General features: G+C 35.5%; 14 protein-coding genes across 19 annotated transcripts in view; 6 read left to right on the top strand and 8 right to left on the bottom strand.

The window, feature by feature from the left end:
- Positions 1 to 2,278, bottom strand: part of LOC110726559 (diphthamide biosynthesis protein 3-like) — a 2,357-nt gene extending 79 nt beyond the window's left edge. The window contains exons 1-3 of one of the 4 annotated variants that reach the window (XM_021906040.1): positions 1,699 to 2,278; positions 1,085 to 1,164; positions 1 to 479 (exon numbers count right to left, since the gene is read on the bottom strand). The exon at positions 1 to 479 is cut by the window's left edge and continues 79 nt beyond it. In XM_021906040.1, coding sequence (XP_021761732.1) covers positions 94 to 342 — 249 coding nt within the window. In that variant the 5' untranslated portion in view covers positions 343 to 479; positions 1,085 to 1,164; positions 1,699 to 2,278 and the 3' untranslated portion in view covers positions 1 to 93. The remainder of the gene's footprint in view (positions 480 to 1,084; positions 1,165 to 1,698) is intronic. The other 3 variants (XM_021906042.1, XM_021906039.1, XM_021906041.1) reach the window with 3 other exon arrangements.
- Positions 2,279 to 3,817: 1,539 nt separating this feature from the next.
- Positions 3,818 to 7,737, bottom strand: LOC110726558 (serine/threonine-protein kinase AtPK1/AtPK6-like). The gene is made up of 6 exons (XM_021906038.1): positions 6,599 to 7,737; positions 5,808 to 5,890; positions 5,605 to 5,725; positions 5,314 to 5,487; positions 4,594 to 4,701; positions 3,818 to 4,498 (listed from the first exon to the last, which is right to left on the bottom strand). Exons 1-6 carry the CDS (start codon positions 7,235 to 7,237, stop codon positions 4,193 to 4,195), a joined length of 1,431 nt encoding a protein of 476 aa, XP_021761730.1. The 5' UTR covers positions 7,238 to 7,737; the 3' UTR covers positions 3,818 to 4,192.
- A 4,155-nt stretch (positions 7,738 to 11,892) lies between these two features.
- Positions 11,893 to 29,978, bottom strand: LOC110726557 (transportin MOS14-like). The gene is made up of 27 exons (XM_021906037.1): positions 29,486 to 29,978; positions 28,275 to 28,352; positions 28,107 to 28,169; positions 26,979 to 27,026; positions 26,729 to 26,875; positions 25,209 to 25,340; positions 24,376 to 24,416; positions 24,176 to 24,267; positions 23,485 to 23,612; positions 21,736 to 21,811; positions 21,162 to 21,282; positions 20,964 to 21,063; positions 20,564 to 20,645; positions 20,074 to 20,156; positions 18,958 to 19,077; positions 18,299 to 18,350; positions 17,218 to 17,373; positions 16,678 to 16,804; positions 16,524 to 16,605; positions 16,338 to 16,426; positions 16,181 to 16,255; positions 16,040 to 16,094; positions 15,199 to 15,318; positions 15,028 to 15,120; positions 14,806 to 14,951; positions 13,200 to 13,377; positions 11,893 to 12,460 (listed from the first exon to the last, which is right to left on the bottom strand). The coding sequence occupies exons 1-27, from the start codon at positions 29,615 to 29,617 to the stop codon at positions 12,182 to 12,184; spliced, it is 2,895 nt and encodes a 964-aa protein (XP_021761729.1). The 5' UTR covers positions 29,618 to 29,978; the 3' UTR covers positions 11,893 to 12,181.
- Positions 29,979 to 34,292: 4,314 nt separating this feature from the next.
- LOC110726590 lies at positions 34,293 to 34,937 on the bottom strand. The gene has a single exon (XM_021906070.1). It carries the CDS (start codon positions 34,935 to 34,937, stop codon positions 34,293 to 34,295), a length of 645 nt encoding a protein of 214 aa, XP_021761762.1.
- An 11,468-nt stretch (positions 34,938 to 46,405) lies between these two features.
- LOC110726556 lies at positions 46,406 to 48,217 on the bottom strand. The gene is made up of 2 exons (XM_021906036.1): positions 46,825 to 48,217; positions 46,406 to 46,534 (listed from the first exon to the last, which is right to left on the bottom strand). Exons 1-2 carry the CDS (start codon positions 47,915 to 47,917, stop codon positions 46,500 to 46,502), a joined length of 1,128 nt encoding a protein of 375 aa, XP_021761728.1. The 5' UTR covers positions 47,918 to 48,217; the 3' UTR covers positions 46,406 to 46,499.
- Positions 48,218 to 63,114: 14,897 nt separating this feature from the next.
- Positions 63,115 to 70,190, top strand: LOC110726555 (polynucleotide 5'-hydroxyl-kinase NOL9-like). 2 transcript variants are annotated; one of them, XM_021906034.1, is made up of 10 exons: positions 63,115 to 63,509; positions 64,111 to 64,343; positions 65,206 to 65,303; positions 65,473 to 65,506; positions 66,632 to 66,801; positions 66,899 to 67,082; positions 67,832 to 68,012; positions 68,125 to 68,224; positions 69,134 to 69,261; positions 69,855 to 70,190. In XM_021906034.1, the coding sequence occupies exons 2-10, from the start codon at positions 64,153 to 64,155 to the stop codon at positions 69,918 to 69,920; spliced, it is 1,152 nt and encodes a 383-aa protein (XP_021761726.1). In that variant the 5' UTR covers positions 63,115 to 63,509; positions 64,111 to 64,152; the 3' UTR covers positions 69,921 to 70,190. The 2 variants fall into 2 exon arrangements, with proteins under 2 accessions (XP_021761726.1, XP_021761725.1); XM_021906033.1 differs by having other exon boundaries at positions 63,119 to 63,509; positions 64,105 to 64,343.
- Positions 70,191 to 71,268: 1,078 nt separating this feature from the next.
- On the top strand, positions 71,269 to 73,654 carry LOC110726252 (probable myosin-binding protein 5). The gene is made up of 3 exons (XM_021905709.1): positions 71,269 to 72,067; positions 72,315 to 72,392; positions 72,447 to 73,654. Exons 1-3 carry the CDS (start codon positions 71,269 to 71,271, stop codon positions 73,223 to 73,225), a joined length of 1,656 nt encoding a protein of 551 aa, XP_021761401.1. The 3' UTR covers positions 73,226 to 73,654.
- Positions 73,655 to 77,633: 3,979 nt separating this feature from the next.
- LOC110726251 (probable myosin-binding protein 5) lies at positions 77,634 to 80,007 on the bottom strand. Its single transcript, XM_021905708.1, has 3 exons — positions 79,221 to 80,007; positions 78,896 to 78,973; positions 77,634 to 78,841 (listed from the first exon to the last, which is right to left on the bottom strand). The coding sequence occupies exons 1-3, from the start codon at positions 80,005 to 80,007 to the stop codon at positions 78,063 to 78,065; spliced, it is 1,644 nt and encodes a 547-aa protein (XP_021761400.1). The 3' UTR covers positions 77,634 to 78,062.
- A 5,048-nt stretch (positions 80,008 to 85,055) lies between these two features.
- On the bottom strand, positions 85,056 to 86,489 carry LOC110726589. The gene is made up of 3 exons (XM_021906069.1): positions 86,076 to 86,489; positions 85,470 to 85,901; positions 85,056 to 85,391 (listed from the first exon to the last, which is right to left on the bottom strand). The coding sequence occupies exons 1-3, from the start codon at positions 86,487 to 86,489 to the stop codon at positions 85,056 to 85,058; spliced, it is 1,182 nt and encodes a 393-aa protein (XP_021761761.1).
- A 7,875-nt stretch (positions 86,490 to 94,364) lies between these two features.
- On the bottom strand, positions 94,365 to 94,980 carry LOC110726588. Its single transcript, XM_021906068.1, has 2 exons — positions 94,861 to 94,980; positions 94,365 to 94,781 (listed from the first exon to the last, which is right to left on the bottom strand). The coding sequence occupies exons 1-2, from the start codon at positions 94,978 to 94,980 to the stop codon at positions 94,365 to 94,367; spliced, it is 537 nt and encodes a 178-aa protein (XP_021761760.1).
- A 7,278-nt stretch (positions 94,981 to 102,258) lies between these two features.
- LOC110726587 (ankyrin-1-like) lies at positions 102,259 to 106,534 on the top strand. Its single transcript, XM_021906067.1, has 6 exons — positions 102,259 to 102,365; positions 102,458 to 103,011; positions 103,094 to 103,560; positions 103,661 to 103,976; positions 104,144 to 104,637; positions 106,484 to 106,534. The coding sequence occupies exons 1-6, from the start codon at positions 102,259 to 102,261 to the stop codon at positions 106,532 to 106,534; spliced, it is 1,989 nt and encodes a 662-aa protein (XP_021761759.1).
- Positions 106,535 to 112,861: 6,327 nt separating this feature from the next.
- On the top strand, positions 112,862 to 117,931 carry LOC110726552 (5-formyltetrahydrofolate cyclo-ligase, mitochondrial-like). Of its 2 annotated transcripts, XM_021906031.1 has the most exons (9): positions 112,862 to 113,254; positions 114,845 to 114,985; positions 115,312 to 115,476; positions 116,027 to 116,068; positions 116,160 to 116,205; positions 116,715 to 116,785; positions 116,880 to 117,006; positions 117,129 to 117,182; positions 117,832 to 117,931. In XM_021906031.1, the coding sequence occupies exons 1-8, from the start codon at positions 112,915 to 112,917 to the stop codon at positions 117,145 to 117,147; spliced, it is 951 nt and encodes a 316-aa protein (XP_021761723.1). In that variant the 5' UTR covers positions 112,862 to 112,914; the 3' UTR covers positions 117,148 to 117,182; positions 117,832 to 117,931. The 2 variants fall into 2 exon arrangements, with proteins under 2 accessions (XP_021761723.1, XP_021761722.1); XM_021906030.1 differs by lacking the exon at positions 117,832 to 117,931 and having other exon boundaries at positions 112,865 to 113,254; positions 117,129 to 117,451.
- On the top strand, positions 117,623 to 119,395 carry LOC110726554 (germin-like protein subfamily T member 2). Its single transcript, XM_021906032.1, has one exon. It carries the CDS (start codon positions 117,807 to 117,809, stop codon positions 118,443 to 118,445), a length of 639 nt encoding a protein of 212 aa, XP_021761724.1. The 5' UTR covers positions 117,623 to 117,806; the 3' UTR covers positions 118,446 to 119,395.
- A 5,314-nt stretch (positions 119,396 to 124,709) lies between these two features.
- On the top strand, positions 124,710 to 125,573 carry LOC110726586. The gene has a single exon (XM_021906066.1). The coding sequence runs from the start codon at positions 124,710 to 124,712 to the stop codon at positions 125,571 to 125,573; it is 864 nt and encodes a 287-aa protein (XP_021761758.1).
- The last annotated feature ends 17,950 nt before the right edge of the window (positions 125,574 to 143,523 follow it).

Below are 143,523 nucleotides of genomic sequence, written 5' to 3'. Positions count from 1 at the left end.
TACCATGATCAAATTCAACAACAATAACAACAAAATTTTCGAACAATATATCAAAAATTAGTGTAAATAAAAATTAAAAATGTAAAAATTAGCTCAAGCGACGCTGATTGGCTGCGATTTAGGAGGCTGAAAATTGGAGTTATTCTTATTAGCAGCAAAATCTTCGAGATTATAAATAACAGTGATGTAAAGAGAACAACTTGGGCAACGAGCAATTTCTTCGCCAAGACGAAGATCATCCTTTGTAATTTGGAAAAGATCGCCGCATGGACATGGGTAAGTGTACGACTGCAGTTCTTCGTTCCATTCCATGTCTTCAATCTCTACATCATCGTACGACATCTTTTTTGATCTTCTTCTACTTTGTTTCTCTCTCTTCCCAGATGAATTGAAGTTGTATTAGATTAAGGATTTGGGGTGATTTGTTTGATTTTTGAATTTCCCCAATTTGATTGAGTTTGCGTAGTGTTCAGTGGCGTCTCCAGGATTTCCAAATAGGGGGTTCGAAATTTCGAAAGTTCAGAATCATAATTTACAATGGAATGAATTGCATATTTGCATACAGTTATGTAAAGACCAAAAGTAACTCAATAAATTTCACCAGTTTCAATGATAGGCTAAGTGGCTAACAGCAACAATACGGCAAACCACTCGCCAATTTAACAGCAACATGCAACAATACAGCAACAATAGGCTAAATAGAAACTGGAAGGAATGGATACGAGAAAGAAATAAACCAAAAAATATCAATAAGCAAACCACTCACCAATACGGCAATACTGCAATACAGAAGTTCACACAATCACTATAAAATTATTTTTTCAGATTTTTTTTTAGATAATAAAAATCAATACATCATAATTTATCAAGATTCAAGAAGAAGAATATCTTTGCATACGGCAATACAGGCATACATCAATACAGCAAACTAAGAAGAAGAATATCTTTGCAATTGCATACAATTTTTTTTTAGATAATAAATATCAATACATCATAATTTATTATCAAGAATTCATTCATTCAAGATCAAAACAAATAGTATGTAAAATATATGAAATTAAGAAGTAAAAATTTAGTTATTCACCTACAGAGCCACGAATTATGGATGAGTGGATGACGGAGCAGTGGAGCACCGAGCACTGATTATCCCCTTCTAATCAACTTCTGCAATAAATCGACGATAACCCATGACAAGAAGTCAAGAACAAATGAATGTACAGCTTACACTAATTACAGAACATTAGAACAATGTAGTACATTCTAAAACAACCTCCATTGAATCATTGATAGACACTCTAAAACAATAGACAATCAACACTTCAACCGACAATCAACATTCAACACTTCAACAGACAACAGACAACAATTCAAGTATTCAACAAACAACAATTCAAGTACAGGCTGTACAAATTACACTAATTCAAGTCAACAGACAACAATTCAACAAATGAACTACTTCTACAATCTACAAACCCTAAATCAGTAAATGTAAATCAGATACTTCCTTCCCCAAGACCCCAATTTCAACCATTTTTTCAATAGACAATAGTCACCCAAAAACCCAAAATTGATAGCTAAAGTTCATCACACATTCAAACACCAGGTATTCACGTAATTATCTACAAAAATCATGAAACCAAAAAGTTTATATATTATTAACCCAGAAGGCCAGATAGAACTAGATAGAAAACGAAATACAATTAGGAAACCGGCAAAGTGGGCAACGCAAGGCCGCAAAGGCGCAAATTCGCAACAACTCACGGTGACACGGTGGAGGGCCTGGACTCCGATCTGGGTTCTGGCGTGCGGAGCGCCGGGAACGGTGGGGCGTTCGCCGGTCTACTTGCGGACAGCGGGGCAGTGGCGTCTGGGTTGTGCGAGCCTTTTAGAGGAGTTAGGGTTTGTCGGTTTGAGAATTTGGAGGAAAGTGGTAAAACAGAGCCTTTTAGGCTGAGCTTTAATTCTTAACATATATCATACAAATATTCTATTTAACCCTTTTTCTCTTTTTGTTTTTTTTTTTTCAAAAAAAACTTTTCAACTTTTTTTTAAAAAAATTAGTGGATTTAATAAACCCACATTGGATCCGCCTCCGGTAGAGATGCAGAATTAGGGTTCTTGGGAAGAAGGTTTTGGGGTTTTATTTGGAGGGTGATGAGGAAGTTGGCGGCTGGAGTCGATTTATATATTGTCCTTTTTTTTGGTATTCAACTTAGAACTTGTTTTAGCTGTAAATTGATTAATTAACTTTTATATTCCATAATGACTTGTGAACTTATCATACGATATATTCTCTCCATCCCTTATTTACATGCCTACTTTCTTTTTTGGGCTTCAAAACTACATGTCTATTTTTATTTAAAGAATTTATTATTTTTACAATATTCTCTTTTTTTGATGAGTTGTCGTCAAGTTTCTATTATTATTATTTTTTTTTTTACTTTTGACATCATTTTTCCAACCCTTTAACGTAATAACATTTGTTATATATTTATTATATTTATACTTGTATATATCTTTATTAACCCATCAACATTTCACGTAATAACATTTGTTTTGTATGAGATATATATTACAGGAGAAAAAGTAAGTTAAAGTTAGAACACATTTTGAACTTATCTCATCTGAATTAATTAAAAGTAACTTTTATTTAAATATACTTACAACTTGCTAATGCACATTATTACAACTTATTGTGCACCCAACCATTTAGTATATCATTTGAAATGAAATTATATCATACAAAATGTAATTATATCATTTGAAAAGTTATTATATCATCCAAAAATTGACTATGTAAATGTATTATTCAAAAAGTGATATCATTAAAAAAAAGTATCAAACAATAATTATACCATTCGAAAGATAATTATATCATCTAACTTAGTTGTTTAAACAACAACTTTTATGTGCGGCTAGCCATATTGTGTGGCCAGTTGACACACACCAAGTAACCCTTGATCGACGAGTAACCTTTGACCGAGTAACCCCTGACCGACCAAGTAACCCCTAATCGACTTAGTAATCCCTGTCCGAGTAACCCCTGATCAATTTAGTAACCCCTGACCGAGTGAGTAACCCATGACCGACCGAGTAACCCCTAACCGACCAAGTAACCCCTGAACGACTTAGTAACCCCTATAACACTAACAAAGTAACCCCCATAATGGTTGGCCACACCCCCCACATATAAAAATTTGAGTTGTTTAAAATACAACTATATCATTCAAAATATGACTCATAACAAGATAATTATATTATCTAAAAAAGTGATTATATCATCCAGAATGTGACTATATCATTTGAGAGATTGTAGACCGGGTCCATATAAGACCTGCTGGCACATTATAAATAATACAACTCTATTAATCCGTCAACATTTTACGTAATAACATTTGTTTTGTATGAGATATATTATTGAACAAAAGAGTAAGTTAAAGTTAGAGCATACAGTAAAAAAGTCAATGTAATGCATTTATTTAGAAATACAGTTGTTGTAATACTAAAAAAAAAAAAAAACGCAAATATAAATACGTAGTACATAAATTTAAAAACCAACTACTTGTGTTGTACAAACAACTAGCTAGTCAATACATTCAACATAAACTAGCATGTTTATGTTAGACTTTTACAAAACCGCATGTAAACACTAAAAAATAAAAATAAATCTAAGCTACACCAACATTCAAGAGCTGAAGAGCAAGTTTCTCCCATTCATATTGCATACTACTCGTAGCATATAAAAATCCCATACTAGAACATACAGTATTAAAATAATACTCATCTGTATAAATAGTTAATTACACAAACATAGCAATGATGAGAACTTAAAAAAATTCTGTAAATCTCTTGAAAGCAGTCTTGCTTAGTAATCAACTGGTTAGAGATGAAATATACATGCATATTAACCCTCCTTAACCCTTTGCTAATGACAGGATACAAGCCTCCAAAATTTGTACCCATTAATGACAATTAACAATCTGTTTCACCTTCTTTAGTTCTTTGTCGACAGTTAGACCATAATCATCATCTAAATCATTTATAGTACATTTCACATACGAGTATAACAATATCTGTATTTTGTTAAGTTTAAGATGTCACTTAGAACTACCAACTACGTGAAAATCTCTTCTTTGTTCTGATGTGAGAGGCGTATATGTTTGTCTTGCAATTTCCCACCTAAGTATCATGTTCATTCACATTCAGAGCTGCATCTTTCGGATGAAAGCCATGGGTTGGGAGCAACATATGTATAACCTGCAAAGTGTTCATTGCCAGTGGGTGTAGAGGCTGGTGAGTCATCTGCTGGCATTGTCGTCCAGCATTTGTCAAAGTTAGCAGTGCATTCCTTCCCATTCACATCTGGTTTGAACTTGGGCTTCAACTCCTTTGCCTCCAGTTTCTTCCAATTGATAGGACGAAACCATCTGTGGCTCTTAACTTCATCGGATTCTGCGGGCCCACTACCAAGCCTCTTGGAAGGATCCTTTTGCAACAACTGCATAAATTTATAGTTTTATACATTAAGGTGAAACTTCAGATAGTAGATAGGGAGAATCAGCAAAGAAAATAACACTTGAAAGGTACACTTACTCCTCTAAGCAAAGAATGTGCTTCAGTGGATACCATTGATGGAAGCTTCACTTTGTCATTGATGATTTTCTGTTGGAGCTTCTGTCTGTTGGCATGTGCGAATGGTGGCTGCAGATATTAAAGAAAAGGGGTAATTTAGACACCTTAATAGAATGAAGCTAATTACCTAAACATCTCCAGGCTATGATGCATTTTTAAATCATGCAATCTAAATTCTTATATCTGACAAAATTCATTGTAATCAGGAATAGCTGCAATTCGCAACTCTACTAGTCTACTACTGTTATACCTTTAATAAAAAAAACGATACAGCACACACCAAGATTTACATTAAAAAAATTACATTTTAGTCTAAAACACCATCTCATTCTAATAGTATACTAAATACTACTCTGTCAATATGCATCCTGTCCTGAGCCATAAGTCAATCAACTAGCATTTGTGAAAAGAAACACAAGGATGCCAATTCCATAAATTCAGATCAGTAAACGGCAAACATTGCATGATTTACAATCTCTTGTTAACAACAGGCTGTTACCTACAATCTCTTGCCAACATCTTTAATATTTAGTCTATTAAATACCACCAGTCCCAACCAAAAAAAAAAAAAAAATAAATAAATAAAGAAGAAATTCATGAATATATAAGTTTGTCTCTTGTAATGAGGATTTCATATTTCCAGAGTTCCTGAAATATTAAAACTAGAAACTCTAACTCTACCTTTCCACTTAGCATTTCATATAACAGGATTCCAATACTCCACCAATCAGCATTCTTGTTATGACCTTTAGCTTGTATGATTTCTGGAGCCATATATTCCATGGTTCCACACATTGAATTTGTTCTGCTCGTTTCATCAATTTCTTTTGCAAGTCCAAAATCAGTTAGAACAATCTGCACACAAATCACATTTAGTAAGGAGGCACTATGCCCAAAAAAAAGAAAAAGAAAAAAAAAGGGAAAAGTACCAAAAAGAAATGCATGCAATATTTTAGGAAGCATCCTACTTACATGCCCATCAGCGTCCATGAGAATATTTTCAGGTTTGAGATCTCGATGCACAATCCCGTTCTTGTGAAGATGCGATACAGCAGATACAATTTCAGCTGTGTAAAGTCTCGCCTGATCCTCACTACTCGAAAACATATTTCAAAGCTAGAATTATATCAGTTGAACATGTAGTTTGGTTTATTTAAGCTCCAAAAATAGCATACCTGAAAATCCCCTGTCTGTAGAGATGAAAGAACAGATGTCCTCCATTCAAAAAATCCAAAATCAGATAAAGCTTTGACTTCGTCTGCAGAAGCATATGAGAACATAAATGAATTAAAGCATACTAAAACAGATAAATCAAGTGGCTACTTGGAACATCCTGTTTGCAGAACAATCTCAGTTCTATCAATACTAAGCTCATCATAGTATTTAATATTTTAAACCCTAAATCTCTAACTCAGACAGTCACCTATGACATCCTAAATCACATATAGAATTAGTTATCCCAGACATCTCGAGATTGCAGTAATCACTCCAGCCACGAAAAATCGACTAGCCACTTTCCCGGCAGCACCTCCACACCAAAATGGCCAAGACAGCTCTTACAAATCCGAACATAATATAAGATCACAAAGTCTAAAAGACACAATAAAGGACTAAGCTTTTAAGATGAATGCCTAATGCCATAACTCTCAAATATAACATCCCAGCTTAAATTGTATTAAAATTAGCATGATTATAACTAATTAGATCTAAATTCACTACAATGTTGCAAAACACTAATTGAAGTAGCAATTCCAAAATAACAATAGCAGGATTATTACTACATGCACACAGTTTACAAGGAAATACAACAACCAACTACTATCATCGACTTCGAGTCACGGATTGGAGTTCAATTGTCGCATCACTAGTTCAAATTACAGTATCGAGTAACAACTAATATTCTAGTTCCCTATCATAATGTTCAAAAAAAACATGAATTAAAAAGAGAGGGAAGAAAAGAGGGTACCTGAAAAGAGTACCTAAGCTGAACAATAAAAGGGTGAACAACTTTGGTAAGAATATCCCTTTCAGCAATCATATAATCAACATGATTCTTCTTAATAATATTATCTTTTCTCATAACTTTCATAGCCATAATTCCATCACCACCATCATCACAACCTCCTTTCTTCCTAACCTGAAAAACCTTCCCAAAAGCCCCTTTCCCAACAAGTCTCAAAATCTCAAAATCTTCAGGACCCACCTTAGGAACCATCTCATTTTCTCTCTCCTCCTCAATGCACACCAACTGTTCGATAAAAGTTCCATCATTCTCATCCTTTTTCACCTCGATCTCATCATCATCATCTGTAATCTGGGATATGATTTCTTCAGGAGTTTTCTGAAATGGGTGGAAATTAGGGGGAGTATATCGAGGTGAGGGACCCAGAAAAGAGTGATTACGGTAGTGAATCACAGGTGGGTCCCTCGGATATGTAGGTTGGGAAGAAGAGGAAGATGAAGATTGAGATGGGGTTGGCCCAAAAACATCGGAGAAATCGAAATCTTCAGTGGGAGGTGAAGAAGAAGATGATGGGATTGAAAGGGTTAGTTTTGATGCAAGGATTTTGTGGAGAGATTTGGTGTGTTGTGATGTAGAAACCATTTTAATTGAGCAATTAAATTGGGGGAATTTGATGAAATTGTGGGTTTAGACAAGAAATAGAATCTGGGTGAAGTGAGTGATCCCAGGTAACATGTTACAGAGAGAGGAGAAGTGGAAGAAGAAGAAGACAAGCCGCAAAAGATACAGTAACAAATCTAAGAATATTAGAATATAGTACGATACCAATTATTGTGACTCGGGGAGTCGGGGTATTGCAGATGGTATATTCCAAATTACCGCCTAATCTAATGACAAGGCCGTTTCATACGAGAACTTGCGTTAAAAAAATTACATTAGTAATCGTGTTTCTTGTCAAAAAAAAAAAAAAAAGTAATCATGTTCGATTTATTCTAAAAGTACTTTTTAGGGTTGTTGTATAGAAAAATTAAATAATTTGCTTAATTTGGCAGTAGCAAGTAATGTATCTTAGATTCTTAGCCTTGAATTAAGAGGTTCAATCTTCGCTAGTGACACGTGAGATCTCTTATACTTTTTCCCCTGTTAAGTCAAGCTAAGCTTAACTGTATGGAGTTCGAGTCTGGTAGAAAAGTTCTTATCTACTGAAGTAAAAGTTTTTTTTAAAAAAAATTAATTAAGTTTTGTTGAAGGATTTATACTAGAATGTTGAAAACGATTCCCCTAAAAAAATGATTAATTCATGTACTTGTATGAGTTACTAAATGTGCAAGTTGATCTTTGAATCAAATTTGAGCAAATTAAACCGCTTAACATTTTCGGATAGAAAAAAATTTCGGATTACTTTAGGTTCAGGTTGTAACACCCCAATAATTCTCTCTTAAAAACCTGTAAGTACCTTTAACAATTTGTAAGAGAATTACTGACGTGCTACCGCCACATGTTCAAACGTTAAAGCTAGTTCAGAATTTAGCAGCGGAAAAACTAACTCAGTTATAAATAAGTTTTAAAACCAATAATCAAAACCAAATTTAGTCTTACAAGTCGGAACCATCAAGGCCCTTATTCAAATCCCAACAAAAGTAGTAAATAAATCAAATCAGAGTTAAAATAAATCCAAACTTATGAAATGAAATATACTATGGAAATATCTTATGATTATGTAAATACCTGTGATTAATCTGTTCCCCACTATTACAAGTGTAAAAATTGGTTCATTACAGGGTCATTGAAAAGGCGAAGGCCATGACCAGGAAACAGACACACAAAAGCACGCAATCAGCAATGCTGAGTACATACAAGCTACGAAATATAACAAAGAATCCCTAGCATGCTACTAAAAATCAATCAGCACACAGCCACACACAATTTAATTATTGACTCAAACACATGCCTCAACTGTTAACATTATTAAAACTTCACTAATTACTAACAATAATTCATTTCATTTCATTTCATTCATTGATTGGATTCAGCAATAGACAAGGTTGTCTCCCCATGCTCCATTTCGGAACATTAATAAAAGAAAAACCCCATACCTTCTTTCGGAAACATCAATAAACATCCAATGGCAGACGGGCGCGACTCCGTGGCCATAGCTAGTATGAGATCTCATCTAACTCCTTATAGTTTTATAAAATATTTGAAAACAAGAGACTCGTAGATCAGGCGGCCTCTAAAAAGTACACGGTTAATACCCCGTGAATCCCAACCCCTGTTTGTCAATACTCTAGATGTGCACAAATCTAGAGTTTTATTGCTCATCCATATATCTTGCACTTTACGTGATTTACAAGTTTAAACTTGGTGATGACTCAAATGCAAAACAATACAACCAACCATACATCAATCACTCAAACGATTCAAATTTCCAATTCAATTCTTGATTATTGATTCAAACCATTGAAATAATGCCTTTAAATTGTTTCAATAACAAAGTTGATAATTTAATAGTTCAACTAGAAGTTTATATGCTAAAATCATGAAAATATAGCTTATAACATGAAATTCCAGTAACTTTAAGGTAAGAACATAATCTGAAAATGTAGTTTAAAATTATAAAACAACCTTACAGACATCTCTACTTGAAATAATCATTATGTAGTAGGTTAGTATGTTAAAAACCTAAAAATCTATAATAAAACCATGATTTAAAACCTTTAAAACCAAGATTAAAAATTTGAAAATTTAATTTAATTTAATTTAATAGTAGAATGTATGAATACAACAATCTAAACTTGAAATATATAAGTAGAATTCAATTAGTTTCATAAAGCTCAATCAAACCTGTAAAATTCAATTAAACAACACTTTAAAACCTTACTTTTTGCTAGAATTAAAAGCTTATATATTGTTCTTTAAGTTTCCTATATAAAGACCTTAAACTACATACTTATATATGGAATGAATTACATCAAGTTTAAAGTTCAATAAAAATCTGAAAATTTATTTTATACATGAAATCTCAAAATTATAGTAATCTTTAAAACTACCTACATTATATATTAAGTTAGTAGGCTTTTAACCCAAAATTCACCAATTCAACGCATTTAGAGGCTTCAAAACCAATAACCTAAAAATCTGAAAAATTATTCTTGCAATTAAACTTTAAACTTCCAAACTTTATAATAATAAAATAACCACAACCTTTGTTTAATGAAGTTAGACTTGAAACACATAAAATTAATACAATTTAAACCCAAGATTAAAACTTTAATAATCTGAAAATTTATTTATCATCAAAATATTTGACTTTTAGCATAAATTAAACATAGTATAACCAAATGACTTTAGCAACATGTTTTTAGGCCCTAAAACCATGAAAATCAAGTTTTAAACCCTAATTTTCTTAACTAAATAAATCTGAATATTCATTCAATAAATTAAACATAATAAAAATCATAAATTTGAAATCTTTAGTATTAAATAAACACTTTTAACTCATAATAACAACAATTTAAAACCAAAAACTAATAAATATCAAAACTTGGAATAAACTAACAAAAGAGAGAAAGAAAGAAGGAAGAAGAGGGAAAGGGGGCTGCCAGCAGTGGGCAACGTCGCCGAAGGTCATGTGGCCGACGGTCGACAGTTACGCGGCGTGGTGGCAGGCGGCAAAACAGAGCAGCCGTGAGAAAAAGTGAGAACCAATCTCACGTAAGGAAGGAGGAAAGAAAAAGAAAGAAGAAAAAAAAGAAAAAGGAAAGGAAAAAAAAGAAAAAGAAAGGAAAAAAAATAAAGGGAAAATAAAATACAAAAAATAAAGGGAAAATAAATAAAGACTAACCTTTTTGTGTGGGGAAAATTTGAGGATTCATGGGGTATTTATAGGAGAAAATTGTAGGATAGAGACATCATGAAAATAATAGGCCAATTAAATAAACAAATGGGTTAGACTTTGTTTTTATGATAATGGGTTGTAGGATATAGGTTCATAAAATATTTAGCCTAAAATAATTTTTGACCCAATTAATAATTTGAATCTTTTAAAATTAAATTATGGAAAACTACAAATAAATATTATAAATAAAATAAAATTTCATTTATAAAATATTTAAAAATATGGGGGAATTACACAGGTTAATTCTTGTCATGTTAGGCCATATCCAATCATGTTGCCCCAAGGTTTGATGTTTTATCATATTAAATAAATCATTATTGCTTATCGTATGTTAATTGTTAAGTAAACTAAAATTGCACTTTAGTTTGGGAAAAGTTAAATCAAGTCAAGTGATTTTGGGTAGAGCTCATATTTTAAGTCAACTAATTGAGCATAGATCAACTTTTCCTACTCTACAAATAACGGTGAAGTAATATTTAAAACCTAGAAAGACTTGTCCAAGTGGAAATAATTGCAATTGTTGTGAGATCCCACTACGAGACACGCACTTTAAGATAGATATTTCCTTAACAAACTCCCCTTCCACCCACAGTTCCCAAAAGGCTTATACTACTAACCAACCCACATCGGGTTCACTTGTGCTACATTTTGACCCCATAGGACCTCTAAACTAGACCTTGTTATTGGACATGGGGGACATGGTAGTCCAATGATAATAGGGTCATAACCAAGCTTATAAAGCCCTTAATGGATAGAATCTGTATTAGGTATGGTCAATATAAAGCCAAAATGTTTGTCCAATTTAATACATACAGAAAATAGATAATGTAAAAAAATTTACATACAATTATCGCTTTATCCAATATTTATTGTAATTGATATTTTGTTGGTCCGCCTATAATAAACCCGCTATTGTCCCGCGACCTACATTGGCAAGACCTGCTATTGGCCCTATAAAATGTGACCCTCTTTGACCCGACACGCACCAACCCTGACCCGCCCCGCCCAATAACCTAGTCTACTAATAACCTACCAAAAAAAAAAAAAAAGAAAAGAAAAGTAATAAACAAACATTTTAGATAAATTTTCTAAAATTGATAGCCAAAGAAAGGACTTGGTAGATTACTAGATTAGCATTTTTTTTTTTTTTTTTTTTTTTTGGTATTTAGAGAGCCACAAGGGCAAGTGATGAGAATCGATCCCATGATCAACTGGATCCGAAAAAGGAGCTCTAACCACTTGAACTATCCCTCACTCTCAGATTACTAGATAAGTGATAGATGTAAAACAAACAAGATTTACTTGTACTCCGTATATGATACGAGTAAATTGCACTATCAAGAGAGAGATTTCTCTTTTGGCTATGATTTGTATACGCAAATTGCAAACCACAAAATGATTACGACAACAGATAAACCACACTGAGGTATTTCATTGGCACTTTTCATAGTAAAGTAATAGATACAAAAAAGAAAAAACAAAACCTTCATCTCACCTCTTTCCCCCAAACCACAAGCTCTAAACATTGTGGGCTACTTCGTATATATAACATGAATCAATAAAAATGAACAATAGATACAAAATGGAGCATATAAACCTGCTCTACAAGGGCCTCCTGAAAACAGCCCCTCAATTTGTGTAACTCTATCAGCAATAAGCTGTGCAAATCTTAATATTGGAACATTGTACTATACTCTCTGAACCATATTTAATTCTAAGGGTTTCAAAGCATCTTGAACAATATCTTGGACTGTCCGATTGCGCCGGCAAACATCTGAGAGTTCCTCAATTGGAGCCATTATAGCATTAGTATTAGCCCCAGATGCTGCATCAGACAATGCTTGCAGGAATGTTGAGCTCTCAACTTCTGTCACTGCCGTTTTTGGAATCAATGAAACACTTTCCTTGACCCATTCCAAAGCTTTTACTTGATAAACACGAACTAATGCCAAAAGTGTATAAGTTACCTGAAATATAAAAGGGTCAACTTAGCTTGTCTAAATATTAGGAATTTAGAGTGTGATTTTGAAGATTTAGGTGAAACCAAAAATTAGGAAGTTTGGTGTTAAGAATCCATCAATGGGGAAGAATATATAAAAGGGAACTAGAGTAGGACTATGAGTGTATTTTATTATCAACGATATATGATCACAGTGGGAGTTTGGACCTCGTTATGTTCTCACTTCAAAACCAGAAATTGTCTAATCTAAATTCTTAATTTATCAGAACCAGCTTATATTTGGTTGTAGGTCGAGCTTATATTTTTAACAACCAAACTACTTCACATTCATCTACTTCCTAGGAGATTTTACTACCCCTTTTTTTCTCTCTAATGCTAACCAAAACATGGCTCTTGTCTGAACTTAATTAGATTTATTAAACCTGAACCTTGTTTTTGTAGGAGTAAAGAGCCAGCCTAAAAAGTGGGCATTGGTGGTTGGTTATTCCCAAGTGGTTTAGGAAATTTAACTTCTTTTGTACTTCGTATTAGACTTGGAAAATTAACAACAAAAAGACGAGTAGTTATCTATTCCTACTACACACCAAAGTAACGAAACATAGAAGAGTGAATTATTTACTGTACTCCCAATTTACTAATTCTTAGGTCCAATCCCAACTTTCTACTCCCAAATTCTCATTTTCATTTGACAAATGTGCTGAGAAGAAATAATTATTGTACTTTTGTCTCATATAGATTTAACTTACTGTATCAAAGCGATTATTTGGGAGAGCTCCTGTCAAGGATGCTACCAAAATTCTGGCTATAGTTGCTCCTCTGGGAATGATCACACTATCCCTTATGGGCTGATAATGCAATCCCTCACGTGAATTTGTGAGATCAAAGACATCAGATAAGAACGACAATATGGAATTTGAGGCCTCCCTGCAAGAGTACATAGATACAACACAATTTGTAAGTTCTATTAAATGATCACAAGAGAAATGTTTTCCACTGAGAACATTATTATACCAACAAAAGTAATATTTATACCAGGTAAAAGGGAAACAGCAAAGAGAAAGAGAGATAGTCAATAACATGATAAATCCTTAAAAGACCAACTGTTTAGCTCATTTCTCCATCCCATGGTGTGGTAGGGGGTAGGAATCAACAACTAAAAAAAAAATAAAAGAAAATTAGCTTACCTCTAATTTTCATGACGTACCGGAGTTGGTCTTGATTTTCAACCTGACAACCATAGTTTAAGAGAAACTACCCCCAACCGATTTGCACTTGAATTTGTTTTTAGCCATACTACATTCTATTATCTAGACCAGGCAAAACCAGAACCAACCATAACAAACCATTCCGACTCATAAGCTGGTTACACCAATAATTGTCTCAAACCCAATAAAACCTTATCTAAATGTAACTCACCCAAAGCCAAAAAACCAAGTATATTTAACCTAAAATGGCCTGAAATTTATATCATTGAAAAAGTTATATAAATATATCAAACAAACAATAAAAATTCTATTAAAAACATATATTTGTCTTAAATCTTAACTAAGTTTTCTCTCACCTTCCATTCATCCAAAAGCTAAATTCAGACCACCATACTTGCTAAAAATAAATAAATAAATAAATAGATTAAAAAAAAAAAAAAAAACCTTGAATCTTTAAATATGGTTATCTCACATGCACCAACAATATTCCAATAAAAGTTAGTCGATATAACCTGAGTTATCCAACCAGATATGGCCAGAATTTCTAACTAACCTAACTTGAGCTTACCTGATACCCAATGAAACCAAATTTAATTCAACCAAAGAACTACAACGCCTTGCAACAGACCAGTTTATGATATTATTTAATACAAACACATAGTAAATATATATGTTGCTAAGAGCTCTTTCTTATTCTCTACCGAGCATGGAACTTTAGCTCATGTGATTGGTAAGCCGAAACAAGTGTTTATGAAGCAAGAAGGTACCTTTCTTTTTTCTTTTTAAAAAGTGGATCTAGAAATATATGCCCATATGAGATATGACCAACATCACAGATATTCCAGAATAGATATATATTGTCAAGAGCTCCTTCTGATCCTTTACTAGATGGGAAGGAAAGAGGGGGTAAAGAATGAGAAGCAGACAGATATTACACCACTGTTCCCTTCAAAATTGAGCTATGCCTCAATAGGTGATATTTAAGACATTAAAAGGTGAGCAGTCTCGTAGAATCTCATCTTTTCCTTAATTTCTTTAGACTAGAAACTTTTGGCTCAGAGTCTCGATCTGAGAGGTTGATTTAGTGAGTAATTATTAACAATATCTTATATGAGAATGGATCATAAACATAAAAGGCAAATAATACCTGTGTTGGACTGTGATCCCAATCATAGCACAGTCTATTAGAGAGGGAAACACCAGTGATGGGATGAATATCTGAGGGCAATATCGGATGCACCTTGACGCCAATAGAAAACAATCATCTGCTATATCTGGTCTGGTGGTGAAATCCTGATAAAAGCTCAAATATGATTAACTGCCAACACACTCATCACATAAATACAGAATTCCAAACTGCAGAACATACTCTAATTGTGGCAAGAAGGCAGGCTGTTCTTCTAAAGAGGGCTTCAACTAAGTTTCTCAGATAGTCCGAACAAGATGGGTCTGACCCAAAGATCTGCCACATAACATGTAGAAGGCAAGCTAAGATGGAGAATTCACAACTGCTCCAAATTCAAGAAAGGGATAAATTTACCTTTATGACTTCACTAGAAAGATATAGAAAACACGGTTGGAGGTGGTGCTGATATAGCCCCTGAATCTCCTCTAGCATTGCGCCAATTGTGAGGCCCATGTATCTTCCAGAAGTTCTTACCTTTCAAAAAGGAAAAATGAAATCGAGTTAATAAAAAATGAAATATTGAAAGAGGTAAAGAGTATGTACCTATATACTTCTGAATAAGTGAACAAGCAAATCGTACTCAAAACCAGAGGAAAATAATTCTCGAACATTGACATGTAGAAAGATTACATTCACATTAAAGACAGACAATTAAAAGGATCCCTTCTGCTTAACTATAACCACCTCCATTTTATTTTATTTTGTTCCACTCACTTGTGTAAATGCATAGTTTAAAACTTTGAAAATGATGAGTGTGTCCACTCACTAGCGTAAATGCATAGTTTAAAACTTTGAAAATGATGAGTGTGTGTAAGAAAAAGTAAGAGAGTAAGAGAGAAAATGTAAGATATAGTAAGACAGTAAGAGAGAAAATGTAAAGATGTAAACTTTGTGGGGTACGAGGAGTACAAGGTGATATTTCATATTATCATTTAACCACAGTCCAAAAATCTAACCTCATGGCCTCATGACTTCCAGCAACTAAGAAATAAAGGAGAGGAAATTTTTCTTGAAAATGATTAAGAAAGAAACAAAAGATTAGGGAGATTTTCTGATTTCTACATTCTACTTTTGGAAATATTAAAGTGAAACCAAACAATTGCATTATACAAATTCAAAAATCTTAAAGAGTTTTATTTTAAAATCTGGAACCCTTGAATTACGGCTTTAGCTTATTCAACAATGAAGAACTTACAGCATATTTGCATGCCTTACAGAGAGCTTCCATAGTCCGCATGTCCCATGCACGTCTGTGGTCAAAACAGTTCAGAATTAGGGCACATTGTACTAGGAAACCAAATACCAACACACCCAAAAATGCATTTCCCATACTTACACATCAAAGACAGCCTTAAAAATTGGCCAAAGCCTCTGAATTGCATCTGCTACAGCTTCGGGGTGACTAACATATCTAAAACAATTTATTCACAGAATAAGAACCAGTTTTAGGGTCTAAAAATCTACATAGACAGCTAGAAGCATATCCATTTTACCTAAAAATATACGCCAATCTATCAATATGAACAGTAAGCTCACGGGCACCTTTCTGTCCCAGACTAACTGGACCTTGATTAATCATTTCCTGATTGTTACGAATAAAAAATATGGCATTATACATTAGATAGACAATGAGCCAGCAAAAGATTTTGAATGGAGTTACTAATATTGTAGAACCAAACCTGAAGAGGAGTAACAACAGGTAGGCATAATGCTTCCAGGGCTTTCTTTGCATGATCTGGAGGAAGTTCTGTAATTACCATGCTGCAATAATGTAAAGACTGTCAGAGTCATGCAGAAAAACACTTCAACAGTAGTATTCAACAAACAAAATACCTTAATGCTTCAACCAAATGAAGAGAGTCTTCAGCAGACACTCTGAAGTTTCCACCTTCTGCATAGACAGCACTTTGGTAGATATGGAAGAGGCCATCTAATGATCCACAGAGCTTTTTCCGACAATCTACACACATAAATATTTACCATCAGAGACTCAAATTCCATAGAATATAAGTAAACAGTAATGCGGATATCATTGGTTAACCAGAACAGAAATTGCTACACCAGTACTATAACTCTCCATATTAAGAGGAGAAACTTATGGTACATTGGTACCAACAAGCTTATGTCTGCTAACCCTTGAGATAAATCAGCAGCAAATAGGAGATTATGATCCAAATTTCCAAAGTAGGAGACTCTTTACTGACAGCAAAATTATCTTTCAATCAATCAAAGTCTTAATCCCATAAATGGGTTCGGCTACATGAACCAAAAGTGATTATTTCGTGCAGAGCAAAATTATCTTTAATGCTTCATTTATTATTGATAGAAGGAACATAAAGAAAGGGATAGATCTACACAAGACAGGGAGCATACCGTCACATATGTGTCTAAATGCCAACGCAGCAGCTGCTGCGGTATCTTCAGATGTGCTCATGCCCCTCATAAGAATTTCCACCAGCGAAGGCAGAATTGAAAGTCCATTTGATGAAGCATCAAGCCACTTAGAATATGCTCCAATTGTCAAGCACACTGAAAACATGGCGTTCACAATGATTACAATTATTTACAAGCATATCATGCATATCATTTCCAAGCATGTTCAGTTTGAACATATAATCTTAATCATCATAATTCTCATCAGACTAGTCGTTGATACAAATACCAATTACAAGTAGTCGACAAAGATAGCAATGTCAAAATTTCATAAAAATAATTGTGTCAAGCAACTTCTACCACATCGGAACTAAGCAAAGACTATGCGGAGGCATAGTTGGAGAAATACAAAATCATTTGGACCATAAGCCACCAGGCCTAACATGACAGCTAACAAAAAGAAAAGAAATACCAATACAAGTAGTCGACAAAGATAGCAATGTCAAAATTTCATAAAAATAATTGTGTCAAGCAACTTCTACCACATCGGAACTAAGCAAAGACTACGCGGAGGCGTAATTGGAGAAATACAAATTCATTTGGACCATAAGCCACCAGGCCTAACATGACAGCTAACAAAAAGAAAAGAAAATAAAGATTTATTGTATTTATGTTCATTCCCTCAGACACTCTAAAAAGAAAGAAAAAAAAAAGGGTCACCAACACTATACTTACAAATGAAAAAATTGCATTATTGTATTTGTGTTATACAATACTGCATTTACAGAACAATATAAGGTTAAATAAACAAACCATGCACAATACTGTACATATAAATGGTTGCAAATCTCCCAAATGACCTTTTTACTCCTTATATGGACAAATGAGGACAATCAACTCACCTACCCCCCCCCCCCCTCTTTACTCCCAGGATATTAATTAATTTTAAAAAAACAAAAATTAATTAATTAAAAAAAAAAATAAAAAGATAAGGAATAATGACAAGTAAATAAATTCACCAATTTCCAGGTAAAAGACGCGAGGTAGGTAGTATCTATTATGTTTAAGTAGAATACTATACCAGTCTGAAGTAGTTGAGGGTGTTGGGGAAGCTTTGGAAGCAAAGACATAACCTGCAAATTTTTCATTTATCCATCAGCAGATAGCATTAAGAAAGTAAAGATTTCAAATTTGAGAGAGAGCCAAATAAAGTACCCTCAATTAACAAAAAATTTAGTCCAATTCTATCTTCCTTTTCAGAAAGACAGAAACTTATAATACAAGAGCAAGTTTACTTTAAAGTCTGGTTCATGAGCACCTCATGAAGCAGACAAAGACTCGGGATTATATTTAACATAATTGTTTTCCTGAATATGTTTAGATCCTTATAGAATTAATATCAAATCGCCAAACTAGCTACCTCGTTCTGCATTCCTACCTCCACACCAAGTTGGGGACAACCAAGTAAAGAATAAAAAAATAAAGTTAATTTACTATAAAAAATCAAATGCAAAACAAGCAGTGCATATTATTGACCGTGATGTAGATGTTGATGATTTTCTGGCAGCAAGTCAATGTGGGATTACTTTAAAATGATCAATATGACAACAAGAACAATTAGTTTAACAAATTATTCATGTAAAAAAAATTTGACATGAAGTTGATCAGACCTGAAAAATCAGAACAGAAGCTGAATTATTACATTCATGTTCAAATATAAAAGCTGGGAAAGTATTGAACCTGAGGCATCACTTCCGCTTCCACACTGGGAACATAATCTGCTACAGCCCGTATGCAGTATAAAGCAGCCTCAGCTGGACGCCATTCGCTACTTTGATCATTTACACAGCTGGTTGCAGCCTGAGATATTGATATCACAAAAGGTATGATTGTTCATCCTTGAGCATAATATGCTTCAATATGTGCCAATCCATTCAAAGATTACAAATTATGGGTTCTAATCGAAACAAATTCAAATAGTATCACTGTCAGCAACAGGAAAGGATCCAATCATCGTGAGGTCCAGGAATGCGAACAACAATTGTGTCTCATTCACAAACAAAGCACAAAGATATCATTTTCCCCCAAAAAAAAAAAAAAAAAAATTAATTGAGGGCACCTATTTAATATTAAAAGTGAAAAACAGTAGAACAAGATTTAAAAGAAAATACAGCTTGTTTGCGGTTTGTGGTGGTATTTTTTTTTATTTTTATTTTGTATTTTTGCCCTGGGTTATTTAACCTTTTATGGTTAATGTAATAACAATGTTGGTTGGGGAAGGAAAAGGATGATCGGGATTTGCATAGGCAATAGTAGAGCTAGCAAAACCCGACCAAAACCCAACCTTGACCTGAAGTAATTGGAGAAACCCGAACAACTAGAACTGACCAATTTATCATATTTTGTACTAATACTAAGCTTTAAACTAATGCTGACAGTTTTGTAGCATAGCCCGAAACCAACCCAAAGTCCCAAACCCATTGACCAAAATTGCAGTGGAATATGACAGTGAACTAGCAAAGGCATCGTGGAACATAAATAGGTCCATGCAGTGGAATATGACAAACAACCATTCTACTAGCTCATTATATGAACGATCTCCATCAAAATTGGAGTCAAATGCTTCTGATTGAGATGCCACCATTTTTCCATGATCCATAATATTCCACAGGAAAAATAAAACAAGGGTATCACTAAACATGCTACATGAACAATCAAGGTCATCTTGAACTTCCAAAACATTCAAAAAATCACACAGTACTTAGAAAGCAATTATATAAATGTTGGCATGACATAACAGAATTAACACATTAACAGAATAAGAAAACAGTAACAGAGAAGACAGTGATATCACACCTGAACAAGTTTCATGTAAAGGATTTTCAACACTGTATCACCACCCAGAACCAGAGCTGCATCAACGAGAACATCTGCAACAGCTGGCAGCATCAAGAAAAGAGGTCAATTCCAGTAGAAGTACAACTAGGCAGAAAATGGGACGGGAACGCAGGAATTGGTGGTGAATCAAGTTTTGTTCCATTCTTTATAACTATCAGGCTGGCGAGACACAAGCCACAAGCCCCAATAATCTTGCCTTACCTTAGAAAAAGAAGTTTAACATTAAACCCAGTAACAAGGCCATTATAAGTAATACTACAAGTCATAAGGATCAAAGTCATCAAACTACAAATGAGGATCAGTGAAAAATTATATAATGCTGCATCAACATAGTTTGTGACAGAATGGCATTGTGCTGTAGATATTTAAGCAGAACACCAACATTAAGTTTCTTTTTACGTAGTAAATAAAATACAGCGCAAGAAAAATATTAGATTTTGGGTATTACCATATCTTGTTTGCTTAAAATCCTTCAGGTCCTCCCTTGAAAGCTCCATATAGTCATCAGGGTATTGAACCCGAGAACTAACCTGACAGCAGAACCATAAAATGATGTAAACCATTCCCAAAAAGTGGACAATTAAGGAACGAAAACTGCTTCATCTAAAGCCCAACAGTCTTCACCAAACACACATGGATGTACAAGACTAACAAACATGTGGCTACAACACATGAAACATTACATAACAATCAATATCAAATCGCTGCTAGCCAGGTGAAGTAATGTGTTTTAAAAATCAATCAAAACATTACTTTTTAGTTTAAGATGGATATTACAAAGCAATCCAAGACATTAATGTCAAGTGCTCACAAGACTCACAAATCTTAATCATAACACCAAAACTCACCAAGGACACCAGAGACTCATATGATGCACGAAAAATTAGCAATCTCCTGTTTCTCTCTGCCTCAATGGATGCTTCATTACCCAAAGACAGATATAGGTCCCTGGCATATACAATAAAGTATAAAGATAAGCACCTCTCAAATACAACTCAAAAGAAAAAGAACACTAATAAAGTATATATATAACACAAGAGATCCACCTTTCAATCAAATAAACCTGTAGATTGTGCCAGAAATTAAATGTCATTGAAGCAATATCAAACTCTGAGTGTGAAGCAACTTCAAGCAATGCTTGCACTATCATCATTGACTCATCTGAACCTAAAAAGTAATTCAGAGATGGTTAAGTTTAAAAAAAAAAAAAAATAATAAAAAAAAAAAACAGAATGCCTGTGCACAATAATGAGTTGGTGTCACAAAGATGGTCTAGGCGTTGTACATCCAAAACATTATAATTGGCACACAAGATTTGCGCTTTAGCCCCTCATATGGCCTCTATTCCATCTAATCAAGCAAAGCAATAGTTAAACCCTCCACCTCACTTCACCCACCCACCCCAAAAGAGAAAAAAAAAATCAGGAACAAAAAAGATAATGGAAAAAGAAATGTTGGAAAAAAAGAAAACGAGAAAAAGGGTATCAAAATCTTCATTTTAACAACCTTTCCTGACTTAAAGCAAGGGCAGAGTTTATTGTCAAATGGATCTAAACATCATGAAGACAGCCAATAGCTTAGTATACAAAAGACTTAAAGTAACAAGAGTTGAATGCCTACCAGTTGCAATCAGTTGAACATAAGCATCACCCATGTCAGCAAATAAACGGCCAATGGCCTTCGCATCTTCTTCATCCTGTATACAAATAATGTTGACAATAGTATGAGAAACAATTCATCATTATACGAATATTAAACAACAGACCTCCGCCAGCAGTACATAACCGAATGGGGGAAAATCCTAGTTTCCTGCATTAAGTTGAGCATTATTTGACGTAAAGGTGGAAATTACGTGTCCAATCTATACAAACAGAAAATCAGAAAGCTGACAGCCCTGAAGAACCAAAAGGTACAGCTATGCACAGTTCTTAAAAAAATGGTCAATAAATTCAGAATTTCAGATCTTAGGAACTTTGACACAATCATCATTTAATGACGAGGACCCTCACTTATTTACATCCAGCTAAAGTATTCGAGTCAGATTTTAGACAATCAAAATGGGTATGATCACTAGGACACTTCAAATTAGCCAAAGCCAAGAAAAGCTTAAACCCAAGCATACTTTCATATTTCACACACACGCGCGTGCGCACACACACACACATATAAAAAAGGAAAGAATATGTATAGCTTTGCGAGTCATAACTCTGGAGATTTGTTCATGTCAGACTCTTGGTCTCTTGGATCCACATCAAGGTGTGACCTTAAAATCAAAGTCGGAACATCATAGAGTGATGACCAGTTTTACAATGACCAGAAACATAATAAAGATTCCATCTACAAATATGATTTCCATGACCTTTACCCAGAATGGTTATAAACAAAATTTCTTCATAAAAGGAGGAAGGGGAAATGAACTCCTCTCCCCCACTTTGTGAAGACATTTGACAGCTAAAGCTTCCATGTCTCCATCTCCATTCTCCGGTGAGTGTATGCATGCATTCATGCACACACAAACAGACCTAAGACTTGTTACATACACGAAATTCAGGGCCTCAAATCCTAAAGCAGATGACTCCCACATATCTCACTACAGTTGACACCACTATAATAGCATCTGACTACAATCTTAATCAAGAGGTTAATATTGACCCATGAAGTTTGTTGTAAAAGCTGATGCACCTAGAGATGCTGATCTCTCATACATTGGACAATTTAATGTTTCTTGTTCGGTACAATAAAGACCTCATTCATTGCATAAATAACAAAATAACCTTTAGTTATATTCACATGAAGTGGGTAAAGGTTTGGGGAAATGAATATTAGACACCTAAAGCTTTTACAACAAACATTAACCTCTTGCTGTGACAAGATTTCAAATGGCAACTCACGTAACAGTGTCAAACAACAGCAAGTTGACATTTCTTCAGGTTCTGTGTATGTTTGTAACCATGCTCTTCACACAAGTTCTATGAGGTGCCATTTTCAGTTTCTCACAGCAACTTGTGGCATCAGAGAATCAAGGGAATTCACCAAGTATAGATGTGCCCTGTCAAATATGCAAAATGTATTCACACCAATTTGGCTATTTTCAAAGCATGTATGATGTAAACCAGAATTTTATAAACATTATGTCGCTTGGCTTTCTTATAGTGGTAGATTGTGACCTCTTCTATAGTGAAGCAGTACAAGGACAAAACAATGTAAACATGGGGCCTGAAGGTACAACCAGGGTACAAGGTAAAAATTCCCAAGAAAGAAAATAATTAAATACAAATGTTACGATAAATCAATGAGTAAAAAATAAAACTGATTACAAGTTAGAATGTACAGAAAGAGGGGGGGGGGGAAAAAACACTATTTATGTACCTTTGATGGATCATTAAGATGAGGCCTGAGACTCATAACTCGAGGAACAATCACTTGAATTAGCGGCATCTGGCAAGAAACATCTGATGAATTTCCCACTGCTGAGCAATGTATTAACTCGGAAACAACTGTTGAATCACAGAAGATTATAAATAAAATAAGAGGTAAGAAAGAGTTCAACCATGAATCAAAACAGAAATAATCTTCAACAAGAAAAATGACAACCATGTCCTACTGCAATTAATCAAAAAATGATTAAAACTAAGAATTTGACTATAAATCCACAAAAATCAAGGTAAGTGATTCAAATTAAATCAAATTAATATTCTATCCAAATCCTCCTCTGTAATCCAATTGAATAAGAATTGAAGATACAAAGTACAGCTTCTCACATGATTAAAACAATGTAAGCATATGGGAAAAGCATAAACACATGCATTATCATATATAGATGCAAACATAGAAGTTTACAAATAAATCTAATAATTATTTCAAAAACTAAATCACCATAGATCAAAAAACATACAATAAAAGTTAAAAGACCGTATTACAAATTATAAAGCCCAAATCTTGGGGAAATATAATTCTTAGGCACATAAAACGTCCTTGCAGACCATATATTATGCACCATGATTTTTAGACATCACAAGCATGATTTTATTCCATTTTAATATGCCTTTGATGAAATTACCATTAACAGCTGCCTCAGATAGTATATCAGAACACAAGCTAGACAGAGCTGTAAGAACCAAAGGGTGATTTGCCAGCACAGATGGAGATATCCTGTAAGGGAAAGCATATATGATAAGTCATAACCACCTCCCACATATGGAAGCAACTACACAGACTTAAATCATTAGATGATTAGCTTTGTAGACCAGAATCACACACCCACGTCTCAAGCGAAGCCATGAAGCAAATGCCTCAAGAACCTGGAATCAATTAGGACAACCAACCATATCAACAGGAGAATCAGCATATAAGGAAGGAATCTAGATTAACTTGCAATATATCTCAATAACTCTATCTACAGTGTCCCAAAGTGACTTGTGTATAAAGGGGTTCAAGAATCAGTTTTTTTCAAAAGTGCTAAAATCAATTGTTATTCTTTTACGGGCACAAAGATAGATGAAAAATCTCCCACCTAACCACACAGATAAGTTACTTCCTCTTTTTTTTCTTTTCTTTTTTTTTTTTTTTTTTTAACTTATGAAAGTATAAATCTAGGCAAACCTAACAAGATCCCACATGACTAAATTTTTATTTAAATATAAACCATCAAAAGTAGTCAAAGTAAAGTATATGAATTGTGAATAAGTCTAAGTGTGGCAAGTTTATATTAATAATATTAATAATAATTAGAGGAAGTACAATTCAAATTATTGTATAAAAGATTAGACAACTTTTAACAGTTTGAAGTTATATTTTCATATAAATGACACATACACATTGTTTTACTGATGAAAACAACAAAAACCATATGATCATGGCTTTTTTTAAAGAAGATAACAAATATGACAGCCAAGAAGAAAACTTTTTGTAAACCAGTGATGCTGCATTTCGCATCATATGCATATAATGAGCTAAAAACATTCAATGCACCACTATTTGGAGGATGCTCAAACGTTGAATGTGAACCGGCCAAAAGTCCCCAGGAGAAAAAGATGTATATTCCTAAACCTAGGACAAATAGAACATATTAGATGCAAGATTGAGATTTTTACCTGCTCTTTAAGTTCATTGGCATTTAGACAAGCAGTTAATAGACTTAAAGCAACCTCCATTGCAGAAGTAAGTTCCTTCTCAAATTGGCGCCGTCTTTCAGGCCGAGCTGAAATTCTGTAATTAAACACCTCCTATTTCACACAAAAAGAGATTTTCTAATCAATAATTGATGGTTTAGGAACAACTGGTAATAAACAAATAATTGATTCAACAGTAATCCCTCCTTTTTTTTCAAGTGCGTTACTAAATTGGCCATTTTTTATAAGTGCATCACTTCCCTTTTTGGACATCTTCTCTTACTTTTTTTATTAAATCTCTCTCCTCACATTAGGGCTGTTCATCGGTCCAAGACTGGACCGGACCGACCCGGACCAAACTGACCGAAAATTAAAAATTTAAGAACCGAAGACCGGACCAAAAAAACCAGTCCAAAACCCGGACCGGACCGCTTTGGACTGATTTTATAATTTTTTTAAAAAAAATCTAAACTTTTAATAATTTTATGAAAAACTAAAAAAATAATAAAAGAAAAACATTATTATACCGTCTTTTTATGTATGAATAGTACAAAAAAGCTCATATAATTAAATTTTTCTAAGCATATTAAGGATAATCTTAAAAATTATTTTAGGTTTTATGCATAATTTTAAGCAAAAAATAGTCCGGTCCAAGACCGGTTTTATAGGATTTTGGACCGGACCGGACCGAAGACCGAAAAAATAAATTTCTCAACCCGAAGACCGGACCGGTTAATTCGGTCTGGTCCGAGGTCGGTCCGGGTCATTTTTTCGGTCCGGACCGATTTTTGAACACCCCTACCTCACATGGCCCCCACTACTACTTTTTTTTTCCCTTATAATTTCTCTCCTCTCACGTCCCTTATTTTCTAATAAACTATTACCCCACTATTCTTTTCAATACTTTAAAATTCCCCAACAAACCCCACTTACACAATATTTTACTCCATTCAGCTCACTTTCCTAAAACTACGCGCCAATCAAACTGATGCAATTAAAAAAAAAAGAAAGAAAAAGAAAAAGAAACAAAGGGAGTACATAACATTTAATATTTAATAGGAAAATAGAAAAAACTTACTTCCCAAAATTAGGCAAATGGAAAATTTCTACCCCCTTTGTGTTTCAACAAATATATGCAATCATTTCAAGTGCAAGCGAATTGCAGGGAAAATGTCAGTAGAAGATAGCACTATATGTAGTGACCAACACAAAAACTTATTTAACTTTACTTCCTGATTTTATACTCAATTTGCAGGACCCAGCCAGTTGTACAGAGTACTCAAGAGAGCCACAAATAAGCATTAGGACATTATTCTTTTCACAATAGGTTTAATGAAAAATAAGTCCTGATATAAACCATTAAAAATGAGTTTTGATAAGGGCCAAAAGGTCAAATGAGTTCTAATATATAAGGGAAATTGAGTGAAAAGAACAAAGACAAAGTCAACAAGAAATATAATACTCTTAGTTAGGAGGAAACTAAAACAACAAGGTATGTATACCTCAGGCAGAACTTTCAGAAGCTCCAAAAAACTGGGTATGCATTCTGGACGATTGTTCATCTCTACCTTGAGCCAATTCATAATGCCTCCATCTCCCCAATCTTCTACAGAAACATGAACAGCTAATGCAGCCACAGCAAGACTTATCTAGAATTTCAGACAGCAGAAAAATGGTGTCACTGAAAGCAGCATATACATAGGAAAAGACACCGTGTTCAGTCTGATTCCTGGAACAACATTTCCACAATACCTGGGTTCTAACTTTTGGCGGGCCTTGGTGAAATCTATTTAACAAGCTCTGCAATATGAAAAAAAACCACCACAATATAAATCCAATTACGCTGCATATGAAAGAATATTTATACACTGTCCATATTATGCAATATATAAATTTAAGCCAGCTACTATACATAAGGTACAGTAAAACAAAACAAGCTCTTGTAGCAAAGCAAAAAAAGGACAATTACAGGTTTTCCAACATAGTAGTTGGACTAAATTGTTAATCTCTAGGCTCAGTCAAAAGCTATAATAGAAAGACAAGGACGCAAAAGGCCAACTAGATCCTTGTTTGAAATAGCACAGTTTCACAGGCTCGCAGCAGTAAAACTTGTAGAAAAAATTTCTAGGGTTGCATTTTTGGAAGTGCCTGCGGTAACCCTAAGGTTGCAAAATTTTCCAAAGTAACCAAACTAATTATGGAACACTAACATAGTTAATGTATTACTTACTTTGTTCAACTATTATAGGCCACATTTCCATTTTGGGATGTCCCAACCCTAAGGTTGCAAAATTTCCCAAAGTAATCAAATTACTTATGGAAGGATAACATAGCTAATGTATTTCTTACTTTATTCCACTATTATAGGGCACATTTCCATTTTAAGATTTCCCAAAATAATAGGCCACTACTTATACCTATTAATTTTCATTATGAAAATCCGATATTAGTATATTACTCTTACTTTAACCACATGTGGCCAATTTAGGTGGGACAAAAGGAGTACATAGTTTTCAAAATTGAAAACAATTGAAAACCTCTATTGACAGTCGTCATTCTACTCTATTTTACAAATTTCAACAACATTTCAGAGCAACTAGTAGTGTAAACTGTCAAGTAGCCAATTGATACTTTAATGAAATTAAATCCCTGAATCCAAATTGTTTCCCTTGTAGTTGTCTTTTTTCTCAATAATTGGTTAAAACTTCAATTATTGTAATAGCTTACAAGTTCTAAAAAGCAACTGTCACATTTAGATAACATCAGAGATAAACCAAAATAAAGCACAGCGTTCTGTGTGCCAAGCAAAATCATAAGCTCGTACTGGTCTCACATAACCCAGGTTTCTAGAATGTGAACAAAAAAGCATAAGTTACTTACATTTAAAGAATCCCGTAACGGACGAAATGCTTCAGATGGAAGCTCTTCAAAATCACGCGTTACCTGAATTTTAAAATAAATATGGTGTATTAAAGCTGACAAAAATGGTCGGGTTATGCAGTAATAAATGTGTAGAGGAAACAAGTTGCCAAATCTTAACTAACATACCTTGCTTCTTAAAGTTTGTGAGCAAAATATTAGAGTTTCTAGGTTGCTACTTGTATCATGAAGCAGATTATCTGCAACCTATGAGAAACGTAGCATGTCATAAGCTTCCAACATGAAAGATAGAATTTTACAAAAATCTAATTAATGAAAAAAAAAACTGATACAGGAATCTTAGCACCCCTTTTACTTAAGTATTTAATATTAAACAATAATACATAGTCGGATAAATAAGGGAACAGTTGAAACTAACAGTATAATATATGGCTAAAAATTAGTCTTGTAATCCAATGAAATCAAAGTGCCAAACTATACATCTAGCAGTTAGACTAAAAACACTTTTATCTTCTTTGGGGGAAGGGGGGTGGGGGGAGGTCAGGGGGTACAAATGACTAACCTTAACATCACATCTTATTTTCTCAGAGATGTCATCGTTACCAAACTATTCAATATAAGATTATAAGCATAGTAATTAGTAATGCTTCATCATATGAAAAAAGTAGACAGCTAAAACTAACAATAGTATCAAACAAGTAACATCAGATATCGCTCAACAATATAGTCTCCTAATCCCCTGAAGTTCCAAACTATATATGAGCACTCAGACTAAATCTTCAACCAAATTTCATCTTTCTTTATCTCACTTTTACCATCAATTAGGGGGATTGCGGGTTACAAATGACTAGCCTCAGCATTATATTCTAGTTCCTCATTCCCAAATTAACTAATCCAAATATTAGGATTATGAATTAGTATTAATATCATTAATTCCATACATTTTCGTTTCAATTGTCGAAAAATGAGTATGAATTTCTCTCACAACAATAATACAAGCTAATGCAACCAAAAATCAACACCCAAAGAGTGTACAAGCTTGCAACCTGATGGTACATTTTACGATAAACCCCGGTACGAATACTCATTGTTCCGTTTTCTTATCCAAGAACAGCCAAAAGCTAGAACCTTTAACAACATTTACCAAAAAACTACAACTTTTAACTACATTAACGCCATAATCCAAAAGTTAGCAGCTCCCTCATCACTAATCAGACACCATCAACAGAAAAAAATCAATAAATTAAACCTAATCGAACTAAACTCAATCGAAACTACAATACACAATAAATAAAAATAAAAAAAAGCTCAAAATTTGAATTCAGAAATCAAATTAAAAAAACTGCAATAGATCGTAAAATAAACGAAAAGCAAAAAACCTGCCAAGCATCAAGAGTACGCTGAAATTCTTGAAGCCATCGATCAGCTTGCATACGAACGGCGTCGTCTGGGTGATGATAAAGAGCATTTAGGGCTTCCTTCACTGTATTCTGAAGTTCCATTCCTGCCATTTTCTCTCTCCTCAAATTCGAAGAAGAAATTGAAATTAAGGTTTTCGAATTTGGGGGTTGTAGAATTTGAAATCTGGCGATTTGATTTGGGGAATTTTTTAATTATTTTAATTTTATGTTATCTATCTACTTGGAAAAATTAATTAAAAAATTGGGGTTTTTGGTTTTTTAGAGGAGAGAGAAAATAAAAAGGGGAATTTGGGGGTTGTTTGTTTTGGCGCGGTGAAGGTGTGTGAGGGTGGTGTGATCAAATCATTGGAAGGTGCTGGAAGTGAGATGGCAAAGAAGTTGTGCTCGTCAAAAAAAGAAATAAGTTTCCCATCTACTATTGAAGGGTTTTAATGTTAATTCTAATGTGTTCGGGGCGTGTTTAAAGTTAGACAATAATTGCTTAAATTGAAATTATATTGAGAATGGACTAGATTGGATATATTTTTTGAATTCTTATAGATGAATGATTTATGTCTATTCATTATAAAAAAAAAAAAAATATTTAATCTCATTCTCACGCCATAATTGATTATAAGTATGGCAATCGGTTGATATGTGAAACCAAAACCTTTAAAGGTTTAGGAATTATAAAATCATTTATCTTGACATAATTTCTACAATGAATTGAGTGAGAGAAAGTCTATATTTCTCGCTTGAGTTGTTATTACTACATACTTTTCTATAAAACTATTAGTGTGAATATATTATTAAAATTAATTTGTACAACTTTATTATTACGTATATATGTTGTTGAAACAGTGAGTACTAGTGCTCGAGCTTGTTTGTCAATTGGCATTTAGTTTTTAGATGTGGTCAAACAACCAAAATACATGGCTTGTTTGGCAATCGATTTTTCCTATGGCTTTTGGTTTTTAAATATGGTAAACCATCAAAATATATGTTTGATTATTTGGCTTTTTTGTTGGCCTAAAAAGCTAGTTTTTTCGCCTAAAGTCAGTAAGACTAGTTTTTTGTATTGGTTGTACTGTTGGCTTTTTATATTTACAATAATGTTATATTTCTACTCCAACATCCAATTTTACCAAACATATATATTTAATAGCCAATAGTCCACCAACATAAAAAGGCAATACAAACCGCTAGTCAAATCAACCAAGACCCTGTTCTTTTGAGCTTCTGGGCATAGCAGATTTCAACAGAGCATAGTAGATTTCAGTAGAGCAAGGTAGAGTATAGCATAGCATAGCAAGGCAGAGCATAGAGAAGCAAATTTTATCATCATCATCATCATCATTATTTTTATTATTATTATTATTATTATTATTATTATTATTATTATTATTATTATTATTATTATCGTTATTAGTTTTAATATTATTATTTTTATCATTATTATTGTTATTAATATTATTATTATATTATTATTATTATTATTATTACTATTATTATTATTATTATTATTATTATTATTATTATTATTACTACTACTACTACTACTACTACTACTACTACTACTACTACTACTACTACTACTACTACTATAATTATTATTAGTTTTATTATTATTATTATTATTAATGTTATTATTAGTATTATTATTATTATCGCATTATTATCATTAAATATTATTATTATTATTATTATTATCTCAAAAACAGACAAAGTCATACAACCTACAATAAATTAGTGGGAAGCCGAGATACAATATGGGCCCCCACTTCTCTAGCTATAGCAAAGCCTACCGTAGTGAAGATATAAGTTGCAACACGAGCCCTAGTGTCTTGCGTCGTCGAGAACCTCTGATTATTATTATTATTATTATTATTATTATTATTATTATTATTATATTTTTACTATTTTTATAACATTAGAAAATGTGTTAAATAATATAAAATATTAATTATTACCATTAAATATTAGTTATTATTATCAATCAATATTATATATTAATTCTTCTTCTTATTATTATTATAATATATTAATTACTATTATTATTAAATATTAATTATTAAATTATCTATAAATATTAGTTATTATTAATAAATATAATTATTTTTATTTTTATTTTTATTAAATTTTAATTTTAATTATTATTACTAATTATTAGTTTTAAGCATAGCAGAGCAGAGAAGGGCAGAGCAGTCAGTTGAGCAGAGCAGAGCAGATTTCAGCAGAGCTGAGCAGGGCAGGCAAAGTAGAGCCGCTCTAAAGAACAGGGCCCAAGATAAACAACTAGTAGCCAATTGCCATACAAGCCCATTGTTCGGTTATGGCTTTTCCTTTCTTTCTTTTTTTTTCTTTTTTTTTTGCTGGCTAAAATGTCACTTTTTTCGCCAAAAGCTAGTAAGACTATTGTGTTGGCGATTGACTTTTTATACTTACAATAATAACATTTCTATCCCATCCGCCAACATAAAAAAAAACGCCAATCATCAATAATAACATAATACTAAAATAGACACTAGAAATAACACGTGTCACTTTCTGGTGTTGTTTTTTCCCTCCAAAACCCCCCTTCCCCTTTTAGCAAAAATCTTTTATTTTTGGAATATTTGTATAATACAACTATAATAATGTACTATTCATAATCTTATAGATTATCTTTATAACAATTGTGTTCCTTTTTATTTTGTAATCTATTTACTTAAAATAGTTACACAAGATTTTGAGACATTTTAATTAAGGGAGAATAAGCTATAATTTTAAAAATTGAAATATGGTGGAGAGCATAAAATAACGGAGCCAAAAATACAACATCAAGGTTCAAAGCCAAAAAAAAAAAAACAATTCTATTCATGGTGTTGATTTGAAATCTTATGAAATAATAATAACTGAATTAGTTTTTTGTTAAATATTTTTTTAATAATTTTACCAACTTTTAACTTTTTTTTATTCCTTCAAAAAATCTATTAATTATTACTAAAGTAGGTCATGCTTACATCGATCATTTTGGACATATGTCAATCTTAGAGGTGATCATTGGGCGGGTCGGGTCGAAGCTAAAAAATTATGCCCATTTCTCGGGTTGGGCTGGGTCGAGCCAAGCTTCGGGCCAAAATTTTTGTGCCCAAACCCGCCCAAAATGGTCGAACCGGGCAGGTTTTTCGGGCCAAGCCAAAAAAATCAACTAAATATGCATAAAAACGCATTCCCAAACCCGCCCAAAAAAAATAAATTTTCGGGAGGGGCCGACGGGCGGGGCCAACTTTGATCACCTCTAGTCAATCTATCATTAAAAAAATTTTCGCCAATACAATATCTGATGTCAGATTTAAGGTTTAATTTTTTTTCTAATTATTCTATTTAGCTTATGTTTTGGAAGATAGAAGTACATTGTATAGTTTTTTTTTAACTAAATTAATTCATTAATAAAAAGTCATACAACATCTACATTGTATAGTTTTATTGAGAATAACATGCATCATTAATGCAATATAATGTATACTTGTAATACCCCATATTCTTATACGTATTTTAAGTTTTTCTTAAAGTATTTAAATAATTCGAAATGAATTATTTATGGTGTTTCATTAATTTAAAAAGTATTTTTGTAATTATTTAATAATCTTGAAAATATTATATTTCGTGATTTGGAAATATTGGGACATAATATTTTATAAAAGGAAATTTTAAAGTCAATGAGTTTTTAAAGAAAGTCAAAATACTAGTTTAACTAGGAAAGGAATCATTAAGGGTAGTAAAGGAATTTTAATTAGGACGATTACTGAGAGGGGGCATGAATACCCATCATATGTCTAAGGTGGAGTGCACCCAAAGGTAAACTATTTCTCCTTTTATTTTGTTTTCCACTTAATTTTTCCCATTTCCCTTTATTTTATTTTTTGTTTTCAATCACCACCCACACACCACACCACACCACCGCCGGCCAACACCACGACTGGCCACCGATTTTCGACAGATTTCCTACGGATTGTTAAAATTCGTTGGAAATATCCGACAGAATAAAAATCCGTCGGGATTTCTGATTTTCCGACGGAAATACGTGTCCGTCGAAAATCGGCCTATTTCTAGTAGAGTGTTGACTTGACAGGGTCTTCTCATTTGACACGGTTTGGACTATCTGACTTAGTTCCTGAACGGGTTGTGGCTGATGCGGCTCATCAAAAGCGGGTCAAGTACGAATCTAGTTGTCAGACGGTTTTATTCCCTACTCCTTTTCTTCACTTGGGGAGTTAGAGAAGGAGACTGTTGCATTGCTAAAGCGGGTTCATAAATTCTCGACAGCACAAGACATTGGATCGGAGCCCGTGCTGCTGCTCATATATTTACTAGGATAGGATTTGTTATAGCTAGAGGAGTAGGGGCCCAGATTGTATCTCGGTTTCCCACTAATATTTTGTAGGTTGTATGACTTTGTCAATAATAATAATAATAATAATAATAATAATAAAATCTACTCTGCTCTGCCTTGCTGAAATCTGCTCTACTCTACGTTACTCTGCTGAAATCTACTCTCTGTCCAGAAGCTCAAAAGAACATGACCTTAGTCACTATCAACCTCTTAATATAGAAGGAATGACGAGGAAACATGCAAAACTTGGATCAATTAGGTATTCATCAATGAGCTAAAAAATTACTATTTAATTTTATTGTTTTATAAAGACCCCAAAATCAAATACATCAAATTCTAATAACACCCTTCTCTTCTAAGCTAACTCTTAAAAATGAATATTATTACAGAGCCCTAAAATAAACACTTACATCATATAGAATTAGGAGAAATAAGACTCGGAATATAATTGACCACACGATTATCAGAGACGGCTCTATTACCATTAATACCATATGGTTTAGAGTATCTACAATCAATATGAATGTACTTACCTTTACCAATAGGTCCATCAAATATAAGCAAATTTCCCATTATTCCCTTACCTCTGCATCTATTTTCAAAGATTATAACTTTACCATCACCGGTAACTTTTAGCATGTCATAGTTCCATAGTTTTCCTTGTTCAATTCTATACTTGATATTCCATGAATCGCGCTTATCATCATCCAACACCCACATTTCAACAACATATTGGTGACGGTTATTAGAAGCTTCATCATATAGCTGACAAACATACAGTTTATTTTCTTGTGTTGCCCCAATATGTGTTTGCTTCAAATACCTTTTTTCTATTTCACTCCTCGATTCGGCGATCCTCTCAAACACTTCATCAACCATGTCGAATTTGAGGATATAATGATCATTATTATTGTTATTAACTTTATAACAATGATCGGATTTATGGTGTACAACCCAATACATTGAATTATTCAATAAAACAGCCTCTTTAGTTCTAGCTTTACATCCATTATTATCTGAAGAGTATATATCTAGTACCTCCAAATAAGGTGGCATCTTTAATTTCTTACATTTATTTTTCCGCAATGAATAAACCCAAACATATTTTCGAGTTTCTAACCAAGGCCGGTCCTCCGAGTAATACTCGGCTACCAACACAATTTTGTAGTCGTTGATGGTAGAAGCATAGCCAAACCCAAATAAGAGAGGAATTATAATGTCGTCATTAAAATAAAAATTATGTGATGAAATAACCCGATATTCGTTGATGGTGGGATTCCAAAGACTTGCTTACAAAGTATGTAAATAAGAAAAAGACAAAAAAAAAAAAAAAAAAAAAAACCAATTACGCAAGTTAGCACAAAACATTGGCTCATTATCTAAAAAACAAACATAATGATCAATGGAGAAAAAGTCAAAATTTTACGTGATTGTTAAAGTAAAAGCTTTCACTTTCCATTTAGGGGTTGGGGACTTGGGGGTGGATGCATTAACTATCAAAGATAGTTCTAAGAAAACATTGATAAGCCTTTTAAAATAACTAAATAAAATAAAACTATAAATTAATCTAAAGAAAAATTAAACACAAGACTTCAAGATTATGAAGTTCAATAATCTAGCTACATATATAGGTTTAATAGTTCATAATAACCTTTTTGTTGAGATAATATAATTTTGATGATTATAAACAAATGATGCTTATTAACTAACTTGTGTGTTGATCTGCACATTAAACAAGTCATGGAGGATTGATCCTTGTATATCATGAAGATGGTTAGAGCAACAATCAGTGAAATTCCCATGAGGGTACTTCTAAAGAGAAGTTCCTTAACTTGGGCAATGAGTTTGGAGGATGTGAGGTGAAAGAGTTATGCGGCAGGTGTAGAGTAGAATACTGACTTCCTAAGCTTTCTCAAAAACAGTTATCTTCAAAAGATATTTTATTAGTTTAAATGATAAATAAATAAAAATAGTTATTTAATTTATTTAGCCAGTTAAAGATAACATCAAAAAATTATTTTAGAAAATATCTTTTAACTATATTATTATTTATTACTAAATAATCCTTTTAAACTAAAATCCAATTTTATCATACCATAATAATAGGAATAATCTGATTATCATTTAAGACAATATCCCAGATTATAATATGACGTTATTATTGCTTAACCACGTTCCCCACTGAGTTCCTTATTGAGTTCCCTAAGCTTAACACAACCTCTAGTACTTACACAGATTCTAAACGTTATGGATTTGTGTCTTCTTCAGTAAGAAGCTTCATTGCTGCAGCTTCCATCAATGTTCCTACTCCGGAACTTCAATTGCGTGAATCCTTTCATTTACCAAAGACTTTAAAACACTATTAATCAAGTTTGTCACTTTGTCCATCAAAACATCTTGAGGGTCAACAATATTCCCCCTTTTTTATGATGACAAACAAACGACAAACTTAGGTAAACAAAAACCATCCGTGCATGCAAAGTTAAAACAAAATCTAAATACATAATAAAAATAACAGAAACAAAACTAAACAACAAAGTTAAAAGGAAGCCTGAACATATCAAAATTAACTTACCCTGTAACTTACCCTTTTTGTTTTAGAGACTTGCAATGTCGTAAGCTGCCAATGAGTTTGTCCTCACCAAAGAATTAAAAACCTCGTTAGTCAAAGTTTGTCGGTTTGTCCATCAAAACATTAGGGTCAAAAATATTCCCCTTTTTGATGATGACAAACAAACGACAAACTCAAGGATATTATTTTACAAAACCTATCTTTTCCTAAAAATATTTTTTATTAATCACGTTGTTTTGACGGACTATTTTCAAGGAAAACCAGTTGAGATATTTTAGTACTAAATATTCAAACGAACTTGTAAAAGTTTGTGATTGGAATAAGTCTTCTTATTACGTTTAAGTTGAAAATTATTTTACTAGAAATTATTCTTGTGATTAAATTGATTAAAGAAATGTTTTGGAGAATAAATATCTTGGATACCTTATTTTACAAAACGTTTTCTTTTTTCCAAGGATTGATTAAGCACTTTTTAAATTTCTCTCCAAGAAAACAATTTTCGAATGCTTAACCATATGTCACGTTCATACTTCCTTCCCACGTTCTCCACTATACTGATATTGATTGTTCCTAAAGTTTAGGAACACTAACTGTTAGTTGTAGAGAATATGGAGGAAGTGGGTATGCTTGGGTACATTATAAATAAGAGGCTTTGTTGTCACTTTCAGATTGTCTGACCTTAGAGATTCTTTTCAAACACGTCTGGCTTTAGCGAGTCATTCCAAATGGGTCTAACACTCTAACTTAAGTTGAAAAGATTTTCATATAATATATTTTGTTTTCAAGTATGGAAGTTAGTATACGTACCACAAGTTCCAAGTTTCCAAGTTCCTAATTGTTATTGAGTTACTATGTATTAAAGTTAAATCTATTATTTAGTTGTAATTTGAGAAAAAGGTTGAGTTATCTTTTGCAGAGACTTAAAATTGAGTCTTGAGTTTTCAAGCTTCGGGGTTGAAGCTACAAAGAGCATTTGGGGTAGATTTAGGTTCTAAAGGAACTTAAATTCTTATCGAGTTCCTATAGATTGTAATAGTATTGCCTATATATAGAAGTCGATTTAGAAAATCCCAAGTGGTCGTGGTTTTTCTTCTTGTTGGGCACAAGAAGTTTCCACGCTAAAATCTCTCTTGCACTTTTATTTGTTCCATAGCATTGAATGTTTTTAATTTTCGCAAAATGTTGGAACACTAGTTCCTACACAATTCACCCCCCCCCCCTCTTGTGTGCTCCATCGAAACAACACTTTTCAAAACTTGGGTGCCACTAAAGAGAGTTGGAAAAAAGTTTGTATTTCACGTAGAAAAATTAAATCTTGGAGGCCATCATGTAGAAATTCCCTATTTTATTTCAGATAATGTTTTTTGTAGTGGCTACAATATTTTTATAACCGCTAATGTATTTATTAAATTTTGGCCGTATATTAGCCGGTATAAATTCCAAGTCATTCATTGAGTCAACTTAGCACATACGATTATAACGGTGGGTTTCAATTTTCTCAAAACCCAATCGTTGCAAATTTGCAATATCCCCTATATCCTTAGACTCTTTAATAATCATGATACTCCATCATTGTTTACAATCAGTTATTGTCATAATAAACAGCAGAGAAATGCACACATAACTTGGTAGGCGAGCTTCCATTATTAAACTAACTCAACATATGGGGCAGCTATTACACGAAACATAAAAAATAAATAAAAGTCATAAAGATATTTATAAAAAAACATTGATAAACTTCTTAAACAAATATTACTTGTTCTATATTATATTCACTTACAAAGTTTATTAAAAAAAAAATCCAGAGTATTACAAAGCTTTACTTCCAGATTTTAATTTGCTACTCCCTCCGTTTTTAATACTTGCTCCATTTTTCTTGGACACGTTTGTCGATCCTAATCTTAGATCACTACTATTTAATTACCCATAAGTATAAATTCTAACAATTGAAAATTAATAATCTATTTTTTGAGAAAAATCCTACGAGTACCCACAAGACTATATTTTATCTTATGTATAAATCACAAACATTAGTCAAAGTAGGATAAATGAATAGTGCAAGAAAATAAAATTGGAGCAAGTATATAAAAAATGAGAGAGTATATCCCAGCCACTTTGTACATTTCTACATCAAGAAGTCAAGAGAACCATATATACGAGATGACGAGCGATGATTAATGTAGTGTATAATTCACTACTTTGTGTCCTTATATTTTTGTCCCATTTAACTTTTTAGGGTCTCTAATATGTGTTAAAATGCATATATATCCATTATCATAATTGTACAATACAAATTAAAATAAAAACCCCTTAATGTTGATTAATTATACAATAAAACGAATCAAATTAGATCCTCACATGATTATATTATCTTTTATACATTCAAAAGAATTTATGGTCAAAATTTTCAAAGTTTGACCTAAATATTTACTATGGGGCAAAAAAAAAAAAAAAAAGGGGGGACAAAGGGAGTATATATTACTTGTTACAATAAAATAAAAATAATACAGTAATTTAAAAAAAAAAATTTAAAAAAAAACCTTGTTAAATTCAGTTATTTAACGGACCATAGAGAGAAGTTTATTAAAGCATTAAATTAAAGTATTACAATTCAAGAAATTAAACTAGATATTAATTAATTTAAAAGAAAAACTAAATTGTTGGATTTCGGGAAAACTCCTCCCATTGGAGTGTGTACCATTGATAAATATATATAGAGGTTAACAAAGTATGGTTATCCTCATATGATAAGGATACCGAATATACACAAAATATATACAATAAATATCCTAATATGTGACAAATATTATCCTAAATATAATATCTATCACCCCCCCGTAGTCGTAGCGGGAGGAGGTCGTACGCTAAGACTGGATCTAAATTCCAAGAACAACTCCCATGGTAATCCTTTGGTGAAAATGTCTGCAAACTGATATCTAGAAGGAACATGGAGAACTCAAACCTCACCCAAAGCAACTTTTTCACGAACAAAATGAATATCTAACTCCACATGTTTGGTGCATTGGTGTTGTACCGGGTTGTCAGAGAGATAGATAGCGCTGACATTATCACAATATACAATAGTAGCCTGTCGAAGAGGACGATGTAGCTCAAGTAAGAGATTACGGAGCCAACAAGCCTCAGAGACAACATTAGCGACGCCTCGATATTATGCCTCTGCACTAGATTTAGACAAGGTATGTTGACGCTTAGACGACCAAGACACGAGGTTGTCCCCAAGAAAACAGCAATAACCCGATGTAGAACGACGGGTATCGGGACAACCTCCCCAGTCAGCGTCAGTATAGGTAATCAAGCGAGTAGAAGCAGATGGATATAAATGTAAACCATGATCAATGGTACCCTGAATATAACGCAAAATGCGTTTCAATGCATCATAATGAAATTCCCGGGGATCATGCATAAAAAGACACACCTGTTGTACCGCATAGGCAATATCTGGCCTAGTTAAAGTGAGATACTGAATAGCACCTGCTAAACTGCGATACAAAGTGGGATCCCAAAAAGGCGGTCCTGCATCTGCACTAAGTTTGGACTTAGTGTCAACTAGAGTAGCGGCAGGTTTACAAGAGCCCACACCTGCACGCTCCAAGATCTCCTGTGCATATTTTTCCTGCGAAAGTAGCAAATAGGAGGGAGTACGGGTGACCGAAATCCCTAAAAAGTAGCTCAATGGACCTAGGTCGGTCATAGGGAACTCAGTTTGCAACTGAGATATGATTCTTGCACGCAACCTGTCAGATGAGGTAGCTAAAATAATATCATCAACATATAGTAGCAAGTATGCCATGTCATCACCCTGCCGGAAAGTAAAAAGGGATGTGTCACTTTTAGTAATGATAAAACCCAATTTGATCAGAAAATTCGCAAATCGCTGATACCAAGCTCTGGGAGCCTGTTTCAAACCATAAAGAGATTTTCGGAGTCGGCAAACATGAGTAGGGGCACGTCGATCGACGAACCCTAGGGGTTGATGCATATAGACTGTTTCCTGTAAGTCACCGTGTAAGAAGGCATTCTTGACATCTAATTGATGAATCGACCACTTTTTAGCCATGGCTAAGCTGAGTATTGTACGAATAGTGGCCGGTTTAACCACCGAACTGAATGTCTCATCACAATCTACACCAATTTCCTGCAACCTGCCATCACATACAAGACGAGTTTTGTGCCTTTCAAGGTCACCATTAGACTTGTATTTATGCTTAAAAAGCCGCAGGCTTAGGCACCAACTCCCATGTCCCTGTTTTAATTAAAGCACTATACTCATCATTCATCGCCGCATTCCAATTTTGGTCATTCAAAGCTTGTTTGTAAGATTTTGGAAAAGGCGATTTAAGGTGAGGTGGACCCGAAGGCTGAATAGTGAGGTTACAGTATTTCGGGTTTGGCTTAAAGATCCCTCATTGACTACGAGTGACGCGGGGAGAAGGGGGAGGCGGCCTAGTGGGTTGGATGGGGGGAAATCCCCGAAGTGGTGGCGGGGTGTATGTGGGTTGTGGTGAGGTTGGGCTGGCGGGCTGCAGGGAGGAGGGCAGTGTAGGCCGTAGGGGGGTTGCGGTTGGGGAAATGTTGTCGCAGCCTGGTTGCGGTGTAGACTGTGTGTGGGGGCTGCAGGGAGATGGGCAGTAAGGACCGCAGGGGGGCTGCGGTTTAGGAGTTGCTGCCGCAGGCTTGTTGCGGAGTGGGCTGTGCATGAATAGGCTTAGAGTAACGCATGATTGCGTGAGTAAGGAGTGGGGAAACATCATCACTAACCAAAAACTTGTAATCCTCCGACTTATGCTTATGCAAATTCAAGTATGGGAAAGTGTTTCCTTCAAAAGTCACATGACGTGAAATAAAAATTTTATTTGACGAAATATCAAGACACCTATACCCTCTATGCTTAGGGGGGTACCCTAAAAACACACATGGAGTGGTACGAGGAGCTAGTTTATGAGGAGCGGTAGACGAGAGATTTGGGAAGCAAAGGCAACCGAACACCCTTAAAAGATCATAAGTAGGTTGTTTTTGAAACAACGCATGAGTAGGGGTTATGCCATTGAGAGCTTTAGTAAGTAAAATGTTCAAAAGGTAAGTAGCGGTCTCAAGAGCATAGACCCAAAAATTGGGTGGAAGTGAGGCATGAAAAAGAAGTATGCGTTTGATATTATTAATAGTGCGGATCATGCGCTCCGCCTTTCCGTTTTGAGATGAGGTGTGAGGACATGAAAACCTGAAAACCATGCCATTCTCTAAGCATTGCTCTTTAAATGGATCATTATCAAATTCACGTCCATGATCGCTTTGAAAAGCTTTTATTGGTCTTTCGAATTGAGTTTGCACATAGTTCCAAAAGTTTATAAACATTGGAAAGGCTTGAGACTTATAAGCAACGGGAATAGTCCAAACAAAATGAGTGAAATCATCAATTAAGACTAAATAGTATTTATGACCATTGACGCTCCGAATAGGAGAAGTAAACAAATTGCCATGAATAATATCAAAAGCACAAAGAGTATGACTAGTAGAGTCGAAAAAGGGTTGTCTAACATGTTTTCCTAATTGACAAGACGTACAAAAATCGGAGGGTTGATCCTTATTAATATCAATGTAGTTTTTGCTCCTAAGAAAATTTAAAGAACTAGCTCCAGGGTGTCCTAAACGGCTATGCCAAGTTGTTGGAGAAGTGACCATGAGGGTTGATGCAAGACATGAAGATGGTGAAGAGTTGATGGTGACTGGGTAAAGGTCTCCCGAATTATTACATCTCGTGATTATCTTCCCCGTTCGAAGGTCCTTCACAGAAAAACCAAAAGGGTCAAATTCAATGGAAACTAAATTATCAGAGGTAAATTTACGAACTGAAATTAAGTTTTTAATGATTTGAGGGGCTAATAAGACATCATGAAGGGCTAATTTGTTGTTAGGGAGAGTGGTGTGACCATAACCCATGACCGGAATGCGGTGACCATTTCCCACTAAAATGTTATTAGTAGTGCTCAAATTAAACAGAGGCATGAGAGTACCTGAGTTGTGAATCATGTGTGATGTAGCACCCGAGTCCATATACCATCCGTTGTCCGGGTTTGCAAGAGTCATGGACGAGTAGGCAGACCCCAATTCAGTAGGAGTGTATAGTTGCCCGTATTGAGGCGGCCCAGTCATGAAGGCTTGTTGTGATGGGCCACGAGTGGACTGGTTTGGAGTAGAAACCATCCTGGGCTGCCCAATTGGGCCTTGGGCCGTAGGGTATGGGCAGGGAGGTACGACTTAATAACCTGGCCACTGTTGAGGAGCCCATTGCTGAGGTGGGTGATTAGGCCACATAAGTGGGCCGGCCCACTGTGAATTGTTGGGCTGGTGAGACGAATGTTGTTGTTGCTGTTGGGACGAGGTTGCTGACTTGGTCGAGTTGTTGCCTCGTCCTTTGCCGCGGCCCTTTCCACCGGCGGCCTTGCCACCTGGACGTCCCCCACGACCACTGCCGGAGCCACGGCCAGCTCAGCCGCGTCCACCACTTGAAGGGGCGTGCTGAGGTTGATCATTGGAACCCGAATCTTGATGTGCAACGAAGGAAGATTGTTGCGGTTGGCCATGATCATTGGCTCGCCGAGATTCCTCAAGAAGAAGGCGAGACCTGGCAATGTTGAAAGTGGGCAGGGGATCGGTTTGTTGAATCATTGTCGCCACCGTGTCAAAATCAGTGTTGGTGAGCCCAAACACCATACGGATCACCAACTTTTGCTCCGAGACGGGTTGATCAATATTGGCTAATTGATCGGCTATGCTCTTAAGTTGTTGACAATATGCAGTGACATTAGGATAATTGCTAAGATGAAGCAAATTAAACTGTGTCAAGATAATCTCCCAGTGTTCCTCTTCTCATTCAGCCTCAATCAAATATATATACAATCATATAGAAAGCTACTCAACGTAGGATTCTAATATATCTAGCTTAGGGAAAGATCTATCCTACTAAAAGATAATATACTAAAAGATAATTTATTCCCTAAATATATTATCTTATCTCAACATCCCCCCTCAAGTTGGAGCATAAAGATCTCGAATGCCCAACTTGGCAAGTAGTGTCTCGAACTGAGCCTTCCCCAAGGCTTTGGTAAAAATGTCTGCTAGCTGCTCCTTCGTAGGCACATACGAAGGTGAAATCAGTCCCTCCTGAATTGCATCTCTTACAAAATGCAAATCAATTTCAATATGTTTCGTCCTCTCATGGAAAACTGGATTTTTAGCAATGTACAAACCTGACTGACTATCACAATATAATTTCATACCCTGCGGATGTAGTACACCCAAAGCTCTTAGTAGTTGTTTCAACCACTTTAATTCACATGTCGCAGCCGCCATCGACCTGTATTCCGCATCCGCAGATGATGTAGCAACAGTGGGTTGTTTCTTGGTTTTCCAAGACACCAGGGAAAAACCAAGAAATACAAACCAACCTGTCAAAGACCTCCTAGACAAAGGGCAACTAGCCCAATCAGAGTCACACCACCTTCAAGTTGCAATTCACTATCCGAGCGAAGAAGTATCCCTTGTCCTGGATTTTTCTTCAAATAACGCACCACTCGAAGTGCGGCCTCCCAATGTGCCTCCTTCGGACTCTGCATAAACTGAGATAAAATATGAACAGAATATGCTAGATCCGGTCTAGTTACAGACAAGTAAATTAGACGTCCAACAAGTCGTCTATATTTTTCCACATCTTCCAACACTCTGCCTTCTGCAAGAGCTAACTTATGATTTTGTTGCATCGGGAAATCTGCAGGCTTAGCTCCTAACAAACCATTTTCAGAAATAATATCTAATGCATATTTCTGTTGGCAAATATAAATTCCCTGCTTACTTCTCGCAACCTCAAGTCCAAGGAAGTATTTTAATACTCCCAAGTCCTTCATTTTGAAACAATCTCCTAAGTATGCCTTAAATTTTGATAAGGCTACTTTATTGTTCCCTGCAACAATCAAGTCATCAACATATATCAACACATTCAACTACAATTGTCCTTTGGTCAATGTGAACAAAGAATAATCTAAGTAGGATTGCTTAAACCCATATTTCTTCAAAGCTGTAGTCAATTTTGCAAACCAACATCTTGGAGCCTGTTTTAGACCATATAATGATTTTTTCATCCTGCACACATAATCAGAGTTATTTTTATTGAAACCCGGAGGAATTTTCATGTAAATTTCCTCTCCAAGTCTCCATGTAAAAATGCATTATGCACATCCATCTGGTGTACCTCCCAATTTTTCACTGCTGCTACTGCCAGAAAAGTCCGAACTGTAGTCATCTTTGCAACCGGCGCAAATGTTTCATTGAAATCTAGTCCTTCAACTTGATGGTTACCCAGTATCACTAACCGGGCTTTCAATCTCAACAAATTCCCGTGCTCATCACGTTTCTCTGTAAAGACCCACTTACTACCCAAGGCTTTCTTCCCTGGCGGAAGTTTCTGAAGAACCCAAGTACCTTGCTCTTCTAAAGCTCTAATCTCTGCGGCCATTGCATCTTGCCAACCTGCATGTTTCATTGCCTCTTTGAAAGATCTAGGCTCATTCCCTGTTGTTATAGCTGCAATATACTTTTTATGTTTCTCAGAGAAACGAGAACAATCAACAAAATATGTGAGAGGATAAGGAGTACCTGAGGGAGGTGATGTAGGAGTCGATGTACTTGAAGATGAATTGTATTTTCGTATTGTATGAGTCACAAAATCACGATATTTAACATTTGGAATTTTCGGCCTTTGTCCTCTCCCTAAGGTCTCGGCATTCCCCACTTCCTCTCGCTGTTCTTCACGTACACGAGCAGCACAATGCTGCTGCTCATCACGCACACCGCAGCCAGCATCGTGCTGCTGGTCGTCTCCCCCATTGCTCCCCCCAACACCCGCTGGTATACACTCGGGCTGGGCAGATTGGTGGTGGGGGTTTGTGGCGCCACCTGCACCCACTGGCTGGGTCGTGGGTGGTTGTTGCTCCTGCCTTTGTGGCTCGGCACATACTGCCAGCCGCTCATCATCATCACCATAGCACACACTCCTACCTAATTGCTCGTGCCTCTCCATATTTTCCCTTACTAAATCCGTATTAAATGGAAAAATATTCTCAAAAAAACACACATCACGTGACACAAATATTTCTTCGGTTTCTAAATCAAAGACTCTCCAACCCTTTTTCCCAAAGGGATATCCCAAAAAAATGCACCTTCTACTACGACTCGCAAATTTATCCCCCTTACTTCTTTGATTGTGAGCATAACATAGGCAACCAAACACCTTAATATATTCATATGAAGGAGGTTTATTAAATAATATGTCGAAAGGTGTTTTGTTTTCAAGTAACGGAGTTGGAGTTCTATTTATTAAATGACATGCCGCTAAAACACACTCTCCCCAAAATTTTAACGCCAAATTCCCTTGAAACCTCAAAGCTCGTGCAACGTTTAAAATATGTTGATGTTTTCTCTCTACCCTTCCATTTTGTTGAGGTGTTCCCACACACGATGTTTCAAAAATTATGCCATTAGTATTAAAATAATCTTTCAAGGAATTAAATTCCGTGCCATTATCACTTCTAACAATTTTAATATCATGATTAAATTGTCGTTTCACCATAGCCACAAAATTTAAAAACATCAATTCAACATCGGTTTTATTTTGCAACAAATAAACCCAAACACCTCTAGAAAAATCATCAACAATTGTTAAAAAATAACGAGCACCACATGAAGAAGGTATTCGATATGGACCCCACAAATCTATATGCACAAGTTCAAATATACGACTTGCTTTATTCTCACTTATAGGAAAACTAGACCTAGATTGTTTTGCACGAGGACAAACATCACAGACTTTAATAGTTCTTCTAAAATTACTACTCACAACTGGAATTAATCTCAAAACTGACTCTGAAGGATTCCCTAACCGTTGATGCCACAAGTCGAACGAAGAATCACCATCTACTGCTAGAATCTTCACTTGAGGGACTCCTCGGAAAAAATACAATCCATCCTCACGTTCACCCACACCAATCACCTTCCTCGTCTGCTGGTCCTGTATAACACATATTTTGTTAGTAAATTGTAAAATACAATGAGATTCATCACTTAATTGAGTGACAGAAATCAAATTGCAAGTCAAGTGAGGTACATAAAGCACATTATCAAGTTGTAACCCTCCTGGCAAAATCACTGTGCCTAATTGATCCGCATTAGCCGACTTTCCGTCTGGCAAACCTACGGGACAATTTTGTATTCTCTTCACATTTTTGAGCAAGTTAAATTCACATGTAACATGGTTTGACGCTCCGGTATCTACAATCCAAGGAATTGTATTTGTCTTACCATGCAAGTGCCTGTTTTTGGGATTTAAAATCTCCAAAATTTGTTGAACTTGGGTAGCACTCACGCCTGCCAAGCTCGCTGCTGCATCTTCATTGGAGGTGGTGGCCTTTGCTTGCGACTGTGTAGCACCAGCAACCTTATTAGCTCTCACGGTTTGCTGTTGGGTTGAGGAATTTGCCGAGTTGCTGCCAGAATTGCGAGCCCCTCCACGGCCTGCTCCACGCCCTCCTCCACCTCGACCTCGTCCTCGTCCACCACGACCACGTTCCCCCCACCCCTCGGGGTAACTAATGATCTGATAGCACCCACTTTCGTCATGGCCTACTCGATTACAATGATTGCAAAACTTATCACTATTATCCTCATATTTCTGTTTTGCCCGAGAATCCACCTTAAAAGCCACTGCATTCTCCACCTTCATACTAGCTTCACGCAAACTTTCGGCCATAACAATATTTTGGTATGCCACATCGACACTAGGCAAAGGGATTTGTGCGAGTAATTGAGTCCTTATTGCAGCATAATGAGCATCTAACCCAATTAAAAAATAGTGTAAGTAATCTTCTTCTCTAATCTGCTCCACCTGTGTAACTATATTGCAGTCACACTTCCCGCACTTACACTTAGGGACCCTCGTATAATTGAGAAGCTCCTTCCAAATCTTCGATAGCCGACCAAAGTAATCAGCTATGGACTCCGTAGACGCCTGATGGCACGCACCCAACGCAGTCTTTAATTGGCACACACGCGTACCACTTACAACACAAAACCGATTCTTGAGATTCGTCCACAAAATACTCGCATCATCATAGTCTCCAATCGTCGATCGTAATTTCTGATCAAGTGTATTGGATATCCACGAGACCAACATGGATTGTACAGCAATCCAATCTTCTAACTTCTTTTCATCCGTCGGCATCTTGATTGATCCATCTACGAAGCCAAATTTTCGTTTGGCCATTAACGAGCGTCGAATCGCTTGAGCCCACTCATCATAATTCTCACCACGCAATTGAATAGGCGTGATTAAATTTCCCGGAGCATCACTGGAACCGAGATAGTAAGTTAAATCTACTGGAGTTTTGTCACCCATCCCTCACAGTAAAGGTATGTTCTGTTTCACTTTGTGTTGTTTAGTTTTTGGAGTTTTTTTTTTTTTTTTTTTTTTTTTTTTTTTTTTTTTTTTTTTTTAAAAAAAATTCTCAGAGAAAAAAAAAATAGAATGGAACCTTGGCTCATGATACCATGTCAAGATAATCTCCCAGTGTTCCTCTTCTCATCCAGCCTCAATCAAATATATATACAATCATATAGAAAGCTACTCAACGTAGGATTCTAATATATCTAGCTTAGGGAAAGATCTATCCTACTAAAAGATAATATACTAAAAGATAATTTATTCCATAAATATACTATCTTATCTCAACAAACTGATTAATAAACAACCCTAGTATTTTTGTTATCTTGGAAAATCTCTTTAGTACGATCCCAAATCTGATGAGCCGTCGAGTTTCGAGACAAAATCGTTTCAAGAAGGTCAGTGGAGATTGTGCCATAAATCCACTGCTTGACGATTGCATCAAGACGCCGCCATAGAGAGTCCGAGACGCCCATAGGACGGGAAACTGTGGAGTCAATGTGATCTAGCACATTGTAGGCGCAAGCATGGTTCTCAAAAAGCTCAACCCAATTAGAGTGTTTGACCTTCTCATAATCAAGAACAAGGGGAATTGCGTTTTTGATGTTGCTCACCGCTAAGGCGTGGTGAAACTCCGACGTGGGTGGAGGAGGAGGAGTGTCATCATCCTTTGCCATGACAAGCTTAACAAGAGGCAGTGAACAAAGGAAAAACAGGGAGCACCGAAATCAAGAAAGAAAAAAAGACCTGAACTTACTAGCTACGCAAGTACACTGTACACATGGTTTACACCAAGTTTAGTTTCATCTTTCAACACTAAACAATATATACTTGCGTTGCACTTACCTTGTTTTTCCGATCCTCACTAATTCAAATTTTAAAAATTCATTGATGGGTTTAATTTTGGAAAAATTATCCGAAATAACCGACCTTTAAGGCATCCAATCCGTTAAAAATAATCCTACCTTTAGATTATTTTTAAATAATCCCACCTTTCATGCCAATCTTCTTCAAATGGTCTCCTCTAATTTATTAAAAGTCCATCAATGGATATAGTTTTAATGTAACTTTCAATACAATGTAATGAAATAAACATTAATACCTGCGTCTAATAAAAATATAAGATAATCGATCTTGATAAATAATGTCAATTCAAGAAACTAGATACTTTATTTTGAATGGTAACAAAACTAGATGCCTAAGGAAAAGCTAAATAATCCTTATAGCAACATCGATCATTCTCGCTTTCATCGGTATAGTTATGTACGTAACATCCGTGACATTCTTGGCGGCTTCGATTAACCATACTACTCTTATGCTCTTCCTTGTTCTTCAAGGGGTCATTAGAAGAACTTTGATGGAAACTACCCAAACACTCTGCCTTGGTAAGGTCGTTCTTAAAGGGGGCATAACAATAATCCTCGTCGTTCTTGCTTTCACCCGTACAACTATCTTCGTAACTTCCGTGATCCACCATTTTCTTTTCTTCTTCTTTGTTCTTCAAGGGGGCATCATCAACACTAGAATCAACGTTAACCATACTTTCGAAAAACTCTTCCATTGTAGGAAGGTTGTAAGGATAGATGAATTCATCATATGCATCAAGATCATCATTAGTGTAACACTTAACGTCTAAGTCAACTCGAGATGAAATGCATGGAAAGTATAAACAATGATCACACAACCAAGAGGTCCATGACTCTTCCAAGCTTAGATCATTCGGAAATTTCGGTTCAAGATCATCAATCTTTGGTTGAGTTTTGACATGATCAAGATTATCAGAGAAAGCCATTGTTATGTTTAGGGTTAAGACAAGGGAGAAAGAATAATACGGGTGTAGCTAAGATATATAATTTGAAGCTCTTAAATGAATAAATTATTTATAAAGCTTAGGGTTTCATACGTGATTAAGGATATGATTTAGTTTTAAACATAATAATCTAATAGATATTCTACCACTACTTAAGGAAAGTTTAGGTGAGTAAATTGTTGACCAAGTATTTAACTAAATTAATACAGATAAAATACAGAGCTGAGTGCCCTTGTTAGTTTATAACTCAAATTTTTGATTTTTTTTTTATTTCTTGGATGCTTAAATTTTTTCGACAGGAAAAATTATCTTCTAGTTTGTTATATCAATGCAGGTAAAATACGAATTATATCTGTATCAACAAGTGTAATAAATTCTAATTCGTTTTTATTTATTTATTTATTTATTCAAGTCAATATAATCTACTGATTCTACTCTGGGTATTATAAACAATATATATCAATATGTGCAATAAATCTATTAGGATTATTTTAAAATCATGTTAATCTTATATTCTTACATTAAATATAATTGTACAACTGCCTTTAAATTATTTTAATGAGATTAATTACCCTAATTTATAATTACCGCCTACTCCACCTACAATATTGTTATGAACTTTTGATGAAAAATAATTTCCTTATATTAGTTAGTTAACACAATAGTATGGAATATTGCACTTTCAAACAACAATCAAACCCTAAAACGCATCATTAATACAGAATACTTTAGTAGTTTAAGTTTTAAGTTATTCTTATGCGTCACATTGTTTTGTTTTGTTAATATGGAATACATAAAGCCGTCATAGAGATAATTATAATAAAACATTAATAAGCTTTTTAAACAAAATAATAATGACAGTTATTTAAGAAACTAGATATTAATCTAAAAACATTATTGATTATCTAGAATACAAGATCATCATGAACTTCAATATAATCAGCTACATATATAAGTTCAATAGTTTATAATAATTCTTTTTGTTTCCAAAGTACAATTGTAGAACTTCTTAATTAATTAATTCCGCCTGCTAAACTTCTTTAGCTTCTTGCAATCGAATGCCTTCTTTTTTCCCCTATAATACATGCGAATCATTGTAGTTTTATTTGTTGTCGATCTTGTATTTCCTCGTCTTAATTGGCATTCATACGAAAAATCATCCTCATCATTAACATCGTAATCATCATAATCCTCGCTTTCATCCGCATAATCACAATAATCATTATTATCAACACCCGAAACATGAGATTCTTCACTTTGATCAACCATAATCTTCTGCTGTTGTTTCTCCTTGGTCAAGGACTCATCGGAGGCTTCATGTTGATATGATGTGTAATGATCATGAAGGAAAAGGACTTTATGAAACGAAGTACCCAAACATGAACGGATGGCATTGTGAGTGTCGTCGTTGACGTACACAATCTGAGTAGTACCCAAAACCGACATCGCCTTGTAGAGATCATGGAGATAAACAGGTTTTAAACCATTCATGATATTTGGTTGAACATCATCAACGTAAATAGGAGGAGCAAATTCATCTACGTACGAAGGAGGCGTTGCGGCCATTGTTGTGTTTGAAAGAATTTAGATATGCGACTAATATCTACGTTAATTATACGGAGTATTGATGAATAGACCAATTACTCTAAGAGAATCTAATTAAGTTTATTTGTAACAATAATTTGAAGGCCCCTAGGTACTTATATACGCAGTAGTTTTACATTATAGGTCGGTTTAATATCTTTTAGGCCAAGTTTAGGAAAGTTTTTTTTTACCAAAAGTTAAGGTTATGGCCAAAAGCTCTATCAGGATAAGGAAAGTTAAGAGAGATTATATACTTCATCATACGTTTTTCACTAAAACTTTATCCAAATATGGTTAATTTTTATACTAATTAGTTTATATTTCAGAAAAACTTCTTGAATTTTTAAAATTCCAATATACTTTTTCTGTCGCTATTTTTTTTCCATTGTAAATAAATGGATCAGACCTTAAAATCTTTGACCAAAATTCTCATTATTAATCAAGAAGAGATAATACAGTCATGTGAGGTCTTGTTAATTCGTTTTGTTGTTTTAATTTTTATGTGTTTAGAAATGAAATTATATACGTTTTAAAACTTGTTTTGGAGACTGTGAAAAGTCAAATTGGACAAAAAAATAGGGATAGAGGGATTATATTTATAACAAGTTTTGTACATATACATCGAGTGAATAATAATGTATAATAATCATAGAATCGAAGAATTCTGATCAATAATTGATGTTTTGGGAACATATTTAATACATGTAATTAATATACTCCATTCTTTCCAGCTTTCTAGTGTATAAACTAGCTTAATACAATGGTCGAAATTCGGGTAAAAATCCCTACATACAACTTAAACGGGATGTACGTAACTTTTTTGCTACCTTTTAGACCTTTCTCACTATATCGAGATTGTCGACCACTTAGAAGTACATTTTGTCACAAATTTTACAATTAGTACAAAGTTAATTCTCATGTAAAATAACCAAAATATCCGATCCTATCCACTTGTACACGTACTAATTCTAGTCTTCTAGTAGAGAACTATATATATACAATTATTTATATTACTTCCCGATCTTAATCAAACTATTTATTGACTTAAACAATATACAAAAATAGTTTAATTTCATCGAAGCATTAATTGACTTAAACAAGAATGTAACAATTCAAGAAACTAGATACTAATTTGAAAGAAAAAATCATCATATTTTATTAATTAACTTTTATTCTAAGTTTCATTTTTCTTAACACTGATTGAAATAATACATACATGCCTGTTGTCAAAAAAAAAAAAAAAAAAAAAAGATTGAAATAATACATGCATTCCACAGTACCACACCATGTAACACTTTGTAGGATATAATATAAAAGGAGTAATAAAAATACAAGTAAATAATCTTGAATTACATAATGTCAATAATTCAAGAAACTAGCTAATAGATACTTAATAAAAATCTAAGTAATCTTTATAACAACACCGGCCGTTCTTGCTTTCATCGGTATGATTATCTACGTAACATCCATGACATTCTTGGCGGCTTCGGTTAACCTTACTCTTTTGCTCTTCCTTGTTCTTCAAGGGTGCATAACAATCCTCATCGTTCTTGGCCTTCTTGCTTTCATCCGTAAAACTGTCTTTGTAACTTCCGTGACCAACCATTTTCTTTTCCTCGATCTCTTCTTTGTTCTTCAAGGAGGCGGCATCATAATCAACACTTGAATCAACGTTAACCATACTTTCGAATAACTCTTCCACGGTAGGAAGGTTGTAAGGATAGACGAATTCATCATCAAGATCATAATTAGTGTAGCACTTAACGTCGTGGCAAAAATTTAGAGTATGCAAAAATTCATCATCAATCTTTGGTTGAGTTTTGACATGATCAAGATTATCAGACAAAGCCATTGTTTTGTTTAGGGTTAAGCCAAAGGGGGAAAGAACTATATTGTGTAGTTAAGATAATTGAAGCTGTTAAATTAATAATGTTTATGCATGCATGTATATGAGAATAAGGATGTGATTTTATTTTAAACATAATTTGATATTCTATCACTGCGTACGTACTTAAGGAAAGTTTAGGCGAGTAAATTTTTGAACAAGTCTTTAACCAAATACGGACGAAATACGGAGATACTTATTTAGGTAGTGTCCCTAATTAGTAAATTACTAATAAGTAACAACTAGCCTTATTTTTTCTGATATGCTTAAAAATTTTCAAGATTAAGACTTATCTTTTTATAATTAGATGCAAAATATACTCGTATTTTGTATCAACAAGTGCAATAAAATCAAATTCGGGTATCATAAATATATGTGCAATAAAATCTATTATAACTAGTATCCTACTAGTACAGTACAATATTTAGTATAGCTCCAACTTTTATAATGGGTGCAATTTATTTATTTTTTTTTTTTTGAAAACATAATAGGTGCAAATTAAAGTTTATCATAAGAATGTTTTTATGGTAGTTATTCTTAAATGATTGACTACCACTATGTTTCTACAGTGTAGTCATTGGCTGATTTATTTATTTATTTTTTGAATGGTCAAACTTATTAAAAAAATGAATAATCTTATAAGGAGAGTGATTTAATTTAATAATAAGCGTTTAAATTAAAACTTGTAATCATTTTATGAGATAAAAATTCTCAATACAAGTAATAAACTCGATTAAACCAATAACATCACTTCTAAAATGCTCAATAATTTTAGGCATCTTTGCATCGTTTTTGATAGAACTCTTTTAATATATAGTCGCAAAAGTGATAAAACTTTATTGACTCTTAAAATCGGCAAATTTGTGAGACAAGTCTTTTAAATCTATAACTCTATAGCAACAAACACTCAATTCTGCACATAACTCAACCCACAAGATATGTATCTTCCCCCTTGTATTTGTGAAAAACATGTCAAAATTTGGACTCTCCAAACCAAAATATCCCAGTATCCCACTGTTGTGCTACCTCTTCTCTTTCTTCACTCATAATACATTAACATTTGATTTTAACTCCAAATTTGTCCAACATACTTTAACTCTAACTCATCACTACTGACTACTGAATAGCAGGTAATTCAAATTATTCAATTGCAAATTTTGTTCATTTTTTTTTTCTTTACATAATTGCTTTTATGTATCACCTTGTTGTTTTAATTTTACTTCTTAATTGCTGCTATATGTTTAGGGTTTGTACTTTTTTTTTAATTGTATTATAATACTAATTTGATTTTTGCTTTTCGTTCATAAACTAGCAGTTAATTCTGATTAATGTTATGTTTTCTTGATATTAAGATTAATTCGAATTAATTGTTGATGTTATGATAATAATTTGATGATTGGGTAAATTTGGTATTTGTTTCAATTTTTTTTTAATTGCAGAACAATAAGATTAGAAAACTTCTGCCAAAATCTGTAATATTTGGAACAATGATAAAGTCATTGTTAATTTGTACTAATTTGGGAAATTCTTATGGCATGAAAGATGAGGGATAAGAGTTAAGATACTTCGTATTACTTTTTTGGACTATGGTATTGGAATTGGTTTTATGTGATTAATTTATTTCATGGCATATTCGATGAAATTTCTTATATGCACCCAAGAATACAGTGCCTTTCTTATGTTTAAATTTTTCTTTTGTAAAATTTCTGATTCCGCCACTGCAGAGACAGATACACTGCACATGATACAGAGAAGCGGAGAAGGTATGGCGGCTTTTGCTTCAATGAAAGAGACCCCGCATCAGAAGTATTGTAAACATTAAAATTAAATCATTATTTTTAATCAAAAACTACTAATCACCTCCAAACATCATTATCTCACTAGCCTTTAAGCTTTATTAAGGTAAATTTTTGAGACTTCATCAGTAGTTTTGGATTTGTTGAATAATGAAACATAACTAAACATAGCCTTTCATTGCAAATGAGAAATAAATATACAAAATTGCCTACCTGGCTCCCAAGAATCCAAAAACCAAAATAAAGATCGAGCTAACTGGGACAATTGGCAAATAAGCAAATAACCTAAAACTATACAAGGATAAGAAGCTGCCAACCTTCATTGCAAAAGTTATGCAACTTCCTGAGATACTTAGACTACCAAAAAGTACCAAAACAGAAGCCAGCATTCTCCTACACCAGAAATACTAGCATATACTAGCCAAATAAGGGTAAAAGGCTTCAAGAGCTCCTATAGATCAAAAGACTAAACCTACTGCAACTCTAGCTAATCTATTGTATCAACTTCACCAAGAAGTTGTGTACAATCTTCATTTCAGGCTAAAGATGCAAGTTTTTGACAGTTGAGCTCCTAAAGAACTTCATCTCTATCAGCAACAGCAGCTTCAATAGATTTCTCAGCAGAAGCAACTTTATTCTCATCAAGCTGCTCCTCATCATTCTTATCAGGTTGCCCCTCTTTATTCTTTTCACCTTTTGTCTCATCCTCACTGTCAAAAGCTTCAATAGATTTCGCAGCAGAAGCAACTTGATTCTCATCAAGCTGCCCCTCATCATTCTTATCAGGCTGCTCCTCGTTATTCTTATCACCTTTTGTCTCATCCTCACTGTCAGAATCATCAGATTCAGCTCCTGACCACTCAGCAGAATAGTCAGAGCCTTCATCATGTGGGGCTACTGTATCTCTTCAGCTGTTAAATCAACCACCTTAGCTCCATCATTCAACTCTTTTGGTGTAGCACCAGCACGTCGAGTTAAGATAAGATAATGTGCTACTGAGTTGAATCCTGATTCAATGACCTACAAAAGGAACATTAGCCCTCAGGGCTCAGCAAGGGTCTGCACCTCAGATATGTAAGAATGGAACTTTAATTTCAAAATAATGCTTCCCTTTAGAGAGCAGTTTTTTAGATTGAGGCAACAAGTCACGGATGCACATAATAAGATAAGTAGGATTGGGCATGGGAAGGAAAACAAGCAAACATGCATGGCTTAGGTCTCCCATAAGTTTATAATGTGATTTATTTTCTAATAACTTAGTCTTTTAAGCATTGGTTATTTATAATGTGATGTTCTATCAACAAATTGTTGGGCATGCATATTGGCCATCGAAATTCTTCAGACTGGTTTTTAATCTTCGGATTCCTCACTAAGGGTGCTTCAAGGGTAAGGATTTTCTTACCTCTCTACTCTCAAAAATGTACACTACTAGAAATAGGCCAATTTACGACGGATCAGTTCCGACGGACATGAAATCCGTCGGAACTCATTTTTATTCCATCGGAAATTTACGACGGATTTCCTAGGGAATACAAATCCGTTGGAATTTATGGGCTTTCCGACGGAATATTCCGTCGGAAACATAATATTTCAACGGAATAATCCGTCGGAACTTTCCGACGGAATATTCCGTCGGAATATAATTAAATAATAATAAAAAAAAACAACCCTAAAAACCCTAGAAAACCCGGTTCCCCTCCCCTAACATTTCTATTTTCTCTATCCTCTCCTCTCCTCTCCGCCTCTCTTCTCTTTCTCTTTCCTTCTCTTTCTCCTTCTCCTTCCTCGCCCCTTTCTCTCTCTTCTCCTTCCTCGCCCCTTTCTCTCTCTTCTCCTTCCTTCTCTTTCTCCTTCCTCTATACGCCCCTTCACCTTCCTCTATTTACCTAATTTTGTGACAGCGTTTTCCGGCCAGTGGTGTGACGGTATGAATGGGTTTTTTGGTCAAATTTGACCATGAAAAAGTCTAGATCTAGACTTTTTCATGGTCAAATTTGGCCTTAATAAACCAAATTCGAATTCAATTTGGGTTTTAAGGTATGTTTTTGTGTTATTAATTTTTTTTTGTTTGATTTTTTGTACGAATTTGGTTTGATTTTTTTTGTTGATTTCAATTTTTTAATTTTCGATTTGGTTTTTGTTAATTTTCGATTTGGGGGTTTTTTCGATTTGGGGTTTTTTTTTCGATTTTGTCAGTTTTGGTCAGGGTGGGTGGGGTGGGGGGTCTGGTCTGGGAGGGGGGGTCTGGTCTGGGTGGGGAGGGGGTGGGGAAGGGGGGTCTGGGGTGTGGGTGGTGGTCTGGGTGGGGGGGGGGGGGTTCTGGGTGTGGTTAGGCGTGGGGGGTTCTGGGTGTGGTTAGAGGGTTTTGGTTGGTGGTGAAGTGGGGTCTGGTCTGGGTGGGGAGGGGGGGTGTGGGTGGTGGTCTGGGGGGGGGGGTTCTGGGTGTGGTTAGGCGTGAGGGGTTCTGGGTGAGGTTAGAGGGTTTTGGTTGGTGGTGAAGTGGTGTTTGGTCTGGGTGGGGAGGGGGGGTCTGGGTGTGGGTGTGGGTGGTGGTCTGGGTTGGGGGGGGGGGTTCTGGGTGTGGTTAGAGGGTTTTGGTTGGTGGTGAAGTGGGGTCTGGTTTGGGTGGGGAGGGGGGGTCTGGGTGTGGGTGGTGGTCTGGGTGTGGGTGGTGGTCTGGGTTAAGGTGGTGGTTTACGGTGGTGGTGGTTGATGTTACGAGGTGGTGGTGGTTGATGTTATGAGGGGGGTCTGGTCTGGGTGGGGAGGGGGGGACTGGGTGGGTGGTGGTGCCGGAGGTGGCAGGGCAATTTTTTTTTTAGTAGATTCCGACGGAAATTCCGTCGGAAGTTTCCGGTGGATTTGAATTCCGTCGCCGACGGACTTTCCGGATGAGAAAATTCCGTCAGAATTCTGACGGAAAACACTGTTCCGACGGAAAATACCATTTTCCTACAAACTTGTTTACGACAACCTGTTCCGACGGAATTCAAGGTGTTTCCGACGGAATTTTTCCGTCGGAAATGACCTGTTTTCTAGTAGTGGTATAACCCAGTAATCTAGATTGGATCGACTATGAGAGGTGCGGAGAAAATCAAGTCAAAAAGAATATGAACTAATTAATATTAGATTTATATACATATTAAAATTAGGAGATTTTAGATAAAGATCAACATATTAGTACTTCCTAGTTCCTACATTATTCCTATTGTCAGCTTGAATAGATCCTAAGGTTTACCTCCCTTTCTCTCCATTGTAATATAAGGTTGTTACAAACAAACTAATAAAGGATTCAAAGATATAGATCCGATTTTAGATAGTAAAGTTGTTTATATTTTACTCCTTGATATTTTAGGTCACGAACTTGTGAGAAAACGTACCTAAACTCCTCCATGCATGTATCTTACTTTTTAAAAAAATAAATAAAAATAAAGTATTCATGTGCTCCGATCCTTCCTTTCAATTTTCTCTTATCCAAACAAAAAACACTAATAACATATTCATGTGTTTTTATCTTTAAAACATGGATAACAAATATGTTAATCATGCATATTAGATCGGCAAAAGTAAGAGGAGGTTACAAATTGTTGGCATGTGTAATCTATCCAATTTTCTTTCTCGTAATCATCTCTACCAATTTTGTTTGTTAGCAAATACATTGTTTAATTTTAAATTTACATCTCAAACCGTAATTTAGATGCTTAAACTTGTATAATGTATGCATGCGAAGCAAGTTTAGTCATTCCAGAAACATGTGAAACTTGCCAATAAGCTTTGGCAATTTACTCGTACATGCAAAAATGAATAAAAAGTCTTAACCTTCTGATTTTTTCATTAGTCATAATATATATACGTACTAGCTTAGATATTGACTAGAAGACAAATTAATTATATTACTAGCTGAAGCCAATCTAGAATAAATAAATACTTAAGAGTACATAAAGAAATAAAACTAAATGCCAAATTCATCTATAGTTCATAAAATATATGAAAATTATAATGTTCAAAGCATTGACGACTCCATTATTACCCGGGCCAAATACTAGTTTACTTTGAAAAATATGATTGATGTCCATTCATCCACGTCTCCAACACTAATACTCGTATGCAATACTGAACCTTCAATCCACAATTCCCCATATGATGAAAACTCTATAGGCTAAATACTAATTATGCAATATTAAAAGTAGTTAATGGTGTTTAAATGTGTAACGAGTTATTGGTTTGGGCGATGCCCCGAGCCATTATAAAATTGCAATTTCGATCAAAATTCAATTTAAGTGGGTTAATATTAAACAATATTAATAAGTGACAGCAGATATAATATTATTTTATATATTTTGCATCAATTGTATAATACAAACCTTTATTGTTTTCATAATACTACTATATATTTATGTAAGTGTGATTGAATCCAAAAAACTAATGAAAGGAGCTCAAAATTTTTTAAAAAAACTTCTTAAAACAATATTTTTTAATTTACGATAATTAATGACACAAACATTTTTGACAAGAACCAAATATATAACATTACTTGTAGTTACGTGACTGATCGTGCTGTAACAATGACCAAAACTTTCATATATAATTACAAAAAGTAAATTAATTAGAAATTTATCTATAATGAATAGTATATCAATATATATATATATAAATATTATATTTTCTATTAATATATATGGCTTTAGGGTCATAACATAATCGTGCATAGTTAAAATGGGAAAAACATTTAGAATCACATCAAAGTATAATATTATATGGGGTACATTAGGGTTACTAATTAAGGGTTTATGGTTTACCATTAGGGTTTAGGGTCAATGTTTAGACTTAAAGTATAGGGTAGTAAGGTTTATGATTTAGGGTTTTAGGTTTAGGGTTAACAGCTTAAGGTTTTAGGGTTAGGGTCAGGGTTAGGGTTTAGGGTTTAGGGGGGTTTGGGGTTTTGGGTTTAGGGTTTAGGGTTCAAGATAGGGTTTAGGGAGGTTTATGGTTTATGGTTTATGGTTAGGGTTAAGGGTTTAGGATTTAGGGTTAGGGGTTAAGGATTATGGGTTTAGGGTTTAAGGGTTTATGGTTTAGGGTTAAGGGTTAAGAGCCAGGCCCATTAATATAAACTTTTCTGCCCACCAAAATAAATCTTGGAGACCCATTTATTGTAATGGGCCCTGGCTAGCCCACCACACTATTAAGCATCAACCTAGCAAACTACTTTTTATGGATTACACCAATCATACACAAATTCAATCAGCTAATTCATATCTTTAATATTTCGCCTAAAAATTTAATTTATTTACCTTCTTATATAGATTATATATGTACAGTAACAATTTATCTACTTTCAAACCAACTTCTGAAATCATATTTTATTCCTTTATTATCCCAAATTTTTGTATGTAAATCAACAAAACGTTTGTATGCCAAATGACGATGAATTAAATTACAAAAAATAATTTAATTGACAAAAAAATCACAAATCTTTACATTTCCAAACCCTAAAACAAAAAATCAACACAAACCCAGAAAATACCAAAGTTGAAGAAAAAAATCAAAACTAAAATACTAAAATGCAATTAAAACAAACCTAGAAGACCTTCTCGCATAATCATACGAATGATCGCGAACACGAGGATAAAGAGGAGGATAACGCTTCTTCTTCTAAGGAGGTTTTTGCGACGACCCACCTTTTGATTACCATTAAAAACTTGAGAAGAAAGAGTAAAACTCCCTAATTTCTCCATTCTCTCTCTGTTTTCTCGAATCATCTGTTCTCTAATCTTCTCATACTCAAATGAACTCTCATTTTAGTTAAATTCAGATTCTGAAGAGGAAAAAGTCTCTCTTCTCATAATGGGTTTTTAATTTTTCTGGGTTTTCTTCTTTATTGGTGGGGTTTCAGAATCAGACTCAATTTGTGGTGCAATTGAAGGAACCCTTTTTCTCAAGGTCATCACCATTGTTGCTTGAACCAAGCTTTCTCTCTCTCTCTCTAAATTCAGGGGTTTTTTTCTCTCTCTAAATTGGAGTGATTGAGTGTGTCAGAGAGAAGAGTGAAGGAATGAATGAAGGAAAATATTTTATTGCGAATATTTGGTACTATGGCACCAGAAGCTTCCCTTGCTTTATTTCACATTTTTCTAATTTGTTGGGGAAAGTAATTTTGGGTGAAAATTTAAAAAATGTGACAATTTTTAATGGCGGTATGTGAAAATTCGGCCTTCCTAATGCAATTTTTTTTGGTTCTCATTATTTGGGAAATTTTGGAGTTAAATGATTACACTGGTTCAAGCGGATAGCTAGTTCACGATACCGTTGATATGATCTAATTTGAAAAATAAATGGCATAATACAAACAATATAGAGCATAACTAGTGTTGGTTTTTTTTTATTAAAAAAAAAAAGAAAACAGTTGAAATTATGGACATGAGAAAATTAGTATGCTTTGACTTAGGTATGATTGTATGATACATATCATGGACTAGACAAGTAGACATAAGCATGTAGATTAGCCAAGAGGGCAAGAGGCATGACACGGAATGACGGAATCATTTTTGTTGAGCTTTGCTGATTGGATTTGACGTTTTCTTTAAGAGAAATTTAAATAGAATGGGTAGCAAATTTAGAGGTGGAAAATGGATTGATTCAATGTAGGTTGAATCATCTTTGATTGATAAGTCATTTGACTTTGATCTAGTCAATTTTGTATATAATGAAACTTACGGAGTACATAAACAAGGACACGAGTGTTAATATTAAGATGTTCTACGTGTATATAGTTTGATCTGATGAACAATGACACAAAAATTCATGTTGAGCGTACATGAACATGAACAAGGACACAAATGTTAATAATATACAAGTAATTCGTATTCTATTATTTGATAAACAAGGACACAAGTATTTTAAGAAGATAGCGTCATAGGGATAGGGATTAAAATCCCTTGATGAATCCTACTATCATGCGAAGTATTTTTATATAGGGGCAAATATTAATGTAATTTATATAAACAAACACTCCATTAGAGTTGTTGGACTTGTAGCCTTGTAAGAACTAGGAGTATGTGGAGTTTTATACTGTTTGTCTTTTGAATCTTTTGACTATTCGCGTTTAAGTTATATTGGTATTGACATTTGACAAGATGATCAATTAAATTATTGAAAGCTGAAATGAAGTAATTATAATGATTTACTTACTAGTTCTTTGATACACATGTGTTTCAGGGTTTTTTGAGATGTCCTGCGGGAGAGTTACAACACCGAGACTGACCTTCGGCTGTCTGTACCTGCAAAACAACGGAGACTCCTCGGGGTGGGAGTTTCGCCTTCGACGATCAAGTTAGAACGTGTTTGAGGAGTAATGTGCGGAAAATAGTAATAACCCCTCTTGAGTCAGGAGGGTTCTGCAATGAAGATTGCTCAGTTAATAACCCCTCCTGAGTCAGGAGGGTTCTGCAATGAAGATTGCTCGGCTTTTGAGTGTATTGAATGTGTATTCAATGTATGTTCTTTTTTATAAATGAGGATGGTTCCTCTATTTATAGAGAAGGAGATCAATCCCCTTCTAGGGCTTTGGTGACACGTGACAGCAAGCTATTGGGACACATGTTGCGTTAACAGTGGTCCGTTTGTTAGGGGTATTTTTAATCCCCAAACAACATGCATAATGTGAAATTTTTTCCGCTTATTAATATATACTCTAGTAATTCTTATCATTAACATACCGTATTTAATTATATCTTACTTTAAAAAGTTAATATTATAGAAATATATATTGAGATAAATTTAACAATATTATTTTCATCAATTTCTATCTTACTCTTGGAGTATATGATACTAACTCTTGTGTTCTTCGAAAAAAAAAATAATATCGTAATTGATTATGTTTAATATACAAATCGAAAAATATGGTCAAACCAAAATACGTGAGTACTAAGGCCTTATTTAGTTCAACTTATTTCAGGAAAAAAAAGTTCAGATCAGAGAAAAAAAATTATGCCCACTTCTCGGCCGGGCCAGGCCGGGTCAAGCTTTGGGCCGGATTTTTTTGTGTTTAAAATGATCGGGACGTACAGGCTTTTTGGGCCTAAAAAATCAACTCATACAAAGTTTAAAATGCATTCCCAAACCTGTAAAAAAAATAAATTTTCAGATCTGACCGGACCCAACCTGATTCCGAGCCAAAAAATTCTGTCCAAAATTAGGCCGGGCCAACATACCGGACTAACTTTGATCACCTCTACAGCAGTAGTACTCCGTAGTTAGAATGTGTTTGCGGCAAAACAAACGACCTTTTTGTATCTTCCCCCTTGTATTGTGAATAACATGTCAAAATCTGGACTCTCCAAACCAAAATATCCCACTGTTGTGCTACCTCTTCTCTTTCTTCACTCATAAGACATTAACATTTGATTTTAACTCCAAATTCGTCCAACATACTTTAACTCTAACTCATCACTACTGACTACTGAATAGCAGGTAATTCAAATTATTCAATTGCAAACTTTGTTCATTTTTTTTTCTTTACATAATTGCTTTTATGTATCACCTTGTTGCTTTAATTTTACTTCTTAATTGCTGCTGTATGTTTAGGGTTTGTACTTTTTTTTTTCAATTGTATTATAATATTAATTTGATTTTTGCTTTTCGTTCATATACTAGCAGTTAATTCCGATTAATGTGATGTTTTCTTGATATTTAGATTAATTCGAATTAATTGTTGATGTTATGATAATAATTTGATGATTGGGTAAATTTGGTATTTGTTTCAATTTTTTTTTTAATTGCAGAACAATAAGATTAGAAAACTTCTGCCAAAATCTGTAATATTTGGAACGATAGTAAAGTCATTGTTAATTTGTACTGATTTGGGAAATTCTTACGGCATGAAAGATGAAGGATAAGAGTTAAGATACTTCATATTAGTTTTTTGGACTATGGTATTGGAATTGGTTTTATGTGATTAATTTATTTCATGGCATATTCGATGAAATTTCTTATGTGCACCAGGAATACAGTGCCTTTCTTATGTTTAAATTTTTCTTTTGTAAAATTTCTGATTCCGCCACTGCAGAGACAGATACACTGCACATTCTGAGAGATACAGAGAAGCGGAGAAGGTATGGCGGCTTTTTCTTCAATGAAAGAGACCCCATCACCAGGCATAGAAATTTCTGAGGAATGGTCAGCTGCTGCAGACACCATAGCGAAAAGTTTTACCAGATCACTGCCTCCTACTGTCTTCATCTGTGGCGCTAAGAACAGTGGCAAAACCACTTTCTCTCGTTACCTCCTCAACACTTTCCTCCCCAGGTCATTTATCTATCTAATTTGTAATTTGGCAAATATTTTCATGTGGGTAGTCATAAGTTTCCCTTTCCCTCCTTGAGATTGAATGGCATTTTTCGTGAAGTTGAAGGTTTGTGCAGATCTTCTGTTTCATTTTTGTGATTTTTCTGCTAAATTGCTGGTTTGCTACAGGATATTATCCGTGTTCTGTGTGAACTTAAATACTTTGTTGGTAAAGTTGGATATAGAATGTAAATAGGGTCGTACATGAACCTTCAAGCTTTTGTATGGAACAATATGGTTTGGATTCTATTAGTTTATGTAATGAACTTGTGTAACTGAACTTCGTTTATTTAATTTATGTTATTTCTCTTCACCAAAAAAAAAAAGTTGGATATAAATGTTTATAGTGCTTTTAATTAGTTGATGTTCTATTTATTGATGTTTTAATTATTTTGGTGATTGTTTTTTGTCGATTAAATTAATAACTGGATTGAGCTTATACTGATATTCATTGAAGGATTCTTTTTAGAATATTTAGAAAGAGAATTTTATATTTGTTTGTCCCCTTGAACTGGAGCATGCAGACTGATAAAAAAGCCATTGTTTCTCGAAATAGCTTGTTTGTTATGTTTGCTGGCAAACATGTATTGATGGGCTTTTGCTTGGATTTCTTTGTAGACTTTGAAACAACCGTTAGTTACTTCTGCGTTGAAACTTGAAATATTTTTTTATTTTTTTTCCCGATGTAATAAACCTGATTGTGTGAATATTTCACATAACTTATTTTATATTGTGTGAATATTTCACATAACTTATCTTGTATTTTGTGAATATCTTTATACATATGTCACTCAATGATATAATGATTGCTTCTGGTTGGCAGATACAAAAGTGTAGCATATCTAGATACGGATGTTGGACAGCCAGAGTTCACTCCTCCAGGATGCCTATCTCTTACTATCATTGATGAAGAAACTCTAGGTGCTTGATTATGGGATTTATTTTTTTGCCTTTTCTTATTATTGTGTATTGTATTTTTTAATATTTACAAAATATACTCTATTCTTAACTTATAGATTGCATTTTACCAATAGACAGTAGTATTATTGATGCTATTCTGTTTCTAATTTATTTCATTTTCTTCATCCAGACTTAACTATCCCTTGTCTGAAGACACCTCAAAGGTATAAATGCCTATTGTAATATATGCTTTCATGTTATTTAAGAGATTGTTATTCATATTGTTGGTGAAAAAAATAAAAATAAATAGATGCATCTGCAACGTCAAATTATTGACCATTATGCGTTTTATTTACGACATTGCCTTTATCTATTGGAAGCTCTTTAATCTTTTTAAGCTCTGATTACTAGTATGCAGTAAATGGACAATTATTTCTTTATCTGTATGCTTTAGCTTAATGTGTTTGGTATCTGTTGGATGTAATACCTGATAAGCTTATCATTTAAAACATCTAACCTTCTGCTGTGTAAAATATCTTTTCTCTCCTTTATAAATTTATTTGTGGCTTTTAAAAAGCTCCTGAAATTTGGGGCATTTTTTTAGTTTTGACGTATAACTATACTTAAGGTGAGAATATGTCAAAAATAAACACCAGGTACATTTAAAAAAAAAAATTTTTGTAGTAATTAGTATCTGGGAGAAGATTTTCAATTGTAGGTACATCAACCATGTATCACGGGCACGTCAATTAAGCATTTGAGGTGCATCAAGAAAATACATTTGGTAATTCAAGGAACTTCTATAAAAATTAAATTTTAAATTAAACCTCCTTGCTCGGTGATTGAAGCTGTTAAAGTGACAGGCCTGATGTCAGCAGGACTTCGGCTGATGGTAATTTTCTAATGAGAGGCAATCAACCATTATATTGAATGTTACACTAAGTATAACCGATTCTGCACCCAGACATAAAAATGTGATAGAGATGTGGAGCATTGAAGGGTTTACAATCCTACTCATTATAATTTAGCTTAAACAGATTCTTGTCATTTCCTTTTCACCTCTTTCTCTCTCTTGAAAATTGTCTGCAAAAATATTTATGAATTTGTTTGGTTTGGTGAAAACAGGATCAAGATGATTGTGTGCATAGCTATGTATTTTTGATTTTTAGTTAATTGCTACCTCATGCATAACATGTACTTTTGTTTACTTCATTGGTGGTCGCAGCATCATTTTGATGGATCAGTGCTGATTTTTTTTTTTTTTGTTTGTTTGTCATAATTTTGTCTTTTGTTGTGCTTATCTTCAGATATGATCAATGATAGTAGTTTCTTTGCATGGGTGTCTGCAGATGCTATTTCTTTGGAGATGTTTCTTCGAAAAGGGACCCAGAAACATACTTGAATTGTATATATGCGTTGTATGATCACTATAGAAAGGACCTAAGGATTTCATGTAAGAGTGGAAGCCCTGGTGCAGCTGAGCTACCCCTTATCATTAACACGCCTGGTTGGGTGAAAGGTAGGCTGTAAAACTATCACTTTTATTCTCCAATAGTGTACCTTTCTTCTTCCTTGGGCATATTTAACATGTAATTCACATTCTTATTGTACAACAGGTCTTGGTTTTGATATACTGGTTGATATATTGAAACACATTGCTGCTACACATGTGGTTAAGATAAATATATCTTCTGGAGAGAAGAATCTACCTAGCGGCGCATTTTGGCTTGATGACCTTGATGAATGTTCCGTAAACTTGGTGGAGATCACTCCTGCTCGCAAGGATTCTTACAACCGATCGTAAGTTCCTGAAATATATAGTCACGTGAACTGGTGGAATTCTAACTTTATATGGCTGGTTGTTCAAAAAAAAAAAAAAAAAAAAAAAAACTTTACGTGGCCTGCATATCTGGGATATCATGATACTATTACTTCTCTTCCTATTCTGCTGTGAGCGTTGGACTGTTTTCACAAAACCTAGTTGTAGCGCTTATTTGTTAGAATCTGACGATAAAAAATGTTTAGCTTGAAAGAAAAAATCTTTGCTGTAGGCACAAATTTAATTTGACACCTGGATTAGTTTAGGCTTTGCATGTTCCATTAATGTTCAAACTCAATCCACATCAACCTTGTCTTTTTTTCTGAAACACTTTTTTACTGGTCCCTGGTTCAGTCTAACCAAATTTGACGAAGGGTTGTTTGACTAATGGGGTAGATTTGCCTATTTGAGGGATAATTGTATAATTAAATTGATCTGAAGTTGATGCCCAACTGAAATAACTGTGTATGCGCACAGGAAATACTTCTTTTATCCCTCCCCCTCTCCTTCTCCCTAACAGTGAACACCATTTATCTCTTTAACTCCTTGCACCTATTTGGACTTGAGGAGTTCAGGGATCAATGTTCCCTGTTTTATTGTTGATTATCGTTTCTACTCTTGTATAGATTTCTTTTCAATAAAAAAAATCAGTATTTGAAGCTTTTGCCTTCTTTTTCTGAAGTTTGAGAATCAATCTTTTTTCTCATGTGTTGATTTATCTGTCTCCCAGGGTGTTGGTACAGAAGAAAGCACGTCTTATTAGAGAGCTACGACTGATGGCTTACTTTAGGCAATGCTTTCCGAGTAGTATGAGTATCACCACAATCAAAGAACTTGCTCTTGCATTAGCCTCTCTTACTCCTTACCAAGTCCCTATATCAAGTATCAAAATCAGGCATCTTCATTGTGAGGTTTGTAGATTTAATAACTCCTTACCAAGTTGCTATACCTATATACAAGTACTTCTATAAAAACATGTTTTTCTATTTGATCAAGGCCAATTTTATGTAATATTTGTGCTAGGTACCAAACTCCGAAGTCTTCTACAGTTTGAATGCAACAATAGTCGGATTGGCTGTTAGCTGTGAAGATTCTCAATCTTTGCCTGTCTGTGTTGGCCTTGGTATGTCCTATATTTCTATAAGACACAATTGATACTAAACTTTTGTGTCAATGCTGGTTTGTATTTTGTTTTCTATGCCACGAAGATCACTCTTTAAATTCCAAAAGACATATTGTAATCATTTTGCTATTTGCAAAGCACACTATTCATTGGCATATGGACATAGTGATGGTATGGAACCTTTATGTTGATATGCATGATATGGGAAATGTATTATAATCAAGATAGCAAGAACTATAAGTAGGCAATGCCCGTGCACTAACTCATATTAGGCCATAGAGGTGAATTGGTGAACATACTTTGAGAATTCCCTGAAATCCATTACTTCTAAGTGCTTTGATTCTAGGATATATATCAAAAAAAAAAAAAAAAGAATTGAAATTTCCCAACAGTTGCTTTAACATTTTACAACTTTCAGTCAATATGTTGAATTTCATTTAGGTGAATGAGTTAGATGTGAGAAAGGTTGAGACTCTATTGGTTGGGGAACTTTTTTAAGCAGCTGGATCTACCTCTAACTTGTATCGGTATTTGAGCAGGTTAGCACCTAGGGGAACCACCTACCCAATTAATTAAAGAGCAAAGTGAAGATGCCTGGTCCTTTTTCTTTGAGGGTTGCTTGTTTATTAAATTATGACACCTTTTGCTTACTACATGCTATTCATTAATTTTCGTGATAGACTTCAATTTTTAATTGTGTGAAAGTATGTATCCTTTCTAAACCTAAGCTGCTAATATAAAACTTTGCCTTTTTTCATTCCTGATTCCAAGTTAGGAACAAATAAACAGTTGAACTTATTAGATGACTGTATTTATGGTTCCCATTGTATAATCTTGTTTAGCAGATGTTTGATACGTGTGTAGCGTTTTAAGGAAGAGTTGATGTTTCAATGTTATTTTGTTGTTCAGGTATCGTGAGAGGCATTGATACCTTGAAGAATGTGATCTATTTGATCACTCCTGTTCCACAGAGTATCCTAGCAGGTGTAGATCTTCTCTTACAAGGATATATTCAGATCCCTACTGGTTTGCTGCAGGTATGGTTATGACTTCAGTTTATGAATTTTCCTCATAGTTCACAGGGGTTTATAATTTGCTTTTGGTCTTTATGTGTTGTTGGTACATTAGTGAAAAATTGTATTGCTATTAGCTGGAGAATTATTGGGGCAGTCCGGCAGATGGCTGATTATTTATCTTAACCTCCTTCACTATTTAAAGTTATCATCTCAAGTCTATATTATGCCTTACTCTTTCTTAAAGCTCTTTGTTCATGGTATCATTCACTGAATATTGGAAACTGGAAAGCTTGAAGTTTAACTTGCTAATTGTTAAAAAGAGCTGATTATTTTGGAATGGCAAAATGTTGATGCGGATTAAGGAGGGAGAGACTATTATATTCTTTTGAGGGGTTGGGGGGGTAATGAACCAGTTTCACTCCTGATGCTATTAGCCTTTATGTACTCTATTCTGATCAAATTAAGCAATGTATAATATTGTTTGAGCAAAGTCATTATTTCCCCTTACAATTGTGGCTCATCATATTAATAAGTTATTGTTTCTCTTACGTTCAATATTTCTTATCCACTTTAAAATCTTGACTTTGCTTCTGCTTTATGATCTTCCTCTTCAGGTACAAGGTTGCATGTCACCTTACATGTCTGCAAATGTCGTAACTGTTCAAGGATTGTCACAGTAGAGTAGATTTAAAGCTGATTAATTAGTACTAGTGTTAAGCACATTATGTGGCCGCGGGAAGAGGAAGCATCTATCCAAAATTAGTTACAAGTATAACTTAGTTACTGAATACTAACAGAATATTGCGTGACAGCAGGAAGAGGAAGGATCCATACATCAATACGTGAATTTAGCTGTAATTTATATGGGCACATATTGTTTTTACAGTGGTGGTTTGATGGACAATATCATGGTAGTATTTGAATTATAATTGATTCTGTCTGATCCTCAATTTGCTGCAAGCCTGCTACCGTGTGAAAAAAAAAGGATTTTTCTCTGTTTTTTCCCCTTATCTAAGAGTGTGATTGAATACAGAGTGCCAAAATGAAGAAAAGGGAAAGAAGTAAAATACATAAGGACCAGGGTGAAGAATGGACGGAGAACGCCTTTAATAGGTAGAACCGCGGTAAGAGAATAGTTACTTCTACTTACTATCGTATTCTGCCGTCATTCCACATTTTAAACACCTTAGATCTTGAGAACTTATTTCAAAATCCTGGACAAACATCATGGTACCGATAATGATTTCGACTTGAAACAAACTCCATGGATGCAGAAACCAGGAGCTTAGTCAGTCTTGACAATGCAATGTTCAAATTATGAACTAAAGATTGTTTTTCAAATGCATAAAAATGAAGTCGATTTTTATATAATTAAGCTAGCAACTTGATCTAAATATAATCGCCGCTCAAATTATACTACAGAGTAGCAATTTGATTTGAAGCTATTTTTTTTATATTTTATTTTTATACAGAATAGTAAAATTAATTATTAGATGTGCTTTATTGATGAAGAAACTACTAATTTTCGAAGCTTTGTGGTAAACTTGACGATTGACCGTTATTATAGGTGTATGGTCCACCAAAAACCTTCATTTTCTCATCAAAACTTAAAGGAGCTATTTCCATTTATAGCCAAACTAATTTCACCATCCTAAACAATCAAGAAAACCTCAATTTCCATTCAAAATAATCTACACAAAATACAATCATTTTTTTTTTTTTAATTTTTTTTTAAAAAAAATTCTCTGTTTGATGAAAATCTAGCCAACCTTTCATTACCATGATCATGATTTTGGCCTAATTCCATTTTACCAAGATAATGATCTAGATTTTCATTTATTTTCATTCATCAATATACGTTACATATTAATTTATTGTAAGAAATATCAAAAGTATAACATCCATATTGAAGAAATAATCTATCTCTGATCTTCAATCTTACACATAATTGGGATTAAGGCTTCGATGTTGTTGTTTTCGTGGTTGTCTGATCCTCGATCTTTTACATATGCCTAGAAGATCAAGAAGATGTCATATTCAGGGCGTTCATTCAGGCATTACGTGGAGCAAGAGCTAGGAAGTCTACCACATTTTGTAATATACGCGGTCCTTGAATGGACCCTCATAGTTTTGCTCTTACTTGATGGTTTCCTAGCATTTGTATCAAGTGAATTTGCGGATTTTTTCGATTTGCAAGCCCCATGTGTTCTGTGCACCAGGATTGATCATATCCTAGCACGTAACAAATCACGTTATTGTTACAATGAAACCATTTGTGACGAGCACAAGAAGGATTTATCCTCCCTTGCATACTGTCATGTTCATAGAAAACTCTCAGACATTCGAACAATGTGTAAAGGATGCCTCCTTTCTTTTGCTACTGACAATAATAAATCTGATTGTACTGAAGGTTACAAAACTTTTTATAAGGGGGGTGTAAATAAGGATCTTGAATTGTTGTTTGATGATGAAATAAAGACTAGGCTTCAGCTGCAACCTCTCTGGAGCGATGAAACTGGTAATGGAAATGGAGTTGGAGATTCGATTTACTGCTCGTGTTGTGGGGAGGCTATGAAGGTTAAGCCTACAGGGTTTCAAAAGGGCAGTGTTGGTAACATTAGCACTAATTCCGGGTTTTTTAGCAGGGTTCCTAGTAGGCTTTCGCAGCAGGGTCCTACTCCTTCCCCTCGTGCTCCTTTTAGTTCGTGGAGAGCAGATGATGTTCGGACCACCTTAGAGCTGTCCCAAATTCGATGCCTAGAGCTTAAGTCGTCTGAAACAAGCAACTTTGATGAGGAGGATGCAGCTAATCTAGCCGTCTCAACTGGTAATTACACGATCCATATTATATGGTTAATATGTGCTTTTTTTATTTGGTTTTGTGTTGCAATTATTAACAACCTATTTCAAATTTCCATTGTTCTGCTATATTTTCTGCTTTTATACCATAGGCTAGAATTCTTAGATAGTAGCTATGATCACTGGTCGATTTTATCATTGGTAGTTGTATATAGGGATAGTATTTGAAAAAGAAATGTAATGATATTTTGTCTAAATCGATTGTTTCTTTGCAGCAGGCAAGGAAGAAGCGAAACTTGCAACAACACCAAAGCCAATAGATGCGGATGATTTTATGGAAGATTTTGGCAGCAGTACTTCATTTGGCAGAAATACATCATTTGGCAGAAATACATCATTTGGCAGAGCTACATCTTTTGGCAGGGGTAACAGATTTTTCGGCGTATCTGATTCAGCAGCTGCTAGTCCAAGGTTTGCTAACCGGATGCCTAGGAAGTCACTCTTGGATAAAGTGGAGCTAGGCTCAGACCCTGTGGAGGCAATCACAGGAAGCGAGACTGATACTGAGGTTATCTTGGACCGCCTAAAGAAGCAAGTTCGATCAGATCGAAAATCTCTTATAGCTCTTTACATGGAATTGGATGAAGAGAGAGGTGCTTCTGCTGTGGCAGCCAACAATGCAATGGCAATGATCACGAGGTTACAGGCAGAAAAGGCGTCTGTTCAAATGGAGGCCTTGCAGTATCAGAGGATGATGGAGGAACAAGCTGAGTATGATAAAGAGGACATTCAAATGTTAAAGGATTTTCTTAATAAGAAAGAGGATGAAATGAGAGACCTAGAGGCCGAGTTAGATCTTTATCGAGACAGATGTGGCTTACCTAATGTGACTCGAGGTGATGTGTATGAAAATTCTCAATCTTTTTCATCAATTTATGAGCAAGGGGATCCACTGTTTAGCATTGGCTCATTTTATGAAGGTGAGTATAGTGGATGGAAGAATGATGATGATGATGATGTTAGTGAATCATCACTTGAAGACGGTGACAATATCGAAACACACGATGATGATGCTCACCACAACCTTGAAGAAGATTGTACTAATGGATCATTCATAGAAATTGAGCATGGTGGATCTTTTAACTTGGATCAACTGAAATATCATGGAGTCGAGGATGCTCCATAGTCTAACTGAATGAGGTTGATGTGCCTTGTCATGAAGAAAGCATAGGACACTTGATTTTTCTCCCATTCCCCCTTTTAAAACAATAAAGGGAAACAAACGCGATGTTTTCTGTTTTGGTTCTTAGGGTGACTAGGCTACACAAATCATTTAGGGATAACAGGATAAAAAAAACAAGGTTTTATGAAATGAGGGCTCAATATTGCAGCTAAGGGACTAAGCAGATGGACAGTGGACGCCATTGCAACCTGTTGTTGGTGTTTCATTCTATATTCAGGGAATCAGTGGTTATATATATCTCAGACTTGAGAAGGAAAAATGATTGCATAAAAGTCCAAAGAAAGTAAAGAGGCTAAAAAACATGTCCTGTTTTATGTGAATATGTAGAATTTAGTCATAATATACTAATGACTAACAGATGATCTCCTTTTAGTCTTTTACCAAAGCAGGTTTGGGAGAACATGCATGATTATGTTATGAGGTTAAATTCTCCCTTTATTTATATTTTCTCATATGCAATTATATCATGTAGAAAAGAACATTGTTGTTCCAAATTACGTAGTAAAATGCGTGCTCTACTATTTCTTGCTCCATTATCTTTGAGGTGGTGTTACCATCAGCAAAGTTGTCTAGGAACATTTTTGTATGTGATCCAATTTGCCAATTTGTCAAAAATTTGAGTTCTTCATGTCAAGTGTACATTTTTTCATTTTTGACATAGAAAAACGACATAAAAAGATCAAATCGAATTGTTATAAAAATATCTACTTTGATGGGAAACAAACATCAAAGATCATTTGATTTATTACTGCACTAAATTAATTAATATCTAGTTTAATTTCTTGAATTGTAATACTTTAATTTATTGCTTTAATAAAATTCTCTCTATGGTCCGTTAAATAACTGAATTTAACAAGGTTGTTTTTTTTTTTTTTTTTTTTTTTTTTTGCCCCATAGTAAATATTTAGGTCAAACTTTGAAAATTTTGACTATAAATTCTTTCGAATGTATAAAAGATACTATAATCATATAAGGTTCTAATTCCATTATTTTTTGTCTGATGTATACAATAAAACGAATCCAGAGAATTTTATTAAAGCAATAAATTAAAGTATTACAATTCAAGAAATTAAACTAGATATTAATTAATTTAAAAGAAAAAGTAAACAATATATTTTAGGATTAAGACCTGAACTTACTAGCTACGCAATTACACTGTACACATGGTTTACACCAAGTTTAGTTTCATCTTTCAACACTAAACAATATATACTTGCGTTGCACTTACCTTGTTTTTTCGATCCTCACTAATTCATATTTTAAAAATTCATTGATGAATTTATATTTGGAAAAATTATCCGAAATAATCCGACTTTCGCGGCGTCCGATCCTTTAAAAATAATCCCACCTTTATATTATTTTTAAATAATCCCACCTTTCATGCCAATCTTCTTCAAATGTTCTCCTCTAATCTATTAAAAATCCATTATATGATGCATATATAACATTAATATCTGCGTCTAATAAAAATATAACATAATCTTGAACTAAATAATTTCAATTCAAGAAACTAAATACTTTATTTTGAATGCTAACAAACTAAATGCTTAATGAAAAGCTAAATAATCCTTATAGCAACATCGATCATTCTCGCTTTCATCGGTATAGTTATCTACGTAACATCCGTGACATTCTTGGCGGCTTCGATTAACCATACTACTCTTTTGCTCTTCCTTGTTCTTCAAGAGGTCATTAGAAGAACTTTGATGCAAACTACCCAAACACTCTGCCTTGGTAAGGTTGTTCTTCAAGGGGGAATAACAATAATCCTCGTCGTGCTTGCTTTCATCCGTACAACTATCTTCGTAACTTTCGTGATCAACCATTTTCTTTTCCTCGATCTCTTCTTTGTTCTTCAAGAAGGCGGCATCATCAACACTAGAATCAACGTTAACCATACTTTCGAAAAACTCTTCCATTGTAGGAAGGTTGTAAGGATAGACGACTTCATCATATGCATCAAGATCTTCAGTAGCGTAACACTTAACGTCGTGCTCGTCTAAGTCAACTCGAGATGAAATGCATGGAAAGTATAAACAATGATCACACAACCAAGAGGTCCATGACTCTTCCATGCTTAGATTATTCGGAAATTTCGGTTCAAGATCATCAATCTTTGGTTGAGTTTTGACATGATCAAGAGTATCAAACAAAGCCATTGTTTTGTTTAGGGTTAAGACAAGTGAGAAAAAATAATACTACGGGTGTATGTAGCTAAGATAATTTGAAGCTCTTAAATGAATAAATGTTTATGCATGCATGTGTATTTATAAATCTTAGGGTTTCATACGTGATTAGATATGATTTACTTTTAAACATAATCTAATAGATATGCTATCATTACGTACTTAAGGAAAGTTTAGGTGAGTAAATTGTTGACCAAGTCTTTAACTAAATTAATACGGATAGTTATAATTAAACAAAGTATAAGGAATACATAAAGTTGTCATAAAGATAGTTATAATAAAACATTGATAAGCTTTTTAAACTAAATAATAAAGACAGTAATTTAAGAAACTAGAAATTAATCTAAAAGAAAAATTGAACATGATTGATTATCTAGAATACAAGATCATCATGAACTTCAATATAATCTAGCTACATAGTTTATAATAATTCTTTTTATTTCCAAGTACAATTGTAGAACTTCTTATTAATTAATTAATTAATTCCGCCTGCTAAACTTCTTTAGTTTCTTGCAATCGAATGCCTTCTTTTTTCCCCTATAATACATGCGAATCATTGTAGTTTTATTTGTTGTCGATCTTGTGTTTCCTCGTCTTAATTGGCATTCATACGGAAAATCATCCTCATCATTAACATCATAATCATCATAATCCTCGCTTTCTTCCGCATAATCACAATAATCATTATCATCAACACCCGAAACTTGAGATTCTTCACTTTGATCAACCATAATCTTCTGCTGTTCTTTCTCCTTGGTCAAGGACTCATCGGAACCATAATACGGGTGCTATTAGCTAAGATATTTTGAAGCTCTTAAATGAATAATGTTTATGCATGCATGTGTATTTATAAAGCTTAGGGTTTTTACGTGATTAAGGATAAGTATATGATTTACTTTTAAACATTATCTAATAGATATTCTAACACTACTTAAGGAAAGTTTAGGTGAGTAAATTGTTGACCAAGTCTTTAACCAAATACGGATAAAATACTGAAATATAATTAGGTGCCCTTAATTAGTTAATCAATAACTAACTAATCTTTTTTTATTTCTGATATACTTAAAAAATTTCGACAAGAAAGTTATCTTTTAGTTTGTTAGTATACTTTCTTATATCAATGCATTCAAAATACGGAGTTTGGAATGTGTAATTGCAATCGAAAAAATATGGAAGGAAAATTTGGTCCAAAGGCAATTGCTAATAGAATGAAATCGAAAGGCTTACAAATTCTAAAGCTGTACTGTGAGATGTGTCAGAAACAGTACGTGTAGGGATGATAATGGATTTAAATGCAATGTTATGAGTGAAGGTCACTTGCGTCAAATGCAAATTTTTGGGCAAAATCCTGAGAATTTTGTTGAAGGGTTTCCCCATGAATCTGAGAATGCTTTTTTAGAGCATATGAGGCGCAGCCATAGATTTAGCCGTGTTGCGGCCACGGTGGTTTACAGTGAGTATATCTCTGATAGGTAACATGTGCACCTGAATGCTACTAAATGGCTCACTTTGACAGAATTTGTGATGCACTTGGGTAGGACAGGGAAGTGTAAGGTGGAGAAGACAGAAAAAGGGTGGTTTCTCACTTATAATGTCAGAGATTCTGAAGCTTTGTTTTATGAGAGGAAGAGAAGATTTCATTTAGACTCTAAACAAGAACTGGAAAAATATAAACAGATGGAGTATGATATGTTATTAATCTTATTTCAACATATTTGTCAAATTGCTATTATGTCAAGATCTTTAGTGTGCCTGGCATATATCTAGCATGACTTATTAGTTTAGTGCAGTAATAAATCAAATGATCTTTGATGTTTGTTTCCCATCAAAGTAGATATTTTTATAACAATTCGATTTGATCTTTTTATGTCGTTTTTCTATGTCAAAAATGAAAAATGTACACTTGACATGAAGAACTCAAATTTTTGACAAATTGGCAAATTGGATCACATACAAAAATGTTCCTAGACAACTTTGCTGATGGTAACACCACCTCAAAGATAATGGAGCAAGAAATAGTAGAGCACGCATTTTACTACGTAATTTGGAACAACAATGTTCTTTTCTACATGATATAATTGCATATGAGAAAATATAAATAAAGGGAGAATTTAACCTCATAACATAATCATGCATGTTCTCCCAAACCTGCTTTGGTAAAAGACTAAAAGGAGATCATCTGTTAGTCATTAGTATATTATGACTAAATTCTACATATTCACATAAAACAGGACATGTTTTTTAGCCTCTTTACTTTCTTTGGACTTTTATGCAATCATTTTTCCTTCTCAAGTCTGAGATATATATAACCACTGATTCCCTGAATATAGAATGAAACACCAACAACAGGTTGCAATGGCGTCCACTGTCCATCTGCTTAGTCCCTTAGCTGCAATATTGAGCCCTCATTTCATAAAACCTTGTTTTTTTTATCCTGTTATCCCTAAATGATTTGTGTAGCCTAGTCACCCTAAGAACCAAAACAGAAAACATCGCGTTTGTTTCCCTTTATTGTTTTAAAAGGGGGAATGGGAGAAAAATCAAGTGTCCTATGCTTTCTTCATGACAAGGCACATCAACCTCATTCAGTTAGACTATGGAGCATCCTCGACTCCATGATATTTCAGTTGATCCAAGTTAAAAGATCCACCATGCTCAATTTCTATGAATGATCCATTAGTACAATCTTCTTCAAGGTTGTGGTGAGCATCATCATCGTGTGTTTCGATATTGTCACCGTCTTCAAGTGATGATTCACTAACATCATCATCATCATCATTCTTCCATCCACTATACTCACCTTCATAAAATGAGCCAATGCTAAACAGTGGATCCCCTTGCTCATAAATTGATGAAAAAGATTGAGAATTTTCATACACATCACCTCGAGTCACATTAGGTAAGCCACATCTGTCTCGATAAAGATCTAACTCGGCCTCTAGGTCTCTCATTTCATCCTCTTTCTTATTAAGAAAATCCTTTAACATTTGAATGTCCTCTTTATCATACTCAGCTTGTTCCTCCATCATCCTCTGATACTGCAAGGCCTCCATTTGAACAGACGCCTTTTCTGCCTGTAACCTCGTGATCATTGCCATTGCATTGTTGGCTGCCACAGCAGAAGCACCTCTCTCTTCATCCAATTCCATGTAAAGAGCTATAAGAGATTTTCGATCTGATCGAACTTGCTTCTTTAGGCGGTCCAAGATAACCTCAGTATCAGTCTCGCTTCCTGTGATTGCCTCCACAGGGTCTGAGCCTAGCTCCACTTTATCCAAGAGTGACTTCCTAGGCATCCGGTTAGCAAACCTTGGACTAGCAGCTGCTGAATCAGATACGCCGAAAAATCTGTTACCCCTGCCAAAAGATGTAGCTCTGCCAAATGATGTATTTCTGCCAAATGATGTATTTCTGCCAAATGAAGTACTGCTGCCAAAATCTTCCATAAAATCATCCGCATCTATTGGCTTTGGTGTTGTTGCAAGTTTCGCTTCTTCCTTGCCTGCTGCAAAGAAACAATCGATTTAGACAAAATATCATTACATTTCTTTTTCAAATACTATCCCTATATACAACTACCAATGATAAAATCGACCAGTGATCATAGCTACTATCTAAGAATTCTAGCCTATGGTATAAAAGCAGAAAATATAGCAGAACAATGGAAATTTGAAATAGGTTGTTAATAATTGCAACACAAAACCAAATAAAAAAAGCACATATTAACCATATAATATGGATCGTGTAATTACCAGTTGAGACGGCTAGATTAGCTGCATCCTCCTCATCAAAGTTGCTTGTTTCAGACGACTTAAGCTCTAGGCATCGAATTTGGGACAGCTCTAAGGTGGTCCGAACATCATCTGCTCTCCACGAACTAAAAGGAGCACGAGGGGAAGGAGTAGGACCCTGCTGCGAAAGCCTACTAGGAACCCTGCTAAAAAACCCGGAATTAGTGCTAATGTTACCAACACTGCCCTTTTGAAACCCTGTAGGCTTAACCTTCATAGCCTCCCCACAACACGAGCAGTAAATCGAATCTCCAACTCCATTTCCATTACCAGTTTCATCGCTCCAGAGAGGTTGCAGCTGAAGCCTAGTCTTTATTTCATCATCAAACAACAATTCAAGATCCTTATTTACACCCCCCTTATAAAAAGTTTTGTAACCTTCAGTACAATCAGATTTATTATTGTCAGTAGCAAAAGAAAGGAGGCATCCTTTACACATTGTTCGAATGTCTGAGAGTTTTCTATGAACATGACAGTATGCAAGGGAGGATAAATCCTTCTTGTGCTCGTCACAAATGGTTTCATTGTAACAATAACGTGATTTGTTACGTGCTAGGATATGATCAATCCTGGTGCACAGAACACATGGGGCTTGCAAATCGAAAAAATCCGCAAATTCACCTGATACAAATGCTACTAAGAGCAAACCTATGAGGGTCCATTCAAGGACCGCGTATATTACAAAATGTGGTAGACTTCCTAGCTCTTGTTCCACGTAATGCCTGAATGAACGCCCTGAATATGACATCTTCTTGATCTTCTAGGCATATGTAAAAGATCGAGGATCAGACAACCATGAAAACAACATCATAAATCTTCCATAAGATAAGAGAAAGTGGTTTTTCCACTGTTCTTAGCACCACAGATGAAGACAGTAGGAGGCAGTGATATGGTAAAACTTTTCGCTATGGTGTCTGCAACAGCTGACCATTCCTCAGAAATTTCTATGCCTGGTGATGGGGTCTCTTTCATTGAAGCAAAAGCCGCCATACCTTCTCCGCTTCTCTGTATCTCTCAGAATGTGCAGTGTATCTGTCTCTGCAGTGGCGGAATCAGAAATTTTACAAAAGAAAACTTTAAACATAAGAAAGGCAATGTATTCCTGGGTGCATATAAAAAACAGTAAATCAATACCATAGTCCAAAAAACTAATACGAAGTATCTTAACTCTTATCCTTCATCTTTCATGCCATAAGAATTTCCCAAATCAGTACAAATTAACAATGACTATTATTGTTCCAAATATTACAGATTTTGGCAGAAATTTTCTAATCTTATTGTTTTGCAAAAAAAAAAAAAAAAAAAATGAAACAAATACCAAATTTACCCAATCATCAAATTATTATCATAACATCAACAATTAATTCAAATTAATCTTAATGTCAAGAAAACATCACATTAATCGTAATTAACTGCTAGTTTATGAACGAAAAGCAAAAATCAAATTAGTATTATAATACAATTAAAAAAAAAAAAGTACAAACCCTAAACATACAGCAGCAATTAAGAAGTAAAATTAAAGCAACAAGGTGATACATAAAAGCAATTATGTAAAGAAAAAAAAATGAACAAAATTTGCAATTGAATAATTTGAATTACCTGCTATTCAGTAGTCACTAGGCAGTAGTGATGAGTTAGAGTTAAAGTATGTTAGACGAATTTGGAGGGATTAATGACCAAAGGGAGCTTGTTTTAGAAACAATGTTCCATAGTAGACGCGTGGCAAAACTATTTACCAAACTAAGCTTTCAAGGTAAAATGCTATCCAGGTTGGCGTTTTTATCTTGGCCTATTTTTTTTTAAAAAATTTCAGTCAAGACAAAAGCGCCATCCAGGGTGGCGTTTTTACCCTAACTGAAATTTTAAAAAAAAATTGGCCAAGGTAAAAACGCCAACCTGGTTGGCGTTTTACTCTCAGCCATAAAGCGCCAGTCTGGCTGGCGTTTTTCCTGCAACACCCAACCTGCAAACTGCAGGCACCACACCGGCCACAAAAACAGCAACAACAGCAACAACATCAACAACAACAACAAAAGCAACAACCACAACAACAACATCAGCAACAACAACAACAACCACAACAACAACCACAACAACAACATCAGCAACAGCAGCAGCAACAACAACAACAACCACAACAACAACAACCAGTTCAATGAAAAGAATGAATGCGTATGGTGAAGTTGAAAATGGACATAAAATCAATTAAAAAAGTCAGTAATATTAATAATATTTGTTTGGATACAACGTACTAGAGAATCCGATTATAACAAACTATCAAAAGAAATTTTAAGATCCTGATTCATCTATTCGACGTAATTGCTGTCTATCAACTCGCGGTCTCCGACGACGATAGTACTGAGATACCATTGTGAAAGGATCTAGGGCATAAGTCTAGGGAGGAGTCTGTTGGTTGGATGATGGTCCCTCCTGTGATGAGTATGGCGCAGACATAGGTATGGCGAAATCCTCATGCATGTCAAAAAACTGCGAGGACGCTGTAGGGGACGCGGGAGTCTGTCCCCTACTACACTCGTCTACCTCACGGTGTGAACGCTGCTGTGATTGGTCTCGCCCCTAGATAAGATGACCATGACCATGTCTCTGTAAGCTACTAACAGTCATTGCCTGAATTTCATCTATCTGCGGTATGGTGGGATATGATATGCTCAAGACTCCCAGTGCATCATGTATAGCCATCATATCAAAAGCCTGCATAAGTCAACAATCAGTCAATTTAATAATATCATAATTTATAAATTGATTAAAAAAAAATCCATCTAAAACTCACATATCCACTGATGTCTCCAAAAGCTGGCTGATAATGAGTTGAGGGTGGGGAGTAGTTAGGGTTGATGAAGCGTCGGGTAATGCTCCTGTACCATACCATGTATGGATCGTGATACTCCATCCGGCCTTAGAAAGGCGCACCATCCACGACGTGCTGCAACCGTTGATCCCACATGTCAATGAAAGGGGCATGCTGATGAACTGCCCAGCTCACGTCCCGCTTTCCTCGTCGGTCTATCTTGTGCAAGTGGACACTCGTGTCACACGTGGCGGGAACAGCCTGACGAAGGCTGAACTATCGCATGACTCTATCGGGGAGGTGAGCCTCCACTACCTTAAAACAGATGAGGACTGTCATGGCACGCCACTCCATCTGATGATCACGAAGATATGGGGGCATGACATCGACTAAGTCAGCGACGTACGGATCCTACGTCATCTGCATTAATACGCCGTCAGTAACATCATAATTAACTTATTGAAAGAATGAACAGGGTGTTAAATTAGTTTTTATAGTGTAATTGATCACCTGAGACTCGCTCAGTCTGTCGAATGCGTCTCTGTAATACAGTAGACCCCTCGCTGCATGCACACGAGTAAGTCTCCGCACCAGCCACCTAATTATATATAATAACAGCGTTCATGAGAAAATATTAGCAAAATAAAGTGGTATGTGGAAAACTTAACAATAAGTCATACATACCTGCAACCGTAAGCCACGTCTGGTGGAGGGAGTGGCGGAGCCTCATATGCATGCTCCTAATCGTCTTCCTCCTCCTGGCCATCTAGCCGTCGACGCCTAGAAGCCCTAGCTGCCCTACCAACGTGGATGTGCTCCCAAGCCCATAACTGTAATAAAAAACACAAGTTAAGTTTAGTCACCATTAAGTATATAATAGTTAAAAAATGGTATAAAATTAAATGGCTACCTGAAGCACAATCAAGGGACCGCCAATCTCCCATCTATCTCGCTGTGATGCTCTGCAAAGATGGCGATACAAGGTCTCTAGACACGCACTACCCCAACTGTAGTCACGTATCCGCTCCCAGCTGTTCTTTAATCGATGTAGGTAGATCAACTGTATGTGACTACCACTCTTGTTACTAAATAACGATCCTATCAACATGAACAGGTACGCTCGAGCGTATCTCTAAACGACTCCATCATTAGCATCCGGAGGCAACATTCCAAATGTCTCTTGTAACCACATGTGTCTCAGCGTTGTGCCTCTAATATCGGCGGCCTCAGGCTTCACCCCTAACACCCTCTCAACAAGGCCACGTGGGTCCTATATAATGGGCCCTGTCACTGTCGTACCACGTATTGGGAGTCGTGTCAGTATCGCCACATCTCGGAGCGTGACGGTGGCCTCCCCAACTGGTAGATGGAAGGAGTGAGTCTCATGTCTCCATCTCTCAACGAGTGCAGTAATTAGCGCTCGATCTATAGGTGTGAAGGCCATCCTATGAAATCCGCGAAAACCCACAAAATCGATGTAATGTAGTACACGTGGGTGGACGACCCAATCTTCCACCGCCCTGCCAACGTGGTGCCTGCAAAGCAAGCACCGTGCTAGATCAACCTGTACAACCCACAAAATTACATTGTTAGATCAATTAACATAAAATTGCCAAAAACATTAAAGATTTGGTACATGAAAACTTAATGACTGCTCCCATATGTCACGGCTCGATGGGTGCCCTGAAGTGTTAGGATAGAAGGGTCAGCTGGTCCTGGGTCAACTCATGGAGGTCACTGATAGTGTCCCTCCATGATCTCTATTCATTGCACAATGTAAAATAAGAAATTAGCTACATCCTAAGTGAAAACATACACACAACATGTTATTAAACTAAGAACAATACCGGTCACCGCCCGTTCGTAGCGGACAAGTTCTCTTATTGTGTCCTTCCTGATGACAATGACCACATTTGCTTGGTGGACGGTTAGTTTCATCCATTTCATTTCGTATACGCTTCGACTTTGGCCGACCATGCTCTCATCAGGAATGATTTTAGGCCCTCTGTATGTCCTCCACGTCGTCTAACAAGGAATAAGCCAGAACTGTGGGGCATAGGTATTCGCATACGCCTCTGATCGTAGGAAACTGTCCACCCATGGTTCCTCAGAAACTGAACACTTAAGACACATGGCTAGAACATGAGAACACGGTAGGTGAAATATCATAGGCTTGTTGCATGTACATGTTCTCAAATTGAAATTAACGGTATGCTTTTGACCTCCTTTTCTACCTATCCTGTCTCCCCGGTGTGTTTTTACTTGGTATATACCGAGCTGACGGCTATAAATATCCACTGTAGTATGGTATTTTGCTTTTCCGTTGTTCTTCTCCAAAATGGAAGTGACCTTAGGTGAGTATGCATATCCGTCGGCATGCCTAGCAAGTGAACTATCCCTTCTTATATCAAAATACTTGTTAACTCTATGGAAAGTTAACTCGACTAGGGACATAATCGGCAGAAAACGGGCTCCCTTCAACACATTGTTAAATGATTCTGAGAAATTTGTAGTACATATTCAATTCCATACCTACGACCAGCGTCATGAAACACGGATCACCTGCGAAACGGCACATCCATAATGTACTCTAGGGACTTGACACAAGATTCACCGATAGAACGCATATCTTCATCAAATTTTTTTTCTCTGCGTTGGTAAGCAGCAGCCTTGAACCTATCTCTCATGTTGTTGTTCTTCACATGAGTCCTCAAGTTAGAGGCCATGTGTCGAACGCAAAATCTCTAAAAGGCCCGTGGCTCATGAAATCCAACATTCGGTTAAGTCATTGCAGTAATAATCCCAGCATGTTGGTCAGATATAACACATAGGCCATCTCAATCAGTAACATGAACCCGAATGCAGCTTAGAAACCAAGATCAACTGGAGGTGTTTTCCCCTTCAACTCTTACAAATGCTAGAGGAAATACCTGAAAATTAGCATCAATACTAGTAGCAACCAAAAGTGTGCCTTTATATTTCCCATACTAGTGTGTCCCACTGATAGAGAGAATAGGCATGCAATGTTTAAACCCATCGATGCAAGGCTTGAAGGCCCAAAACACTCGTTCAAACACCTCCATGTTGCTGTAGTAAATGCCTTCAGCAATAGCTTTGTATTTCCATAAAACTACGGTGCCCGGGTTTGACTCTTGGAGGGCTTGCATGAAAAAAGGAAGTATGTTGTACGAACTCTCCCAATCCCAAAAAATTGCCGCAATAGCTTTCTGTTTGGCATACGACGCTTTTCGATAGGGAACATCGAAGTGAAATTTGTTAGAGATGAGATCTTGTATGAATTCAACTCTTAAACATGGATCTTTCTGCGCAAACGACTTCACATAGTCACAGATTATGGAGGAGTCCAAGTGTCAGTGATCGCTGGGCGGAACTTCACTCACGCAGTTCTCACGATGTGGGCCCTTGTAAGATACAATCTTAAAGGCATGTGTGTTCAGATTTGTTTTTGTACCACGTAGCGACCAACCACACTTCCTTTTGCATTGAAGATGAAGGACATTCTCATTCGATGTCACCGTGGTGTAGAACTGTTTCCGTTGCATGGAATGCAGTTTCACAATTTCTCGAAGCACTTTCTTACTGTCAAAAATCATGCCCTTCTCAAATTCTCCCCCGACAACAAATGAAGTCTGGCTCCCCGAATCATCCCAATACATGTCCACCTCATAGTTCTCATTTATTTGAGTGAACCAAGGCAATGGAGTTCTAGCCACAGCATCATCATCAGACAATTCGTTGTTTATAACATCTTCCTCATCTCCGCCCTCACCCTCGTCATTTGTATCCTCATACATATCAAGAACAGACAATTCCTTGTTTACAACAGTTTCAACAGTCACCAAAGTTTGAGATGGTGTTGCTTAGCTTGAACATGTTCTTGCGTAAGAGAGTAACTATGCAACTGCATCGATGATGAAATGTCATTTTTTGAGGTATATGGACCAAGTTGCTGCATGCAACATTGACCCCAACGCCCCTTCATGTACAGGTGCAGTAAAATGCGAACTGAATGGAATGTCAAATTGATCGTCGTGTAACATTCTACTGAAAGATCCCATTCCATATTCAAATGACGGAATATTGTATGAGGGCATTTGTAACGAGCTTGTACTGTATGAGGGATGATATGTAGGTTGTTGCTCTGTCAATCGAATAGTCTGTTGAGTACATATAGGCACCATTTCCACATATAAATCAGTAGGAAGAGACCTCATTGCAATGACACCCCTCAAAACCTCCAAATGGTCATCATTCAAAACAGGTAAGATTTGAATCCCACTGACACTCAACCTCATTTTAATGTCCAGTTCAACATTCGTTGGGTTTGAACCAGTTATAGTATAAACCTTCTTCAACAAATCATTGTAAGTCATACAAGGTTTCAATGCCAATAGTTCCATTTTTCCTCCTCTATACTCGACGTTCGATCTGACACACAATCAATTGTGAAGCCATGTTCTACATAACAATCGGAGCACATATTAGATGACACAAATACACAACACAACTAAAACCACAATGATTCCATTAAATCCTCAAGCTAGGCATATATACAACGTAGTGTTCAACAATGTACTTATTTACCTAGCTAATCAACAATGTAGTATGTATTTAAATGTACCTAATTCAACAATGTAGTTTGTAAACATACTTAAATTACATAATTACACACTACATATACATATTTAGCAAAAAAAAAAACCTACATACTTGAAGAATAATGCATGCTTCATATACTTGATTTAAAATTAAACAACATACATATAAATATACTTAATTTCAACAATTAAACAACAATGTATGATGTAGTTATACTTATATCGCATACTTGAACAACAATATAGAACATAAATTGTACATTACAAACATAAATTCCCAAAAAACATCAAAAACAAGTAAAATAGTTAAATTGCATACATACCTCATATACGATCAATTTACTGCGTAAAAGTGTTAAAGAAAGAAGAAGGAACAATTTTTAGTGATTGTGATGAAGATCTAAGCAATAGGAAGTGATGAATTTGCTGCAAATATGGAGGAATTGGCGTAATATTGTGTGCGGGGGTTAGGGTTTGGGAATTGGGGGTTTTTTTTTTTTTTTTGAAGAATAACGATAAAACTGAAGGAAACTGGAAAATATACTCGATACAAAAACGCCAACCAGGCTGGTGTTTTTAGTACAATGGTAAAACGCCAACCATGCTGGCGTTTTTACCTTGGCCAAATCTTTTTAAAATTTCAGTCAGGGTAAAAACGCCACCCTGGATGGCGCTTTTGTCTTGACTGAAATTTTTTAAAAAATTGGCCAGGGTAAAAACACCAATCTGGATGGTGTTTTACCCTAGAAGCTTAGTTTGGTAAATAGTTTTGCCACGCATCTACTATGGAGTATTGTTTCTCAATAAAGCTTCCTTTGGTAATTTTTCTGTTAAAATCAAATGTTAATGTATTATGAGTGAAGAAAGAGAAGAGGTAGTACAACAGTGGGATATTTTGGTTTGGAGAGTCCAGATTTTGACATGTTTTTCACAATACAAGGGGGAAGATTCAAAAAGGTCGTTTGTTTTGCCGCAAACACATTCTAACTACGGAGTAGGGACGTCAACGGGGCGAGGCGAGGTGGGTTTTGGCATTCCCATCCCCATCCCCATCCCCGTCTCACATTTTCATCCCCATCCCCACGGTGGATCCGAAAATTATCCCCATCCCCACCCCGGTGGGTCCAACTCCAACCCCCGCCCCATCCCCGTCTCAGCCCCATACCCGCCAAATCCCCACCTAAAATCCACCACAAATAATATATTTAAGTCTATTCCAAAAAAAAACAAAATATGTATTACAAGCCTACAGCTCAAATAAAAAAAATTAGTAGTACATAACATAATGAAGATGAAACTTAACCAAAAAAAAAAAAATGATCTAAATTCTAACCTAAATTAAAGTTAGATCTAAATTAAAAACCTTGAAGGTGGAGATCAAGTTCGTTCTCCTCCGTGTCATCGTCGTCCTCGGTGTTTTCTTATAGATGCGGTGCTCTGTCTGTGTGGTGCGATGCTCGTGCGTCTGTTGCGCTGGTCGACGCTTGGTCCGGTGGTGCAGTGCTAAGGTGGCTTGAAGGAGTGGTTTAATTTTGAGGAAAGAGAAAGAAGTAAAGGTGAAAGAACATAGAGATTCAGTGAGAGAAGAGGAGAGGAGAGGAGAGAGAATAAAGGTTGGCAGCTTGTAAGTGTTGTGAGATTTTTAGGGTTTGTTCTTATAAATACCCCGTGTTGTGACTTTGTAAGGAACTTTTTTTTTTTTGCTGAATGTTATCTTATACATATGGGTCGGGTGTAATGCGGGTATGGGGTGGGTCAGGCGGGGCGGGGCGGGTATGGAGCGGGTCGGGGCGGGCGGGTATTACTTAAAAATCCACCCCCGCCCCATCACTCATGGCGGGTATGGATTTTAGACCTATCCCCGCCCCGCGACCCGCCAAAGTTAGACCCATAACATCCCTACTACGGAGTACGACTGTTCGAGCACTCGAGCATAACTGCATAAGGCAAGGACCTACTTAAGTTTCTTCGGCCCGTGCATAGGCGTTATTTTCAAAATTCAATACGGAGTACATAATACTATAGCCCGATTATTTTTAATTAAGGTTAAAAAAATCTACGGAATATATCTTGTGGGTTGAGTTATGTGTAGAATTGAGTGTTTGTTGCTATAGAGTTATAGATTCAAAAGACTTGTCTCACAAATTTGCCGATTTTAAGAGCCAATAAAGTTTTATCACTTTTGCGACTATATATTAAAGGAGCTTCATCAAGAACGATGCAAAGATGCCTAAAATTATTGAGCATTTTAGAAGCGATGTTATTGGTTTAACCGAGTATATTACTTGTATTGAGACTTTTTATCTCATAAAATGATTACAAGTTTTAAGTTTTAATTTAAACGCTTATTATTGAGTTAAATCACTCTCCTTATAAGATTATTCATTTTTTAATAAGTTTGACCATTAAAAAATAAATAAATAATCTGACTACACTACGGAAACATAGTGGTAGTCAATCATTTAAGAATAACTACCATAGAAACATTCTTATGATAAGCTTTCATTTGCACCCATTATGTTTTAAAAAAAAAATAAAAAAAAAATGCACCCATTATAAAAGTTGGAGCTTACTAAAGTATTGTACTAGTAAAATTGATACTGGTTATAATAGATTTTATTGCACATATATTTATAATACCGGAATTTGATTTTATTGCACTTGTTGATACAAATTACGAGTATAATTTGCATCTAATTATAAGAAGATAAGTCTTACTTTTGAAATTTTTTAAGCATATCAGAAATAAAATAAGGTTAGTTAATTACTTATTAGTTATTTACTAATTAGGGGCACTACCTAAATAAGTATTTCCGTATTTCGTCCGTATTTGGTTAAAGACTTGTTCAAAAATTTAGTTGCCTAAACTTTCCCTAATTACGTACGTAGTGATAGAATTTCAAATTATGTTTAAAATAAAATCAAATCCTTATTCTCATTTGAAACCCAAAGCTTTATAAATATACATGCATGCATAAACATTATTCATTTAACAGCTTCAATTATCTTAGCTACAATATATAATTCTTTCCCCCTTGGCTTAACCCTAAACAAAACAATGGCTTTGTCTGATAATCTTGATCATGTCAAAACTCAACCAAGGATTGATGATCTTGAACCGAAATTTCCGAATGATCTAAGCTTGGAAGAGTCATGGACCTCTTGGTTGTGTGATCATTGTTTATACTTTCCATGCATTTCATCTCGAGTTGACTTAGACGTTAAGTGTTACACTAATGATGATCTTGATGCATATGATGAATTCATCTATCCTTACAACCTTCCTACAATGGAAGAGTTTTTCGAAAGTATGGTTAACGTTGATTCTAGTGTTGATGATGCCCCCTTGAAGAACAAAGAAGAAGAAAAGAAAATGGTGGATCACGGAAGTTACGAAGATAGTTGTACGGGTGAAAGCAAGAACGACGAGGATTATTGTTATGCCCCCTTTAAGAACGACCTTACCAAGGCAGAGTGTTTGGGTAGTTTCCATCAAAGTTCTTCTAATGACCCCTTGAAGAACAAGGAAGAGCATAAGAGTAGTATGGTTAATCGAAGCCGCCAAGAATGTCACGGATGTTACGTACATAACTATACCGATGAAAGCGAGAATGGCAGGTGTTGCTATAAGGATTATTTAGCTTTTCATTAAGTACTCCTATCTAGTTTCTTGAATTGACATTATTTAGTTCAAGATGTTATCTATGTTTATTAGAACTCCCTTATTATTATATTTTATTAGACGCTGAGATTAATGTTTATTTCATTATAATGTATAGAAAATTACTTTAAAACTATATCCATCAATGAATTCTTAATAGATCAAAGGGGAAATATTATATCCATCAATGAATTTTTAAAACTTGAATTAGTGGGGATCGGAAAACAAGGTAAGGGTGCAACGCACGTATAAATTTTTTAGTGTTGAAAGATGAAACTAAACTTTGGTGTAAAAGTTAATAAACCATGAGCAGTATACTTGCGTAGCTAGTAGATTCAGCCATTCATGTCGTAATCCTAAACTATATTGTTTCTTTTAAATTAGTATCTTAGCTAGCTTAATTTCTTGAATTGTAATATTTTAATTTAATGCCTTAATAAAATTCTCTCTATGGTCGTAAATAACTGAATTTAGCAATTTTTTTTTTTAATTACTGTGTTATTTTTATTTTATTGTAACAAGTAATATATACTCCCTCCGTCCCTTCTTTTTTGCCCCACAGTCAAAATTTAGGTCAAACTTTGAAAATTCTGACCATAATTCTTTCAAATGTATAAGAGATAATATAATCATGTGAGGATCTAATTGGATTCGTTTCACTTGATATTTTATTAACATCAAGATTTCTTTTCTAATTATTATTATTTTTTTTATTTATGTACACGTGTGAGAATGGATATATATGCATTTTAACGCATATTAGAGACCCTAAAAAATTAAGGACAAAAATATAGGGATAGAGAGAGTAGTTAGTTATACACCACATTAATCATCTCCCGTCATCTCGTGTATATGGTTCCCTTGACTTCTTGAAGTAGAAATGTACAAAGTGGCTGGGATATACAAGTTAAAATCAGGAAGTAAAGCTATGTAGTACTCCGGAATTTAATTTTCCAGTAAACTTTGTAAGTGATATACTCTAGAAAACCAGTAATATTGGAGTATATTATGTAGTATTAGGCCCTGATCAGTTCACCTTAAAAAAATAATATTCAGTAAAAATAATTTCAGTTCAGTAAAAATAAGTTCAGTTCAGTATAATTAATTTCAATAAAGTAAAAATAATTTCAGTTTATTAAAAATCAGTAACTCTAAAGAAGAAATATAATAGGGAATCAGTAAAAAATAATTTTAGTTCAGCAAAATTAATTTCAGTTCAGTAAAATAATTTCAATTCAGTAAAAATAATTTAAGTTCAGCAAAAATAATTTCAGTTCAATAATAATTTCAATACAGCAAAAATAATTATCATCTATTAACTAATACTAAAACAAAACATGCTGACATCATCTTTTTCTAAAATTATACACATGTCGCTTTCTCATAAAAAATATTCGCGCCTAAATGCTTTAATGACATCATCTTTATTTTTAATTTTTTTTAAAGCTGAACTAACTACTCTATTTTTTTTATTTGAAAATTGTTATATTTATTTTGACTAAAAAATTAAATAGATGCTTCTATAGACTACTATACAAACGATTAATTGTTGGAAGCTAAAATAATAATTTTGATGAAATTTGTGCTAATTGTATACTGTGTATTTTTTTCTTCAGATTTCATTAATATGCATCCTTAAATAATTTTCTTTCGACTATTTCAATTATTAATTGTAAATAATGTGGTTCATATATATCCTTAAATATAAATTTATTTTTATATCTAATTCTAATCTTTATATACAGTATAATGCAACATAACATAAATTACAAGAAATATTAATTCTAACCGTGTATTGCATGGAAATAACCTAGTTTGTTCCTAAAATATCAATTATTGATCAATTTTTTTTTAACGGACGTTAATTTCCCTTATTCATAATCTGCTTGTCTAAATAATGTTAGTGAACTCAAAGAGCAGGCAGGCGGACTAGCGTTTGAGTTTAAATAATACTACCTCCATTTTATATTTTTTGCAACTTTGAGGTATTATTTGTAACATATAAAATATTCCAAAGTTGCAAAAAATATGAAACGGAGGTAGTACTACGAGTGAGTACATAGTAGTAACTAAATAATTAATATATAAGAGGATAGTGATAGTAATAAAGTTTGAGTAGATTTTTATAAAAAAAAATACTATATTTAGGCCCTATTCACTTCACTATATTTAGTAAAAATCAGTAATTATAAAGAAGAAATATAATTGAAAATCGGTAAAAATAATTTCTGTTCAGTAAAATTAATTTCAGTTTAGTAAAAATAATTTCAGTTCAGTAAAAATAATTTCAGTTCATCAAAATAAATTTCAGTTTAGTAAAAATAATTTCAGTTCAGCAAAAATAAGGAGAAAATGAATAGGGCCTAGCTAACTTTCACTCACTATAGCTAAGATCGATTAGATATCTAATCATTTAAAGAAAGAAACTTTATTAAAAAAAAAGTGTAAATGACTATTATTTAAATTGGTGTAACTTTTATTCATATCGGGGTAACTTTTACTTATTTTGGAATAACTTTTTATTATTTTAGGACAACTATTTCAGGGTATTCGACAATGGATGTACAATTTTTATTTGCCCGATTTTTTTTTTTTCTTTAGAAGTTTGAGTTTTTAAAATTAAAATATACTGCGTATATCAAACAATTCTATACCAAAATTTTAGATATCCAATCAATAAGTACGTATGTAAAGTTCTATATAAACGTTACCCACTATGAACAAAAGTTTACCTAATATAAATTAACGTTTTCTATGCTTTAATGATGAATGCACTCTCTATAAAAGAGTAAAAATCAAATGCTAGTGAGTGAAAATAATTTTATTACCTTTATAAATGTTATCTCGTTGCTTATTTGTATTAAAATCATGAGAAATTCTAAATCAATATTTGATATAGTCTTCTATGACTATAATAAATAAAGTAAAGGAATAAATAAAATAAATGTTTTTAAAATGAAATTGACCGTAATGCCCTTGATATAGTCATAGAAGACTATATCAGATATTGATTTAGAATTTCTCTTAAAATCATATCACCTTTAGAGTTACCTATAGAAAATTAAAAGTCACTCCAAAATCGGCTAAATGTTACACCAAAAAATGTTCAATTGACACTAATACTAATGTAAAATGGGGGTACACCTAATTTTTTACGAAAGTAAGCTTAATTGGCAAACAATTTACCAATCTAGACGTGTGGCCAAACTATTTACGAAACTGAGCTTCTGACATAAAACGCTGCCTCGGTCAGCGTTTTACCTTTGGTTATTATTTTTTTTTTATAAAATTTCGTATTATGTGAAATACAAATTTAAAAAAAAAAAATTGGAAATACAGTAAAACGCTGACTCAGTCAGCGTTTTTCTTGTATCCATAACAGAGAAAAACGCTGACTGAGTCAGCGTTTTTCACCTAAGCATAAAACGCTGCCTCAGTCAGCATTTTATCTGCTGGCTGAAGGCAGCAACAGCAGGCCCTCAACAGCAGCCAGTGCAGCTCCCTTCCACATCCACCAACACCACCACCCTCCTCCTCCACATCCTCCACCACCCTCCTCCTCCACATCCACCACCACCATCACCCTCCTCCTCCACATCCACCACCACCACCCTCCTCCTCCACATCCACCACCACCATCACCCTCCTCCTCCACATCCACCACCACCCTCCTCCTCCATATCCACCACCCTCCTCCTCCAAATCCACCACATCCACCACCCTCCTCCTCCACATCCACCACCACCATCACCCTCCTCCTCCACATCCTCCAACACCTCCACCACCCTCCCCCTCCACATCCACCACCTCCACCACCCATCCTCCTCCACATCCACCACCTCCACATCCACAATTTATTTTGAACGAAATGAGTCAAACGTGGACAAATAAGGAATTTGAAATTCAAACAAGACATAAATTCATTCAAATAATTATTAAAATAATAATGCAATGTAAGTGTTATGTGCAACAAACTAGAGAAGGTCATTACAGCAAATAAATCAGATAATTCTATCCTATTTTGACTCATCAATTTGGTGTAACGGCTCTCTATCCTGTATGTCCACTCTCGGCCTTTGACGACGGCTGTAGTGACGGACCGTGGTAAATGGGTTCGGGCGTACTGGCGGAGTCAGCTGGCTAGAAGATGGGTCATCAGGATGACGTAGGGGCGCGGAACTGCGAATGTCGTACTCCTCTGCGCCCGTGAATGACGAAGGATCACCCCCACAGCTACTCTGGCCAGCCTCGAACTGTGAGTGACTAGAGTGGCCGCCATGATCGTCCCGGGGGTGGACGAGATAGGCGTGACCATATCTCTGCAAGGTAGCCATGCCCATATCTCGCACCCGCTCGACCTGTGCTCTAGGCGGCTCAGGTATGCCTGGAAGGACGTCCGACAGTGCGTCAACCATCGCCGTCATATCCAACGCCTGCAGTAATTAAGGATGAATTAGTTGAATGATATACAAATTTAAAATTGATAAAGATAAGTTAATCAAATACACTTACATATCCCCTGATCACGTCAAAGGATGGATGGTAATGTGCGGATGGCGGTGTGTAGCTGGGGTTGATGAAACGCCGTGTAATCCGCATGTACCACTCCATGTATGGTTCGTATGGATCCATAACGTCGTGGATGGGGTCACCAGTGACGACGAACTCCAACCGTCGATGCCACAAGTCAATGTACTGGGCATGCTCCGTCCGCCAGTTCCTGTCGCTCTTTCCCCGACGGTCAATGCGGTGCAGCCGGGCACTAGTGTCACACTGCTGGGGGACAGTCTGTCGTAGTCCAAACTATCGCATGACTCGATCTGGTAGGTGACCCTCGACGACCTCAAAACAGATTAGGGGGACCCTAGAACGCCACTGCGTCTGATGATCTAGCAGATGTGGAGGCATGGCAGCAACTAAATCAGCTTCATACGGGTCCCATGTCATCTGCGATAACACATAAAAATTAACATAATAAACAGGTTAGTGCATATTAAATATGTTAAGAGTATACATAATAAATAACAATTTCATAAACAAATTAAAGATTTCACCTGATCCTCGGTCAGTCGATCAAGGGCGTCTCGGTAGTACGGCAGGCCCCTCGCCGCATGCGCATATGTCAGCTTGGGGACCGCCCATCTGCAAGCGTACGCCTCGTCAGCGGAAGGCCGTGGTGGAGGAATGTACCGCTCATACTGCTGGTCCTGATCCTGCTGCCCCTGACGATGTATAGCAGGCCTACCTGGCTTGCCTACATGGATGTGCTCCCAAGACCAATACTGGAAATCAACACACAAAACTAGGTTAATTGTAAACTAAGTAAGAACTTTCCGAATTAAATTGTTAACAGATAGGTAGGTTACCTGAAGCAAAAATAACGGTCCGCTGATCTCACGAGAACCCCGGCGGGATGCTCTACACAGATGGTGATACAACATCGCCAGACAAGCACTGCCCCAGCTGTAGCCACGAATATGCTCCCAGTCGTGGTCTACCAGCTGCAGGTAAATGATCTGTAAATGGCTGCCACTCTTGCCACCGAACAACACACCCGAGATGAGCAGAAAAAGGTACGCTCGAGCATGTCTCGCAATAGTGGCCTCATCAGCACCATCAGGCAACACACGAAAAGTGTCGCGTATCCAGCCGGTCCTCAATCCGCCGCCCCTGATATCGTCCGGTCCTGGCTGAACCCCGAGAACCTGAGCTACATAATCGGGGGGATCGGCCAACGCAGATCCAGACACCGGACTCCCATGAATGGGAAGCCGTGTGAGTATCGCAACGTCACGGTCGCCTCCCCAACAGGTAGATGGAAGGAGTGCGTCTCCTGCCTCCATCTCTCCACAAGCGCAGTAACAAGCGCTGGGTCGACCTCTCTGAACGCCATCCGATGTATACCCATGAAGCCAGCGTACTCCACGAAAGGCAGAATGCGGGGATCGATAACCTAATCGCCAAGGAACGCAACAGTGTAGTGCCTGCATGTCAGTATGCCCGCCGGATCAACCGACTGACTCCAAATGTCAACGCTACGATGTGTGTCATGTAGTGTAAGGACAGAAGGGTCAGTGGGTCCGGGTGTCCTATCTCGGGTGTCCATGGTATCTGTTCATAAACAGTTATAATCTAACAATTATAAAGTAAAAATTACATATAAGCGATAACAAAATACAGAATTTCAAATCTCATACTTCAATCTAAAAATCCAACTGTTACAATCATTTGAAATGTAGAAATACAATAACCGTACTATTCTACTACATCACTCTAGATAACAGAAAAAATAAAAAATTAGTGCCCGGTCGATCTAGAGGGACACGATCTCTTGTTGTGACCCTGCTGGTGACAGAGGCCGCATTTGCTCGCGGGACGGTTGGTCTTATCCATTTCATTGCGTATGCGTCTTGACTTAGGGCGACCTTGTCCTCGTACCATGCTGTTGTCGAGAATGAGTTTAGGCCCTCCATTTTCTCTCCATGTCGTCTCACAAGGGATAGGCCAGAATTGGGGAGCATATGTGTTTGCGTAGGCCTCTGATTGCAGTACCCGATCCACCCATGACCGCTCTGATATCGAATACTTCACACAAACTGCTAGAACATGAGAACATGGGAGGTGGAAGATCCGTGGTTTATTGCATGTGCACGTTCTTAACTGAAAGTTAACAGTATGTCTATGGCCTCCTTTTCTACCAATTCTATCTCCCCTCTTTGTTTCAACTTGATATATATGCAGTCGACGGTTATACGCTTCCACTTTGTGATATCTAGCCTTTGCAATGTTTTTCTCCATAATGGATGTGACTTTGGGGGAGTATGCAAGTCCTTGTTCAAATCTAGTCTGAGATAATTCCCTTCTATCAGTGAAATATTTATTGACTATGTGGAATGTTAATTCAACAAGGGACATGATAGGTAGAAATCGAGCACCCTTCAACACATTGTTAAATGTTTCTGAGAAGTTCGTAGTACATATCCCATATCTACGACCAGCATCGTGAAACAAAGACCACATAGGCAAGGGCACTTGGACAATATACTATATGGCCTTGGTACACGCCTGATCGATCAAACTCATATCAGCTACCAGTTTTCTTTCCTGCCTTTGGTACGCAGCAGCCTTGAACATATCTCTCATGTCGTTTCTTCGCACGTGAGTCTTCAAGTTAGAAGCCAAGTGCCGAACACAAAACCTGTGATAGGCTCGCGGATCAGTGAATCCAACGTTAGGGTCATTCATTGCTGCAATGATCCCAACATGTCGATCAAATATAACACAGAGGCCATCCCGTTGAGTGACATGAACCCGAATGCAGCCCAGAAACCAAGACCAGCTGGAAATGTTTTCCCCTTCGACTATCGCAAATGCAAGCGGAAATACTTGGAAGTTTGCATCCACACCTGTATCAACCAACAATGTTCCTTTAAATTTCCCGTACAAATGCGTCCCATCGATATAGATGACAGACATACAATGTTTAAAATCTTCAACACAAGGGCCGAAGGCCCAAAATACTCGTTCAAACACTTCCATGTTGCTGTAATAAACATCGTCTACCAGAGCTTTGTGTTTCCATACAACAACAGTTCCCGGGTTTGATTGTTTGAGTGCTTCCATGAAGTGCGGAAGTCGGCCATAAGAACTCTCCCAATCTCCAAATACTCTTCAGCTATGGCTTTCTCCCTAACATACCATGCTCTTCGATAAGTAACGTCGAACTGAAAATGCTTGGATATGAGTTCCTGTATAAATTCAACTTTCAAGCATGGATCTTTCTGCACAAAAGACTTCACAAAATCGGAAATTAAGGATGAATCCAAGTGTGCATGATCTGTAGATAACACTTCAGTGACACAGGTGTCCCGGTGCGGGCCTTTGTATGTGACTATGGTAAAGGTATCTGAGTGCTCACTTTTTTTGGTGCCTCGTAGCGACCAACCACAATTCTTCTTGCACCGCAGATGAAGGACCTTCTCATTCGAGGTCACTGTGGTGTAGAATTGGTTCCTTTGTATAGAATACTTCTTCACCATTTCCTGAAGCATTTTCTTAGATTCAAAGAACATACCCTTCTCAAACTCCCCCCCGATCACAAATGTTGTATGACTACCTGATTCGGCCCAATAGTGATCAACCTAATAATTCTCATTTACTTGACTTAACCAAGGAATAGGAGTTCTAACCATGGCCTCCCCACCTTCCATGTCTGTAGAATCAACATCCATGTTATCCAGAATTGGTTCCTCCTCTCCGCTCTCAGCCTCATCATTTGTTTCCCGGAGCGCATCATACAGAGACAACTCGTTATTCGCCATATGTTGTAGATTTTCAAGATGATTCACCAATGGTTGAGACGGTGATGTATGATCATCATGCTACGTAGGTGAATAACTTTGGAGTTGCATGGGAGAAGATATAACTGTGTTCGATGTCGAAGGCCCAGATTGGCCAAACATTGTTGTAGATGTTCCACCATATACAGGTGAAGCTATATGTGAACTCAACGGCATCTGGAACCGATCATCATGAAGCAGTCTGGTGAAGGACCCCATCCCATATTCAGTTGATGGAATGTCTTGTGAGGGCATTCGGAAGGACTCTGTGTAACCGGAAAAATAGGTAGCTTGTTGATCTGGTCGAGTACTTTGTTGCGTACACGCAGACACTATTTCTACATATATCTCATGTGGATAACCCCTCATTAAAACAGCGCTCCTCAAAGCTTTCAAATGTCTATCGTTAGAACAAGGTAACACTTGAACCGCATTATTAGTCTCAAACCTCATTTGAATGTTAAGTTGTACATTCATTCGGTTTAAGCCGATAATGCTATGAACCTCGTTCATCAGATCGTTGAAAGTCATGTCTGGTCCAAGTGGCAATGGTTCCATATTTCTACCACTATACTGGACATTCGGTCCATCAGACACAAATTCACCCCTCCATCGGCATAACAAAGCTGCGTTTTGTGCAGCCATATTCTATACAACAACCAAAAACACATCTTAATTGCATGCAATCTCCACCAATTCGCACAATAACAACCAAGAAATTCACACTACAAACATAATTAACCATCATTGTTCCAATTCACATAACAACCAAAACAAAGTACACAACGAACATATTCACACTAACAACCAACGTATTCTACATAACATAATTTTCGTAATTAAACGACAATGTAGGCTATTTTATCAAATTAAAACAACAATTTCATCAACAATATCAACAATTTCATCAACATTTTCAACATTTTTACCAAACATTTCCACAATTTCATCATAAACTTTCTTACTAAACTAACATCAATTTAGGGCTTTTATACTAAACTATTATCAAATTACAACAAACTAACTTAGAATTATCAACATAATTATCAATTTACATCAAACTAACTTAGAATAATCAACAACATTATCAAATTAAAACAATGTACTATATAATTATCAAACTAACCTAGGTTTTAAAATTTTAAAAACAAATAAGTGAGAAGTACCAAAAATGTGATTATAAAGAAGAGGAGAGGCGCGGCGGCAGCAGGCAGCAGGCGGCGGCGGCAGCGGCAGCGACGACGACGGCAGAGCTTTGAGGAAGAGTGAGTTTGAGTTTTTAGTTTTGAGGAAGAGTGAATGCGTTGCGTCTGTCTAGAAGAATATACCAGGCAAAACCGCTGACTGAGGCAGCGTGTTTCTAGTATTAATGAAACGCTGCCTCAGTCAGCGTTTTAAGGCCTGTTATAGCCTAACACGAAAACGCTGACTGAGGCAGCGTTTTTGTGTATTTCAGTTTTTTTTATTTTTTATTTTTTATTTTGTATTTCACAAAATACATAATTCAAAACAAATTAAATAAATAAAAATGAGGAAAAACGCTGACCGAGGCAGCGTTTTACCTCAGAAGCTTAGTTTCGTAAATAGTTTGGCCACGCGTCTATATTCGTAAATAGTTTACTAATAAGGCTTAGTTTCGTAAAAAATCCTAATTCAATGATATATCCAACTAATAAAAGGTGGACAAATTTGGTGAAGCTGGACGTTAGAATTTTTAACTTGAAACAACAAATGAAAGAAATTGCAATTTTGTTACTTTGGAATCACAAATTCTTGATTAAGGCTAACAAATTTGTCAAAAACTTTACAAACTTGATTGTCACAAAAGTTCAAGACATATTTGATTATTAAGCCTTTCATATATCGACTTTTAGAAAAAAAGAAATTAACTATACATCATAGTCTCAAAGATATATTAGCTGTGAACATGTATTTATTACCGTCTCCGTTTTATATTATTTGCAACTTTAAACCCGCACGAACTTTTAGATAAAATTTATTTATGAGTGTAAATGGAAAGAAGAAAATACGGATACATATGATAAAAAGAGAGATCGAAAGAAATGACAACTTAAAAAAGAAAGAAAATATCTATTGCATGTAGTATCCATTTTTGACAAAAATTACAAATAATATGTTAGTATGATGTCTACTACAAGAGGGGGGTGAATTGTAATTTATAAAAAAATATGAACTTTATGAGGAAATTAAACTAATTATAAAAGGAGAGAACACACGAGATGGCTTTTCGAATTATTTCACTATGCAAAAACTCATTTACAACTGTGATTCAGCCTACACTTAAGTTCTTCTAGGAACTCAAGTATCCCAACTAGGGTCTCTCAACCATAGCTTTACACTCGCTGTGATTCGACTCTGAATCACTTATACTTTGTGATAGACTCACTCAAGCCTCACAATTACAACTCTCACAAACCCCAGTCCCAATACAAAAGTAATTACAGACTTTCCTAATGCACTTAGAAAGATTAAAGCAGGAAGGAACTCAGGTCTAACACTTTGAAAACTTAACGCTCAGAAAACTAAATTGTTTTTCCACACTTAAATCAGATTCGTTGATAGCTTTTTATAGAGAGAAGGAAAGTCTCAATCTTTCTTCCCACTCCTCCCATTAACCACGTTCTACCTTAACTTTGGAAGTTAAGAACGTTGGATAGGAAGTGGGAAGTGGATCTCCCTGACTTTCCTCTCAATCCATCAACGTTGTTTCCTTGAAAATAGGCAGCCAGTTTAACTTGGTCAAAAATCAGTTTGAAGGATAATTATTAAAAAAAAAAAAATTATTATTAAAAAGATGTTTTAAAAAAAAACTTTTAAATAATTATTTAATTTTAAAATAATAAACTTATCTTTTAAATCAAAGAATTATTTATCTTTTATTTATTTGCAAAATATATCTTTTCAAAACTGATTTTATTCTATCCTTATTTCAAGGACTTTAAAACTGATTTAAACTTTACGTTAAAATCTTTTTCTGATTACGACATTAAGTTCCTTACGAAACACAAGGTTCCTTACTAAGTTCCTCTACACATTAATACTCTAGTGCTTACAGAGAATCTAAGACTGGACTTTGATCTTTTTTCTTGAAAGCTTGCATATTCATCATCAAGACTTCCAATCTATTTGCTCCTACTCCGGAACATGTTGTTTGTACCTGAATCTTTTTATTTTACCAAGACTTAACACACAACATTAGTCGAAGTTTGTTTTGTTATGTCAATCATCAAAATACTAAGAGGGTCAACATAATATCAAAAAGGTAATATAATAATTCTTTTGTAAAAACAAAAACAAATCCTACTCGATCACTACGTGACGAATATTATATGATTGAGCAAGCTAAGGTCTCTAGCTAGACTAAGCTAACTAGTAGTATAAAGTGCGAAGAAGAAACCACTTAAAAATGGTTAATTAAAAAGCACACATTCTTTTTGAGTTGCACTTACACAAACAATTACTTCTTCTAGTAGTTTATCGTGATACAGAATTTTATTTTTTTTATTTATTTTTATAGAAGAAACACACACACACTTAAAAAAAAATAAAAATGAATCGAGGTGATGATAGTGGGAAACTTTTCAAGGCTGCGTTGAACGGCGACGTGAGCCATATTGAGGAAGCACTAAGTGAGGAAATTGAAAATAGTAATGAAGAGTATTTTCTGAGGACAACCGACATAAAACAACAAAATATTCTTCACATAGCAATCTTATATCAGCAAGATGCTTTTATTAAAAAAGTTGTAGGGGGGTTATTTTTGCGAAGATCAGCAATAGACAAGCTGATCTATCAGGCAAAGACAAAGACAAAGATACCCCTCTTCATGTTGTAGCAGAGGAGGGAAACATCAAGATTTTGAAGCTGCTCATTGAATATGAAAAGGGGAAGCAGGAGTCGAAGGCGTCGGCGGGTTCGTGTTCGAGTTTGCAGAACAAAGACGGCAACACGCCATTGCATGTTGCACTTCTTAACCGCAATGTTGAAGTTACTGAATTGTTGGCGAAGCATTATCCTGAGATGGCTGGTGTAACCAACCATGATGGAAACACCCCTCTTCATCTTGCGGCAGAGTTGAGCAATGCTAGCGTTTTCGTTCAGTTCCTTGCTGAATATGAGAATTGGCAGCAGATGTGGAGGTTGCAGAATGAAGAAGGTAACACAGCATTACATGTTGCAATAATCAATAACAGGTTCAAGATTGCTACATTATTGCTGGAACGTGATCATGAGCTTGCTAGTCTTACCAACAAAGCCAAGGAGACGCCTCTTCATCTTGCAATTATCGAACAACAAATTTTTGGTAACTACTCCATCTCTATATCTCACTAATACAGATATATTTATATATTTTGAAACAATATTAATAGCATTAATATATTCAGAAAATAAATTCAGAAACCTGGCCATTATGGATTCGGATCTTGAGAATGCCGTAAAAATTGGTGACTTGAACTTCCTAAAGAACGCGCGAGAAAAAGAAATAGATAATGGCGAATATTTTGTGGGGCAAAACCTCTTTGATGGAGACAATATCCTTCACATAGCTGTCCAATTAAAGCATTATGAATTCATAAAAGAAATTACAAGAAAGAGGTTATCGCCAAGATCAATAATCAGTAAACTGATGAGTCAGAGTAACAATGACGGTAATTCTCCTCTTCATGTCGCCGCAAAGGTGTGTGACGACATCCCCTTTTTTAAGTTGCTCTTAGAGTATGATGAGCATGATGGGCAGTTTGAGATGAAGAATGCAAACGGTTTCACGCCCTTTCATGTTGCAATTCTCAATAACAAGCTTAAAATTGCGTGCTGTTTTATGCCTAGTCCTCTTTTTAGTTTGAGGTTTATGGTATTAATACTTATGATACTAGTTTAATAGAATTGTTGGTGGAGAAAGATAGCACTGTGACGTGTTGGCATGACAGTGACGGCTATACACCTCTGCATAGAGCGGCTTTCCTCACCGCGAGTTTTTTTGTGCAAGTTGCCGGGAGTCTGCAAAGTTGGCTGATGAAAATTATGGCAAAACCATCCTACACTGGATGATAGATAGGATACCTACCTTGCAAAAAGGCAGAGAGCGGCTAAAACTTAAAGAAATTGAAGACCTTGTGGAATTTAAGGATTATCAAGGAAATAAACCATTAGATTTAGCTTGGAAATTTAACTTTAAAGTGGTGCGAGTCTTATTAGATAAATCACTGCGATCAAAAGGAAAAGTTGATGACAAAGATAGTAGTTCAACCTCTCACCTTCAACGACCAAGTGATTTCGATCACCAGGAATGATTTTCATCGTTATGCCTTCTTTTTTCCATATATAATATGATCGATTACCAATACATAGAAAGTTGCTAAAAAGAAGCGATGATAATTAAATTAAATTAGATTTAGCTTTGAAATTGAGCTTTAAATTGGTGCGACTTCATGAAGCACTCAAAGCAAATCATATTTTACCACTTTATTCGAACGACATATTGGATGATGTCGGCACCATTATTGGTAATGAGGATCTTACCCCGAACTTGAGAGCTGTTCAAGCTGGTAACGTACAGATAGTTAAGGTATTGGATGATCTTAACAAAGAAGGGTCGGAAAAGGTTGACAAAGATGGGCGGACACTCTGGCACATGTTAGTGAATCAACCATCATCCATGACGCGGAAACTTTTAGAAGATTTTGCAAAAAAACAATATGTGATAGATTTGTTGAAAAAGACTGACAACAAGGGTAAAACGGCATTGCATCTGGCGCTTGAATCTCGACTCTTTACCCATGCTCGTCTCTTTATGCAGTGCTCACCATTTGATCATAAAGAATTATCTCCTAAGCAGTTGGAATTTATAAAAGAACTTCTAGAAATAAAAGACGGAGATGGTGTCACTCCCGGCGACCAATTAGCATCTATTCCAGACCTTCCACGAGACGTAAGTACACTTCTACCGTACCATACTAATTAATTACTTATATATTATGATAATACGGAGTAGTTATTGAGTCAATTTTAACAAAAGTCCACATGAATGTGTTTTTCCTTAGATATAGTACACAAAAGAAGGTCAAATGAGAAGTGGTGAATAATGTAATAGTCAAACGGGTCAAATAAAAATAATTGCAAAAACTATGCTATGCAATTATGCCACCTAGACTTCTATACTGGATTGTTTAAGCCTTTTTTATTTCTTATAAAAAAAAATTATTATTTAAACATTGTTTTTTAATTATAAGCGTGTAACTTTTAATAAATCAAGTACTTGTTACGTGCATCTTCATTACTAGTAGTTTTAAGTTTTATATAAGACGACTTAATTTTGTGCTTGCCATCTTACGCTTATCATCGTTGCTCTTTTCTCCCAACTCTCCTTCCGCATGTCAAGGGTTGATTCAAATTTTGGTTTTTGAAAATTGAGTCTAATATGATGTAAATTTTACAATAGTCATTTGAAACATGAATATCAAAATTTTTAAATTTGGTGAATTTTGATTAATGGATTGCTTGATTTTTTTAATGCCTTAATTAATTAAAAATTATTTTTTCTAATTTCTAAAATTCAATATTCTAAAAGTCATTATATACTAATAATTTTAATTTTCAAAAATCTTTATTTTTTTCATAATTAATTTCTGAAATGAAATTAAAAAACAAAATCAGAAAATCAAAATTAAAAAATATTCTTCATTGTTCTTCATCCAAAATCAAAATTATCTTCAAACATTTGTCAATTTCGTTCATCAATCCGCTCCACAATTTCACGTTTTCGTCTCGGTTTAACCATTTCGTTCATCAATTCATTCAAATCGTTTCATTGTCCCGAAATTCGATAATTAGTGATTCATTTTGCAAATTTTCTAGAACAATGTCTTCGTAAGATATTTCGTTAGATTATTGAAGAAATAACGAATGAAATCGTTAGAAATAATGAATGAAATCGTTAGACTAATGACTATCTAATTTCACCGTTTCTCTTTTCTCTTAACTCTCCTTCTGCAGGTCAAGGGTTGTTTTTTTGTATGTACTAGTTTGGTATTCGGATTTTGGTTTCGAAAAAATGAGTCCAATTTGATACAAAATTTCTCAAAATCTAATCCGAGCCAATTTGAAATAGATTATGGTGGTTGGGGTCTAAGTTGAACTCCAAATTAAATTAAACTAGAAGTGATCAACTATGGCTCGGCCCGATTTTTCCAAAAGTCGGGCGGATTTGAGCGGATTATATATGGCTAGACTCTAGTCTAGGCATCTTAGCCTACACCCCTCCCTAAACTCATCGTTTAACACCCCTTCCCCAAATACTCACTTTTACAGTAACTACATAGTAATATCCGTACTATTTCCCCCACCCCATATATACATAAGAAAAAAAAACCATTATCATTTCACTTTCTCTCTCCTCACCCATTTTCTACATTTTCTCTCTCTACATCTATTTTTTGCATTTTCAAATATGAAATTTCTATAAATTTGTGACAAATTATCAAAAAAAATTGTTCAGTTACTACATAATTCAACTAATCAAGGTCGAAATTCAAAGGAGTAAGTGATTTTGTTCATATTTAGTTCAAAAAAGAATATAAATGAACCCTAGTTTTAGTAATTTTTTTGTTGCAATTGTGTTACAGGATCATCATCGAAGTATAAAACATAGAAAAAGATTATGAACTATTGCATTTTAGTAATTTTTACTAATTTTCGTTTAAAAACTAGTAATCTGAACAAGTAGCTTTTCATTTTTGGGTATGAACTATGAAGTATTCTCTCTTTTTTTTGGGCAGTTGAAGGAAATAGTTTCAGAGAAGAACATCAAAGAATCTGGAGAAAAGTAAACATTAATTGAATTAGTTTGTAGCGTTTCTTTTTTACTGAATGTTCATTTTCGTTTCAATAAATGTTCATTTATATACTAGTATACAATCATTCACATGTTAATAGATGATTAATATAAATATATTACTACATTTATATATCACAACATAGTCATTGTATTAATGTTAATTCTTTTTCATAGTTTGGAGTGGAAAATTATTACTACATAGTCATTGTATATATAAATGTCATTCTTTTTCATAGTTTGGAGTGGAAAGTGATTTTAGATGAATATTCGGTTGTATTTTGGTAGATGTTCAATCGCATAAAAGTATATGGTTTTCACATATTAATATACGATTACTAGAATTTTGATAAATATTTATATTTTGGTCATCTTCTTCAAATATTTCATGCTCGGTTAAATTTTGAGTTTCAACATATGTCTTTTTCAGATGGATGTATGATAAATCACATATTGATAGCTTCAAGTGTTATTTACGTATATATTTCATGTTCATCGATTGATATCTTTCATAGGCATTTTTAAACTAATGCATGTTCATTTATATATTAATAGATGTACATTTTCATATTCAATTATGTAAATATGTTCATTATTGTATTAATAGTTGTTCATTCCATATTAATAGATGATCAATTCTACAAATATATATGTTCATTTATATATTAATATATGTTCATTTCCATATCGATCATTTCAATTGTTATATTTTCATATTCATATGAAAATTGGTTCATTTCAACACTTATTCTTGCTCAAATCTAACTAAAAAAATCTTGTTTTTGTCGATTAGTTAAACAAAGAATCGTGGATATTTAGCAAGGAAAAAAAAGAAAGATTAGACGACAAAAATAAGGAAATCAAGAATGCATGGATTCGCGCAACATCAATATGTGTAGAATTGAATTGTATATTTAATATTCAATAGTTTAATTTTTGGTGATATACAATTTCTATTTGATTTTAATAAGAAGGATATAAACTATTTGTTTCCCAAAGTATTATTACAAATCACATCGTTCAAAAGCAAACATTTAAATAGTATATATATAATACTAATATTTTTTTACGACTTTGAACCATCATTCACTAACTATATTAGAATATGTTCATAAACACACCTTAACGATCAATAGGAAACTGTACAAAAGTTAAACATTCAGTTCTTGTATCAAGTCACTCATAGGATCTAATATTTCTACACTTATTATCTTTATAACCCCTTATTAGAACAAATAAATCCTTTCATAAAAAATGAGCCATCCTTTCGCCTCTTACTCCTCCTAACTCTGATCCCAAACCTTTCATAAAAGCATACTCATTATATATTTCATAAGCATCATCTACCGAAGGAAATTTTTTCCTCCGAAAATCAAAGTGACTTGCTTCTTCAAAAATAACAGCATCCTCTATTCCCACTGCAATAATTAAAAATGTAATAAATGAACAAATACAGTAGCAATAATGGTCAATTACAATAATGCATTTGATCAATTACAGTAAAATTACCATATGTAAAAATATATATGATCATCTATAGTTACATAACTGAACATTATTAATGAAACTACAAAACAGTGATAATCATTAAAAGTTGCATGTACAACTTATAATTCCATAAACACAAGTGTATATATAAATGAACATTTATAATTGCATAATTGGACATTATTACAACAAAACAAAATAACAAATGTTAAACTATTTTTTTTGAGGGAATAAATATTAAAATATGTTCACTAGTTAAAATTTACATGAGCATCTTTAAAAGAATGAAAATCATTCAAATTTACATGTACAACATATATTTTCGTATACGACTACAATAAACCTATAGTTTACTACAGAAACATACATTAAACATAAATGAACATTTACTATTACACAAGTGATCATTTTTTTTACTAAAAGTATTTTTAAACGATACACCAATGTGATAAAAATAAACGATTTGGCAAAATAATATTTAGTGTTCAATTTTGTAGCACATAATGTTTGTGCCTTTAAAGCTAATATTTTAAGTAAAATTTAATAAACAAGTTATAGTATTTAGTGTTCAATTTTGTAGCACATAATGTTCAATTATATAACACTTAATGTACTGTTTATTTTAATAACAATTCATTTTCATTAACATGTAGGCTAAATCACAAGGTTGGGGATGCAAATTGCAATACACTGCTCAACTAATGCTACTGAAGAAAAACCATGAGTCTAAGAATAATAGAATAACATCAAGAAGATTTGCAAAGGCATAATATAATATGTTCACTTATGGATAGATATATGTCCATAGCTGGTTGATAAAACTTATACTTCGTAGATATTATTTGTTAACAGAATTACTCTATGTGATTAACTATTTAATTTTATACGTTTAAAGTTTGATACAGAGTAGATATTATTTGTTTATAGAATAATTCTTACAATTTTATATGAAAATTGCGGATTTTATGTAAAGTATTATGTTAATCAATTTTGATCATTCACAAAAGCTAAATGATTCTTTACAAAAACTTAATGATCATTTTTAAAAACTAAATGCTCAATTACAAATACTAAAATATTCACTTATAGAAGATTTAAAAAAAATTAATATTCAATAAGAAGAATAGTACTTAATAACAAGGCAAAAGCTAATGAGCTCCCCCGGGGCGTTAGATAAGAGAATTAAAGTGCAAATATTAGAGTAAAATTAACATTAATTGCACCGAACGACGCATGATTTTGTCATGAATTCCTAACTTAATACTATTTCAACCAATATAATTTAACCTTATCTAACGCCCCGGGGCGCTCGTTAGCAAGATCCAAATAACAAAAGGTTAAAGATATTCTTATAAATATTAGAGCCATTTGAGCATTTATAGGAATTTTTACATTTTTGGAAGATAATGGGAGGAAGTTGAGCACTTGATCTTTTGAACACTAGTAGCAACTTGATTATTTGCTTGACCATATAATTGGAATTTGAACACATTTCATAAACTTCATCAGCAGTTTTAAATTGTTTCGTTCCCCACTAACTCAGACTTACTTGCTTCTTCAAAAATAATAATATCCTTTTTTCCCACTGCAATAATGTAACATGTAATAAATTACATTAGCAATAATGTTCAATTATAATGATGCATTTGGTCAATTACAGTTGAATTACCAAATGTAAAACATAAATGATCATCTATCGTCATATAACTGAACATTATTTCTGAAACTACAAAATAGTGACATTAAAAAAAGTCACATGTACAACATATAATTCCATAAACACAAGTATATATATAAATGAACATTTATAATTACATAAATGAACATTATTACAACAGAACAAATATAAAATATATTCACTAGTTAAAATGTATATGAGCATTTATAAAACAATGAAAATAATTGAAATTCACATGTACAACATAAGTATTCAAATACAACTACAATAAACATATACAAGTATTTTAATACATAAAAAATACATTAAATATAAATGAACATTTACTGTTACAGAAGTGATCATTATTTTAACTAAGATTATTTTTTTACGACGCACAAAATTGGTAAAAATAATCGAATAGCAAAATTAAAACAACAATATATACTCATACGAAATGCACAAAACTGGAATAAAGAACAATCAAAAATACAAAAAAAAACCCCGAATTAGATGAACAATACAAACTAAATTATTAATCAACTAATAACAACAATAACAAAACCAAAGCATTATCAAAATTAAAGTCAATACAACAAAAACTATGAAATCAGATCATTATAATCATCCAATTACAATTGTAAAACAAAGCATTATCAAAACAATTGACTAATTATCATTAAAAGTAAGAATTACTTATATTGATCTCCATGAAAGAAGAGAGAGAAAATTGAAAAACAATAAATCAAAAAAAAAACCAGGAGAGAGAAAATGAAATTGGTGAAAAAGAGGAGAGAGAAAATGAAATTGGTGAAAGAAATGAGAGAGAAAATGAAGTCTATAAAAAAAACAACACTCAAATAATAACATTACAATAAAAAAAATACAAAAACAAAAACAAAAACAAAAAAAACAATCGAATTAGAAGAACAATACAACCTAAATTATTAATCAACTTATAACAACAACAATAATACCAAAACCAGAGCATTATCAAAATTAAAATCAATACAACAAAAACTATGAAATCAAAACATTATAATCATACAATTAGAATCATAAAACAAAGCATTATCAAAATCGATTGACTGATTATCATTAAAAGTACGAATTATTTACATTGATCTCCATGAAAGAAGAGAGAGAAATTTAAAAAACTATAATAAAAAGAAAAAACAAGAGAGAGAAAATGATATCAGTGAAAAAGAAGAGAGAGAAAATGAAGCAAATGAGGTTTGTAAAAATGTTTATATTCTTGTTTGAATTGAAAGCAAAGAAGGAAAGGAAAAAAAAAAAATACAAAAAGTGCTACTAGATAAAACGACGTAGTATAGAAAGGGGGGTGTAGGGGAAGCTGCATACATTAGAGTCTAGGGAAAAATTTGTAGATTTGAGCAAGCTTAAAAACACAATTTTAGTTAAAAAGCCTGCTCCCGACCCAAAAAGTCTGCCATTTTTTTTTTGCAGGTTTAAGCATGCATGAGATTTCATATTAAGGTCCGACCCGAATTTTGATCACCACTAAATTAAACTGTAATTTTTTTACCAAAGTGTAAAAGAGGGAAAGAAAAAAAAAAAAAAAAAAAACCTATCTCATGGTAAGTAATTAAACAATAGTTTTGAAAAATGAAAAATGAAGCTATTGATGGCTTAGAGCCAAAGGTTGAAATATTAAATACTAGAGTTATATGCATGCCGCAATGCGCGCAATAAATTATAAAAATCAATTATTTTAACTATTTGATACGAATTTATCATATGTATAGATGTAGATCTCTCAAGACTCACAAGGCTTGCAAGGTATAATTATATTGGACATTTGGATACATTTTAGCAAGAACTAAAAAAAATTTTATACAAAAATGAAAGGGACGTACTTTTATTCTTGTAAGAGTAGACAACTTTTTTAACCACAACTAGAAGATGATCAGAAGTCGCAACAACTGTATCATGCAATTGTGTTGTGCTAGCTACGTTTACTCTAGACAAAGAAATTTTATGTACTAATATAATCACAATAAACAATAGTGGCCAGATAGGAAGACGAAGATAATGTAACAAGCTTCGACGGTCAGAAAGCATAACAACACAGTACAATCAGTCATTATTTTAGCTGACCAAAAAAATCATGAGCTAGGATTAAGTATACAGGTACCATTTTAGGACAAAAAATATCTATGTTCACACTGTAAATACCCAACATATCCTTACTTTTTCACACTTACTTTTTATTTTATTTTTACTGACAATTTGTATTCTTACTTGTTCCCACTACCAAATTTTGCCTCAAAAACTCATATGATGCAATAAAAAAAAACGGAGGAAGTATTATATATATTATGTTAGTACATTATGAACCACCCGAAATTTTTGTATGTTAATAAAATTAGGTGTGTTACATTGACAAATAAACAAGTGCTCTACTTGTCAGAAAAAACAAAAAAATCAAGTGCTCTAATTTGACTAGACACATCTGCTGACAAAGACATTAAGTCAATAATATCTTTAATTATCAAAACATATAAATTATATCAATTGAATATTAATAATCTATACATTAAGACGATTCCAGCAAGTATCCTATAAACACATGATCATATTTTTTCTTATGCACAAATCACTAACATTGGTCAAAGTAGATCAAGTCAATAGTCAAAAAGTCCTAACGAAACCTTTTAAAAAACGGAGGGATTTACTTGTAACACTTTCCATTTCACATTTGTCAATGCAATATTTCAATCATACATATATCTTTATTTACCAATAAGTAGTAAAAACTATGAAAAAAATATAATATAAAATTCATATACCGAGATGGATCAAACAAGACCCTAAATGACTACGTTTTTCTTTAACTATAAATCATTATAGCCGATCAAAGTGGAGTATGTAAATAGCGTATAGAGTATAGTCTAAGTGGTGTAATTTATTTATTTATTTATTTTTTTTGAAAAAAATAAAAAGCCCGAAGGAAGGGATATAGGATGCATAAAAAGCCATGGATTAATATGAGAGCGTAAAATTTGGTTAGAATTATTGGTAAAGATAATTTCAATGTAGTCAGTTTGCTTTAGATATTACTCCCTCCGTTTTTAAATATTTGCTCTATTTCTCTTTGACATATATGTCGAATGTTAATTTTTGATTAATAATATCTTTAATTATCAATAAGTATAAATTCTAGCAATTGAAAATTATAAATTGGTAAAACGGCCTAAAACAAAAAAAAAATGAACACAATCGGGAGACTTTCAAAGGAAAAAGTCAACGAAGTAAGAAAACTTATGACCCTTTCCTTTTCCCTCCACCATCCGTGCACATCTGCATCGCCACCTTCTTCCACCACCCACTTTCGCTTACTCAGCCCGTGCAGCCGCGCCGCACGGCCTCCATCTTCCTCTCTCTCCTCCCTCAGAATGAGATCCTCCGCCGCTGACGGTGGAAAAATTGGCAGTTCCGGCGATGTTTCTGCTACTGAACTGGACCCCATTTTCAAGCAGAAACGCCTCATTCGATCCAAAGTTCGTAAATCCCTCAAGGAAATGGACCCTTCTCACCGCGCCATGGAAGGTATTAAAAAAAGTCTAATCTTTCTTCAATTCTTGTTGATTTGATTGTATTTGTGAATTGGGGTTTTAGTAGAATTGCTTAATTTGTTGGTGTATTGATGATTAGATTGGGGGATTTGAGTGGAGTGTAACTGGCGGTAGGAATTGGGTATTTTGGAAGTTTGATCATGTGAGTAGTTAATTCTGAATGTGATTAATTCTACTTTGTTTCTGAATTTGTAAATTTTAGTTGGATATACACATTATTGGATCATTTACCAAGAGAAATTTAGTTTTTTTTAGAATATTAGAGGAACAATTTAATAAAATTGCACTCGTTTCGGTCATGTAGGACAGCAGGAGGGAGTCGTTAAATACCTTTTTGTGAGGTGATAACCTGATCTTTAAGTAGTGAAGGAATGGGGAGCATTGATGACCCCGGTCAGAATTACTAATTCGAATAACAATATTGATGTGACTATTAATTCTGGGCGAAGGAAGTATAGAGTAGCATTAATTTTTTGTGTATGGCAAACTGTTTGGAATCACTATTGTGTCCTAAACTGTACTTGTACTAAATTGTATTCATGTTAGCGCAAACTGCATAATATGGTCAATAGTGGGGGGGGGGGGTGTTAAATTCATGATAACGTCGATAAATTTTTTCTGATTACATCAATTTTATTACTGTACATAGTTTCATTTAGGACCAGCACTGGAGTCTAGTTTGATCAATTTGAAAAATTATACTTTTTGATGAGGGGTTCGGTCATATTCTGGTTCCATTTGGTAATGAAAGTGTGTGGATAGAAGTTATTGTAAGCACATCATGATCTACTTGGTTGCACCTCAGTCTTTCTCTTGCAAGAAGTAATAGAAACACATAACGATCTTTATTTAATTCCTAGAATCAGAAAAGCTCTAAATTTACTCTAAAAGTGCAGCCTAGTTGCAAACTCATGCTTACCAAACACAAATACACTCTTCTTATTTCTCATTGACAAATGAAAGAATACAAGAAGAAGTCACCTCTTTGGTTTGCACTATAAGTTGAATAAGGTTCTTTAATTCCTATGCAAAAATTGTCTCCTTAGGCATCATTTCAGAATAAACCAAACTGGGTGAGATCTTTGATAAAGTTATGTTTAAATATGTTGTAGCATTCTCTGGATTAATCTCATATAATCAATGTGGGTTGGTTCTTTGTTATTATTGCGTGCTAAAGATATTTGGCGGGTTGGTCCTTGTGGCATGGTGTGATGATTCAACTTATAATGATCCTCTTGATCACTGCACAGAATTCTTGAGTAACTATAACCTGCAAAACCTAGAAAAGTCAATGCTCTGGTATAAACTCATTGTAATTTTACGGGAGAAGAATTGAGTAACTTGAGGAGTGCTCCATTCTGATATTTGTCCTGCATAGTGATGTGGTTTAACATCGAAAATATCTGCAATAGTGGGTTTCACTGCTTGACGACAGTTTTACCACCGTTGCTTGCTTCTTCCTGCTGCCGTCCTTTTTCTGAATTTCATATGTATAAATTGTCATCACATTAATAGGTTACTGTTACCTGACTCACGTATTTTGTATAATTGACTTTCTACTTAGATGATGCAATTCAGCGTTTGGTACTGGATGCTCCATGGTTTAAATCTAGCAAAAGGTTATGTGCATATATAAGCTGCCGTGCCTTACGAGAAGTTGATACATCTAAAGTTTTGGCAAAGATTTTACAGACTTCAGACAAAGGTTTGGCTCTGTACTTTATCCCTTAAATCTTAACTTCAAGAACTCTAGTATTTGGCAGTATAATGATTCTTGCTGAAGGTCAATGATGTGAAATTAATCAAGAATGTTAATTCGTACTTGATTAATAATTTGTCTTTTAAGGTCTGGAAGTGACAGCATTCATAAAATTTACCATTGGCACCTATTAAGACCATTAATGTGGAAGTTTAACATGTACTCTATCTTTTATTTGGTTATTGGTGAATCTGCTTTCTTAGTCTTAAAAGCGCTGGTTCAATACCCTTCAGTTTCTTTTGACAATTGTAAACTTTAGTTTTGGCTTGCAGATGAACAGAAACTCGAAGGGAAAACGCTTTATGTGCCAAGGGTGGAGGACAAGAACAGCTATATGCGGATGCTCAACATCTCTAGCATGGATGATCTAATTGCAAACTCAATGGACATTCTGGAACCTGCTCCTGTAGATAGTGGAGGAAATGAACGTGAAAATGGTAGCTTATATATCTAGCTTGTTATTGACTCAATTCTGTTTTTATATGCTGTGTTGTTTAGGTGACTTATCCGTGGCATTTAACTGAATGAACTAATTATATCTATGTCATGAAGTTTACTGTAATTTGGTTTGACTGATGGTTTTAACTGCTAGCTTTTCTACAGCTTTGTATTGGGTATGAATAATAATGATTCATTCGCTTCAGTACCTAGTCCAAGTATATTGTTACATTTTCTTCAGCTGTACATATTCATTCTTGGTTTTCTCATGTCTCAAATCCACTCTTTACTAGATTATCTGTTTTAACATAAAAGCAAGAAGTCAAATGTCCGTATCATTCTTGTTTGGTTCCACAAGTAGGGATATATTCATGGTGTTCAAGTGAGAAAGTTGATGTAAGGGGGACAGGTGTCTAAATCTAATTTGTGTAGCATAAGTATATGTGGTAAAAAAATTCTTCATTTTATATATATGCTGTATTTAGTAGGCCATTAGCATCTTTTGGTTTTTGCTTTTCTTGGATATGGATAAATGATCTCTTGTTGCAGTTATGCATGCAAGCGAAGGAATTGACCTGGTGCTCTTACCTGGTAATATAGCTTATCACTTGCTCTGTTCATGTCCACATTGCTGAAATTGAAAGTTAACTTTTTAGTTGATTTATATTATCCCTTTCTCCAGGACTTGCATTTGACAAATCTGGAAGACGCTTAGGCCGTGGTGGAGGGTATGTGAAAAAACTTCAAGTGCCTAAAGTGATATTTCTTGATTGGTTTTGCTAATTTTTTGTCTTACAAACTATTACGTGAGGTGTGAACTCCAGCACGTCTCTCTGAGTATGCTTCTTAAAAATTCCACCCTCCCTTTCTTATCAAGGAAGATAAAATGAAAATAGCGCTATGTGTTCACCTACGTTACATGAACTCTTCATTTCACCTCAGGTACCCATGTCAGACCCTTGACACTCGGACATGGGTATGACACTTGGACACTTCACTTTTGGTTCAAAACCATGGATTTTTTTTCACAAAATAGCCGAGTCGGAGCTTGGATACATACCCATGTCGAACATGGGTATCCGAGTCCATGTAACACAGGTGTTCACTAGCATTTTTCAAAAGGAAGCTCCATTGGCATAGACTACAAGGGTGAAATAGGAGAGCTACAGAGTGTAATCTTTAAGTTGGATGGTTGTGCTAATAATCTTCTAATCTTTTATGTTGCAACCTTTTGAAGTTACTATGACACTTTTCTGAGGAACTACCAACAGCTTGCCAATGAGAAGAACTGGAAACAACCACTGCTTGGTAAGTTTTATACCCCTCCCTATATCAGCTATTATATTTGTTAGGAAATTTGCGTAAAGATCTTTGGTATTGATTCATTGATTTTGTTCTGTAGTTGCTCTGTCATATTCTGTTCAAATCATGGATGATGGAGTCATTCCGATCACTCCCAATGATGTTTTTGTGGATGCTTTAGTATCTCCAACTGGTATTATTCCCATAAGCTCAGCTGCAATTCAAAGGTATCAAGTTTTATCCTTATCACCAGCGGTTGCTTTTTAATAATCACTCTGTTTATTCTAAATGCAAAACTTTGACTGGAACGGAGTAATAGCCATATAAATTAAATTGTATAATGTTTCAGGATAAAGCATGACATATGACGTTTGAGGTGCCAGTATCTCAATCTATTCGTCAGGTAGTAGTCTCGGACTCTGATGTATTCAAAGTTGCTTATGCTTAATCTCTGAAAATGAATTGTATTCTATCAAACTTTCTTGATTGGGCTGTTTAATACCCTGGCTACATAGCCTTTTTTAACTGGTATAGTACCCTCTTCATTGCTCTTTTTCATTTGAGCTGAGAAACAATGTGGTTTCGTCTGAGCATGCTACAAGGAGAGAACTTATACATGACCTTCTGCTAAAAGCCAAAATTTTTGGGTGACAGTGGAAATTGTTATTCATATATCGGATAATATACGTATTGATAGTAACTTATGTATTTTTGTGACTAATTGAGTTTAGTGTGTGAAAGCTGGATTAATCTTAAACAAAACATGAGCTTCTTCCATGTTCAAAAAGTTGAAGGAGTCGTTTACCTCCCAAGTCTCCAACCACTACAACTTACCATATCAAAATCAAGGGATTACCTATGTTCTTCCCTCAGCAATGCTAAATTTTCGTTGTAAACATCATTTGCAGCAGTCTTAATGAATAATAATATATTTTTGGATGTCCTTGACAAAGTCGCAAACATAGCCTATATAAACACCTTAATCTAATTCTTCAGACATACAAAACACCCTTCAAAATACATACTCATGGCTGCCCTACTTTGCATTGTAGTTTTCTTGCTAGCTCCTTTTCTCTCCAACGCTGCTGATCCTGATCCCTTGTCGGACTTCTGCATAGCTGACCTCAACTCCTCCCCCACGTTTGCCAACTTCCCTTGCAAGCCTACCTCAAATGTCACCTCCGAAGACTTCTTCTTCGATGGGCTGATGAAGGAAGGCAACACGTCAAATATGTTTGGATCAAAGGTCACACCTGGGAATGTTCTCACATTTCCCGCCCTAAACATGCTTGGACTTTCAATGAACAGACTTGATATTGCGCCTAATGGACTGAACCCGCCTCACACCCACCCACGATCAACCGAAAGTGGGGTGGTGATCAGTGGTAAAGTCCTAGTCGGGTTTGTGACTACCGGGAACGTATTCTACTCCAAGGTGTTGGTTCCAGGGCAGATGTTCGTGATCCCCAGGGGATTAGTTCATTTTGAGAAGAATGTGGGGAATAAGAAGGCAGTAATTATAACAGCTTTCAATAGCCAGAATCCAGGGGTAGTGGTTGTACCCACAACTCTATTTGATGCACAACCTTCAATTTCAGATGATGTTTTGAAACAAACTTTCCAAATTGATTCAAGCGTTGTCCACGGAATAGAATCCAAATTCTGAAATTTGGAACGATCATATATACTATGAAAAACTTACTATGAAGATTTCCTTCATTCTTTTTACGATATTATACGTGAATAACTGAATAAGAATTGAAGCTTTTATGCATATTATATTTATTATTAATTCAATAAATGATGTAGTTTTTTAGCTGCTGGCATACTCTTTGGCAAGATACATACATCAATAAAATATTTGAGTTGTATACGAACTTATTGTTTTGTTGTCCTAAAAAAGAAAGAAAAAAAACTTAGTGGACGTTTGGTTGGGGGGTTTAAACAAAGGGAAAGGGAATGAGAAGGAATGGATCCCCACCGCCCCCCACCGCCCTACCTTTCTCATTCCCTTTCCCCAACCACCACCATACCACATCAGCCGGTTGCTTGCTGCACCTCCCCCGGTTTACCCAAAAAATAAATTTTAATCCATAATTATACCAAACTCACATGGTTTCATTCCTAATTCCAACCCCATATCAGTTTACAAACCAAATGCCTCGATAAAAAATAACAAATTTAGCTTCCTCAATTTTCGCTTTTACTATTTCTACTTTTTTTTTTTTTTTTTTTTTTTTAAACTGTGTATGAGTACCCAATATTTTGCACTAAAATTATTTTTTTTTTTGAAGAATAAAATCAAATATTTAGCATAGGTTTTTTTTAAAAAAAATAAATTTATAATCACGTATCCCTATGTGGCACCGCTACATCTCGCAATTTCTACCCTACTCCTGGAGTACCGTGAGCATGATACTCCTAGACATTAGGTATATAGTCACCTCCCTCTATTATCCCTTCCTCTTCCTTGTTTTTTTCCTTTTTCTTCCTGCTATACTTATTTTCTCTATATTTTTTTCAATTTATGTGAATTCAATCAATTTTTTCTTCCAATTGCAATTTTTGTAACTTAAAAACAACAATAGTGTTTTTTTTTTTTATTATTTATTTTTTAATAGCAAAAACAGCAATAGTTTAAAATTGAATAACATAAGATATGGTTTATTTGAATATCGTATGTTTAAAACAAAATAACAATAACTTGATAACTGGAATACCTTAAACTTCCACTAAAAATAACATTAGACGATATTAAACAAAATAACAATAACTTAACTCAAAGGTTAAGTAGAATAACAAAAGGATACATTAAAATAACAAAACAACAAAAAAGAGTATTATGGTTAATGACCCCTTGAAGAACAAGGAAGAGCATAAGAGTAGTATGGTTAATTGAAGCCGCCAAGAATGTCACGAATGTTACGTACATAACTATACCGATGAAAGCGAGAATGATCGATGTTGCTATAAGGATTATTTAGCTTTTCCTTAAGCATATAGTTTTGTTACCATTCAAAATAAAGTCTCTAGTTTCTTGAATTGACATTATTTAGTTCAAGATTATGTTATATTTTTATTAGACGCCGATATTAATGTTTATTTCATTACATTGTATTGAAAGTTACATTAAAACTATATCCATCAATGGATTTTTAATAGATTAGAGGAGACCATTTGAAGAAGATTGGCATGAAAGGTGGAATTATTTAAAAATAATCAAAAAATAGGATTTATTTTAACGGATCGAACGTCTCAAAGGTCGGCTTATTTCGGAAAAAAATTTCAAAATTTCCCATCAATTTCACGTTTCCTTTCATGAATCACATCCCTGTCAATTAATTTTTTCCTATGGCTGATGATTTATTAAACGATTTCGAGAAGATTAGATTGACAGAGGAGGAATCGAAGGTAGTTGGTGCAAGTTCGATTGTTGCAGATGATGAAGACTCGAAGAACTAGATTGCTCTATCCCTAATAGGGAAACTCTTTACTACAAAACCCTTTAATGTTGAGGCGATGAAGCGAACACTGACGTCGGTTTGGAGGTTGCATGATAAGGTTATGATCAAGATGGTGGAAACATATCTCTTCGTCTTTCAACTTATTAGGGAGATAGACAAGGAACGAATCCTGGATGGAAGTCCATGGTTCTTTGACGGGAAACTTCTTCTCCTTAAGGAAATTGACGGTGATGAACAGCCATCGGAGGTGGTTTTCAGGTATGCCCCTTTATGGATTAGACTATTGGACATTCCTTTCAATAAACGAAACAGGAAAACTTTAATCAAAATAGGTGACTCTGTGGGTGTTTTCCTGGAGCTTGATGAGAATGATCCGTTGGGATGGGAGGAGTTTATGAGGATGAAAGTTATGTTCGACATTGAGAAACCGTTGCACAGGGGTCTCTTTCTGGCCACTGGAGATTCGTCTTCGAAGTGGATATCCATAAAATATGAAAGATTGGAAGATTTTTGTTTCTTTTGTGGGAGACTAGATCATACTGAAGGTGGGTGTGATTTTAAGGATGGAATAAGGGAGGGGTGTGACGAGGTTGTGTTTCAGTATGGTCCCTGGTTAAGGGCATCTCCTAGGAGAATACCTAAGAAACCTGAAGTCGAAATTGCAAAGGAAAGGAGGTGGAAAGAAGGGCTGCTTTCGACAAAGAAGGGTCATGTACCATGTCACAATGATGCAGGGACTGTGAAACTTGGTCCTCCAGGGGCTTCTCGAAAGTTGAATTTCCCAACCCCCAAGGAGAAGGAGGCTGTGTTGGTGAGTGTCATGGATCCTAGGACCTCTAAAAATGTTTTACGACTCAAGAGCCTGGTTGATACTTCTCAAGATGATGGGGTATGTGCAGAGAAGGAAGCAGGTCTTAGAGAGGAAGAGCAAGCTATTTTTGAGAACTCTTATGCCTCTACTAATGTTGTCGAGATGGACCATGACTCATCTTCTCAGCCGGCATACCAGAAACGCAAGGCTAGAAGACTAAGGAATGATAGGGAACGTGCAAGTAAGATGGATGGGGGTGATACTTTACTTCGGGGTAGTACTATGAAGAGAAACTTAGATGTTTTTTCACATGAGGAGCTGAGTACAGACCTTCACCAATCAGTGAAGAAAGCTAAAACCACTTCCTTCCTTTTCTCGGGAGAAGTAGCAAGTCAAGTAGGGGGTGTTGGAGAAACCCAACCCCCTGAACAGAAATGAAAATTATTTGTTGGAATTGCCGAGGGGCGGGCAACCCTCGAGCAATTCGAGCACTCCGTCACTGGAGTAGTAGTTTGTGCCCGGATATAATTTTCTTGTGCAAAACGATGATTAGTAGTAAGCGTTCGGAAATGCTAAAACAGAAATTCGGCTTCTCTATGTCTCTTGGGGTGGATAGCAGGGGTAGGTCGGGGTCTGTGTTTATTTTGGAAGGAAGGGGTTCATTTCTCTTTAGTCTCGTACTCGGATCATCACATCTGTGGGAATATTACTGAAGATGGGGGTCGATTATGGAGATTTTCTGGCATATACGGGTGGGCAGATAGGCCGTCAAAGTATAGAACTTGGGAGTTAATGCGTGAGCTCTTCCTTGCTTCCCCCCATCCCATAGTGTTTGGAGGGGATTTTAATGAAATTCTCAGTGCTAACGAGAAGTTGGGTAGACCTTTGCGTGACCAGGGAGATATTGATGCCTTCAGAAGTGTACTTGATGATTGTCATATGCATGATTTGGGCTATGAGGGCTCGTGGATTACGTGGGAACGTGGAAATGACCCTCAGAGTGTTGTTAGGGAAAGACTAGACAGGTTTGTCGCTTGTTCCCGTTGGTGCTCATGGTTTGATAAGAACTCGGTGGTCCATTTAACTAAGTTCCAATCCGATCATATTGGTATATTGCTGGACACGGATCAGAAAAAAGCAAAGAAGAAGACTCTCAAGAGGAGAAAGTTTAGGTTCAAAACCTGTTGGTTGCTTGAAGAAGGTTTTGAAGAGGTAATCAAAGACTCTTGGGACAAATTGAGCCATCTGGATATGCCCAACAAACTATGGCATATTGCACAAGACATAACTAAGTGGAGCAAGGATGATTTTGACAATTTAGGCGAGAAGATTGCTGAGACCGAGGAGAAGTTGAAGGAAGCCCAGCAAAAGGCGAGGAATCCAGCTCATTTTTCCGAATGTAGTAGGATGGAGAACATCCTTAATGATCTCCATGAAAAAAATGAGGCTTATTGGTTTCTTCGTTCTAGGGTATCGGAAATTAAGGACGGGGATCGTAACACAAAATATTTCCACCATAAGGCTGCCCAAAGAAAGAGCAAAAATTATATTAAGGGCCTTAATAACAGTGAAGGTGAGTGGTGTACAGGGAAGTCCAATGTTGAGAGTATTACCCTCGATTTCTACAGGTCACTGTTTACTAGAGGTGAGTTAAATGAAGAGTTAATAGATGAAGTTCTGGCCAATGTTCCCACCATGATTTCGGACAGCATGAATCACTCCCTGTGTCGGCCTTACCCCAAAGAGGAGGTGTACTGTGCTTTATCTCAGATGGGTCCCTGTAAGGCTCCTGGTCCAGACGGATTCCATGCTATCTTTTACCAGAAATTCTGGCATATTGTGGGGGATGACGTTACGACTTTTGTCAACAACTTAATTCTGGGAAGACTTCCTTTGGACAGCATAAATGTCACAAACGTGGCCTTGATACCGAAAGTTCAAAATCCCACCTGTATTTCACAATTTAGACCAATCTCTCTTTGCAACGTCCTCTATAAATTAGCCTCTAAAGCTGTGGCTAACAGGCTAAAACCCCTCCTCCATACAATGGTCACAGAAAATCAAAGTGCTTTTGTCCCGAAACGCTTGATTACAGACAATTCCCTGATAGCTCTTGAACTCTTTCATACTATGAAAAAGAGGTCTAAAGGTAGACAGGGGATGGCAGCAATGAAGTTAGATATGAGTAAGGCGTATGATCGGGTGGAGTGGGAATTTCTGAGACGGCTTTTGATCAAGCTAGGTTTTGCGGGATGCTGGGTTGATACCATCATGTCCTTTGTTTCTACAGTGTGATACTACTTCATTATCAATGGCATCCCTTCGGATCATCTGACTCCGTCTAGAGGTCTTCGTCAAGGTGATCCTATCTCCCCTTACTTGTTCATTTTGGTTGCTGATGTTTTGTCTAGAATGTTACAGACGGCTTCGGAATGAAATTTGATCCATGGAGCCCGGGCTAGTAAGAATGGTCCGGAGATTACTCACCTGTTTTTTTGCAGATGATAGTCTTTTGGTTGCTAGAGCCACCCAGGAGGAATGTTCAGTCATTGTTGACATTCTTAATAAATACGAAGCAACTTCCGGGCAGAAATCAACTTAGATAAATCTGAGGTGTCTTTCAGCAAAGGGGTCCAGTTAACATCTCGTGTAACGCTTAGCTCGATTCTTGGTATGGGAATGGTTGAAAATCACACCAAATATCTTGGGCTGCCAACTGACGTTGGTAGAACAAAGAAAATGATTTTCAACTTTGTAAAGGATCGTGTTTGGAAGAAAGTTCAAGGTTGGAAGGAGAAGCCTTTTGTCTAGAGCAGGGAAAGAGGTCCTCCTAAAGTCCGTTGTCCAAGCCATCCTGACCTACCTGATGGGTGTGTATAAATTCCCATCGACCCTTATCCAGGATATTCATGCTATGATGGCTCGGTTTTGGTGGGGTTCGGATGAGAGAGGTAGAAAGGTCCATTGGAAGAGCTGGATGTCCCTATGTCAACCCAAATGCTTGGGAGGTATGGGCTTTAGAGATTGGGAGGTCTTCAATGTTGCACTCCTGGGGAAACAATTGTGGCGCCTGGCCACTCATGAGACCTCTCTGGTCAGTCGTGTGTATAAGGCAAAATATCATCCCCGTACGACTATCTTAGAGGCATCATTAGGTCCAACCTCGAGCTATACTTGGAGGAGTTTGTGGAGTTCGAAAGCGCTCATAAAGGAAGGCACGTTGTGGAGGGTTGGAGATGGTCGAAAAATAAAAATCTGGTCGGATCCTTGGCTTATAGACGATGAGAATCGCTTTGCTACAACTGCTGAGAATGTCGAGATGTGTTAATATGTTGATGAGCTTATTGATAAGGAAAATCGGAGTTGGGATTTGCAAAAAATTGAGGGTATTTTTAATGATCGTGATAAGCAGGCTATATTGGCAATCCCATTGAGTGACCGGCTGTCGGAGGATGTTCTCACATGGGCATGGTCTAAGGATGGACATTACAGTGTTAAAACCGCTTATGCACTAGCTAAATCACTGGACCTTGATAATTTTGAGCAATATTGGGTGGAGATATGGAAGGAAAATGTCACTCCGTAAGTAAGACATTTCCTTTGGAGGTGTTGTACAAACACTCTGCCCTCAAGAAGCCTTCTGCATTACAGACATATGACAGAGGATCCTCAATGCCCTTGCTGCACCTCAGTGACAGAGACAGCTCTGCATGCTACGGTTCTATGTCCCAGCTCTCATGATTTGTGGTTGCGAAGTGGATGCCAAGCAGCCCTCCCCCTTGTCTCCTCAAACTCTTTCGGAGAGGTAATTCTCAACTGGGCAGAGCACCTCACTCCTGAGTTATACCAGCGGAGCTTGTTCCTTAGTTGGTTCATATGGTTTCGGTGCAATAGATGGATCTTTGAGAATGCTTGGGATCCGGATGAAGCCATCCTACACAGGCATAGCAAGCTTGTTGTCGACTTTGACGAGTACACGAGAAAGATCTATGGGAGTTCAGCTTCTCCTACTGCTCCGTCCAGTAGAAAGATTTGGGAACCACCCCCTCCAGGTATTATCAAAGTCAATGTAGATGCGAGGGTCTCTAATGATGGTTGGATAGGGTTGGGCACTGTTGCTCGTGACTGCACAAGTAGTGTTCTGTTCTCGGCTGTTTGCAGGCACAAGGCTCGATGGGATCCCTTAACTGCCGAAAGCAAAGCCGCCTGGTACGGGTTACATAAGGCAGTAGAGTATGGTTTCAATAATATCATACTTGAGGTAGGTTCTTTGGTGTTGGTCAACAAGCTAAAGAAGAAATCGTTTACTCTAGCAGCAGTTGATAATGTTTTGGAGGACATCGTCTTTGCTAGCGCCAGCCTTTCTTCCATTGTTTGGTCTCATGTTAAACAGGATGGGAACTTTGTAGCCCACCACTTAGCAAGATTAGTCCCTTATAATCATGAACAAGTGTGGGAAAACTCCGTACCGAACGAAGTTTCCTCGTATGTCTTGTTAGACTTCCTTTCTATGAATTAATGAAATCCTACTGTTTTGTTCAAAAAAAAAAAAGTGCAACGCAAGTATATATTGTTTAGTGTTGAAAGATGAAACTAAACTTGGTGTAAACCATGTGTACAGTGTACTTGCGCAGCTAGTAAGTTCAGGTCTTAATCCTAAACTATATTGTTTAGTTTTTCTTTTAAATTAATTAATACCTAGTTTAATTTCTTGAATTGTAATACTTTAATTTAATGCTTTAATAAAATTCTCTCTATGGTCCGTTAAATAACTGAATTTAACAAGTTTTTTTTTTTTTTTTAAATTACTGTATTATTTTTATTTTATTGTAACAAGTAATATATATTCCCTTAGTCCCCTTTTTTTTTTTTTTTTTTTTTTTTGCCCCATAGTAAATATTTAGGTCAAACTTTGAAAATTTTGATCATAAATTCTTTCGAATGTATAAAAGATACTATAATCATGTGAGAATCTAATTGGATTCGTTTTATTGTATAATTGATCAACATTGAGGATTTTTTTTTTTAATTTGTACTATACAATTATGATAATGGATAAATATGCATTTAAACGCATATTAGAGACCCTAAAAAGTTAAATGGGACAAAGATATAAACAAAGAGTAGTGAATTATACACTACATTAATCATCGCTCGTCATCTCGAGTATATGGTTCTCTTGACTTCTTGATGTAGAAATGTACACAATCGGGAGACTTTCAAAGGAAAAAGCCAACGAAGTAAGAAAACTTATGACCCTTTCCTTTTCCCTCCACCATCCGTGCACATTTGCATCGCCACCTTCTTCCACCACCCACTTTCGCTTACTCAGCCCGTGCAGCCGCGCCGCACGGCCTCCATCTCCCTCTCTCTCCTCCCTCTGCGGCTGACGGTGGCAAAATTGGCAGTTCCGGCGATGTTTCTGCTACTGAACTGGACCCCATTTTTCGATCCAAAGTAGACTGAAGAACCAAAGAGAAGAGCAGCAACAAGAGGTAGGATCCACAAGAAGCGAGGGTCGTGTTTGGGGCCGATTATAATTGGGCTGCACACAAGCATCAAGCCTATGAAGAAAAGCATATGTCCAAATATTTCCAACCATTTGACTTTGATATTCAAACCGAGAACCATTAAAGATATGGACACCAAGAATATGAGCACTTCAGCTCGTGACACTGATTCAAAGCTCTTCATTTCAGATACCATGAAGACTCCCCCAACAGCAAGAGGGAAGAGAATCTTGGTCATCAATCTTGTAGTATCATCAGCTCTACGACCGCTATAATCGCGGTTAGATGAGTGTCGAGGAGTGATGCCAGTATTGGTAGCTTCGACATTGCAAACTACCTCTGGAGGCACACAAGGTGGAGGAGGAGGAGGTGAAGGCTCCTCTACAATGCCATCACATTCCTCCACCTCCAGTGAACACTCTTCACTTGAATACTCGGCTCTTGATTGTTTAGAAATAACTGTAACGGATGACGGAGAAGATGATGATATTAATTCTAAGCAACTCATTTTTTTCTTTTCGAGGACTCGAACCTGTTGGAAGTCCGGGGGCCTGATCATGGAAATAATTAAAAGAGTGATGAAAATTGGGGGGGTGTGAAGAGTGGTATTTATAGTGGTTGTGAAACAAGGGTGGGCAAAAAAGAAGGGAGGGAACAAAAAGAAGAGGAGGGAAGAAAAAACGCCGTTTAATTATAAAGAATAAACTAAAATATGGACCATATATTGAACTTCTTACGAGAGCATATATTGTACTTTGTTTTGTGATGTACTGATGTGTACTAGAGATTGCCAATTGTTTCCACGTGAGATGGGCTTTGCGCCGCCTGACCGCCTCCATGCAAAGTTCAAGATTAAAGAGTGAAAAAAAGTGGGGTAATTATTGGATGAATGGCTGCGCATCATTTAGACTACCAGCATTTAAATTTGGAGGGGATTAAAATGGGAATCCTAAATGGGAACGAATCACCTTAAGAATCTCATTCTTTTTCTACAAAATTGATGGTGTTAAATTAATTTTTTTTCTTTTTTTTTAAAAAAATTATTTTAATTAAAAGTTTATTTTTAATTATTTAACAATGGGTAATTCCAAGTTTCTCATCTTGATTAACAATAAATGTATCACATGGGGATGATTTCGTCATTGCAGCCTGGGAGTTAGGGGTTTAATTGTCTTTCCATGAATATGTGTTGTCTGATGTATAGTCTAACGTGTATGATAGATGACAGATGTTCTGTTGCGTTAACGAATACTGATTGGGGGATTTTTATCCCGCCACGTGGTCCAATCATGACACTCCATATGACACCCACGTGGACCAACCAGATTCCGCCACGTGTCACTTTGAGAAGAGTCCAAAGTAGACCAATCATATTACGACATGTGGTAGAAAGATTGCCAACTAGGAAAGGCCTAAACTCCTGAGCAAGCCTAGTTAGTCCTAGGTTTCTGTAACCTAGTACTGGGCACGTACTTCGAGACCCTATAAAAGAGAGATATTCCCCTTCGGGAACATACATTCACAAACTTCTAAACACACGTGTACATTAGTTGTTGAGCATTAACTACAGCTTTAATTGCACTTCTTGAGAGTTAAGGCTCGGATATTGAGGTTGTCTGATAGCCGGATGATCACTTCTCTTCCGAGAGGAGCCCGATCCCATTTACTTTTCAGCACTTTACATCTTTCGAACACGTTCTAATTAACTTGATCGTCGGAGGCGGAACTCCCACCAACCGGAGTCTCCGTTGTTTTGCAGGTACAGGAGCCCGGAAACCAGTCTCACTACTAGAAGTAGGTCGTTTTCCGAAAGAATCGTTCCGACATACCTAAATTCCGTCGGAAAATTCGAATTTTCCGACGGAATTATGGTTTGTCTGAAAATTCCGTTGGAAAAGGTACGTTACGACGGAAAATCCCTCAGAATTCTTGCGACGGAATTAACAGCTTTCGACGGAATATTCCGTCGGAGATTTAAATTTCCGACGAAAAAAAAACTCGTCAGAAATTAATTAAAAAAAAAACCTACCCTCTTAACCCTAAACCGACAACCCCCTTCCCCTTATTTCATTTTCTCTATCTCTCTCCTTCTGCTACTACTTTCTCTCTCCTCTTCTCTGCGCCTTTTCTCCTTCTTCTTTCCCTTTCTCCGTCTTCTTTTTTCCCTTTCTTAGTATTCTTCTCTTCTCCTACTCTCTCCTCTTTCCCCCTTTTTCTCTCTTCTCGATCTCCTTCTCTACTCCTCTCTGCCATCACCGTACCGACATCAACAACAACAACACCACTGCTTCTCTGCTCCTCTTTGCCATCACCGACATCAACATCAACAACAATTTCCGACATAAACATCAACAACAATTTTCGCCCTTTCTCTCTGTTCTCTTGCTAAAAACAAAGGTTTTCAAGTCAAATTCGACCACAAAAACTCTAGATCTAGAGTTTTCATGGTCGAATTTGGCCTCGTAAACCCAATTTCGAGGTTTTGTGTGGTCGAATTAAGGTATGTATCTTTTTTTTTATTTTGTTATTTAATCGGATTTTGTTTAATATATATGGTTGTGATGGGTGGTGGCTACTGGAGTTTGATGTTAGGGGTTGGGTTGGGATTTTAATTTTTTTTCTTATTTTTTTTTTTGTTAATTTTTGGGCTGTGATGGTTTGTTTCGGCGACAGCGGCGGTGGTTTTAGGTGGGTGGTGGGGTGGTTTGCTTAGGATGGGTGGTTCGGCCGAATTTGTTAGGGTTAGGGTTGTAGATCTGGGTTTGTTTGGGTGGGGTTCATTTGGGTGGTAGATCTGGATTGGGTGGGTTTGGGTTGGGTGGGGAATCTGGTGGTGGGTTAGGGTTCAGTGGTGGTCGTGGTGGGTTAGGGGGTGGCTAATGGGGTTACGGTGGTGGGGTGGGTTGGGGTTATGGTGGTATGTTCTGGTGGGTGGGGGTGGTGGGTTAGGGGGTGGCGGTGGAGTGGGTTGGGGTGGTGAGCAGGGGTGTGTGCAGTGGTGGATCTGGGTGGGGTAAGGGTTAGGAGTGGGGATGTTTTTTTTCTTTTGTTTTTTCTTATTGACTTTTTCAGACGGAAATTTCCGACGGAATATACCTCTTCCGACGAAAATTTCCGTCGGAAACCTCTCCAACTCCGACGGAAATTTCCAACGGAATTTCAATTAAAGTCAAAAAAAGCGCCGACAGAAATAAATCCGTCGGAAACTAGCCTTCCGACGGAAATTCCGTCGGAAAAGGCCGAATTTCCTACAAAGGGTTTTGCGACAGACTGATTCCGACGGAATTCTGTCGGAAGACCATTTTTCGACGGAATTTCCGATGTTTTCGACTGATTTTTTCCGTCGGAATCAAGTTGTTTTCTTGTAGTGTCTTGGAATTGTAACTCTCTCGAAAGAAACAGAAAATACCCTGAAACATTTGGCGCCGTCTGTGGGGAGAGTACTTCTTAGATGGCTTCACAAGAACCTTGTACCACCTCCTAAAGAGAAACGGCATATGGCCGACGCTCGAGTCTATACAGACCAAGATACTGATGACGACTGCAAAGTCGAAACACATATGGCCCATGACTAGTCACTCACATCTAGGCGCATCCGTCCCTTTGAAAGAAGGGAACAGGATGATAATAAAGCAGGTCCAAGCCAACTATCTGGACAGCCGTCTGGTCTACCCAGGGTGGCCGAAGGCTCCGCCCCTATCATCAGAAACGAGCTCATGACCCTGATGACAAGTTTCAAAGGGGAGATTAAGGACCTGATTGATAAGCGGACGGCTGTCTCCACCAAGGAACAGTCGGCCAAAAAGCCCTCCCAGTCTGGGAGGAACAAGTCGGTCAAGGACCGAGAGGCCACTCCTTACTAAAGCTGGGCACGGGCCGGGATGGCCCGTGTACCGCCCGGCACGGCCCGATGTTCGACGCAGCATGGCACGGCCCGAACCCAGGCCCAGCCATCGAATTTCGTGCCACGGGCCATGCCACGGACAGCATCCGGCCGGTTTTCCAGGCACGGCCCGGCACGAGCATGGCCGTGGCCCGGCGTGCTGGCACATTGGCCCGGCACGTGGCACGTTCACCAGGCATGGCCCGCCAGGCACGACGTTCATGTCGGCTCGGCACGGCCCGCGTGCCTGCCTTTATAACGGTAATATTGTCGTTTTAATCCAATGGCTAATTAAAAAAAACGACTAGTTTTTGCAAATTGCTCCCCAAATTCCCTATAAATACCCACTTCCATTCACTTCCCAAATCACAAAATCACAATCTCTTCTTCTTATCTCTTATATTCTCTAAATCTCTAATAATCCTTAATCTCTTATATTCTCTAATAACTCTCTTAAATTCTCTAATTATTTTCCTAATATCGTAAAAAATTAAAAAGTTCGTAATCGTAATTAGTGGAGCGTTGAAGCACGGTTGTAAGATCTAAACTAATCTTTAATTTATTATTGTTTTATTGTTATTATTATAATAATCTTGTTTAATTATTATTGTTGTTAATTGTTATTGTTGTTGTTATAATTGTTGTTATTAATTATTATTATTGTTACAATTATTGTTATTATTTATTATTGTTGTTATTGTTATTGTTATAATTGTTGTTATTAATTATTATTATTGTTATTTTAATTGTTAAAATTGCTGTTATTAATTATTATTATTGTTAATCAGTTTTTATTAAAAATCTAATTGTTAATTATGGCATCGAACAACCCATCATCTAGGGGGGGGGCCGACTTGGCCGTGGTAGTAGTTCTAGGGAATCACCTAATACAACAAGCCCCTAAATTCCGAGTCCAACCAATGACCCCGATTACTTCCCCCTGGGCTATGAGCCATTTAGGCACGATGGTACTTCCGGATCTTCCGGTTTTCAACCCTATAATATGTCGGGATTTCCACCACCAAACCAATTTCCACCACCACAGCAATTCCCACAATTCGGTCAATTCCTACCTAATTATTTTGGTGATCAACAAAACTATTATTCTAGCCAAAGTAGCCAAGAAGATACCCAAAATGCCTCCGGTTCTACCCCTTCTACTACTACTAACCCAAACACACATCATGAATGGTTAACCGAAAGTAAGATGCTACTTTTGAAAAATCGAAAGAGTAATGTATGGCATCATTTCCTCCTAAATAAACCCCAAACACATGCAAAATGTAAATGTAATAATGTATTCTCGGCACTATCCAAATCTAGGACGGGACACTTAAGTAGACACATGAGAACTTGTGCAAAACCAGCTAGTGATCCAACCCAGCCAAAAATTTTCCAGTACCATCCACACGGCTTTACCTACAACTATGAGCGGGATAGGGATGAATTAGGGAAAATGATAGTACACGCCGAACAACCTTTTCTTTTCTCAGAAAGTGACCCATTTAACACTTACATTAACAAAGCACTACAACCCCAACTTAAAAGAATATCTAGGAAAACCGTTCGTTCCGCCGCAATGAAAAATTTCCTAGAATACAAAGCCCGGTTACAAGACGAATTAAGTAGACTTAACTGTAGAGAGTGTTGATAGTCGATTCTTGGGATAGTGGTTATAAATATCACTATTTATGTGTGACTTGCCATTGGGTAGATGATCAATGGTTGTTACAAAAAAGAATAATACATTTCAAAATGCTGGAATACCCACACACCGGCATTAACATTGCTCACCATTTAATGGAAGCAATAAACGAATACAACATTCGAGACAAAATGATGTCAATGACTTTTGACAGTGCAACCTCTATGACATACATAGCTAATCTTGTCAAACAAAACTTAACCGATGTAATATTACACGGTGATGCTCTTCATACTAGATATGTTTGCCATGTACTTAACTTATGTGTACAGGATGGAATTCGGGCAATTGGCCCATACTACAACAAAATCAGAGATGCTATTATGTCTATTAATAGCTCAAACATGAGATACCAAGAATGGAAATGTTTTCTAAAACAACAAAAGATAAGGGCAATAAAAATTAAAATCGATTGCCCAACTAGGTGGAATTCCACCTATGACATGTTAACCAACGCAATTGAGTACAAGAATCTGTTGACAATGTTTTACAACCAAAAATTTCCAAACAATGCTATATATGAGGATGCATGATTGGGCTAAATGTGAACGATATATGCAATTTTTACAGTTATTATATAACATGACTTTTTGTTTTTCTTCTGTTTACAATCCTTGTGCTCAAAACTTTCTTTCTAATGCATGTTTACTCGCCCAACTTTTCGTTGATCATCGCAGCCAAAGTGATTATGATCAGTATCTTCCAGCAATAGAAACAAAGTGGCGTAAATACTATAGTGAAATTCCTTTGATTTATATTTTTGCATCCATATTAGATCCTAGGCAAAAGTATGAAAACACATTTATGTTAGTTGACATTTATTTTCAATACATGAATCTTGACGATGATGTAGAAACGTATAAGAGTAATGTGAAGGACCAGTTTTTTGCTTTATATAGAGTCTATGAAATCAAATATGGCACCGTTCCTCGCTCAGGCCCTTCCCAACCATCCAAAAACGTAAGTAAGAAGGCCAAACGTAACTTGATTTCAAGGTTTTCAGGGGATTCATCAATCAAGAGAACGCAAAGCGACGTCTCGGAGTTGCAGATGTACCTGAGTTACGACTTCACCAAAGGCATGGACGACGATGAGATAAACAGCCTCAACCTCCTTGCATGGTGGAAACAACAAAGCGGGAAGCATCCAACTTTGACGGCAATGGCACGAGACATTCTTGGTATCCAAGTCTCCTCTGTTGCCTCCGAACGAGCTTTCAGCGCATCCGGGAGGGTTCTGGACGATAGAAGAACAAGTCTAAAACTCAAAACACTAGAAATGTGCGTGTGTTTCAAAGATTGGTTGGATGCGGAAAATCGCTCACAAGACCGTTCTTACGAGGACGACAACGATGAAAGAAACCTCCGCTTCCGACCGTTCGGGTTCGGCTAGTTCCCAATCTATCCAACTAGCCGATGAAGCCGAAGCCGAAGCCGAAGACGAGCAACAAGAAGAAGAAGAATAGACAATTTTTATATATTGTACGATTTTAATCATTATCGTTTTTCAATATTATCATTATCCAATTTTTGTTTAATACCATCATTGTACAATTTTTTTCATTGTTATCATTGTATAATTTTCTCAACTCTAGTAATAATTATATGAAGTATGCATTATTCACATCCAAAGTCCAATTTGCCTTTTTTCCCGTTTTGTTATAATTTGTAAATTAATATAACAAAAAGAAAATTATACCAATTAATAATACAAAAAAAATATTTAATAAATCATAAACATTAAATTTTAAAGTAATAGTATAAACTAAATATATAAATATAAATATTGAATATAAAAAATAATAAAACATAAATATTCAACTTAATTAATAATACAAAACGCCACATGATGGTCCGATTCTTGGTGGTTGAGGAACTGACCGATTATAACCTGATATTGGATCGTCCTACCCTAAATGAATCCAAAGTAGTCTTCATTCCTTCCCTTATGCTGCTAAAGTTTGAAAGGGATGATGGATCTGTCGGCTCCCTAAGGGGAAACTAGAAGACGGCTAGGGAATGTTACCTCTCAAACGGCAAACCGATTGTGGTCGCATCCGGCCACAACGGGGAAACTATAAACCTTGATGAAGGAAGCCGCGCCTGCTCCAACAGCAGCCGACAAAAAGAGAAAGGCCAACCAGTTGGTGGTTGTGAAAAAAGAAAAGCAATAGCAATCACTGACTAACGAATAACGGTCGGATGAACTCCGTCCCCAGCCGGCTGGTGAGCACATTAACATTGTTCTAGAGGACACACGTCTGGAACGAACTGTTAAGGTGGGGACGGCTGCTTTTTCTAATCTGGGTGCTGACTCGCACAATTTATTGAAAGAATTCAAAGACATTTTTTCCTTTGAAGTGGATGAGATTCCAGGCATCAGCCTGGATCTTGCTGTTCACCAACTTGCTATGGATCCCAAGAAGAATCCTGTTAGGAAAAAGAAAAGGAACCATGGCGAGGAAAGAAGCCAGACGGCAGTCGCAGAGGTGAAAAAGCTGTTAGATGCTGGGTACATTCGGCAATGTTACTTCCCTGATTAGGTTTCCAATGTTGTGCTCGTTAAAAAACCGAAGGGAACTTGGCGCATGTGTGTTGATTACACAGATTTGAACAAGGCATGTCCAAAGGATAGTTACCCTCTTCCAAAAATCGGCAGTCTGGTCGACTCTACAGCCGGTCATGCCTTGATGAGTTTTATGGACACCTACTCAGGCTTTTACCTGATACCCTTGTGGAGGAAAGATCAAGAAAAGACAGCATTCGTCACTGATCAAGGGTTATTTTGTTATACTGTAATGCCGCTTGGTTTGAAGAATGCACCTGCTACTTTCCAACGAATGATTAATACAGTCTTCTTTAATCAAATTGGAAGAAACGTAGAGGCGTACATTGATGACATGATAGTCAAATCCAAACTGTAGATGGATCACCTTGCCGACCTCCGAGAAACATTCGCCACACTCAGGCGGCACCGGGTCATGCTCAATCCCAAGAAGTGTGTTTTTGGTGTTGAGTGCGGGAAGTTTCTCAGATTTTTTATTGATCAAAGGGGGATAGAGGCCAACCCAGATAAAATACAAGAGGTTATAGACGTGCAGTCACCCCGTACTGTGAAAGAGTTTAAAAGTTGACAAGTTTCCTGGCGGCATTGGGGAGATTTCTCAGTCGGTCAGGCGATGATGAGTGACATTTATGTCACTCTTAGGGGTAGTGTTTAGGTCTCTTTCCTCCTATTTTTTTCTTAGGTTTTTCTACCTCATTTCTCCTCTTATGGCTTCTTTATGTGTTAATGAAAAGTATGCTTATTTGTGCTTGTTTTGATAATCTTTATGGAATTTTATCATCCCCATGCTCTCGTGATCTTTGCTATCTTTTGTAGGTTCCATGGCGGTCCTAAGCATGGTGAGAGGCCCCTTGGCCAAGTATGGAGGCATGGACAAAGGCAAGAGGAGCAAAAGGGAAGGAGAGGAAGCAAGAAAAGGAAGTGCAAGAGGAGGTGTGGCCGAACCTCTGAAAGGTTCGGTCGAACCAAGGTGTGGTTAAACTTTTGAAAAGTTTGACCGAACCTCCAAGGTGCAAAGGAGGTAGTTTCAAACCAATTTTCAGCAATTTTGCAGGAGGGGTCGAACCTCAAAAGTTCGACCAAACAAGGATCAGGGAGGTTCGACCGAACCTACCCAGAGTTCAACCGAACCTACCTTGAGTCCGACCGAACCTACCCGGAGTTCGGTCGGACCTTTTCCCGATCTCAGCCAACTTTGTACGGACTATTTAAGTTCCTTTTTAGATCGTTTTTGGGGGATATAGATTAGAAAACAGTAGAATAGTTTTCAGAAAAACTTTCTCTTAGTTAGCACCTTAGTTCATTAAATTAGTTGATGATTTAGTTTGGAAACTCTCAAATCTAATCATTGTAGAAGAAAACTTTAAGGTTCATTCTCATATTTTCAGCATTTGTTCAACATTTGAAGCTTCAATAGTAACTTCTTTCACTTGTCTCTACTTATTTTCAGATTTTATTTTGTTATTGCAAGTCACTTGAATCTCTCTTAATATTGATAAATTGTTGTTGCATGTTAGTTTTATCCATAGTGAATCACTTTTCCCCAATTTTAGAATTACTTAGAATCCCAACTTGGAACTTTGCATGTTACTCACAATGAATTGTGAGTAGTCCTCTTGGCTAGGGGTTGGGTGAAACTCAACCTAATGGTTAATTAAGTAAATTTGGGAGAAGTATTGATGTTTGATTTGTGATTAAATTGATTGTATGAGATTGCTTGTTAATTCTTCATGATAGGAGTAGCTACCCTAGAATTTGGAGCTTGATGGCATGTTATGCTTAGTTTCACATGGAAATGTAGATTAAGTATGTCATTACTTATTAAAATTTTATTATGTATCTCCTATTGCTAAACTAATGAGGGATCTAAGTTTAGGAGTGTGAGTTGTTTTCCTAATTGCATGAGGTTGGTTTTACATATAGTCCATGCTATCTCTTGTCTCCATTTGCTCCCAATATGCTTGATTACCATGGTTGAGTGGATCCCATTCCCTAGTACTTTTAATTACTTGATTTAGAAAAATAGTTTTTTTGTCTACTTGATGAACCCCCAATCAACAAAAGTCTTCGAACTAGCTTGCGTATTAAGATCTCTAGCGATTATATCCCGTTCCCTGTGGACTGAACTCTTACTTATCATTGTGCTTGGTTTGTGAGATGTTTGCTTATAAATGTGTTTGAATGAGTGTGGAATGTGCGACCGTTCTAACGCCCATCAGGCGACAAGTGCCTCTATTTCTTCCAAGCAATCAAGAAGAAGACTATGTTTGAATGGGGGCGGGATGTAGAGGCGGCCTTTCAAAAGTTAAAAGAACACTTGCACTCCTTGCCAAGGCTTGTCAGCCCTTTGCCAAAAGAAGTGTTATACATGTACTTTTCCATCTCGGATCATGCTCTCAGTGTCGTTCTCCTTGCTGAAAGAGACGGCTGCCAGCTCCCGGTCTATCTCATTAGCCATGTCCCGAGGAATGCTGAATTACGGTACCCCATGGTTGAAAAGTTTGGACTTGCCCTTTTCATAGCAGTCAAGAAGTTGAAACCTTATTTCTTGGCGCATCCGGTAGTGGTCTACACAGACCAGCCTATCAAGCGGCCAATGATAACCATGGAATCATCCGGTCGAATGATTAAATGGGCGATTGAAATTCAAAGCCTTGAAATTTCTTTTGAGCCAAGGAAAGCAGTGAAGGGGCAGGCGTTCGCTGACTTCATTGTTGAAATGACAAGGCCGACTGATCCAGAGAACTTTGAACTAGTCTGGAAGGTATATATGGATGGGAGCTCTACAGTGAACGGTTGTGGTGCAGACATCATATGTCAGGCCCTTGAAGGGGACAAATACGAATATGCACTATAGTTTAAGTTCCAGGTCTCAAACAACGAGGCAGAATATGAAGCCCTACTAGCCGGCATTCGCATGTGTAAGGCGGGTGGGGCAAGGAAAGTAGATGTCTGTTCTGATTCGCAATTGATTGTTAGCCAATACCATGGTGACTATGAGGCCACACATCCGACTATGATCAAGTACTTACAGGCGGTTAAGGAGGAGGCAGGATCACTTGATGAATTCCATCTAAGTCAAGTGCCTAGAGAACAACTAACCAGGCGGATGCTCTCTCCAAATTGGCATCATCCGCCTAATGTGATACACCTAGGTCTGTCTTTTGGGAAGTTATGGAAAAAAGAAGCATTGAAGAAGATCCCATTATATTAGAGTTCTAGACCGAGGCTCAACCTGGATGGACGGCATCCGGGCTTACTTAACAGACGACACCTTGCCGGATTCTCACCCAGAGATGGTCGCAATGAAAAAGCATGCGGCCAATTTTGAAATCCATAATGGAGAACTTTTCAAGAAGGGATATCTTCAACCCTTAGTGAAATGTGTCACCCCAGAAAGGGGGCGAGAGGTTTTAGAAGACTTGCATTCGAGCTTCGACATTGCAAACTACCTCTGGAGGCACACAAGGTGTAGGAGGAGGAGGTGGTGAAGGCTCCTCTACAATGCCATCGCATTCCTCCACCTCCAGGAACACTCTTCACTTAAATACTCGACTCTTGATTGTTTAGAAATAATTGTAACGGATAATGGAGAAGATGATGATATTAATTCTAAGCAACTCATTTTTTTTCTTTTTGAGGACTCGAACCCGTTGGAAGTCCGGGGGCCTGATCGTGGAAATAATTAAATAAAGGACTTGTATATAGTTTTGTTATAATACAAAATTTCCAAGGAGGGAAGGGAGGGAGTGATGCAATAGTTAGGGGTGTGAACTCTGTGAAGAGTGTTGTATTATTATAAGATAATATGATAACTCCTCTGCAAATCCATTTGAAACGGAGTAGGAAATTGCAAAAGGAGTGATGAAAATTGGGGGGGTGTGAAGAGTGGTATTTATATTATATTGGTTGTGAAAGAAGGGGAGGGCAAAAAAGAAGAGGAGGGAAGAAAAAAAGGGGTGTTTAATTCATAAATAAAGCTAAGGTGGAACATGTATTGTACTTTTCCGTATCTGCCACAGTTTAACGGAGTCGACTCCTTTAGTAACCTATCAAATGTAGAGAGAGATTTCTCTTTACATTTGACGGGTTTTAATTTTCTCTACTATATTTGATAGGTTTTGGTTTTCTCTCAATCATTTAGGTTTTTTATTTTTTATTTTTTCTTTTGTTTTTTAATTGTTGATCTAACTATATCGCAAATTTTCTGGACACATATTAAACAAGTTACTCTGCGTATACTTACATATGAGTTACATTCCTTTCATTTGTTTAGGGTCAATGCATTAGGAATTTAGGATACATAGATATCTATGTATCAATACAATATTGTAATGTTTTGTTGGGTGTAAAACTATTGAAAAGGTATTGGGTGCGAACGTCCACACGCAAATTTGGTGGGGGAGGCTTGACTAAGGTATTTTACTTGTTGGCTGATATGTTTCATTTGTTGGCTGATATGGTTTTTGTATTGGCTAATATATTCCTTTTGTTGGATGATATATTTTTTTTTCCTTTTGTTGGCTGATATCATACATCTTTTGGCTTATATGTTGGCTGATATATTTATTTTGTTGGCTGATATGTATATTTTAATTGTTGGCTTATATGTTTCATTTTGTTGGTTGATATGTTTATTATGTTGGCTTACATGTTGCTTTTGTTTGTTGATTTCATCCTTTTGTTGGCTGATATGTTCCTTCTGTTAACTTATTTGTACCTTTTGTTGGCTGATTTCATCTTCTTGTTGACTGATATGTTCCGTCTCTTAGCTGATAAGTACCTTTTGTTGGCTGATATGTATTTTTTGTTGGCTGGTAGATTCCTTTTGTTGGACGATACTTTTTTTATTAATGTCTAATATGTCCCTAATAGTAACCGATATAAGACATTTATTAGCTGATATGCTAATTTTTTTGGCTTATATGCATCATTAGTTTTATTTTACTCCATTTTCCTCTCCACTCACGCAACTCCTCCCCTATTCCCCCCAAAGAAAAACTCCACTCATGCAACTCCATTCACGCAACCCGCACCTTTTCACTGCAAATCTGCAATTACCCAGCATCACCTCTACCGCAAAACAGCCTACATCTCCACCACCTCCACCGCAACAACAAACACCAACAAATCAGCCCACGTCGCCACCACCTCCACCGCAAAACAGCCGCACCTTTTGACTACAATTACCCAGTCATCGTCATAGCCTGCGTCGCATCCATTAATCACTGCACCAAACTACCAGTTTCGCCACCACACGCAATTCTCGTGGAAGCCTTGATTTCGATTCACCGTTGAGTCCAGCAAGTCGAGTCCGACAATCCTTGTTAACTTCGTTGATTTCAATTCATCGTTGAGTTCAGCAAATTGATTTTGATTCACCGTTGATTTCGATGTTTCCTTTGAGTTAATTGATTTTTCCCTTTAATTTTTTGTAGGTTTTTATTTGGGTTTTTGAATGTATGATTTGATTTTGATTTCTGGGTTTGTGTAGATTTTGACACCATGGAAGGCGACAGAGGAGGTGGAGATGAGTTTGTGAGAAAGTGATGAAGAAGATGAGAGTGGTTTCTCCTATTGGAGGTGTTAGGAACAATAAAGCTATTTGCCGCACGAAACATTGGGTGCGAACGTCCGCACCCAATAGTTTGTGAAAACTATTTTGTTGAGAAAATTGGTGTTCTCACATTGTTATTTCTTTTAAAAAATTGTTCTTTAAAATGAGATTTTTTATAGGTAATATTGAAGTCACATTTTCCTTTTTTCCGCTCCCTTTCTATGCCCGGTCTTTAAAAAATTTCTTGTGGGGGCCGATCATAGCTAAGTGTAAGTAGAACATAACTATACAAGTAAGTTTACAAGCGAATAATAAAAACAAATTTATAAGAAGTATGAGAAAATCAATAATTTGATAGGAAATAAATTACTACAGTATTACCTTACTATGCCTTGATAAAATAAGGAAAATCAAATGCTCTCTCTATTGCAAAATAATTCACATATTAGATTTTTTTCATTATTTACATACTAGCTCTAAGGGCTCTAACCATTGTTTTTTAGCATCGTATTAAAAACAAATCTTATCTTGAAACATGTTTTTATAAAGGTACTAATTTAATGTTTAATATTATCAATACGTTACTATTATTTGCTAATATTTAATTAAATACAAAGTATATTTAAGGTCAAACTAGTGCATCAATCGCGTGAGCCACTAATTGGCTACTATATCACGTGAGCCACTAAATGTAAGCCTGTAATAGTAGGTCAATTTTTAAAGTGTTAAACTATAAATAGTCAAAATATTTAGAAAGAAAGCACTGAATTGCAAAAATTGCTAATTTGCTATTCAGTCCATAACATGATTCCTAAGTTCCTAAGGGCTTATAAAAACTTGGGGTAAAAAATAATAACATTAAAAATAAATAAATAAATAAAAAGAGGGGGGGATCTAGTTATTCTAGACAATCTAGTAGGTCTAATACTAGTTGGATGTCAAAAGTCAAAATTACAGTGGAATTATAAGAATCGGGTTAAGGGCTTAAGGGAGGTGTTGTACCGTAATCCGGTGTACCGTACACTTGGGGTCATTTGCTCATTTAATCAACAAATAAGTAAAAATATTAGTTACTTATTTGTTGATTAAATGAGCAAATGATCCCGGGTGTACTGTACACCGGGGGGTATATAACAAATTCTAGGGCTTTGCAATGTGTAGATTTGGACAACAAGTATTATACCAATAGTTATTATGTGCACCATGGTGCACCTAGAAATAGGTGCACCACGTCTATACTTTTGAATATTTAGTAAAAAAAAATTTAACACTTTACAAAAATGAACATTTAGTAAGAAAAATATGAACACGCTACAAAAAATGAACATAAACATCCAATTTTATATGTTCATATTTTATAAAGAAATGTTCATTTTATAAGCTGTAAATGTTCAATTTATATTACAAAACTATTGAATTATTACGAGTCAGACAAACTTCTTTCAAAAAATTGATGTTTATTATATAGTGTTATATTTTAATATACAACATATTCGAAATTTGCTATTGTTCAAATTTTTTTACTAAATGTTCAAAATTTGCAATTGTTTAAATTTTTTTTACTAAATGTTCAAAAGTATAGGTGCTTGCGATTGTTCATTTTTTTTTTACTAAATATTCAAAATTTGCAATGTTCAGTTTTTTTCTACTAAATGTTCAAAATTTGCAATTGTTTATATTTTTTTTACAAAATGTTCAAAGGTATAGACGTGGTACACCTATATATATCTAGATACACCAGGGTGTACCTTAAAATTTGCGAGTATTATACGGTTTTTTATTTTGTTGGGCTGATTTACACCCATTATTTATTACTGGACTTGTACCAGGGGTCGGGTCCTTATTGGCCCCTCTGGATGGTCCGCCTCATGCTCCCATAGTCCCATTCAAGTTCTTCATTATGCCACTTCTCTTTTGATATTTTTTTATTCTAATTATTAATAGAAAATTTTATTTGGTAAATCATCTTTTTTTTTTACTAAAACAAAACCATTTCCCTGAAAATTTGTTTAATTAAAAAGAGTTTTTCTTTGAATCAAGCAACACTTAAGTTTCATTATACATTGTTAAATTGGTCTCTCGTTAGTTGCAACATACCTCGAAATATTTGACAAATAGGGGGGAGGGGGGATTGTGAAGAGGAGTAAGTATATACCACATCATGATAGGGGTAGAAAAGAGTAACTATACCCTACTACCTAGTATAGATGAGAGTGAGGGATAGCTCAGTTGGTAAGAGCTTTTCTCCCAATTCCAAGTAATCCTGGAATCGATTCTCATCCCCGTCCTAAGTGGCTCATATGAATCAAAAAAAACCTAGTATAGATAGTTTGGAGCCAATATCACAATAAAATAATATTTGTAAAAATTTTAAATCTAAAATAAAACGGAAAAGGAAAAAAGGTTTTGCTTAGAGTTTAGGGAGCCGACTCTTTTCCACGGAGTAAATAAAACTCCTCTACTTAAGTTATGACAAGCTTTCAATTTTTTATTTTTTTTTTTATTTTTAATTGTTGCTCGGACTAATTTGTAATTTCGGTAAACAGATACAATTATACATATACGGATATACCAACTAGTATTTTGCAAATACATGTGACGACTATTTTGTCTGCAAATCCAGTTATCCCTCTATTTTTATTTAAGTGCTTTAATTTTACTTTTTTCATTTGTTTTTTTTAATTAGAAACTAATAAAACTTAGTTAAACTACCCAAATAGACAAGTGCTCTATTTGTAAAAAAAAAAAAAATAATAATAATAAAATAAAATAAAATAAAACAAGTGCTCTAATTTGACTAGAATATTAATAATCTATACATTGAGACGATTCCAACAAGTATCCTATAAACACAAGATCATATTTTTTCTTATGCACAAATCACTAACATTGGTCAAAGTAGATCAAGTCAATAGTGCAAAAAGTCCTAACGAAACCTTTTAAAATACAGAGGGATTTACTTGTAACACTTCCCATTTCACATTTGTCAATACATTATTCCATTCACTCATGTCTTTATTTACCAATAAGTAGTAAAAACTATGGAAAAAAAAATTATATAAAAATTATATACCGAGATGGATCAAACAAAACCCTAAATCACTACGTTTTTCTTTAACTATAACTCACTAAAGCCGATCAAAGTGGAGTATGTAAATAGTGTATAGTCTAAGTGGTGTATCTAAAGCCCGAAGGAAGGGATATAGGATGCATAAAAAGCCATGGATTAATATGAGAGCGTTTAGTTGG

Source organism: Chenopodium quinoa, unplaced genomic scaffold, assembly GCF_001683475.1.
Source record: "Chenopodium quinoa cultivar QQ74 unplaced genomic scaffold, ASM168347v1, whole genome shotgun sequence".
NCBI classification, from domain to species: domain Eukaryota; kingdom Viridiplantae; phylum Streptophyta; class Magnoliopsida; order Caryophyllales; family Amaranthaceae; genus Chenopodium; species Chenopodium quinoa.
Note: the sequence above shows the minus strand (reverse complement) of the source record. Positions and strands in the feature narration are given on the sequence as shown.

What these genes read in the sequence shown, in the direction of transcription:
- LOC110726587 (XM_021906067.1), top strand. Translation starts at nt 102,259, where the DNA reads ATGAATCGAGGTGATGATAGTGGGAAACTTTTCAAGGCTGCGTTGAAC. An exon ending in TATCGAACAACAAATTTTTG is followed by an intron (nt 103,012 to 103,093) that starts GTAACTACTCCA and finishes TAATATATTCAG; the next exon opens with AAAATAAATTCAGAAACCTG. An exon ending in TTTTTAGTTTGAGGTTTATG is followed by an intron (nt 103,561 to 103,660) that starts GTATTAATACTT and finishes ACCTCTGCATAG; the next exon opens with AGCGGCTTTCCTCACCGCGA.
- LOC110726556 (XM_021906036.1), bottom strand. Translation starts at nt 47,917, where the DNA reads ATGGGTGACAAAACTCCAGTAGATTTAACTTACTATCTCGGTTCCAGT. An exon ending in CAAAAACAGGCACTTGCATG is followed by an intron (nt 46,535 to 46,824) that starts GTAAGACAAATA and finishes TGTGTTATACAG; the next exon opens with GACCAGCAGACGAGGAAGGT.
- LOC110726586 (XM_021906066.1), top strand. Translation starts at nt 124,710, where the DNA reads ATGACAGAGGATCCTCAATGCCCTTGCTGCACCTCAGTGACAGAGACA.
- LOC110726554 (XM_021906032.1), top strand. Translation starts at nt 117,807, where the DNA reads ATGGCTGCCCTACTTTGCATTGTAGTTTTCTTGCTAGCTCCTTTTCTC.
- LOC110726558 (XM_021906038.1), bottom strand. Translation starts at nt 7,237, where the DNA reads ATGGTTTCTACATCACAACACACCAAATCTCTCCACAAAATCCTTGCA. An exon ending in TACAGACAGGGGATTTTCAG is followed by an intron (nt 5,726 to 5,807) that starts GTATGCTATTTT and finishes GTTTTCGAGTAG; the next exon opens with TGAGGATCAGGCGAGACTTT. An exon ending in CACATTCTTTGCTTAGAGGA is followed by an intron (nt 4,499 to 4,593) that starts GTAAGTGTACCT and finishes AAATTTATGCAG; the next exon opens with TTGTTGCAAAAGGATCCTTC.
- LOC110726588 (XM_021906068.1), bottom strand. Translation starts at nt 94,980, where the DNA reads ATGGATCCATACGAACCATACATGGAGTGGTACATGCGGATTACACGG. An exon ending in TTGACGTGATCAGGGGATAT is followed by an intron (nt 94,782 to 94,860) that starts GTAAGTGTATTT and finishes TAATTACTGCAG; the next exon opens with GCGTTGGATATGACGGCGAT.
- LOC110726252 (XM_021905709.1), top strand. Translation starts at nt 71,269, where the DNA reads ATGTCATATTCAGGGCGTTCATTCAGGCATTACGTGGAGCAAGAGCTA. An exon ending in TAATCTAGCCGTCTCAACTG is followed by an intron (nt 72,068 to 72,314) that starts GTAATTACACGA and finishes GTTTCTTTGCAG; the next exon opens with CAGGCAAGGAAGAAGCGAAA. An exon ending in TATGGAAGATTTTGGCAGCA is followed by an intron (nt 72,393 to 72,446) that starts GTACTTCATTTG and finishes CATTTGGCAGAG; the next exon opens with CTACATCTTTTGGCAGGGGT.
- LOC110726555 (XM_021906034.1), top strand. Translation starts at nt 64,153, where the DNA reads ATGGCGGCTTTTTCTTCAATGAAAGAGACCCCATCACCAGGCATAGAA. An exon ending in CTCAACACTTTCCTCCCCAG is followed by an intron (nt 64,344 to 65,205) that starts GTCATTTATCTA and finishes TCTGGTTGGCAG; the next exon opens with ATACAAAAGTGTAGCATATC. An exon ending in TCAGGCATCTTCATTGTGAG is followed by an intron (nt 68,013 to 68,124) that starts GTTTGTAGATTT and finishes TATTTGTGCTAG; the next exon opens with GTACCAAACTCCGAAGTCTT.
- LOC110726251 (XM_021905708.1), bottom strand. Translation starts at nt 80,007, where the DNA reads ATGTCATATTCAGGGCGTTCATTCAGGCATTACGTGGAACAAGAGCTA. An exon ending in TAATCTAGCCGTCTCAACTG is followed by an intron (nt 78,974 to 79,220) that starts GTAATTACACGA and finishes GTTTCTTTGCAG; the next exon opens with CAGGCAAGGAAGAAGCGAAA. An exon ending in TATGGAAGATTTTGGCAGCA is followed by an intron (nt 78,842 to 78,895) that starts GTACTTCATTTG and finishes CATTTGGCAGAG; the next exon opens with CTACATCTTTTGGCAGGGGT.
- LOC110726557 (XM_021906037.1), bottom strand. Translation starts at nt 29,617, where the DNA reads ATGGCAGGAATGGAACTTCAGAATACAGTGAAGGAAGCCCTAAATGCT. An exon ending in TTTACATGAAACTTGTTCAG is followed by an intron (nt 19,078 to 20,073) that starts GTGTGATATCAC and finishes TCAATATCTCAG; the next exon opens with GCTGCAACCAGCTGTGTAAA. An exon ending in GTAAGGCATGCAAATATGCT is followed by an intron (nt 15,319 to 16,039) that starts GTAAGTTCTTCA and finishes CCTTTTTGAAAG; the next exon opens with GTAAGAACTTCTGGAAGATA.
- LOC110726552 (XM_021906031.1), top strand. Translation starts at nt 112,915, where the DNA reads ATGAACACAATCGGGAGACTTTCAAAGGAAAAAGTCAACGAAGTAAGA. An exon ending in CGCTTAGGCCGTGGTGGAGG is followed by an intron (nt 116,206 to 116,714) that starts GTATGTGAAAAA and finishes AACCTTTTGAAG; the next exon opens with TTACTATGACACTTTTCTGA. An exon ending in CTGGAAACAACCACTGCTTG is followed by an intron (nt 116,786 to 116,879) that starts GTAAGTTTTATA and finishes TTTGTTCTGTAG; the next exon opens with TTGCTCTGTCATATTCTGTT.
- LOC110726590 (XM_021906070.1), bottom strand. Translation starts at nt 34,937, where the DNA reads ATGCCACCTTATTTGGAGGTACTAGATATATACTCTTCAGATAATAAT.
- LOC110726589 (XM_021906069.1), bottom strand. Translation starts at nt 86,489, where the DNA reads ATGGAACTATTGGCATTGAAACCTTGTATGACTTACAATGATTTGTTG. An exon ending in GTTCGCATTTTACTGCACCT is followed by an intron (nt 85,902 to 86,075) that starts GTACATGAAGGG and finishes GTTGTAAACAAG; the next exon opens with GAATTGTCTGTTCTTGATAT. An exon ending in GCCCACATCGTGAGAACTGC is followed by an intron (nt 85,392 to 85,469) that starts GTGAGTGAAGTT and finishes TCGTTTGCGCAG; the next exon opens with AAAGATCCATGTTTAAGAGT.